This window comes from Heliconius melpomene, chromosome 3, assembly GCF_056956725.1.
Source record: "Heliconius melpomene rosina isolate 202511_hmr_F chromosome 3, ASM5695672v1, whole genome shotgun sequence".
NCBI lineage: Eukaryota > Metazoa > Arthropoda > Insecta > Lepidoptera > Nymphalidae > Heliconius > Heliconius melpomene.
Window position 1 is genome coordinate 7138027 of NC_140391.1, and position 144179 is coordinate 7282205.

The following is a 144179-nucleotide window of genomic DNA, read 5'->3' on the forward strand; positions in this document are numbered from 1 at the left end:
CAAATAAAATAGGTAGTTATACAACTTAAGTTGATCTAACTTTTGTTTTTTGATTACAATCCCAAGTTTAAATTGGTTTCTACCATCTACGTCCATTCAAGGAAATAGGAAATGTTATACACCTGTTATCGATAGTACCTGCCATTCTGTGTATCTCTTCATTGCGGATTCGATCAGCTAAGCTGACTCCGCATATCCTACGAAGAGATCTCAACCCCATAGCATTTATATTCCTTTCATTCTTGTTCAGTAATACCTTTATATGTGAGTATTACAAGTGCCGAATTAAGGTATTACAACGTACATATGGTGTTAATTATAATAAAATGTATTTAAATAATCCAACCACCCTAATACCTAACAGTTTATCTATATACTAAACCAGTTACTAAATATATATGCATTTTCATATCAGACGAAAAGTAAACGAGTTTTTAATTATATAAAGATAATAATTCGTAAAAATACATGTTGCTAATGAAAATGGTTTTGTTACAATATATTTATTTCCTTGTATTTCTCATAGGGACACTACAATTAACACAGTAGTTAAGGAGAGAGAGAGAGTCTATATAGTCTATATTTGTAGTTATAAACATAATATATAAAAATAGAATAAAATATTCGGTAGGGATAGGATTATATCACTCTTCTTTCAAACTCATATTTCTCAAATTAGTCGTGTATATATATATATATATTCTATAAATAATTTATTTAGGGAGTAAAGAAATTAATTAGTAGAAGACCATATTAATTATTTCGATAAATAAAGTTTTACATTTATTATTGAAAATAAAGAACGTTCAATATTCTTATAATATCCATATATAATACACGCAAACTTTTTAATAAATATGAAACCAACAACAACAAGTTGATGAGTTAGGTCAGTTAGGTTGTCTTACTACTACATTTTTAATTATAAACAAAACTCTTTTTTTTATATCCCTGCCTCTGCCACCTGTACACAGCAGGGTAGGCAGAAAAAAACTGGGAACCTAGGTTCAGCACTACTGCTAAGACACTCTATTCCTATTAAGGTACTTCCGTTCCTCACTTTCTGTCTGATTCTGAACGAATATTAAAAGTTGATATTAAATATTCCATTTCCTTGAAGGAGAACCGAACTCACAATCTTCACTGAAAACTTGTGCCCCAGTGCCATGGCTGGCTCACAAAACTCTTACTTTTATACACATTTAACCTCTAATCCCTACTCCTCCTTCAAATTAAAATCTTCCAAAACAGAAACCTTAAACTAATTTATTGCTTAATCGATAGAAGATATTAACGATGGTGACCAATGGCGTTACAGCATGGTGAGAGAAAGATCTTATAGAGGCACGGAAGATACACTTTAAATATTTCAATATTAAACTTTAGGTGGACGACCGAACAGTGGTTTTAGAATGATGTTATCAATATAAAGCCTTATCTAGTAGCTAATTTAATATATTATGTAAAGCTTTCAATGGTTTTAATATTCATGTCTACTTTGGTGGTGGGGGATGTAGATTAATAATTAGATGATTTTTGATAATCATGTGTGATGTACTTGAAGGTCATCGTGGGGCAGGGGCACAAAGGTGTGACTGTAACGCGACGTTTTTGGGTTTGAGCTCTGGTCTTTGGCATCATGACAAAAGCGCGGCGTTGAGTTCCGCCACTCAACACGCAATTCCTCAGAAAATTCGGTGGAATGTGGGTAACGGAGTGTCATACAACTATTTTCGCTCTGCCTACTCTGCTGTTTGCGGGACATAGCGTGAAGTTGATTTGATTTTTTTATGTGATTTTTTTTGTAGATTCATAAAAAGTGGTAGTGGTAATGGTATTTGAAAGATTGAACAAATAAGAGAATACAAAATTACATGAATAAATAGATACCATAATATGGTATGAGTTGTATCTTGCGACTTTGATTAGCAATTTTGAGAGAGTTTTTCTTAGAACTTCCCGACACTCTCCACAGAATCTGTGTAGATACATACTAAATGGTCAGTAACTATAAAATGGTTATAGAATACATTGCAAGCCAAAATAGTATAATAAGCAAGTTAAATATCATACGGGTTGTGGTGTACGACATGTAAAATTTACTCAGCTGATAGAATTCATAATGAGAAAAATCCATATTGGTCGTGTGCGTGAAAATTTGATGGCAAGAATGACAAGTCTTGTAAGTACTAAAAGAAAAATCCTAAAAGTTTTAAGATAAAAATTAATAATTTACGTGCATATTTGTGTTTTAAAACGTAGATTTTTTTAAATCCAATTGATATCAATTAGGATAAAGCAAGTGCAAGCAATATCTCAATTAGGATAGGTATATCAAGTGCAAAAAGTATGTATAATTTATTTATAATAATGGGGTTTTTTATGAAATTTTATATCTGACGCATTTACTTGTGCTCGAATCTTCATAAATGCTTGCTGTTATAGTACCTATACTCGTACCTAGTTAAAAATATTTAAATTTCTTACTTAGTTGGTAGCTAAAATTTGATAAGACCCACGTTATGTAAATGATAGATATTCTTTATAACACATTTAAATAAAATAATCAAGGATATAAGTGCAAATAGTAAAAAAATATTAATGGAAAATGCAAATATTTTGGACCAAATTAATATGCATTTCGCTTTAGATTCGTTATACTTAGGTATTAAATGGAAAAATAAGTTTTAAAAGCATTCAAATTCTGCGTAGTTCTAATACAATATGTATGTACCGTCACGCTTTAATGAACTCCAGCCTCAAGTTAGAATTAAATTAAAAAAAAAATTATCTACAAACAAATTATACAGTACATTAACATAGACGGATAAAATTATTTAAGCCTAGTTCGAGGCCAGTCATGGTGGAGTCATCACTGTAAGCGCGACAGGTTGTTGGTTCTGTTTCCACACGAGGAATTGAAATTTAATATTTTCATTTTCTTCTCTCTGGTAATGAGGCAAAGCGCGTCGTTGAGTTCCGCCACTCAATACGCAATGCCTCCGGAATTTGGTGAAAAGGAAACAGAAGTGTCTTAAAAGAGTGTCTAAACACCAGGTTCCAAGGTTCCCACTGCCTATCCTGTCATATGCGGGATAGGGCGTGAATCTAAAAAAAACATTTTAGGGTAAATACATGCCTAAATACCTAATTACTTATTTACAAAACTTACTACCTACTGAATATTTAAATATTTGCGTAGGTATCGATAAAATCAAATAAAAAAGTCGTAATAAAAACGTTTAAAATGGAATTACATATAATATTTTTTTCTTTTTTATTCATTAAAAAGAGATTAGACAGGACCCTGCATAACGATATCTTGAATTTGATAATTAAGAAGCAATATTCCTTACATGCTATATTAATATAGATAGATAATAAAACCTATAACTAAAGAAAGACCTTTGAATAAAATACCAAATGGTACAATTACGAGACCGTTTCATTATCTACGGTCGCAACGTCGTAAATATATGGAAAATAATGACACTATCATTGTAAGGTAGTGCCCATAATTTCCTTTTCCAGACTGTTAGTAGGAGCGAGCAGTGTTTGTGTATGAGACTTATCAAACAAAATGCTAATACATTTTTCCTCTTTTGTTATTTTAAAATTGTTTTGTTTATAATTCACATAGTAAAGTAGATAAAGGTAAAGGCTAGTAGTTACTATTATTTTATTCTTTAGCTTGTTTTGTACACAATAGGACACATAAATTATAGTTGTTAAATTAAATAAAATATGTTTTTCTTATTTATAAAGTTATCTTTATTCTATACAAACTAATATAAATAAATTTTAATAATAGTTTTATATTATTATTTTTTAATAATTTAACGAAAATATGTATAAGTATATATAACTCCATTATAATCGACTTGAAATAAACTTTGTACCTATATTTAGTTTAAGTTCATTTGATAACAACTTTGTAAGATTGGGTCGCCAGAAGGAAACTTAAATCATGCTTGGTCTAAATTAAGTGTAATTTATCGATAAAATTTGCGAGACACTCAGAGATCGTAAACGTCGCAAAATTATTTACGCAAACAAACCCTTGCCACGAGTTTTGTTTATAACGTATATAAATTATGATTTATTCTTGTTCGTATATTCTTAATGTGTGTATGTATGGACTATAAAATCTTTTATGGGAGAGTTAAAGGTGGTGAAACCTCAGAAACGAATGTTGATTTCTAAACGCCGCCGTAGTAAATTTATATTGTTTAAAACGAAAGTTGATTGTTTTGAATAGGTATTAATTGTTCAATAAAAACTATTAACGTTATAAAAGCTATTTTTTAACTGACTGCTCCCTCAGTTTAAAGAAACACTGATATTTTTTTAAATAGATTAGTCAATTGATTCATTTATGATATGATGAATCAATGAATTAAAATTTAGATAGAATTAATCATAAGCTTCTAATATGAAGAAATTTAATCAATATTATTTATGTTAAATCACAACCAAATATTTTCTTTTCTAACAGAGCAATGAATTCTGTATAAGATTTACCACAGATTTTTTGAATTAAATGCTTAATCAAATTTGCTAAAAGCTAAATTTAATTCAAATCGCTTAGACTAATCACTTTCACTAAGTAAAATATTTATATTCATTATTTATTATTTATATAAAATAAGAGTTATTTTTAATGAAAAACAGTAGGTGCTCTGTCTACATCTTACACACGCTTGTAATTTAAATAGTGCGACTAACATAATAAATGTGCTTCCGAATGCCGTTGTTTTCACGTGAAATAATAATGATATCAACATTTTAAAATATATATTTTTGATTTTTCAAACACCTAAGTCATTAAAGGATAAAAGATATTGTAATTGGACGAAGTGAAAAATTATTTTGGTTTTTGGTATATTTTCACACATTTTTTTTATTATTTACATTCTGAATACTTTTACAGGGTTTATTTTTTGATATTAAAATTACTCTATTATTTATAATATCTTAGGTTTATTTATTTTGAAAAAGCTCTATATAATATATATAAAAAATGTATTAGGTTTTAAATAAATAGCGTAGTTGACACACTCGTAGAACATAAAAGTTCTGCCAAAAAAGATTTGATTAAGGTAATAGTTAGGGTAATTATTACAGTATTTCACTTGTTTGTAGTTATAGTTTTAGGTTTAAACATTTAAATGCCACTGGAAATTTGCTGAAAATTCTGGCATTAAGGCTAATCTTAGTAATTGTATTGCATTCTTTTATCGATTTTTAAAAATGTTGCTCCTTACTGGTTATTATAAACTTATTATAAATTATTTTAAAACTAATTAGTATTTTAATATTTAAAACATATGCTAATTTTTTTTCGTCATTGTACTATTTCAAGATTGTGTAAATAGCTTAATTATCATTATTAACGTGAACATCTAAATGATGTTAAATATTTATTTAGATTAACAAACGTTAAAAGAATATATTAGTTTTAACCCGTTAACTGTGGAGCCGAAGACTACAATTTTGTATGTAATTTTATTTATTTTAAAACTTCACCTTAAAATTTGATATATATAAAATGAAATTAATAATATAGAATAACTTGGAGATTTAAGTTCTTTAAGCAACGGATCAACATTTTAAAATTTTTGATACTGTTTTATATTTTTGGTATTATATTCAGTAAATTTAAATATTTACACTCAAATTATGCCTATTTGCCACTATATATTAAATAATAGTTTACTTAAAAGCATTCATAAAGCTTCAATTAATTTGAAATAAATATATATAAGCATTTTGTATGTAAGTAGGTATCTTATGCATTTATTTTCGGAGTCAGATACAGATAATAAGAGTAGTAGGTATAAACTTACCCAAGCAGATATATTTGCTACATTTATACATTTTTATCATTCTTCAAATTAACTTTTTGTCTTGTTTTAGATTCACACTGTATCGCGCACATAGCCGGGTAGGCAAAGGGAACGTAGTGTTACGCTTAAGATACTCTGCTTCCATTAAAATACTTCGGTTCCCACTTTCAGTAGAGTGGTGGAATTCAACGTCGCGCTTTGCCTCGAATAGATGATTTTCCTCTTTGATTTTCTTTTTTCAATTTTTCTTTGATAAATCCGCACTAAAAGGGTTAATAGATGTAACATCACTATTAAACAAATATTTTTATTAGACTCGGTTTAAAATTTATTTGATATTTTATCTATTTTAAATAAAGCAATTTCAAGTTTAAAATAACAATTTTGTATTGAGGTAGCACATATTATAATCTCTATTAATGAGCATAGTATATTATAAGGCACATATTCACACTAAAGTCAGAACTGTCGTACACCATTTCCTCAACTGATGGAAAAGTGGGTGTATCTCAATTAAAAGGGTGTCACGAAACGTTTGATGTCTTATCTACGAAATGGGCTTTTTACATTTTAAAATCTATTTACTTGAACCGAAGAATCTTTATCCAAAGAGTTAGAATTAAAAAATAATGATCTAGCTTTTGTATCTCTATATACCTATGTATATAAGAACACGATCAATTAAGCTTGTATTAGAAGTGGTTACTTTGAATTAATAATTAAGAAGTTTGTCTGTCAGTTGCACTGGTGCACAAACTTGTAGGTAATTCAAAAAGTAAAGGTACAAATGTTATGAAAATCATAATTTTTTTGAAGAAAATTGTATGACTACTGAATTTAATTGGAGAGTGCAACTCTAAATTTCAGCATAGCTTTTTATAAATAGAAAGAATTGATTGATTAGCATTGAGTTACACCACTCAACATGCAAGAATTCGGTGAAAGGTGGCTTAATGGAAACAGAGTGTGACACTAAGTTACCTGCTTTGCTCTGCCTACCCTGTTATAAGCTGGATACAACATAAAACTAAAAAAATATATTGGATATTAATATATACCAAATAACATACCTATTTATTCCTGAAATTTAAAGCTATCCTTTACACTCACTCTAACCAAGACTTAGGTAAACACTCGCTTTAGGTAAACCAAATACCTAAAGACTGACAGACAAACTCACTACATATAATAAAAACGTGCAGGTTTACAACCAAAAGTATACTGAGAAGATTTGCGTTTTTGTCCCCTAATACCTGTGATTATTAACTTCCCTCAGATGTTTTGTTGAGTAATTACCTTAGCAGTTAATTTTAACAATACACTCCAAATACATACCTGTAGCAGCTGAAACACTTGAATTTGAACCTTGTACCAAAATATGAAGGCAGGATTTTAGTTGTTATGTAAAAAGATTTATAAAGTACTGACGGGAATATTTATTACACCTCAAAGGGTTGGGTAATAGCATGATTGTTTTATGACTTTTACTTGCGCAATTTTCTTGAGCTTTTGTAAGCTATCTTCGTATACGTCGACTTGTTTCTATTTAATTTTGATGTTTTAACAAATGATTATAATTTTTAATGTGGACATTTAAAATTAACTATTTTGTTTTTTTAGTTAAGTTAATTAGGTATGCCACATAATGTTAAACGTATGAATATTCTTTTACAAAATTACCTTATCTGCGTGCGTGAAATATTTATAAGTAATTTATTACAACATTGGCGTGTAAGCATTATGTTAATATTAATTTAAGAAATAAATTAAGCATTAATAGTTGTTATATATACATATTTAAAATGGAAAATTAATTAACTAACTAATATGTAGAGTGTGAAATAGGTAGGTACATTCCAAATTCCAATATTGTCGCAAAATTATTAAAAAACGAATATTTTATATTTTTTTCGTGTCTCTAAGAATATGAAGTCCGCTACACCTTTGTTGTGACCAATAATTAACCACTGGCCGCCAACAAAGAAAATAACTGAGAAGAAACGACAAAAACGTATCTATCATTTTCAACCCTTTACCATCATACGGGAATCATTGTAGACTATTGTCCAAAGCATTGTTTGTACAACGGTAATGTGTTTGTACCTTTAAAGAAATTAATTTTCAATAGTTTTGAGTATAATAGTAAAAAACGTAAATCACTAAAAGGTATCTTTTAACTTACGAGTAGGTATATGTATTATCGTTGCCTACGATCGTGCTGAGGGTGAAGTAAAATGCAATATTATTTTTAAAGATAGTTTTACGCTAGGATTTTTTTTATTTAAACATTAATATTAGGATGTACCTATAATGAAAAATAAACTATTATATTTAAGTAATTTTCCATTTTTGCTCACTTTCCGCATAAATTATGCTAAAATAAATAAAGATTAAATGTTTTGCCACCTTTACGCTTTTATCCTGATATGTATTGTAAGCTGACCTGCTTGTGGTGTAGAAGAAGAGAGAAGAAGGCTAGTGCTAAGTCACTCCACTCTCCACCTGAATTCAAAGCGTAATGAAAACAGTTAACAGCATAATTATAAAATATAGTTATTAAAATATAGGAAATAATCTCAAAAATGTCTTTTTGCTGGTATTAGCCCACTTTTTATTATAAATTTATTTTAAAGCAATACCTACTCTAAAAAGTGCATTTTAATTGAAAAGATAATGTTTTCTTATGTTATTTTATAAAAGATTAAGAAATAATTTAAGATATCGAATATATTATTGATTAACATTAATTCCATATTTATATTTAAAATAGTAGGTAAATACCTACCTATTGATTATTTATCAATATTGTTAAAAAATCAGATACATATTTAATTTAATTATTATAATGTATTAAAATCAAATAGGTACGCCACGTAGAATTTTTTTAATTTAATTATCTTACTTAAGTCGAATTTGGTAGGAATATTCATGAAATTTGTTCCTTCTTTAAACCGTATTTTCTTATTCAATAAATAATGTAAAAGCACTAAATATATTTATTCATAGAGTCATTGCTAATATGTGAAAGCCTCATAGAAGTAGATACTTGTGTACATATGTAATTTGTACGTGGTACAAGAACCAGCGTCTTGGTGGAGAAGTGAGCATATAACAAGACGATATCCCTGTATCCCGCAAACAGCAGGGTAGGCAGAGATAACCTAGTGTTAAGACACTCCGTTCCCTACTTTCTGCCGAATTCTGGAGACATTGCGTGTTGAGTGGCGAATTGAAATCGGCTTACCTTCATATAAACTCCACCTTTCGCCACTGCAGCGTATATGATACTTACAAGAAGTGTAAAATAATTAATTTAATTAACTATAAATTTTCACATACTGCACTTTAGTGCATAACAAAAAAAACTAACGAAGCTCCATCTATTCCTCAAAAGCAGAACTTGATACAATATTGCAAAATACAGTAGCCCCATCTAACAAGTAGGTACCTACTCGTATTTGCAGCAATGCGCCACCCCTGCCAACCCCACTGCAGTAAGGGGTGGAAATAGCTTAAGGCATGTCTTAGCACTATATATCCAGATATATCGAGATAGGTATTGCGGTTATATTGACATGGAGATTACTAAATTAAAAAATAAATAATCTTGCAAAAATAATACCCGTATGTAAAATTTCTTATAGTTTTAAAATTCAATTAATAATTTGAATTAATTGAGACATATTTTAATAAAATGTTACAGATTTCATATTTATTTTAATAACAGCAACAAATATTCTGTGTAACAAATATTCAGAGTGATGTTATATTATTTTGAACAGATAAGTATACAAAACAAAAATAGATAATGAGAAATCTTCTAACGAACTTAAGGAGGCAAATAAGTATTGTTAAATAAGTTAAACATTAGCTACTAAAAGGAAAGCTGTAAGTTACATAAAATCTTACTCATGTAGTAGTTGAAAGATCATCATCAAGTTTTACTTAACAAAAATACCCAAGTGAAACAATAATTAGATTTATAAACATTTATTATATCTTTATTACATTTTAAGTTAAAGTTAAGCTCGAAAGTTTATTTACGATATATTGCAAAACTGTGCCTACATATTACAATAATGATAATAATCTTTAACAGCCGCCATTAATTTAGCATTTAATAAGTGAAATCTTCATGCGGGGTTGTTAAATTAACTATGGAAATAATTTGACTTGACATTTATTGTGCAAGTGTTGGAAAGTTAACCGCTTTAGAAATTTAAACGACTATGCTAACAATTAGTAAGACTGTTTATTGTAATCTTATCTAAAATTAATTTAATAATAGTAGTTTTCAAATATAAAATTATAATTTTTGTTTTACTTCTGTTAGAATTTAGTGGAAACTCCTCTAACTCCAGGTACATAGGTACTTTGAGAAATTTAGGTTTTACCTAACTCATTTCTAATATAAAATAGCAAATAGCTGTGCACATATTTTTATAAAACAGACAAACATACATAAATTACATTAGAACAAATTTCTTACAAATATTTCACTAGACGAAGCTAAATCCCACCACGAAATCGCATTTCAAACTACAAAATCACCCATATTTATAATTAATATCTAGAAACTATAAAGAAAATAGTAATAAATCTCTCATAAATTATCAATAATTCAAATCTAACCTAAACGAAGTACTTGGTAGGACATACGCATATGTACTGTGCATCGCTTTTATTTATTAATTTATAGCAATGCCGGCATCTTGACATACTTATGGCTGCCAGCTCTGAACATCTCGAGCCACCTACATTACTTTCAATTGCTGATGTTTCCGGTACCTAAGGACATATTTTCTTTCATATTATAATTTTCGCAAGGCCAAATTGATATTAATTTATTTGTCCTTTTATTATTTTGTTTAACTTCTATAGGTATTTCATATTTTAAATATTCTTCTTTGGTGGAAATAAACAGAGTCTAATGATAATAGTGATTTACTTGTTTCCTTCTTTTTTACTTCTTATTTTTGAATGTTTTGTATTAAAATAAATTATTTTATACGAAGTATATATGTATAAATCTAAATATTTATATTTTTAAACGAAAAAAAAACATGAGACATTGTAACAAACTATGTAGGTATGTTAAGCAATCTTAAAGGTTACATATTAATTTAAGTTATATAATGAAACCCTTTAATAGATAATAGATTATGACATGAATACTTAAAAAGACATTTATTACGCAATTTATTGATATTACTATATTTTTCTTAACTAACGCTTATGTAAAGAGGTGAATCTTAAGATTACTAGGTCCTTTACTAGTGCTTTTAAAAATGAAGATATATTTGTCTCTTAATGTACCTGTCATATGACAAGGATAATCGTAAAATTAATACGTAGGATTTCTTTATTTTTAACGTAAATCTACACGCAATCCTAGTGTTTAGACATTCCGTTCCTATTGATACACTTCCGTTCTTTATTTTCCATCGAATTTTGAAGTTATTGTGTATGGAATAGCGGAACTCAACGCCGTGCTTTGCCCCGTTACGAGAGCGACGAAATGAAAATGTTAAATATTTTATTACCTCCGTATTCCTACATATTTATCTAAAATAGTAAGTAGGTACTTATTTATATAGACATAGACCTACATTTTTTTTTCTAAACTCGTGAGAACCGTTTACTTCCAATTAATTATACAAACATTGTGGTAGTTTGAAGGACGTTGTGATCATTATCCACTTATCTCAAACCTTATTTGCTCATCTCGATATATTATTTCACAAGATTACGCTATCAGATATAGAGAGTTTACAAACTTGCAACTAGATAAAATATATTGAAAAAATATAAGCATAAATAACTTCAATGTACAATCTAAAAAGATATTGCTATTGGTACTCTTATTAAAATTTACTTTTTATTTAAATAAATAAAAAATATATATAATTTCTAAAATATATAGACACCACATTAAGGGAACATGGGAACTTACTTATTAATTAAATTTAAATATTCTATAAGAATATGTTCTAAGAAAGCTCAATTCTACTTACATATACCATTTAGCATTTGTGACACCATTTATGCTAAAAACCATCGAACATACCGTTAAAATATTAATTCTGACAAGTTTTTAAGTCTGTAAATTACTAAAAGTCATTATTAATTTTAAACCTTCTTTGTCAAAATGCACATCTGACGCTCTTGCTTGTCAGCACCCCTCTGTTTTGGTAGATACCTCATAGAAAACATCGTAATTAAACAATATAAAACATAGTAACTTAAAATATTTTGTCAAAAACTTACATATTCAAGTAAACATAAAGATTATTATCACTTGTATAAATCTATTAATCAAAAATATTATTTATAATCTCATATTATTTCACATCAATGTAACACCTCGTGTAGTTAATAGTTTTTATATCTTATTTTATTGCCATTCGCGAGTTTATCTTTAATAAATTTGAATTATGCTAGTTTTTATATAGCATAGCACTAAAATGTTGAATTTTAACGGTATAAAATAATATAAATTAATCAACATTTTAAATTTATTTTTGCAGTCTACTTAAAAATAACACACAAATATTTAAGTATAATAAAATCGTAAAATAGCTTAAAATACTAAAATACACGCTTAGTGAGTATTTTTGCGTTGTATATAAAGAGATGACCAGATGAGAAGATTATTCTTTTCTATTCTAGTCTATATCCCTCAACGAAGACTTGCAATATGCGGAGTTTCAAGGCGTCGTAGCTACATGCAAGAGCGACCTTGCAGCGTCTCATACAGGTGGAATGGGTTTCCGCTGGGTTCGGATTCGTAGTATCGGATATGGATATCCGTTACATGCCTATTATAAAAAAATATATTATATTATTTTATTATATTACAATTGTCTTCAAATACGGGCACGTGTGAAAATTTACAAATTCATTAAACGGGTGGACAGTAGGTCAAAATAGCGTTCCATAATTGTAGCACTGTGTCTGTTCTGTCCTCTAAGATTTAATAGTAGGATGCGCGAGCTATCCTACGGCATCTTATGTAGATAAAGGGAGAGAGAGATAGAGATACGATAAAAGGATATCCTTTACAGACCTACTTTTAAAAAATATATATATTTTATCGATTGTGAACATTTGTAACCAATCAGTCAGAAGGCAGTGTATTTAATAATTTTAAGGCAAATAAGCTCAGAAAATGTGTGTTAATTACTTTCATTATTATTGTACGTATAATACCATTACATGTTTAACTGACAGTAATATAAAAGACCTCTAGGAAAAGATGCTCAAAAAATTCGCTTGGAACTAGACGCAAATAACATTTTAAAAGTAGGTACCTGGGCGAAAATATACGGTAAGCTCTGGAACGCTGCTACATCCTGTTTTTCATATATATTAAAATGTTTAAGAAAGCTGAAATTACACACACTGAAATTACCATAATATAATTACCATCTTGGGGCGGTTTGACTTAAACATTTTTTTCCTAGGAACAAGTTCTAAGCTGTTTGTCGTGATAAATGTTCTGAGCTTAAATGTAAAATGATATCAATAGTTTTATTATTCATTTAGTTAATATATTATACATTAATTTAGTAATTAACAACATTAATGTTAATTGATAACAACTCTTAAATGTCAAATACCGAATCAAAATACCTTAGAATCAAGTCTTAAAAAATGTTAACAATTTGTAACAAAAAAAAAATATTAGCGCGCGTTCACCGCTTAATGTGAGAAAATTTTAATGTTTCGCAGCACCTTATAACTTGTTTCTATGTCTGTCCTATAAATTACCGTCGATTGAGTCACCGTAGACCAAAAAAACATGATAACACCAAAGCGAACCAAAATTTAAAACTTGCCGAAACGATATTGCGTGACTGAAATAACTACACTATATACGAAAGTATATAAACATCATCAAACACGTGTTCGCGAAGAAACGGGCGGTGCGCACCGAATGACAATGGGGGGTTCCCTTAGCTGGCGGAAAATTTACGTGATAAAAATTCTAAATTGTCGCGTGTGAAAAAAATGTAAAGGTCCAAAAATAAAGTGGCTGCGGTAGGCGTGATTACGGAGTCTTATTGCTCGCCTGTGTGGGGCTGTAAATCAGTGGAGAACGTGCGAATGGATTCATTATTTAGACAGCGACGTGTGCGGAACGCGGTACGACACCTAGTCTATAATGTTGGCGGGACACGCGGGCCTGTGAAACTGCCGTGTAATTGAAATCTTGATAGCATTTTTATATTATACAAAACGGTTGATAAAATGGACGATGGAAATATGTGTATTTGATTTATTATTCCAACTCACGGTTTGTAGGTACGGTATTGATGTACTAATATGTTTTACGTATAAATAATGTACTCTAATTAAGTAAGAAATTATTTGTTAAGGTATTGCTAGTCATATAGGTATCTACAGTTCGCGAGGCGTAAACTGAGCTTTACATTTGTGTGAGTATACATAGATAGTGTAGGCGTGACAAGTTTAAACCAGTTTATACTTATTTTTGAATACCGGCCTGAGGTGCGGCGCATCCCTACCCTACATCTCTTGTACTGGCAGAAACGTCGCGTGTTTTAAATCTTAATATTTTATTTTATTGATCGATGGAAATTGAAAGATAAACGTTGGTACGACTGTACAAGAATAGATAAATATATGTGACCCAAGCAGTAAACGAAAAAAAATTGCTTATAACGCTGTTCTTGTTAATACAACTAAACAATTTATTATTAACACAACCAATACATCATATAAGAGTGAAAAGGATGAAGATGTAAGTCCGATGTAGAAGATTTTTTTTATCTTTAATTTTTACTAATAATATTTTTTTCTATAGGTAAGGTACTTTTGGTGAACACTTTAACAAATGAAAAGCTATGATGTCAAAATTTAAAACTGTATTTTTTATTAAAAATATAATTAAAAATAGAATCATTGAAAATATTTACGTATTTGCAGATTTTCTTGTGACGAATATTAATTTTACATAAATTAAATTTGACATTTATGATCAGAGTTCCATGTAAAATTTTAATTATTATAATAAAGATGCTATTAAATTTAATCACAATATATACTTTATGGACCATACATAAAATAATAATTCAATTATCAAACATTAATAGCCGTGCCGCAACATTTTTAAAGTATTTATTTGTAATTCTTATGTATTTCTAAATATAATATTTATTTATTTGTGTATTTTCCAGCTTCACGCTGTACAGGGTAGGTAAGCTAGTGTTAATACACTCCACTTCCTACTTTCCGGCGAATTCTGGACACATTGCGTCTAGAGTGGCGGAACTATCTCTATACCTGTATTGTCAACGTAAATAAACCTAAAACCTACTAAATTTATTAATAATTAAATTATATTTCTGTAGGTATAAAATAAAAAAGATTATCAATATCTTATTGTTCCGCTGCATATTATCTTAAACACTTTAAAGCCATAAAAAAACATACTAAATATCAAATGGCTCCTTTGATTGGTTCTCATACAATTATCTTTTGAAACTAAAGGCAGGTACACTTAAGTCAATATATTTGCATTCAAATAAGAGCTAAATAAGTTGTCGTAAAATGGTGCTTTTTTTAAAACACATACATATATAAATAGATATAGTAGTGTAACCAAAAATCATTCAATGAAATATGAAATATCGTTTTAAAAAAATATTATATTGTAATCTATATATACAAAAGGGCTTGTCCTCACTGACTGAGGTAAGACGCACGCACAGCCGTAACCGCTGTGCCTAGAAACGTGAAATTTGGACAAAAGTTTACTTTCGTAATCTGGACATCCACTAAGAAGGGATTTTGAAAAATTTTAACCCTAAAGGGGTGAAATCGGGGTTCAAAGTTTGTATGGAAAAAAATTTAAATGTGCACCGATTTTTATAAAATTTGAAATTTGGATGTTTAAAAGTATTTAATTGAACACGTGTTTCATCGTTTTCTAGAATTCTCCCCCTAAGGGTGCAAATATGGGGTTGAAAGTTTGTATAGGTTTTTTTTAAATCGTCACCAATTTTTATAAAATTTAAAATTCAGACTCTTAAACGTATATAATTAAACACACGTTTCATGGTTTTCGAGAATTCACCCCCTAAGAGTGCAAATAAGGGGTTGAAAGTTTGTATAGAAAAATCTTTAAATCGCCACCGATTTTTATAAAATTTGAAATTTAGACTTAAAAATATTTCATTGAACACATGTTTCATGGGTTACTAGAATTCACCCTTAAATACGCATGCGAAGCCGTGCGCGTCCGCTAGTTATTAATATATTTGACGTTTGATATATTCGATGATCGTTTTACATGTTAGATTAGGTATCTACAGCTTTACGCTGTATTCCGCAAAAAGCAGGTTAAGTAGTGTTAAGACACTCCGTCCCTAATTTTTATATTATAATACTTTATATACATATTTATTTCACAGTTTTACATATATAGGTAGGCTTTATAATATCGTAATAATTTTATTGTATTACGTATTCGTTTCTAGATATTTATTTTAGTAAACAGGTACTTATTTGTTAATTTATACAGTACGAACAACTATTTATAGAACATAATTGACGTAAAAAAATTTTTTAATGAACAGCCGAGGAATTTTAATCAATATATTCAACAACGGTGGCGCATCTGCATTCTGCAGCATGCATTGATTGCAGTTTTATCAACCCTCCGAGAGATGGCGCTAGTTTACTTTTTCGGCTTTTTTTAAACTAATTAAAGTATAAAATATAAATGTTTATTTTAACGTTACTTAAATAATAATTAACGAAAACAAATATGCTTCATATGTCAAATTAAATCAAATTATTATATACTCATATAATAATCAAACAAGATTTGGTGACACGAACCGCCTAATGTTTATGCTAGTTACCCTATAAAATCATAGATGGCACTATAAAATAATATAATAAACAAAAGTAAAACAGTATACAATAAATTCCTCTACATAACGCAGAACTACTTTTTTATATTTTATTTGTATTTTTCTTAATTAAAAACGTAAATCATTCTATAATTCGTTTCCATAGCTTTATTGTTAGGTATATCGCTAGCTAGCTTTTAAGCACTTTGCGCTACGTTTTAATAAAAGTTCACATATTTTTAGTGGGAGTGTAAACGCAACGCGAGGTTGTCGGTTCAAATCAGGTTCGAGGAAATTGAATATTTCATATTTTCATTTTCTCACTCTGTCAACGAGAATGTCTCCTTCAGTATTCGACGGAAAATGGAGAATGGATGTGTTCTAATGGGAAGGAAGTGTCTTATAACTAAGTTTCCAGGTCTGTCTACTCTGTTATGTGCTGAATACAACGTAAATTTAAAACTCTATAAAGTTATTCTTTTCACATAAGATAGTCAATCCCATAATTAATTATTTTATTTTTATATGTATAAATATTTTTTTCGATTGGGATTCGAACTTATAAAGTTCTTGCATTCAGATAAACACGCACATGACAGTATTAACAATAAAAAAATCTTTATCTCCACATTGTTTATGAAGAAATATCTGCACTGAAAAAATAAACACTACCCCACTAAGTCAAAAACAATGTTTTATCTAGTTGTAAGTCACGTCACAAACACGCTGGTGGCAAAAACTTACGGAGATATTCTATTTTTACAGTTATGTTTACGTTCAGCATTCTGGCTATCTACTTTTAGTGGGTGAAATTGCTTTAGTACTTCTTCGTTATGAATGATTTCATTTCAGATATAAAATGCTGAAATATTTGGCAGACATGTAATATATTTCGATTTTGATCTTACAAATTGGTTTATAATTTATGTATAATATATTTTAAAGTTATAGTTTTAGCTTGATTGTTCTTTTTGAAATAAAATTATGTTGGGTAACGGCGCAGCAAATTGTGTTGTAAACGTGACTGCTATGGATTCGATTGCCACTCGGAGGAACGCGTTATTCTTATTTAATAGATCTGATAAGAAGACAAAGAGCAGCCTCGTCTCGAAAATTAGGCTGAAAATTTAGAACATCATCTACACGTGCATCCGAAATGAAAATATATAATGTATTGTTTTTATTAATATAATATTTTTAGGATAATATACTAAAAAGACACTAATATTATGAATTTAATGTACCTATCCCAAGATTGCACTTCAGTTCAACCAAACTGGGAAACGAAAATATAATTTATTAAATACTAACGAAATGCGCCACGACGGCGGCGTCTACAAAATTACATATAGAGACTTAAAAAGTGCATTGAATCCAAAGCATAGCTTAGTAGATTTTTCCGCTCTATATTGTGATTTTTTCAAATTCATTTAATTCAACCAGCATTTATTATAAAGAATATTCTTTTTTTATTTAATTATTATTACAATTAAATATATTTTTTTGCTATATTTTAATAATATTTATCATAAATACAGATATATAGATATAGGTCTGTTATGTACCGTTAAATGAGAAATACCGTCTTGATGGTCGTATCTCCCACAACTGCTCTATTGTAGAGAAATGGACCGACAAACCGTTACGCTCACATCTACACTGAACTATATTTTTTACTGAATTGAAGCAAAAAATGAAACTATGACTTTATATATACCTATTTAAATATGCTATGATGTCTTTCTCGCTAAAATTAGGTTCATTTTTTTAATTTTACATTTGTTAGCCTCTTAATTAGTTACTTATAAAGTAAAACAAACATATTTTTAATAATATTGTTTACATAAATAAAGACTAAAATCAGGTATTAAATAAAAAAATATTACCGTATATATTATTTAAATATCTCCTAAAAGTATTGAAAGCGAAAAGTCGCTAAATTTGAAACATTCTTTGAGGCTTTTGAGGAAAGCCCGAAGCTAGTGTTATAGGCAATGAGAAGGCCGAGAGGGAAGGCTCTATCGGCACTTTACACGCTCTACCGGAGCTAACCTCCGCCCAAATGTAATAACACGCCGCCTGCTCTCTGTTTCAATTTGGGAACAAATTGAAATTGTTTTTATTTGAATAATATTACTATACCAGACTCTTATGTGGATTGAGAAATGATAGTTATTGTATTGCTTAGCGTCTTTGAATTATTTTACGAGGTCTCTTCACACTCGGTGGCTTCTCTTATTGAATAATATCGCTGGTTTAATGCATACGAGTGTTTAGTTCACATCATGTTAATGTGCGTGATGGGCGTTTAATGAAATGATAACATCTAGTACGACGTCTGATTCTATTTAGAAAACTTATCTATATCTATATTTTATTTTTTATGGAGATAATGAATTTTATTTTATTTATCTACACATCTATGATATTATGATATTATAAAGATGAATTTTTTTGGTTGAACACGCATATCTCTAGAACTACTGGTTTGATATGAACAATAATTTTTGTGTTGTTTATCCTTTTATTTATAACTAATAAAAGTAACTATTTTCATGTTACCCGCTGTCCGTGAGGTCAAAGTTACCTCGGGATCGTAGAATGTGTCATACATAGTTCTCAAACCTTTCCATTAAGCCACCGAGGCCAGACTAGTCTATAATATTTTTAGATATCAATTAATGGTTGTTGTGCAGACTAACCAGCATCGTTTATGCGCAATTTCGTCGGAGGGAAGATCACTGCATCCTTTATAGGGGGGCGAGGGGAGGGCGTTGGAAAAATTGCACATAAATATTGAAGCTGCCACTTACACGTGCGCCCGTTACCGAGTGACAGTATAGGGTGGATATTCCTTCTTTAATTAATATTTAATAAAAAATATTTTTTTTATTAAAACTATAATACTATACGCAATACCTCCAGAATTCGGTGGAAAATTGGGAACGTCTTTAGCACTAGGTCCCTTCTGCTAAGCTGCTGTGTGCAGGATAGTGCATAAAGCTGAAAAAATATTTTTATTTTAAACTAAGTAGATAAACCTGTTTCCATAGGATGATAAGAGTCCATAAATGATGACTTTGAGCTTTCATGTACTGCGACAGTAATTGATAAAAAAGAAATCGGTTTATTAAAATAGATATTGAATATCAATTTTAAAACCATAATTTATGAAATTATCAAAATATTAAGAAACCAATTGTGTTGCATGTTTCCTATCTACCTAGTTTTAAATTTTTATAAGTTACGATTCTTCTAATTAGACTGAAATCACATTGAGATACAATTATGTAATCTATTGAAACCTATTACTACCTGCACTAATATAAGAGAAGAAACTAAAACATGATAATTCTGAAAATTCCTTTTATTCATACATGAATTCAAAAACGTTTTTTTTTTATTTACACAGAAATAAAAGCCAAAACTAGATCCTCAATAGTCCCAACCACGTGGTGGTGCGAGCCCTCCTTCTTTTTCTTGTAGCAAATTTCGCAACAATCTCACTTATTATGCCACACAAATTTCCGCGCCCCCGGCCCCGGCCGCCTCTAGACGTGAAATTAAAATTTCCCACTTACCCCCGCTGTATACGACAGGAATAGCTTAATAAATATCGTTGCCTACCTAGTTAAACTTGCAAACTCTGATAGGTACATCTCTTTTTTTATTTATAATGAATTATAGCTATAGGTATAGCCTTTGGTGTACCTAGTGTTAAGAATATTACTTAAGTAAATTTTATATTAATTATGAATTTTACTTCATAAACTTAATTTTAATGTTGATGTCCTTTACTTAAAGAACTTGAAAATTAATATGTTACATTTTCATTTCTTTTGTTGCAGGTGACATTACAAGTTGGTGAACAATACAGGATAAAAAAGTAAGCCTAATAATTAATTAATAATATTAGCTACTCTTCTCGTAGGTAAATTTACACGTGTTTTACTTTATTACTCAGCAAATTAAAATTCAATTTAAAAAAGTATTATCAAACTTGAAACAATTATAAAATAAAGTATCTATTACCGTTTACTGAATAAGTATAACGATAACTATTCTAATAAGCCTTATTGGAAATCCAAAATGTATTCGTAAAACATTTTCAACGTTGCCTAATACAAAAAAAGAGCAGTGTTCTATAAAAACAATTTGAAACATTTAAATACGAATAAAATCGACGTAAAGAACACATTACATACGTCGTTTATCAGTTTGATGTAAGTGACAAAACAAGTTTATATCGATTTTAATAGCTCGCTTCTATAAACTGGCTGTTAAATCTCGCAGAACGGAGTTGTAAATTTTCTGAAGAGTTGAGATCTTTTACGATGGACATTCGCTCCTCCCACCTGGGACTTTGCGGCTATGTGATGGTTCCTATACATCGATCCTCTATAAAACAGAACATCACCGCCTGTCGGCATTTCTTTATATTGAAGGAAATTTTACACACTATATATCTTTAGTCAATTATTTATTAGCATTTAAAATTTTACAACTTCAGTACATAATAAAACACAATTTAGATTTTATGGCTCTTGTAAATTGTTGAGAGCTGTTATCTAAAGCCTGTGTAAATATAGAGAAAGTATGGAACTTTGTAAGCGAATATAATTTATGATACAAAATATGTATAGATAATTTTAAATATATTAAATAATATAATAATAGATGTATTCCGTATATTTTTACTTTGATAAAATATTTGTGTTAATTCTAGTTTGTACTGAATGAAGAGCGAATTTATGATAGGATAAATTTAAGTAATTAATGATAAATATTATTTAATAGTAATAAATGTATTAAATCTATGTAAACCAATTTTATTACTTAATATTAATATGCTAGTTGCATTAAGATTACATCATGTTTGTATATATTTTTATGTGAATAAATCTATTTTTTTCTATTTTTATAATACCTTATTATTTATAATCGTTTAAATAAGAAATAAATAACTCTTTAGTGTTCTATGAAGTTGTTTATTGCCATCTTAACACTAATTCCACTAGATAGGATTTTTACTCTATAATTTTTTTCCTACTCCGCCATCTACTAATCTCAACAGTGACACTATGCACCTACATTCTAATATACAATTGAAAATTTACAATTGTTTATTATACAGTTGCAAAAGTTCCCTATCACAAAAAGAACATACGGAACCCTTATAGAATCTCCTTCCTTAAAAAAGTTTATCAAAATTGACAATTATATTAGGAAAAATACTGCTAGTGTACCTGCCTAGTATCATTGTCAGCTTTGATAAACCATTGGTTCATGGTTACAAACCTATCCCTAAAATTAAGGTAAATTTTAATTAAAATTCAATATATATTATTACGTGAAAACTAGTGACTCAAAAATAACGAAAATTCTAAGAATCAAAGGCACTTATTACCTACCATGTTGCTTATTACTTGGAAACTACCTAAAATGCAACATAAATATTCAATAAATGTCTATAATTTTCAATATTCAATAATATTAAATATTCATATATCAATATATTCATTATATTATATATCAATTTTATATATCAGTAGCATACTTATGAATCTTTGTATCTTAAGAATAGAAATCCTTTTATCGCCAGTATTTTAAACAAAAACTAGAATCAGAATCAGTCAGAATCTAGTTTCTTAATAGATCCGTAGATATATTTTTATTAATTTCACATAAGAATGAAATGAAATTTGAATTATGTAAAATATGGGTATAGTTTTTTTTTTAAGGGGTGGTAAATTGAGAAGAGACATATAGGTGAAAAGAATAAAAGTAAACATCACTAATTTTACTATACCAGCCTTTACTGTGAAAATTCAAAAATAAAAATTCATAAAAACAAGTCAGGCAATTGGAAATATTTATATTAACTTAAACTGAACTTGATTTAATTGGAAAAATGTTTATAATTAAAAGAAGTATGACTCTACATTCTCTATCTGTAAAATGTATAAATAATTATCCATAAATAGAGTTCCTAAATAACATATCTCCATAATAATTAAACAAAATCTATTAATAACTTAACTAAAAATTGTCGTATGTGATATTTTTACGCCGCAAAAAAAAATCAATTACAGAGTAATAAAAAATGGCCCAATCGTAAAACAAATGACCTAAACTGGCCATATCAAGCTTTATATACGTTTACGGCATAAACATCACAATAACAACATAAAACCTATACTTATGCAATGTTCTACTGCCACACCGCCGCACCACCGACCTGATAAAGCTGAAAAGGCAACTTAAGCCTATAAAAACCATGCACTAAACTCTACGGGACGACCTAAAGTGTACTAAATAAACAAATGCCGCAAACAATAAACGATTTTATAATAATTATCGTAAAGTTTATTATTCTACACGTGCTCCATGTTGTTACGATTCCAAAGTATGAATGAAATGTGCGAAAGAGAAAGGGGAATGTTGGAAAAGGATGAATGGTACCAGTTCGACCACGTGGCCGGCGTAAAGCAGTTTAGTGCAATTCTTATTGGAATTTATTGGTGAATTGCTACTATTTGATGATTTCTTATACGATTTTAGATAAACTTTTGTAACCAAATTATACTAAGTATTAGTGTTAGATGTCAAATATGTATTTATATTACAAAAATGTAACGATTTTTACATAGAAAAATATTTTTTTGAGTATTCTTCATATTGATAAAAAATAAGTTAATATTTTTTTTTATTTAGTGTATAATTACTGTTAATTTTAATTAAAAATAATAATTATTAAAAAGAAGCTTTGTTGTTTTCTTGTTTAAGCATTACTTATTTTCAAAGAAATTATTCATATTATTTTTTTTCGTAAATAATGCTATACTAATAATTAATGAAAAATATTTAAAATGTTAACATTACGTTAACTTTAAATATTTTTAATATTTCTAGCCTAGGGATGTGTAAACTTAAGATCAAATTTGAAAATATGTAGAGTTCTTGGTGCCTTATCGTTTAAAGCTGTTTATTTTGACAGCTAGAAGTGCCGGAATGGTTTGTGATTGGCGGTGAATGTTCTGCAGCGGAGCACTATTGGCGTAGAGCGACGGGCGCGGGGCGCGCGGGGCTCGGCGCCATCGCGAACAATAGCCGGCCAGCAGCGAGTTAGCGAATAGCGCTTATCTCTCTCTGATGCAGGCCACGCAGGTGGCGCGGAGCGAGACGGCGCGTGGTATCAGGCGGCCGCCCGCGCCGTCTCGCTCGCACGGGCCCGCGCGCGTCCCGCGGCGGTCCGCGCCACGAGCGGAGTCGTAGAGCCTCATACGCGGGTCATAAACGATCCGCGGCCATAGTGGAGGTGCACGCGCGACATCGATCCGACCAACGCATCTCCGCGGGCGACCGTCGCGCGCTCGTCGCCGCCGAGCGATGAGTTCCAAGTTCATCATCGATAGCATGCTCCCCAAGTACCACCAGCAGTTCCACCACCAGAGTCTGTTCGCGGGCGCCGGGGCGTCCCCCATCGAGGCGGGGCTGTCGTCGTCGCTGTCGTCGTCGCTGTCCACGTCGCTGTCGTCGTCGCTGTCCGGGGGCCTGGGCGCAGCCGCGCTGGGCGCCGGCTCGCCAGGAGCCGGGAGCCCGCAGCGCTCATCTTCCTCGTCCTCGGCGTCACCGGGCGCTCCCGCCAGGATGTACCCCTACGTATCGCACCACCAGCAGTTCGGCGGGTCCGTGCCCTTCCCGACCGGCGGCGCGCTGTCTGCAGACGACAAGAGCTGCCGCTACCCGACTGCGGTAGGAGGCGACCCCATGGTCAACTACGCGCTGGGCCAGCACAACGGCGGCGCTGCGGTGTCAGCAGCATCGGCCAGCATGGCGGCTGCGGCTCAATTCTACCACCAAGCTGCAGCGTCTGCAGCATCTGCGGCATCAGCAGCCAGCGTGGACGCCATGGGGGCCGCCTGCTCACAGCCGTCCGCTCAACCGCTGCCAGATATACCGCGGTACCCTTGGATGTCCATCACCGGTAATTTTTTCAATCTTTCGTTGCATGAACTTGAAATGTTAGTTTGGCCATTTTCTGTTAGATCATTGATGATTGATGTTCTGAAACCGGAAGATAAATAGTATCTAAATATGCATTTATTATTAAGGAAATAGTAGGTAATAGCTTTATAGAATTGATTTACTTAACATTAACATATATGTATATCCTGATTTTATATTTTTTTATTGGCTTCCGTTTATTTATATTCGGAAGTATACATAAGTAGTCATTTTGTTGAGCTTTTACTTAAGTTGCGCTGTAAGATAATATTTAAAGTTCTTTATTATTTGATTTGTAGGTATTTGTATGTGTGTGTGTGTGCTGTAACATAAAATTAATTTAATTACCTTTTTAAACTTTAATGTACATACATATTATAATAATTATCTTTAATCAAAATAAAAAGAGCAATTATAATAATGAGAATAGCTTCTATAACTAGGAATCCAATAAGAAAACTATTAACAATTACTTTATCTAACTTTGATGGCTATATAACAATACAACTAACGTTTATGACTCTACATCAATAAAAAGTTTTGTTTAACCGTTCTATATAGGTACTCTACAATAGATTCGTTTTGCCCAAAATTATTATATTTTAAATAATATAATGCTTATTACCAAATTTAATTCGCCATTAACCTATTTTAATTACAATAATTACTTGTTTTAAGACATTAAGAGATAACGTTAAAAAATACATGATAAAATTTATATGATGCGACGGGACGGACGGCGACGGAACCCACAATTTTTTTTTTATTTCTTTGAAATATGTCTAATTTATAAATATTTTTCATAGGTATATACCTAATATATAGATAGTAATACATATTTAAATATTTTGCTATAAAAAGCCTAAACATTTTTCTAATATTAAAGTAACTTGGTATATTAATCACAAAATAAAACCACAACAAAAATAATTTCAAATTATGACTATATATTTATTACCTTAATAATAAAAATATTAAATTTATTACTTCTATTAATTTTAATGGTACATAATTAAATCTTTTGATAATTATTTTTATGGGTACATTCTCATTTAATAAAACAGATATAGTTAGGTATAACCAATTAATTTTCAAATAAAATATTTATTTATATTAGAACTAATAATGGCCGATTGATACCGATATGGCGCAGTGGCTCAATCGTACACCGTAGGTTGTGGGTTCGATTTTCATTCGAAAAATTCAACTTTTAATATTTTAATTTCTTCGTCACTATGATAAGGCAAACCGCGGCGTTGAGTTACATCATACATCACTCTCGTTCCCTTCCCTGGTAATTGCGGAATACGGCGTGAATCTAAGTAATAATAATAAAAAAGAATTAATTATATAGACATTTCTTAAAAACAACAGTTGACGAAAAATCACCTAAACAATACTAACCTAGGTTATTAAATAGATTCTAGAGACGCGCGTATTCACGCTTAACGATGACATGTGAGGTCCAATTTGTACTCGAAAACGGCCAGCTATTACATACAAACTGCCTGTACGCTTTGAATACAATAGCACAACTATTTTTATTTGCGGTTTTATAACTGTCTATACAAATTTTAGTACTTAATAATCGAATATTTTGGGTTTATCTAATAATAATATCGTATGTAAGTAAATATATTTTTTTAAAAAGCATCCAGATTAAAACAAATTGTTCTTCTGCCTATCTACGACTGGTTAAACAAACAAACTGGTTAAACAAAATTTATTTAATTTTAAATCGGAATTTTAAACTAAATTTATGTAGGTACGCCAGTTACTATTGCGTCAATAGCTTTGAAGTAGAGTTAAAGATACTTGTGAATCATAAAGATTTTTACATGTAAAGCGCGGCCTTCTTCACACATGACGATCATCAATAACGTAAAAATGTAAAAGACACCATAACCAAAGCCAACCTGCCAGTGAAACGGCTCGTAGCTCACAGAAATTATACGAAATGGCCTATAACCAGCTTGTTTTTTTGTTTTAAACGCGTTCATTTTCGTGATTTGTTAGCAATGCTAGATTACGAGAATTGCCGGAGTAATATAAAAATATATCAGTAGTTGGCGACATTGTGAGCTTTCAAAACTAAAATGGCCGAAGAATAAATGTCACCGCGATGACGTTTATTCACAATAATGCTCAACTTTTCGTATCTATTTAACAATGAATATAATTTATTAAAACATCTATATCGTTTTTCTTTGTAAAATTTTATTTTTTTATTAAATTTTATTTCTTTTATTATTTTATTCATATTTATCGCGACAACGGATTTAATTAAATAACTGTCGCTCTTTGTGCATGTTACAAGTAATTTGGACATAATGTAGTGATGTAGGTGACAGTAGGTAGATCTAGGTATATATTTATAACCTGATTAGCTAATTATTTCATACACTACTAAGTAATTATTAAAATCACAGAAAAATAATCTAATTTTATTAATAGAAATAAATTTATTTTTCCACCAAAACAAGGTAGTATATTAAAAAGAAAGACCATATATAAATTTATCTATAATTTAATTCAACAACAATACTTGTCATATAAAGTAGGAAATTTATAATATCAAAATAGAAAATAAACTTGTTTTTCTATAAATACATATATCAAAAGAATTTCTTTAATTAAATATAAAAAAAGAGAGTTCAATCGTGCAAGACATATCCCGACCGTGATATATCGTTAGAGATGAGCCGGTCACATGTGTGCGGGCGACCACGGCGCATGCGCCACAAACATGGCCGACGCCGCTGGCCAATCAGAGGGCGCGTACACTCGCTCGCATTATACCGACGGCTCTTAATGCTATTGATTGCTATTTGTAGCACGTTGCTAATTACTAATGCTACGTTTACTTCATTTTTATAATATTATATTAGTATTAACTTCACTTATTATTTCTTCACGATTTAATTTAACTAAAAATCCTACATTTAAAAGAAAATCTCACTTTGAAGTGATTACCTTGTCAGTACATAATTTATATAGGTAGGCAATTTAAATTATAAAATAAATTTTAATTTCTTTTTTGTAATATTTACCTTTTTAAAAAAATAAATTATAAAAAATATATCCATATATAGAGAGATAGGAACTCTATACAAAATATTTGACTTTTAAGAAAATAAATAGTAGGCGGAACATTTTTTGTAGACTATTTTATGATACTGTCAACAAAAATCATTAATATTGAATTAGAATTATATTAGATAGTCTAATTTGTATTTTATATCCAATAGAATATATCTAAATTACATCATTAACACGGAAATTAAATTCTTATACCAAACCTAGAGCCATTTCACGTCTTGTTTTAAAAATTTTTGCATAATAATATTTTTTCTATGAATTATGCTGTTTTTAATTATAGTTTTCATAATTTTAATATCGATATAGTATAAATTAATACATAACTGAATTAGGTATCTGCAATCGTCCAATATTTTGAAATTGAAAATTAATTTAAAATATACCTAAATGTTTATAAAAAATCTTGATTTAGAGAATTAATATATTTAACTTTAAGTTATAACATTTATTTAATCATGTTTTTGTCTATGTTTACAGTCGGGTTAAAAATATAATAATATATTCGTTATTGTTAAAAATGAAATCTACAATTTACTTCAATAATAATTAGTTTTTACGCACAACTGTACACTCAGTTTTTAATTTTACATACATATTGATACATCCGCATTCGCCAATAGTATTTTGTTAATAGACACGTAAATACTTTCAATTTTACTACTAGTTTTTATATAATTATATTGTATTGCAGGAACATGTGTGGTAATTTATATTTGTATTGCAATTTCGATGTATCAAATAATGGAGCTTAAAACCATTAAAGATTATTCGATCAATGCATTTTATGTTTCCGATTGACACAATTCAGTAAATTTAGAGGCACTAAAAACCGAAGTGTACTTTAATTGGTGATACAAGTGTTTTAAAAGTCCAGATAATTTTGGTGCATATATTTTCATTGATAACACTTATCAGTCACTTATTTGAACTTGACTTTTTTTGGTTTAGCATAACGTATGCACTACGTGTGTTGACTACCCACATGTTGTAATCAATATTGTGTGTATTTTTAGTCTTGTTTTCCATACAATGTTTATTTATTTATTTATTCAATCTTTTATAATTCCCAGTATAGCACTACATAACACATTTTCATATTTATTATAATCATTTTCATATTTATATCAAAAAAATCGTACTTAATATAAATAAATATTAACTTTAAATTTAAAAAGTGACATTATTTTTCATAATAAAAGCTTTTTTCATAGTAAGTTATTTTTAAATATAAAGAATCTTGTACTGCCATAGAGTGTTAGAAAATCAAAATTATTTAATTATTCCGTATTTCTTCGTGCCATTTCATATACCTAGCAATAGCGCCTTGAATTCATAACTTATCAACCGCTACAAGTTAACACAACAACTTAGGTACTTGTAACATGCAAAGAAAAATATAAAATAAATAAAAAGTTGTACAAAACATTTTAATGTGTTGTGAGGTGTTTTTATTATGAAATAAAGGTAATAAAATTATTGGAAACAAAAACTAGCATTTAATATTATAAAACATTTAAGCGAGTGCAATATAGGAAATATAATGTAAAACGAAAAAAAATATGCTTATAGTTTTCTGTATCTTAGTTACAGTAAAAAAATCTCATATAAAATTGCATGTGCGTTTGTTTTTGTTGTTATTTCCGCTTTGTTAAAATAAATATCTACTGAAAAAATACTAAGAATTACCTAGGGTACTTCATATTTAGGTAAACCTAAAAAAATATTAAAAATAAACTTAGTAGTAGATTAGCTATAACATTTTTTTTTCTCTTATTTTTTTATTATTGATAGTTTAAAAAAATACAATTTGTGAAAAACTTTCAGTATTCAACAGAAATGATAAAAATAAATCATCTCGTCAAAGCTTATTCTTCAAAACCAAATAAAACATCACATTTTTATTCGGTACCTAATTTTTCTTGTAATTATTTTATTATTATAACAATTAAGCATGCAATTTAAAATTACCTTTAAACTGTTGATGTGTTTTTCCATACAAAGACATACAAAAATTTTACTGTTAATGTTTTTTTATATAATTTTGCATGTTTTGATATCTGAATAAGAACATTCATTGCGATTGATAATAGATTTTCCATTTCCAGATTGGATGAGTCCCTTCGACCGCGTGGTCTGCGGTGAGTTCAATGGTATTTATCGTTTCAATTTTTATTTTCTTTTAGTTCTAAGTACTTAGAATAAGTGGTGTTTAAAGAGGCAATATACACGTGCTTTAGATAATTATTTATAATTAATATATAGTATTATTTTAATCGATTAACTACACGTATTGTCACGCTCGTGTGTATGGGCTCTATCATGCCTTCCGTAACATTTTGTTGCAATTATTCATTTGATATGGCTTCGTTGAATCGTTGCAATTGATATTTCTACTACGTTTTATAATTATAGCGCGAAAATCGTTGTTGTAAACAATGAAATATCTTCAATTTAGTTCTGGTGATTTGGTTATGAATAAAGTGGAATTACTATATTAGGTATACCTTTTGATATTTTGTTGAAAACCATCAAAGTTAAAGGCTACTTTAAGCTACAGTTAACTTATACATACGAATATGTTTACAAAATAGTTAAAAATCTCTCGAAAGTTGCAAGATTTTGAGCAACATCCATTGAATTGTATGACCGTGACCAATAGTTTTATTGTATCTATCTGTTAAAAAAGTAACGGAAAGGGTTTAACGTAAAGATCCACAACTTTCTCCGAAGACAATAGTGAATACATTGCAAAAAAAGGTTGACCAAATTATTAAGGTAGCCAAGTATAAAAAACAGACTGTGTTTTTCTTAGAATTCTGTATTATTTTTTTATATATATTTCTGTATTAGGTACACAATATCATTAATAAATACAAAAAAAAAGTTTTATATGTGAAATATGAGGACATGTATGTATTTATTTATTATCGTTCACTTTTCTAATGTAAATTTACATACATTTATTGTTACTCTTATTATCTAAAATCGGATAGACATTTTAGCAATAACAAAATATAATTTAATAAAAAAGAAAAAGAAACGGTAGCTTCCTCCAAAACCTACTTACCTGATCAACTAAAAGCTTCGCATCCCTAAATCTGACAATTACATTAACGTTCGCAACTCTCACCGTTCACTAAAGAAACACCAAACAAAAGATCTACGGCAATGGGGTTGCGCAATTTCTCTTTTTTTTTAAAACAGCAATCCTTTATGTTTAGTCGATGTTTACAAATAACGTATAAGTCAAAGGGTTTTAAATCACAGTGTCGAAAGATTTTAAAATAAGCTTAGAACAGCCATTGTTTTGTTAGCACGCTCATAAATTGCTTTATTACCCGACTCTCCGCGACGTTTCTGCGAAAGTTAATATAGCCAAAAACGCAGTCAAAACATCGTTTGTTATCAAATGACAATATGAAGTAATGTATAGTCAACTGAGGCAGTCGTGGTGCTGGGGTACAAGAGTGTGACTGTATCGGGACGGTTGTGAGTTCGATCCCCATTCGTGGAAATGTATTATTATTTGTTAATATTTTCATTTGTTCGATTTGACACCAAGACACAAACCCGGCGTTGAGTTTCGCGACTCAACAGGCAATGTCTCGAAAAAAATCGGCAAGAAGTGGAGAACGGAGTGTCTGAACAGCAGGTTCACTTTTACAGTAAGATACAGCGTAAAGCTAAGAAAAATATTTTAAAATTTTTGTGAGAGAAAAATAAATACGTTTGTAGGTTAAATATACTATTTTTTATAATCCTGCCCGTGTGAACAGATTATTAATTATTATTTCGCAAATAAATATATCTACATCATTTAAATAAATGATTATGCTCTTGAGAAATTTATAGGTCTACATACATGTTACTATTCAAATATTTTAAGCTTATATATATATATATATATATATATATATATATATCATTTTAAGTTTTTAAATAAATAAATTCAAATTAGTAAAAATGAGTAAACCATTTAAACGTTTTTGTATGTAGCTTATAATATGCAGCTTTAAACGTTTTGCTATATATATATATCATTTTAAGCTTTTAAATAAATAAATTGAAGTTAGTAAAAATGAGTAAACGTTTTTAGTAGAAGCTTTTGCAGAGAAAATCATGATTTTATTTAACGAAAGTCCAAAGTTATAGGTCTATTCTTCTTAGTAAATCACCCTTAAAGTCTAATTTCTTACTAGTAGATATAAGTTACTTAAGTTGAATTTAAAAAAAAATATTTCTAGTAGAAACTTAAGTCTTCATAAAACAAGTTTATAGCGCTATAACAATTAATAACTAATCGCTGTCAATCGTAACTATACAGTTATAAACCGATAGACGCTAGTGCTGTTAAAAAAAACGTTCATCCGCGAACAATAACATCTGAGAATTGACCATAAAGTGGCGACCTTGCGGCAATAAAAATTTAACGAGGCAAGCCCGTAGAGTACTATAGTATAAACACACCGCCAGATTTGAGAACGTGACTGTCATAGAAACAGCTGGCTTCACATCTGTGTAGAGAACAATTTTACATTAGAAATATTAGGAATTTGGCAATGAAAAGCTCATTTAAGCAACTAGTTATGCAGTTTATTAAAATTCGCTAATTAATTATAATTTTGATGTCTATATCTCAAGAAGCCAAAAATTAGTAAATTTAAAGTAACAAGATATCTCTTGTACAAGCTGGAAAAATTGTAATAAATATAACGTTACATATTGACGTGACCATGAAACAATATGATGTCTTATTTTCTAGAGCCGGCGAGATTACGTACGCGTGCTTATTTAAAAACAAATGTCAATGCCAGTTTATTCGCGACCGACGCGGTGTTCGCGTTGTGCGCTCGAACAGAACGCATAACTTTCCATTAGGCACACTTTACTATTACACTACGGTTGACGAGTTGTGGCCGTTACAAAACTAGCTGTAGATTATTGCGCAAGTTTTTTTTTACTTTTGATTATATTCTAAGCCCCCAAATATTCAGAAAGCCTAACTTCACAGTGTCCACGACTCTTCAATTGTACTGTACTAGTGGTATTCCATAGCTACGCTTATCTAGAGACCGCGTTTGTCGTTCAAGGCTATTGTTGTTAGTATTACATGTGTTACACAACACGTATTTTTAGCTACATACCAAAATGCAATTAGGTTGTCGACCTCAAAGAATTAATACGTTATGCAGTGCATGGATCTTGCGAAGATAATGTATGGACTATGTATGTAATATATGTATGTATACATTCAACACGCGGTTCTGTTGGTATATTTTCGCTAAGAAAAACAAAGTCTTCATTCAGTTCATATTTTTTAATTTTATATACAATCTCCAATAGCGTTCTAATTATTATGGCTATTAAAATATTTCTAAATAGATACGTTTTTCTTTAATTTTAAATGTAACCAAAATATAAATTTAGTTTGAGCGGATAAACAACAATCTTTTAATACATTAAAGGCTTTTAATACAATAACATAAATTAGCATAATCGTATTGTAATTCTGAAATATTTATTGAGTAGCATTAAGTAGCTTCACGTCCTCTAAAACAATCGTCGCATATTTTCAACAATTTCGTAGTATTTAATGGATTTTATTTTTAGCCAACGGATTAAGGGTGAGAAGGCATTCACAAAGTAAATGCTAAGGAAATTTTCTATTGTGACGATTCCTGCGATTTATCGACTGTTTAGAAATGCATTTTAAGTGCATCCAGAATTCCACCATAATTTAAGTTAAGAGGCCAGTCGTGGCGCAGGGGCATAAGCATGTGACTGTAAACGCGACTGGTTATCAATTCGATCCCCACTCGAAGAAGTCCAATATTTAATCTCTCTCTCCGAACTCTCTCTTTCTGGTGTCGAGACAAAGTTCGACAATATCGGCGAAATTTGAGGAAGGTAGTGTCTTAACACTAGATATCCCCCCCTTACTGTATGCAGGATATAGCGTAAAGCTGATTTATTTACCTAAGTGAAGTAATCTTAATAAACTAATATCAATCCACTTTCTAGTGTCGATACACTCCAGTCATTCATCTCTACCTTCATTGATTTTAATACCGATAGAATACCTCCAGCTCAGAACGGTATCCGTATCATTTACGCTAAGCAATTTACTCGGACGATTGCTGTTTCGCAAGGGTCAAAAGGTCTCTATCAAATATGAGTTTTGGTCAGTAAATTTGAAATAGGTATTACTTGACCCGAACCCTTACTGAATAATATATAACATTTTATTAAACCTTTAATAGATTTTTTTAATATGCTCTCAGAAAATCTAGCCAATATTTCGAATAAAATATTGTAATCATTTTTATATTGGAATTTATATATATTGGATACTTAAAAGATAATTGCTTTATCTAAGGAGGTATGTATCTTAAAATTTTTCTCACATCAGCAAAAATGATTCTTTATATTTATATAGGTACTCGTTTGGAGTTAAATAACAATAAAACTTAAGTTGCTACGTGTTTATAATAGACCTTTATAAGCAATTATTATGTAAAAAAGATTAATCACTGATAATTATGTTAATAAGTTTCTATTTACTCAATAAACCTTAGTCAAGACTAGGTTTTAAGCGCAAATAGGTACTAATAACTTTTTAAAATTGTACGATATATTAAATGAACGTCTTTTAAATTAAAATAATCGCTACTATAACTTTTTTGTGACCGACTTAAAGAGAGAAAAGAGAGAGAGAACTTTTGAAAGACAATAAAAGCTAAGCGAAATAAATTATTAATAAAATACAAGTAAAAGTCAAGCACGTTGGTTTCCAGTATGTAGCTACTTGCGTAATTACTTACAACGGTACATACGGAACGAGATTCTAGTGTCTAACATCTCTTGTATAACAAACTCTCATATTAGATAACTGCACAAAATAATTTCTAGTCATATCCCATTTATGTAAAGAAGCATCTATTAGAATAATTTTGTAAGCAACACCTATACGTGATTGTATTTGAATATATTTTCAATACATACATACTTTTATCGGGAACAAGTATCACCGGATGTTCGTTTGGACAATAGTTGCATGTAAAATCGATCTATGGGAATTATGATTTGAGACTGAGTCAATTATACTATTATTTATATAGGTATGTCTATGTTATTCTATACAAGAAGTTTTAAAAAAAACAAAACAATCGATTAGTCTTCGATTATTTCTTTATCCTTAACTAGAAATTATTTAGAAAATATGATTTCTTTTTAAATAAATAAATATCACAATGATATTTTAAAGATATTTTCGCAGAATTACTATAGTGACTGACCTACTGAGAAAGCGAGGATTTTTTAAAGATTTTCCTTTAATAAAAAATATTTGCGGTTGTGGTTTCTGTATATTAAGGCTTATATAGTATACTAGCGGCCCGCTCGCGGTTTCACCCGCGTGAACCATGTTATTATCAATTTCTATCTCCATGACTACGTCCTAGTGACGTCTATGCAAAATTTGAGACTCCTAGCATTTGTAGTAACGAAGTTTCATACAAATTTTCGACCCCAAAAACAACCCCTTAGAAATCGAATATTGCAAATTCCCGTCTTAGCGAGCACCTACGTCCTATAAGTAACTCCTATGCAAAATTTGAGATTCCTAGCACTTGTAGTTTCTGAGATTTCGTGATGAGTGAGTGACCTTTCGATTTTATATAGATTTATGTGGGTTATTAATAAACAACTATTAATTTTAAAACTTAAATGATACTATACTGTTTTTGATAATATATGAATACAATGTAAAATATTAAAAAACCTTCCATTTTCCGATTAAAGAATTTGTTCCCTATTGAAAATGGACCGAATGCATCTAAAGAGTGCATTAATTTAGTATTGATTATATTTTATATAAATTATTTATTTGTATCATTGTTTTGAGTCATAGTTATATTTATAAATATTTTACTAAATAAAAAAAATACTTTTTTCATATAAGTCACAAACAAGTTACTCGGTAATATTAGTCAGCTTGGCAAAACAGTCGCATTCGTCGCATAAATAATAAAGGAGATCAAAGATAAGCGCAGAAATTTGATATAGCTGAAGTAATAAAATATAGTTTAGATTTCTCTATTGCAATTTGTATCGACACATGAATATGAAATGTTTCATATAATACAGTTCTTTTATTAAATCTTTTATATTTTTGAAAAAAATATTGTAAATAGGTATATTATTTTCATATCCCTGCTCTGTTCTACAATGTGAGTCAATAGGCTCCGTTACTTAACAAACAGTGTTTCGAATTCGGGCGGTAAACGAGAAATGGAGAGATTTAACACTTGGTTGTCCTATCCCGCTACGGAACAAAATTAGTTAGAGTTAAAAAACAATGTCGATATATTATTATCCAAATTCTCTTTTTAGGTTTTTAGTTTAAATCGAACTCACAACCATTGCGCTTAGGTGAATCCAGACAAGTAGTCTTAACATGTTGTTAGTCATGTGTCATGAAATTAGCATAGCATAGGAAATTTTCTAAAGGGTTTTTTACAAGGGTTGTTTACAAAGATTTATTTGATACGATGATTGCATTTATAATTTAATTGACTCAGTGCATTATTTATCCTTTATGTATTTAATTACGCCATTTGTTTTCTTACTCATAATTCCAAACGTATTGTAATTGAACATTATATTAATATGTTAAACGACATCTCTACTAAAGTATTCGTGTACGGAATTAACATGCTTCTTTTGTTTGTGAATTAAAATACGAGATTCTTGGAAACAATATCTACTTGGAGATTACTAAGCGTAATATATATTTAAATATGAATAACTTACCAAAGATTCCTAAAATTAATACAAATTTCGATTGATTTCTGAAAAACACACGAGTTTCTTACAAAATTGAAATATATAATAATAATATTATAACGCGTATTTGCAAAATTGTTATTCTGAACTCACATTTGTCTACATGTTTAAAAAGAGGCTTTTATCATATGATATGACCCTTTGTAAGTTCAACTGATTTCTCTCCATGCCAAAAACATTATGATAATTTTAATACTACAGACTTCGACTACGCCAATTTGAATTTATTTTATTCGTCTGCTATAAGGCGGGATGTTCGTACTGATGGTAATGTCACGTTCTAGACGGCTTATCATATGAAATTTAACGGTGCGTTTGTTAAAACGTATTAACTATGGAAGCATAAACAAGTGACTTTATGTGTTTATACAATGTATTAGAACAAGAGCTGTTAGCTTAGGATTCTTGCGAGTAAGCCGAGGGCGGCGCGACGTTGGCTTCTCGTTGCGTAAATATAACGAAACCCAAAAGTCAACTCTGTTATTAAGTTCAGAAGCCTGGCCGGCGCGATAACTGTGCCATAACGCATAAGTGTCGATTGCTCTCAAAGGAATTAAATGTATTGCTTACAATTTATATCTCTATTAGCGTTAAGTAGTGTTTACACGTGTGGAGCTCGCTTAGAGAAACATACGCAACTGCCACCTGGCACGGCTCCGTTCTCGTGTCTTACGTTATGCACGATGAAAGAGTTTTCTTCCGAAGGTCAGCGACGACTGGTCATATGTTTGTTTACAGCGGTCAGCGTTTCTGACGGTTTGCATAAGCGGAGGGTAGTCTCAATAAAAACAAATTGGCTGGCCGCTGCCCGGAGCTGGGCACTTACACACGTACAAGGAAGCGGGGCGACACGCCCGAATATGATTTACTGGCAGTTCTCGACGCTTGTGTTGGCTATAGAGAAATATTGTAGCTATGATACTCACTCGCGCTTTACTTATTTACTTTTGTAGAAATCATTATTGTTCTTACTTATAGAGACTTTCAAATGACTTTATAGTCAGATTACTTAGAACTAATTAAAATAAACAATAAATTAAAACGGCCATCTAAAATATAATTAACAGGTAGAAAACCTTTTTGGTTGCATCTCAACACACGAGACATTCAATATGAATTAAAAACAAACGTATCACAGCATAGCGGCGGAAGACGTTGTATAAATAAAATGAATGAAAATAAATAAATAAGGAGATAAAGGTACCTACGGAGTAACGTTACAGTCGTAGGTTGTTCTACGACGATACATTAATCTCGGCGATACCATCTTGTGGCGGGTAGATCAGATAAGGAGCTGATATAATATACCTATATACCTACCTACCTAGAGGTAGAGGTAGAGGGACATTTTCACCTTTGTACGCTTGCGGAATGGAAACCTCTAAAGATATTCCTTTGTTTATTACATGAACGTCCGATAAGATCGTATAGTAGACTATTTAATTAAAATTATATTTAATTAAAGTAGTAAAAAGTAGCTTATTTAGACATTTCATTTAAATGAGACTGCATTAAGCTTGTTCATTGATATTTATTCTTTGCTACCCTGTTGGTATTAAAAGGAAATAGTGAGTTGCCGTTTGAGCTTTAATAAGGTAATGTTAACGAATTTAATTGATGTAAATATGTAATTAAGATATAATTTTATTATATAAGTAGATGCTTGGTAGTGAATTGACGGGAACAGGCCTTTTGCGGTGATCATCTAAGTTCGCTGCAACTTGTTCTGTAGATAGATGGAATAATTAACTTTTTATTGGTTAAATATAAAGAATATAATTTACATTATTATTTTCTGTTATGGGAAACTAGTAATAATTGAAAATTATTTACTTTAAATATTACATCAGAAATCTCTTTAATTTCTATTATTCTGTTTCTATAATCTACTACTAGCAAATTTAAATATTTCGTTTAATTAATCTTCATAGGTACCTAACCATTTAGTTAATCCTTAATTACGAATAAAATAAGCGAAATTGCGAATTGATGCCAACTATTTCTAAGATGAAATAACTCTAACTAATTAAAACCGTATAATAGGTACAGGTAAAGCTGGCTCTTATATTAACATACTTCTAAGTAACCGACCGGATAGTAAAGATAAATGCCATAATAATATTTACATATTGTTTGCGCTTTATTATACGAATGCAAGCTTTAAACATTTTAAGTCAGCTACTTTAGCCGACCAATGTTGATAAATATATTTTTTTTTGTCGAACACGCATAGAATAGATAAGGAGGTGTCAATACTAAAATTGCGATCCCACGATAAAATCTATGTGATGGGATTAATATAATTTTATGTGGGTTTTAGCCCTTAGAATTCGCGCGGTGTAACGTAATGTATGTTAGAAGGATCGAAAGAATATGGGGGACTAAGGGTAGGCGAGGGCAGGACAGGGTGCGCCTGACATTGAAGTAGTGCCAATAACAGTGGTATAAATAGAAGGGGCCGCTGCGTAGGGCGGGCGTACGAGATCAGAATATTTTGTCAGTTCACCAGATATCGCATCCTAAACAACAGATTACAATGCTGGGAGGCTCTCCAATGCTCGCTTCGTACCCTGATCGATTGCAAACTCCATACAATTTATGTTCTCCTCGTGTGAATTTATGATCAGTTATCCATAGTACTTGTACAGTATTGTAAGCTTTATACTATCGTAAATTAAGGCATCGTAAGAAGGACACTTGTTGTTTTAATTAATATTAATTAATTCTACCTACCTACATATGGCATTTCGATATATAAGGACTGGGGCGAGATTGAAATGAGATATGTTAATTTGAATCGATATTTAAAAGTTTTAAAATACTTTTTTTGTTCTTTCAACTTTGCAGATCAAGATAATGAATTTATAAAAGTAGGTTATATGTATGATTCATTCATCATCGCTGATTCATTCGTACTCGTATATAGTAATAATGTCACGTGAGAAAAGCTTTAATTCCCAGTAAATTGAAGCGGTAACGTAGGTACAATAACAGTTAGTAAAAGATAATATATCATTTATAGTAGACTCGATACATATCTAAATGTTTGGACTAGAAGTGGTATAAAGGTATTAACAAGTATAGGTATAATAAAAGCAATAAATTCACCCCTAAAAATCGGACACCCTTGAAGTAAAAAATGACCAGGATAAATTGGTATGGTGGTGGCAGCCTATAAAACATTCAGTTTATGGGGTGTCATACTTACATTCGGAGATACCGATGTGGGAATACTGATACGTATCTATTACTACGACAGAGGGACAATATGCTTCTATTGCTTGAGTAAATGTTTACAAACACATTTATAGCATGACGTTAAAATCAAAGATTCTATATTTATATAGTTTATATAAAAGGTATATGCAAAATAAATATACAATATATTCAAAAAGTGATTCATACCAGTCATAAAAGCAAACTAATTGATTAAAATCATAAATATTTCCTGCGAACGAATAACAAATAGCGTATAAGATTAAAAGAGCACTTACGTTGAATTACTGAAAGAAAACGTAAATTTAGCTGTTCACGTTACGTTACGTAAACTGAAACAGTTATATTTCTGAAGGAAGAGTTCTATTCTATTTACCCGACTGTGCGACGCAGAAAAGGGTAATGTGTCTATGTCTCTCTTATTATATAACAAACTGAAAGAAACTTATCGCTTATCGGAATTCATTGTTCAATTAATTAAATCTTCTCAAGAACCCCTTAAATCTTCTTTAAACGTTACATAGCTACTAATGCAATTTTATCGGAACCTTAGGGAGGCATCAATATAAGGATTAAGAAAACTTACCAAAAGGCTTTCCATTTGCTATATTACACTAGTGTTGTATAAATTTTATTTGTTCTAATGCATAAGGGTGCTAATCGATCGCTAATAAATTTTACCTTCGACGTGGTACATAATTTTATTCACCCTTCACACGTTTCTCTCAGCATTTATCTGATAAGAACCTATTTATAGGTTTACCTACGTTACGCATATTTGAATTATTTCATAAAATTTTATATAACAATTTTACACAATATAAAATTACAGTTTTACATCCAATTTTCACTGAAAAAAAATTTAAAATATCATATAGCGTTATATAACCAAACAAAATGTTTACAGTAATTTTAACTGGTAACGACCGAGACCCGAGCACCAGTGGATCCCTCCGCCCCTAGGGATACTCCATAGCTATCGACTCACATAAATTTTTGGCACCGAAATTTGCAATCCTATCTTTTTGCTCCTGTAAGGGTCCGACATTAACATAACAGCGCCGGGCAATTCGCCGTGTAATTTTATGAATATAACCAGCCACCTATTTAAGAGAAATGGGCATCTTATTTTTATATTAGAATTATCTATGTATTACTGTTATCTGTATATAATATATGGAAAGTAAATAAGAAAAATAATTATAATATCATTTTTAATTATAATTTTAATGAAAGTATTACCCTCTCTGTAGAGACGCAGCCTGAATGTCTAAGATGCGATTTAATCGCAACGATTATAAAGAGGGGGACATATACCGCGCATTCTTGAACCAGAAGGGCTTCATCATTGCATATTAACTTCATTTCTCTTATTAATATTCTAAGAGAATTATTTCATTTCTTTCATAAGCATTATTTAAGTTCGCTTTAAATTTTAATCATAGAATAATATACTTATGAACTTTAATAATTTCGATTACCACTCGAGGAAATGAAGTATATAATATTTTCATTGCTTCGCTCTGGCTTCGAGGTAAAGATACCTCTAGAATTCCGCAGTACTTGTAGAGCGCAGTGCCTTAACATCAGGCTCCCTTTTCGACATTAAGCTACGAAAAAGCTGTATTTCAGAAGGAAAGCCAATGGTTTATTGACGCATGTAAAATAACCTTTGATAATTTACGTCGACCATAACACATAATTAAGCCGTAACATAGTTTACAAGCACGTTAGAGCACATCACACCCTTGGAATAGAGCTTTGTAATTAAAACGCTCTAAACGGACAATTATGTAGGATGAGGATAGCGACGTCTCTGGAGGAGGATTCAACAACTAGAGGAGGATGAGTGCAAGTAAATTTAATGCCTACTATGAAATTTGACTGGTACTAACGTTATATTAACAAAATTAATTTAAAATGCTTTAGCTTCACGATGTATGTTGTAGTACCAAATGTGAAGACCCTCCGCTCCCTACTTTGAAGAAGCATTGTGTGTTGAGTGGCGAAACTCAACGCCGCGCTTTGCCTCGACATCGAAGTAAAGAAATGAAAATATTAAACATTTCATTTCCTCGAATAGGAATCGAACTTTCGATCTATCGCGGTTACAGTCACACGCTTCTGCCTCAGCGCCACGAGGCCTCCAAGCCCTTTTGATGCCGTTGTAAACCATTATACTGAAATTAAGATTAATGACACATGAGTCATTTCGACTTCCTCCAATATTTTTAATTACATCGAACCAATCGTACTAAATGCATCCACACTGCACATCGAGGCCCGCATTAAATACCAATCAAGGGAATTTATGCGAACTGACATAATCTATAAATAACATCGTTGAATTAATAAGCGCACAATAGGACAACTAACGAGCACCGCTGGAGGCCAGTGCTGCCATTTTAATTTGTATTAAATTTGCATGTTGGCAACCCTATTATACCCTCGCCTCGCCCCGCCTTGTCCATATCAGCATAGTCTGACTCCATTTTCGGTCAGTGCAAGGGTGAATTTGATTAGATGCAGCTGACAATCGTTGTTATATTTAGTGGTTTTGGGCTTATGTAAATGAATAACTCTATAGTTTCTAACTATATAATAAACTTAAATATTATATAACATTTAAAATATTATATAACAATTTAATATAAAATACTACTTGTTAAATATTATTTCTTAAACAACATTCTTTTAAATTATAGCTTAATTTATTCCGTACACCTTAAAGTAATATATAAAAGCATCCTGTACATAAAAAGCACCCCTAAAATTCGAGCCAATAAATATAAATATTCTTTGAAATCATTTCCCAAGTAGGAGCAAAAATTTTACACAGAACTCTATCTAGCTGTTTTACATTATGGAGTCTGTTCCCTGGAACATTTGTGAGCGTTGAGAGGTGGAGGTACGAGTATATTATAAAATATAACAATATCCTCCCTTTGTTTTTAAAAACGTATCAGGTACGTTCGGAATGGGGCGCGCGTTGCGGTATTCAAATTCAGTCTGTAGGGGAGGCTAATTTGTTTTAAATTACGTTACGATATTACATTTAGAGTAAAATATTGCTGATATAAACAGCGGGAGAGGGTTGGATAAGCCATTCAGGTTCAATGTTTAATTGTTGAATCTTATTATACGGACGCCCACGTTCACGCCATTTGTTTTAGATGTTTGGAATTATAAATGGACTATATGTACATATATGAATTATAAACAGGAACTACGCTTGAACTGAATAAATACATATTGATCCTTGAGATTCCAAACAATCCTTGAAAGTTAAAAAATGACGTTGTTTTTGAGTTTCAAAAATTATTATACAGTCCTCGAGGTCTAAGCTAAGCTTTGCATTTGTGTTGGTGCTCATGTATAATGTATTCGTATGAACATTAATTCTTAATATTTTAGTTCTGTGGTTGATTTATTAAAATTGATTCAAAAGAATCTAGAATTCTGTCTCTACTTTTATAATCACTCATAGAAATGCAAGTCTCGCGAACTGTAGCTATGTATAAACATTATTTAATGTATATTGAGATCTGAATAAATAAAATCTAATTAAATAAGGCCTTGTCTTCTTTAATTTTAATTATTAATCATGTTTAGGGTTCTGTGCTCTATGGCTAGAAGATTCCTCTGTCTGTCTATCTGCCCGTCTGTCGCGGACGGATCTATCACGAAGTGTGATAGTTAGAAGTTGAATTTTTTTTACAGATCATGTAATATATTTTTATTACCGCTATAATAACCAATACAAACAAATTGAACAAATATGTAATGGGGCTCCTTATCAACAAACATTTTTTTGCCGTTTTAATAATTAAGTGTACGGAACCCTTCATAGGCTAGTACGAATTGAAACTTCGCCGGTTTTCAATCTAAATAAGCTTCATTATAATTTCAAAATTAAAAAATAATACCTACTTATTTAAGGTTATTTAGCATTTTTGCACATTTCTTACAAGAACGACTAAGACTTACAAATAACTACAATTTAAATACAATAGTACGAACGTATTACCATATTTTAGTTGAATAAAAATCTTATTTACAACAAGCGAAATGAGTAAAACGAAAACGTTAATAAAGATATAATAATAAATATCCCGGGGAAAACCTTCGGGATTCGAATCAAGCTAAGGGTAGGAAAATTGCGACAGTCCCTGAGGAGGTGCGGGCGAGCGACAGCTGTAGCCTAATGTTCTCCCTATGATTTCTTCAATCCTATGTATGGAGATAGATATACCGTTGTTATATAACGTACACATAATGGAGCCCTAGATTAAAAAGAGAGAGGCCAGTCGTGGTAAAGAGGCACAAGCGTGCTGTAAATGCGTGAAAATTGTTGTGAGTTCGAATCCCACTCGAGGAAATAAAATATTTAATGTTTTCTGGAGCGCGGCGTTGAGTTCCGCCACTCAACACGTAATGCCTTATTTGTGTGATTTTTTATCAAATTGAATCAAAAACCCACACTATATATTCAATGAATATAACAGTTATTTTCATATAAGTACAGACTATATATTTCAAATCTAAATAGCTAAAATTTATACATATATAATGTTCTAAATAAGTCAATCAATAAGATTTACAAGTACCTACTAACCAGTTGACAAGTGAACTAATTTCTATTCGATGTGATTGCTAGCTCGAACCGAACCGATGTTGCGCAAGCGATGATAATCTCAGTTTTATGATCGAGACATCGTAAATGTCTATTAATATGAATGGGCCCCAATTACTTTTATGATTCGCGTTTTGTTGACGGTAGCTCTAAAAAATTTTACGACACTCGCGCCCCCCATCTGCTGAACCGTTGCTTATGTTGAATGGTGGACAATCGCTATCAAAGGCAGATGGTACACGGATTGGATTCACCTGCAAATTTTAATTTTATTCTATAAATATAGATACTATATATTGAGATTAAATTTTTGCAATAATTTATGCTGTTTTAATTTTTTTTTTCTTTATTGGGTACCTACCTACAGTCTGTCTATATTTATTACAAAGCTTTCTTTATGTCACATAGTAAAAAATATAGTAAATAAAATGTTTCTTATAAATATTATGTAAATAAAATTCTTAGTCAAAACGTGTAATATATTCAATGTATGTATTCTTTGTGTATTGAAGGATGTAATTCTGAGTGTGACTAAATATGCTTGTCAGTATGTGCATGTTTCATGATGCTGCTTCCTTTTTGCCGAATACAGGACGAATTTGAAGACATTTTACATTTATATATATAAAAAATATAGATTTTATAGCTATTTCCATTCTAATTTCTCTCAGCAGTAATCGTATCTCCTACTAATAGCATCTATTTGCCAAGGCCAAGCGGTAATAGATTAGCAATTGCTCCCAACACATTCAAATGCAAAATACAGTACCACCGTGAGTCATATTATCAAAATAATAGTAATACTCAATAGCAACGGCCATTAATAGCACTTTAATAACTAAACTAAAACATCTGAAACATACAATAACCTATTGAGTGAAAGAAAAAGAGTAGATTTGAATGAAATAGATAGACAAATAACGGAATATCAACTTTTTGAATGAATGAATGAAAAAGCGTGGATTTGAATGGGTATTATAGACCTATAATATCAACTTCCTGTACTCTGCGCCAGCGTCCCAGGGCGTCTATCACACCATACGACCCGTTGATGCTTCTTACTCCACTTTTATCGATCGTATCGGTCGTTAAATGCAAATGAACGAGCGTTTCGGACCACAACATCCGAGCATAATATTCATATGACAGTATTAAACGTAATACGAAGTCGACAGTTCGTTGGAAATGTAATCGTAATCGCTATGCGCTTTCAAAACATAGCGTAACTCGACCGCCTCAATGGGCGAGATAGAAGAATGTTTTTAAAAGCTCTTTTTATTGTGCGTACACTTATAAGTGCAGCTTCTTTGGTTTTATAGCTGTAATACAAGGATATGTAATTATTTCGACTATTATCTACATATATTGTAAAATATATAAGAACTTGTACGAAACAATAAATCTGCTTAACGATTATTTGTATTGAGTAATGAAAATATAGAAAATAGCTTTCGTATATTTTTCCTATAAACCTATTATATAATTCAAACTATGAATTACACAAATAAATCCACACAACGCTAAATAAAAATCCAAAAAATGATAGAAATTAAAATTAAATCATTTCAGTTGTCCCGAAACGTGTTAGAGTCCGCACTGCCCATTAACGTCGGCCACAATATTTAGTTATTTGGAAATAGTATGTGACACATAATACTGCTTTTTGTGGCCCTCAGAGCGCGTTATCGGTGACTGATGGAGTCATTTTCAAAAATAAACGTCCCTCACTCCTTGTGAAGAAAACTTACGACCGCTTGACATTAATATATATTAAAAAAAAATAATGATCTCCAAGTCTTAGTCGTATACGAGTACTGGGTGCCCGGGCTTATCTCCAAATAAGAATAACCACAAATAATAGGTAGGTACTTATCACGGTAATTTAAACTTTTAAACATCCTGCTCTAGTATTAACACGTGGTCGGATGGGATAAATATTGATGATGAAAAATTAAAGCTGTATAAACCAATTGTTTAAAATTATTATAATTTAGATATTTTTTTCTTACTTATGATTATATATGACTTTTTGTATATTACATGAATTTTATATTTATGAATTTTACTAAACAAATGAATTTAACTTTAAAAATGTTAAAAAAAACTTAAAATGTTGATTATACGCAAAACACTCGCCGCATACTGCAATTGTTTTATTTGTGTAAAGGACTAAGCTTAAAAGAATGTCACGTTTTGAGTTCTACTTTCATCTGTAAAAGCTTTTAGTATAAAACTCATTTTCCTAATTATATTGAAATAATTAAATAAGTTTGTAACTTTGTGTATTTTGCTGTATCATTAACAACGATTCTAGAGCTGTAAATTTTAAAATTCACATTTTACTTTTACTATATCTTTAAACGTTTAACACATTACACCTGGTGTGGTTCAAAAGTCAGAGTACCTTCGTAAATTCTTTTATTAATTACTCAATTTTATATTTTTAATTGAATCTTTCTTTATTCTTAGAAATATTCTTCTTCCTAAGTGTGGTGGCCGTTTCATTCACATAAGCTTTTACGTGTTCGTACATTATGATTGCCCTTTCCGGGCAGGTTGAGAGTCGAAACCAGTTTTGTCGGCTACTGCTTTACAGTCAAGACAATGATCTACGCCTCCTGAGATCTGCATAACTCGACATGCATTTTCCTCATAAAATAAACCTTTGCGCGATATTTAAAATTTAAATACTTAGGTACTTCTCAGGAATTGTTGTTTTCGACTTTTTTTTTGACATAATGTTATTTAAGAAAATATTTTGAGTCTAATAAAAGTAGAAATAACCCATTGAAAAAGCTACTGCAAGTTAATAATTCCCAACGAGCAGTAAAACATTCCACCACATCTTACATCTTATTTATTAACTTAATTACATATTGTACGAAGACATATAAAATATAAAATTAATACTAATTCCATATGAATAGGCAAACGTATGAACGACTGTGCATAATTAACAGCGAGTGTGCGGTTCCACCTTGCAAGCGCATATGAATACAGATATAAATTATTAAACGTATTGTTAATTAAAAACTCTCCAAGACTACCTACTTGATTATTGAAAACCAAATGCATAAAATGTTAAATGTAAATATTTATCTAGTAATGTAAATACAGCATTCGTTCGACAACTTATGTAAATAAACCATGTTTACTGACGAGGTCTTACTATAAGTTACATTAGTTGAAACAATAAATGAAATTTATTTGAAATGCCGAGTACTATTTGGGGTGCGTCTCATTCAGTGTTGCTATTGTACATACGAATCCTATAATTTAATTTATAATTAGTTTTGTAGTTTGTATTTTAAAAATAAACATTTGACTCTAGTTTGGATTTAAGATATTTAATTAAAAATATAACATTATGAACTCTTATCGAAGTATCACTCATACATAAGTATTTTACTATAATGGAAACATTCAGGCTAATTAAATCGAATATTATGTGTCATTCGAGATATCGTATATGACCCTTTTATCTATATATCCATCAATTTCAATAATAGGTGTCACGAAGATCCACAATGCCTATATTGTAAGTTAATATATTGCTTTTACAACGATGATAACTATAATATGAATCTGCAAGAAGAGCACTGTGCGCTGTACGTAACACGTAGATATAATCAATTCGTTCAATGGCCATTACTCGCCTTATCTACTATAGTTAGCTTACTTAATAATAATGCTAGTATTTAATATTTATCTGCCAATTAAAACCTCTTTAGTTGATAACTATTTTACAGTCTACATATACCTACATCTTTTTAAGATTTAGTCGGTAGCAATTATTCCTAAATTGTTATTTATTTAAAATATGTTGTTATTATTATTTAAAAGAAAAGAAGTATTTTTTCACTTATTTAAATAAAAATATGTTTTATAAACAGTTTTGTTATATTTAAAATTATAGCTATAAAAGTAATGAAAAATCAATTAACACAGTCATAAAAATATGTCAAAATAAAAAGTTACCGGTTCTCTTGAGATTTCTTAAAACCGGATTATGAACAAATTAATAATAATTTTAACTAATTATAATTGAAGATAATCACTTTAAAATGTTTTTAAATTAAAATAATTTGTTTCGAGTGGCCTTTGTAATAATATGTTAAAATATTTACCATAAAATTACTTATGCTGTACACAGAGTATAATAATAAAATATAAGTAATATTTTCTCATTTTAAAACAAACATAGCTCACTTACTGTTATAAACTGCTTTATTATAGAGTTAATTTAGCAAAGAAATATTGTTTTCATTTTGAAAGCTCTACGTTAGAAGATATTATAATTTAGTTTTAGTAGCTAAGAAAAACTAGATTATAAAAAACTTTCTCGACTGCCCAACTAGCGCTCGTAATTTATCAATTTGTATTAAATATATTTTACATATAAAAAATATATGTACATATTATACAAAAAAAATAAAAATATAAATCACCTATCGGTCTCAGAGTATTTTTATGCTAAACTGGTACACTTATTTCAAAAGTTGACCCAAATGCAGTGACATTTTTAGGTTTTTGGAATGACTTTTGTAATGTTCAATTATTTCTTTCGTCGCTCTTCAATAACATGTTGACAGTATTTTTTACAATTCGAGAATTATTTTGTGAAATTTCGATTTAATTTTCAATTTTAAACAAATTTCGTTCAATATGGAAACTTTGACGATTGTCTGCCTATATTGCATCAGGTTGTGGGTTTGATTCCTACTCGAGGAAACGAAAAAGTTAAGTTTAGCAATTCCTCCAGAATTCGGCGAAAAATGGAAAATAGAGTATCTTAACATAAGGTTCTCTCTGCCTAACCAATATGCGGAGAGCGAGACACAAAAAAAATCTACTTATATCTTCATAATTCACAATAAATATGCGTATATTTCTAAAGGGATATGGTCCTTAACTATATTGTAGCTCTATAGCCACTTAAGTGATCAAGTCGTTGCCCCGTGCACTAAATCAGCCTGTCTGCTCTCGGTTTGGGCGACCGGCCCTCGTTAACAAGCTTACAGTCAGTGGATAGGTTTATGCAAAATAGTTTCATTTCGTTAAACAAATTCCGATAAAACTTTCAATAACTTTCAATCTGTGCCATGATTATTTTCTGTCTTTCTTTTTTCTACTAGTCTTATGGATTTCTAAATTTGTTATTAGATACATTAAAATACTTGAGGCCATGGTGGCACAATGGCACAAGTGTGTGACTGTAAGCACGAATTTTGTGGGCTCGATTCTCGCTTGTATGAATTGATTATTATTTATTAATATTTTCGTTTCTTCCCTCTGGTAACAAGTCAACAGCGCGGCGTTAAGCTACAGCACTCATCACGCATGCCTAACTGGGTTCCTTATACCTACCCTGCTATAGGCGGGACAGAGCTGATGAAAAAAAACTAAAAAATGCTTTACACACCATTACATGAGTTTCCTCTATAACATCAATAAATCATACCATCAGCAAAAGGGAGATCAAAGAGCGTTTCACTACAACTGCGTTCGTAAAGTTTGCGTAGGCTGATAGGTACAGCTATTTTTATTTGGCTACACAGAAAATATATCAATTTTAATGATCCTACACTTGTATTAACAAGATATTTTTAAGTGGCATATATTAATATTTAAATACATAGATATAAATTTCCTTGAAAAATAATAATAAATAGAAACTACAATTTTTTTTGGTAGTCTAAAATAAAATTATTTATTTTCTTATATAAAAATATTTATAGAAAAGTAACAAATACCTATACTAAAATTTTCAATACAATTACATACGAATACCAGCCCTACATTTAAGGCAATGTCCTTTTGCTAACAGTACAGACCAACACTGTGATGATTTAACTGGCTCGAAGTGAGCAAAAATAGGTATTTCCGTCTTTAGCAAACTAGAATTATACTAACTCGAGTTAAATAAATCACCGGATCATCCGCCCTAAGGAAAACGCCCTATGCAATTCTATAACTACAACTCTTATTTTATTTATAGTGCTTATATTTTTAACATAGGGTAAAACCGGGATAGATGCCCTACTTTTTGAAATGTCCACCTAATTAGATAAAATATATTTTTTATAGGAATCATTTTTATTTATTTAGCTAGCTCAATCCTTTATGATGAATTACTTATATTTTTTTTTAACAAATCAAATATAGATTTTGCAAAAAATAGCTTTTCGTGAAACACTAATTTTGAGGATAGATGCCCACCTATATGGATAGTTGCCCCACTATGAAAATGCTGGGGAGGATAGATGCCTGCAGAGTAAGGTAGGTGCACTTTATACCGATTAAATGAAAAAACCAAACCAATTGTTAAATAATTCTAATTTTAAAACCACAATTTTGTTTCCAACAAACATAATCATAATAATGAAAAGTTATATAGTGTTTTTTAAAATCTTATTAAAATTTTAAAACATTTGTGTAACTAAAATATTAATTCTTTCAACATCCATTATCATATTTTTTAAGTTAAATTTTATAACAAAATTACAATTCTTAATATTTTTTCTTGTAAAACACTAATATTATAAATTAAAATATTATAATATCATAAATACTAACATCCACATTGCACAATTATACATTTTTATATTAAAAAGAACAAAATATAATTTTTAGTTATCTATTCTAATCATCTATTCTAATTCTCTAATTATCTCAAATAATAATTATTCGTTATTCCAATTTAATTAAAATTTAGCCAGATAGCGTTTTTATTTTTCCACATCTTGCGCAATAATTTCTGAAAAGTGTACAGGTTTCATGTAGCCAGTTCTGACACATTACACATTGAATCCAGTCGGATTGCGACTTCGTATTTTTATAGTTTTCAAAACATTCTAAACATTGTAATAAAACAGTCTTACTTAGTTTTCAATTGTTTTTGCTTTCTCTTAGCTATATCTTTCTTGTGTTTAAAAAATGCTAATTTAATAAATACTTTAAAAAATATTTTAAAAATATATACCTAACTCCATATACTGAGTATAAAGGGATAGATGCCCCTAAGGGCACCTATACCTCGAAAAATCAGGGCAACTATCCTTTTTGATAGGGATAGATGCCAAGGAATTTTTTTAGTAAATTATAAACAAAATAGAATCTATAAGCACCTAGATACAGTCTTAATGAACCAGTACATCGACGTAATAAAAAATATAGAGTAATTGATTACAAATTATAAAGTTATACAACGCAAAATATTAACCTTTAAATCTTTGACGTGTTCGCGACTTTCGCCGCGGAGATATTTACTAAAATATGCTAAACGCGTCCTCATTGCACGAATATCCGTGAATAACTTTGGTGCGGGAAGACTGTGGCTCCTGCTTGTACAATTATTTTTTTGTCGCGAGTTCGGGAAGTTAGGTATTTTGAAAATGGGGCATCTATCCCACTGCGGCATCTATCCCGGTTTTACCCTAGTAGTTTAATTGAATACAACTTATTCAATTCTATTCAATTAAATATAGAGAAAAAATATATTTTTTAGCATCTACCTATTATTTACATAAGCCGTCGTAACGCAGGGATGTGAATGTAACTCTACGGATCCCGACTTGGGAAAATGAATCACTATTTATTAATATTTTCATTTCTTAACTCTGGCACCAAGGTAAAAAGCCTGGCGTTGAATTCCGCCACTCAACATACAAAAATTTGGTGGAAAGTGGAGAACGTAGTGACGTAACGCTAGGTTCCCTCTGCCTATCCTGTTATATGCAGGATACAGCATGAAGCTGAATTGAATTTTAGTATCTATATACTAAAACTTACAGTAAAATTTTTAAACGTTATTTTATTATGTGATGTAAACGTAAATGTTCAAAAATAATAGTCTGTAAAACCGCGTGCAGCTCTTTCGAATACCAACAAATTAAGTTAGGCGTGTTTCACGACATTAAAATTAAGCTTACCGACCGAAACAATTCAAAGCGCGCCGTAATGGAGGATTTCTTTTTCACCTTACATGTGAAATATATTCGTCATTACTTCCCTTAGTGGTAATTTTAACTTAGAAGAATGAATTAATGGATAATTTTATGGTTAAACACGTGTTATTGCTATTCAAATTAGAATTATGATTATATGTAATGACCAGACAATAGCAGTGTGAAGCAAAAATATAATAATTTCCTACAAAATGTTATTCGCACGTAATTTTTAATTATTACCCAAAGTTATACTAGAAACGTAATTGTTGAATAATACAGCTGCATTTTAGTTTTGCGTAACAGAAAAAAATAAGAGACGTATTGTTTAAATTAGATATTAGGTTTATTTATCGAACACCGTAGAAAAAAACGTATTTTTTAAACTGGATATTAGCTTTATTTATGAAAGACCGAGATAGGTACTCTAAGCTATAAATTAAAAATGTACTTATTTCTTTAATAATTGATTGTCTTTTAAATATAGGTACATTTATTCATATATGAAGTACATTTAACCTCATATAAATTATAGAACAGAGTGTAAAAGATTCATTAGAATATAATCGACAACGTAAAGCTACTGATTAATTTAATTGAACTTACCGCACCTAGTTGACACGCCTACAGTTAATTGGATAATTTGGACAATATAGATTCTTAATTAGTACTGTCGAATCAATTACAATGTGTAACATATATGTATGTATTTGAACTCCGTTACTGAATCGGTTAGCTTGTTTGAACATTCATGTATTACATATAAATATCCTATTATATTTAGTATTTAAAAGTTAATCTGTATAAATTTTGTCAATTCCCATAAGGAGATAAGATATATAATGTTAGGAAAAGATGAAGAAGGCTGTTTTCAAAATTTTTGAATAACTTTAAGTATCTTTATCAAAGCATCTTTTAATTTTCGGCATTGAAACCAAATATGTCACAATTCATGTCACAAGCAATAATAAGTCATAATCTTAGGGTATAATAATTTGTTATGTTATATCTAGACACCATTCTCCAGAAGCTGACCCGAGCCCGGTCTATAAATAACCCTCTTAGCAGGCCGCGTTATAATTCACAATCGGACCCTTAATATACCTTCCCGACGGGGCATTTATCGTACTATGTAAAACGGGTTTAGTATAAAAGGCAAGGCTTATACAAAGTTAAATAAAATAATAAATAAGCAAGAGCATTCTGTGAGATTTATTTCGAAGAAAAAATGGAGGTAAGAGCCAGGTCTTGTCTCCGTGTGTTTATAGTCGTCCGGTGACGGCGCTCGATATGCGTCTCTAATTAATGCCGCCTCCTCGAGATATATTGTGGTCGCTGCTCCTTTTATTTTTAATTCTTAGATTACACATAAATGATTGTTGTTAGGTATATCTCTTAAATTAACTATAAATTTAATCAATTTTTATTCTTTTACTTTGTATTTTCTATATAACATACTTATAATATCTATATTAAAAACTGAAGTTTCACTAGTTTCATATCATCAATAATCGATTCTATGGTCATGGGAAATTTCAAGTAGAAAAAAAAATAACAGGTACAACGTATATGGCGGAATTACTCCCTGCGACTACAATGCAAAAGAGAATAATGGGACCCAGCTGACGGGAGGTGCCTTTGACCGTTGTCATGGCGACCGAGCGAAGGGTGGCCAACCTGCCTGCGCTAACATATTACTGGTACCAACAAAAAGCGGATATCGTCACTTCCATCACAACCCAATTTGAACTCTATGATCCCAACAACAGGGGTCCATTTTCGAAATGGGCGGCTTCCGTTACGATCTTTTACTTTTAGGGGATAATCGGGACGTGTGTATCGTATTTTGGGTTCCATCTTTGCTTTTTTTATAATTAGATAGACTAGCGTTGTCTCTTTCTAGCGCATCGCGTTTGGCACATGTCCGAAGACTGCACTTGTATAATTATTCATTCTCTATTTAAAGTATTTCGATAATTGTTTTAAGTTTTTGTTGAAACAAGGATGGGTCGTAAATGTTATTGCGGTTGTAAAAATGCAATTACTTTAATTTATAGTTGATATAAAATGCGGTATCCTGATATTATAACATTTTGGCAACATGATTTATTTATTAATATTTTATATTCAAAGACAAATATTTATAGCTTTTGAAATTTTCGTATATGCATGTATTGTATTAAGTATAACACGATAAAAAACAGTAATTAGGGGAATTGTGCTTAAGATGACATACTTTTTGTTTGAAGACAAATATTTCAAAAAAATAAAGTGATCTGAGAACAGCATATTGCGTATACTATTATATATTTCATAATCAACGAAATTATTTTAGTTTCAGAAGAATCATCTTTCAAACATCATAAAAACAAACAAAAATCGCACTTAGGTCGACCAGTGTAAGACGACATACCTACAGGGTAAAATGACATACTTAGTATGTGGCATAAAAACGCCATCATTATTTGTCGAGCATAGTTCACAAATAAATAACTTCTTCTTTGCTGGGAGGCTTTTAAACAGTATTAAGGCCAGATTCATACATGTTGCAAATTTTATGAGGTTGGATTCCGTTATCAGTCACTTTCTTTTCCAAAAGGGAAATAAGCTTTGTCACTGGTGGCTATTGAATGCCCTTGCTCTAGCAGCCTTATCCATGTCTTCTTGTGACCAATATATATTCGTTTGTAATTGCCAGGCATTTTGTAAGTAAAGCAAAAAAAATACATCGATTCTATTTATAAGGGTAAGATAGTATGCCATCTTATACTCACGTTTTGTATGTCATCTTACCCAATAGATATATGAATTTAATTTTAACCGTTGTGACAAAAGGTTATAGGTTAGGATGCACTTTTAGCGTTAGTAGTGTCATATAATAATCATATTTTACATTTATAATTAGTTCAAATAGATAATCTTTATCTTACATGTCTTTTCACCATCAAGCAAAAGCGAAAGAAAAATTTGTTGCAATTGAAAATAACGAAAACATGAATTACTTGCCCATCTGCATTCACTTTCAGCCATACTGAATTTAAGCACTAGCTGCATCTACAGACACTCTCTAAAACGTCACAAGATCGCACTTAGCGCTAATAGTTTCATCAATATTGGTAGTGTGTCATCTTATCATAGTATGCCATCTTGAGCACAATTCCCCTACAATAAATAAAGTACATTTCAATTACATTTATTGTGAATTGTGCATTGTTCTTAATTTTAAATGTGTAATACGATTTAAATAAATTACAATTTAATTACTATAAACTGAACTGAGTACTTCTTATTTTTAACGCAAAATATATAGATATATTATATTTAAAATAAATCAAGAAATATAGCACTAAAATGATCAAAAATCCAAATAATAATAAAGCAACTCTACATTAGCCTTTATTCATCGGAGTATAAGTTCATACGATACCTTCGTAAGCCGACATTCCTACGGTTGGCCTGCTATCAATTATATATACAGGGAAGACTATTTATCTTGCGTTATTTATTGGCTGACTCGAAACCAGTCTAGGCCCGGCCGCGCCGCCATGTGAGTAGACCCGAATACATGCATAACTATATAGTGCAGGAAATTCTTTGATTTGAATATGAATCTTGTTTATTTTAACAACTATTTCTAATTATAATTTAGGCTTAAACGTATGTAATTAAGTAGAAATTATAAGCAACAAGTTAGTATTTATTATTAAATCTATGAAACCCCATACTGGAGCTAACAGAGTAATTTTGAAAATAACAGCCGTTACATAACTATATTAATAGAAAAAGTTTTAACGAAGATTTTATTTTTATATTATCATACTATTGAAGCCTCAACAGTTCCTTTAAAAAAGGGTTCTTTGACAATCTAACAAAAAGCGCCACCTTACAATGATTTAGAAAGTTGCGCAACCCTTGCCGTCCGAACGCGTTTTTTACAAAGAATTCTTTTAGAAAGCTCTTTTGTTAATACTTGGTCCATTTATTAGCCTTAACCCTTTCCGTTAACTTTCTATTCTAAGTTATTTAGTTTTTTTTTCGAAATTTTTATAGACATTTCATGTTAAAAATCACCATGTTTTAACTCGATTGTAAATCTATTAATTTCAATATTTGATCTACTTTGAGGTTGGTCCCAGTAGCGGATAACTCTAAAATTAACTTTACAGCTGCAATAAAATATTAATGAGCTATTAAAATCTAAGACGCTATAAAAGTGAAATTTAATGGCTTGCTCGAAGCCTTTGCGATGCGAATCGGAGCTCGCGCTGCAGCCCACTGATATATCGATGCAATAAATCGCTTTTATGTGAAAAAAATGTGTACTTATTAACATAAAAATTTGGTCGAGGTCCCGTTGTCTTGTGGTAAGCGTGACACTAATTTATGTTTTCTTTTTCTTCAGGTCCCAACGGCTGCCCACGGCGACGGGGACGACAAACCTACACAAGGTTCCAGACACTAGAACTAGAAAAGGAGTTCCACTTCAATCACTATTTGACACGCCGGCGCAGGATAGAGATTGCGCACGCACTCTGTCTCACAGAGAGACAAATAAAGATATGGTTTCAAAATCGACGCATGAAATTAAAGAAGGAACTGCGCGCCGTCAAGGAAATAAACGAACAAGCGCGCAGAGAACGAGAGGAACAAGACAGAATGAAGCAGCAGCAGCAGGAGAAGCAAGCCAAGCTGGAGAGCCAGCACCACGGCCACCATGTGACCCACCACCACGACCCCATGAAGATGCCCATCGACAAGGGCTCCAGCGACATCCTCAAAGTGAATAAAGTTCCGACGTAAACCCTAAGCCGCTTAGTAAATCCTGACTGATACTGTATCATATAGTGTGAATACATTAATGGAAGTGTTACGTCCATACGGACCTGCGGGCAGCGTTATCGTATCCACTAGTTTTATGTTTTGCTGCTGATTTAAGGAGTGTTGCCTCTTTGTGGAGGTTCGTGACTTTAATTGTATTAATGTTCCTTTAGTGCGGAGGACTTGCCTCGTGTCGTTCGCTAGTGGACAGGCTGGTGAAGTGCTTTAAGCATTTATTTTGTTGCCATAACCACATCATATATTGCAATAATATTTTACTAAATTTTACAGCGTTAGTGTCGCTCTAAGGTTTACACGTCCGAATGAACTTCGGTGTTGTTAGTTTAGATTTAAAATCTGTGAATCTCATAGTATTTATTGCTACCACTTACTTTAATTCATTATGTTTATATATTTTTTTTATTCATAGATATTATATTATGTACATTTTGATGTATATTTTATTATTTGACCGCTTTTAGCGGTTCCATTGTTTTGGAGCTCGAATTTTTTATAATTGTAAAATTTGTTGTATTTTATCAGTTGATTTCGAGAGTTGCTTTTTATTTGTCCATTTGTGATTAATTTTGATTTAAGTCCATTAGTTGTTGTTTGAGTTGTAATACTTGTTTTGTATTCTATTTGCAAAATATATAAATCATACCCATATATCACTATTTCCATTTGAAAATAAGACGTATGATTGTAACTATATACGTATTGAAGTACAATTGCTAGTAGGTTTTTGTCATGAAAATTGAGTTTTGTATTCAATGTTTTCGAAGAATTAAATTTAAATAAAAAATAAATATTTTAATGATAATTCTACATTATAATATTTGGTCCAGATATTTAAATCAAACCCAATGTACAATAACAGCAAACACTGTCCATACTTCCAAATCATCAAATGTTCAAAATTATATACGTAACATTGATACATATAATAATATAAATAAAATAAATTTAACATATTATAATTTTAAAATTGTCTAGTTTAAGTGTAAAATAAATAGATATTATACATAGGAGTATCGCTAAGGTTTACAGCTACAGGACTCTACCTATTGTAGAACTCTTTGCTTAGTGATATTTTTCTAATGCTTCTTCGAGGATCAAATGCTAATAATGTAACCCTTACAAATGTATGACTTTACATGGAATATTCTGCAAAATTCTTTTATTCTATTTGTATTTAATGTTTTAACCTTTTGCTATTCAATAAAATTTTTAATTTAATTCCAAATTCACGTTGTGCCAAAATATATTAAACGAAAAAAATAATTAAATTTTGTAATTGATGAAAAATAATCAAACTTTTAGTCGCATGCAGAACAAAGCATATTTTATTTGTACGTAAAACAGAACAAATATGGAATAAGGTGTTTAAAATTTAGTGTTATTAGTCACCATTATACGTAAATTAATGTCAGGGTAGAGTTAAAGAAAATTAAAATAAATATTTGTATTTAATGAGAAAAATCGCTTAATTTTTATATTCAACACTCAATAGATATCTGTCCACTTCGTATTATAATATACCATTCAGTAGTAATATACATACATATAATCCGATATTTGTAGCACCACCCTTTTAGATTTAAGAATTTTACAAGTACATTTTTCATATAAAAGTAATCAAAATAAATCTATATCTGGAAAATGATCATTTTGAACTTGCTATTTTACTTTACATAATAAAAACAACACGAAAAGCATATATTAATAATAGAACTAATATCCAACAAGTCAGTTAAGTTACCTTCGAAAAAACTCATTTTTCCCAATTATCTATTGTAATATCAGTTATTACCTGATATGTGCAGTAAAATAATATAACTTTTCATGAGCCATACTTCTCGTAAGATTACTGTATAAGGTTGTCACTAGCGATTAACATAGGTTGTTCATCCTATTTTACTTTTAACTATAAATCGAGGATGAAAATCGAACAAGATGTACTTAAGTAAATTTGATATATGTAGGCTTTATAAGTATATATAATGCATAGATTAAAGTAGACATTGGTAATATAAGCGAAATAAACCCGGGATAGTATTTGATTGAAAACGCTTATTTGATATCGTTCGTGATTATTGAAGAGGAGAACTCCTGGAGCTGGAGCTGCTGGCGGACACCGTACACACTGACATCCAACTATCTGAGAAAAATTATTATAGCGCAATGTGTGTATACGAGCTATTAAATTGTTATTTCTACGTTTTGATACTATAGTTTATTCTGTTGTCGTAATTTTGCTTTGGCAATTCGTTTCGTTACTTTTATGGGTCTGTGCAAATTGTTAAGCGATTCCTAATTAAGTTTCATTTCTAACAATAGGCAAAACTCGGACTCCAACTCATATATGAGTAATATTTGTGTTTACGTACGTCCAATGATTTATGTCAGGTTCTCTTTATTGTTTCTGCCTCGTAAAGAACTGTAGATAATTCACGAGAAACAATGAGCAATTTGCTAAATAGATTATATACGACCTCCATCCGTAATGCTGTCTTGCCATACTGCTAGTTTCGTAGGCTATAGGTATTACAATACATTTCAATATCTATAACACATACCCTCTCTATTACCTATATAAAACAATTTCTTTATTACTTTATTTCTATTTTTGAGCGAAATTATCCAGTTTAATTATAAAAAAATAAAAGTATATTTAAGTTTATGAAACATCGTTAAGTTATAAACCCTATACGGAAATATTTTTTTTATAATTTAATAATATAAAATTTTATTTTTACAAGACTTCCGTTCTATTACTTAGGTCTTAAGGGCCGTTTAATTTTAATATGTAGCTATGTATGTATCTTCGAGGATAGTAATTAAAATTGTCTTAATCATTAAGTACTGTAAATAGTTGTGAAAGTGTTATGTGGCGCATTATTTTTTTTGTTCATATTTTGTTTTATGTTATGTATTTATGTAAAGAGCGTACGTTTTACATAGATTTCACTTGACTCCTACATTATCCTCTTATATAAAAAATCTCAAATAGAAACTTATATTATATTTTTGGCTATAGTATTTTTAATATTTATAATTATAGCAACTTAGTCAATTAATTAGAAATTACATATTGTGAAAGTACAGTCCAGAATTACAAATATATAAATCTCTCTCTCTCTCTCTCTTTCTTTTATTAGGATTCATCATATTGAACAAAATATTATTTATTGTGAATTTTTATAATTTCTTAACTTTTTGACTTCGTATTTTAATTTAAGTCAAGTGAATTCAAATGTTCGATCAACGTGACTGTGTCGTGTTAAAATAAGAAATAGATGGGTTATTATATATGAAGCCCGCATTCAATATTGTAATATTAATTTCAAAAATTGAACAGAATAAAAAGTTAATAAAACAATTGTTATTTCAATTTCTTAAGATTTCCCTTCCTATCATTGATTGTTTTGAATGAAATATGCTATAATACTATTTATATCAATTTATAATTATAACTATACATACTTTATTTAAAATAAAAACTTTCTTCATATACTGATACTTTTTGCTTAATAAATAGCAATAAATATTAAAAATATCCACATTTCTTTATAATCATAAATATTATTTAAAAATAACCGTTCCTTGTCACCCTCATGAGACTAAAGTTATATTATAATTAATTGTATTTCTATTATCACATTTTATTTTTCTCGTAAATGCTACCTGCTACCTACGCACAGTGAATAGTGTGAGTTTTTTAAATAGATTACAGTAAATACCTACAGCAAACTAATAATTATACCAAACCAAATTAATTACACCATCGTGATCCAGTATCCCAGCTTCTGATTGAAAACAAGACGGTTGTAGGTTCCATATCCGCTCAGGATGAATTATTTTCACTTCCTCTCTCTGGTAACAAAGCAAAAGTGCTGTTACTTAACTCGCAATTTCTCGAAAATCGCTCGAAAAGTGAGGAACGGAACTAAAAAAAATAATTTAAAAAACAAAATAGGCAATGTAATTCACTGTTCCCAATATCATAAATTAAAATGCTTAAATGTTCTCCTGTAAAGTTAACGATTATAAATTATTAAATATAAATAACAATACAAGAATTATTAAATAAATAGTGGTGCCCCCACATGAAAATTGATCTATGAAGATAAAATTATTTTTTTAATATATTTATTTCGTATTAAAAGACAATGTTCTTAAATTAAACTTATTATAAAAAACTATCGTAACAGATTCGTCCTTTACATGTAACTAACATGGGAATCCATAATTTTGAATAAAAAAAGTCAACCTTCTTCGCCCCTATGTCAACCATATTTAAAACAATATTAATTCCCACCGTAACTAACATCTACACTGTCGGCAACTTATTCTTATAACAATTTCTGTCACATAATTCACCATAAAAAACAAAATGCCATCGCCTAATAGTTTAATACCCCTAAATACCAATAACGTTTGTCGGATCCCCGCCAAAAACAAACCATGAGTTATACCCATAATATAATATATTCTGCTATTCCGCCATTTTCCATTCTCCACAGACACTGGAGCTGTCATATAAATTTCAAACCTACAGAATTCACAATAGGTGGGATCGCTCCCCGTTGAAATCAAAACTGCTTGGCCATCCATTTATATTGGAGTGTAAAAGCTACGCCAAATATCCGCGTGTTGCATGCGATTTTGCCCTCAAATGCGTAAACCATTTTTTTTATAATGACCTTTCGTTTCAAATTTTGAGTTTTAGTTTTTTGTTGGTACGTTTTTCGAGTACCCCTATCTACTAATATTACCTTTATGGCGCCCGATACCTCACGGTATAGTTTTGGCCTTTCTAAAGTGTGACTTAAGCTCTTAAAGTGCTTTATAAAGCAATAAAGATAATTATTTTCTAATTTTGTAGATATTTAAAAGCGAAAATGTTTCTTTATTGGAAACACATTTTAATAATTCTTAATGTAATAGTTAAAAAATCTTATTATAGATAAGTTTTATGAATTATATAATTTATTTCTTTATTTTATAACGTTTCTTATACATATTTAACAAATAATTGTATTGAGTATTTTTTATTACTAAGGTAAGTATAAAATTTTACATACATTTTATAGGGGAATTGTGCTCAAGATGGCATACTATGATAAGATGACACACTACCAATATTGATGAAACTATTAGCGCTAAGTGCGATCTTGTGACGTTTTAGAGAGTGTCTGTAGATGCAGCTAGTGCTTAAATTCAGTATGGGTGCAAATGAATGCAGATGGGCAAATAATTCATGTTTTCGTTTTTTTCAATTGCAACAAATTTTTCTTTCGCTTTTGCTTGATGGTGAAAAGATATGTAAGATAAAGATTTTCTATTTGAACTTATTATAAATGTAAAATAGGATTATTATATGACACAACTAACGCTAAAAGCGCATCCTAACCTATAAACTTTTGTCACAACGGTTAAAATTAAATTCATATATCTATTGGGTAAGATGACATACAAAACGTGAGTATAAGATGGCATACTATCTTACCCTTATAAATAGAATCGATATATTTTTTTTGCTTTACGTACAAAATGCCTGGCAATTACAAACGAATATATATTGGTCACAAGAAGACATGGATAAGGCTGCTAGAGCAAGGGCATTCAATAGCTGCAGGTGACGAAGCTTATTTCCCTTTTGGAAAAGGAAGTGACTGATAACGGAATCCAACCTCATAAAATTTGCAACATGTATGAATCCGGCCTTAATACTGTTTAAAAGCCCCTCAGCAAAGAAGGAACTATTTATTTGTGAACTATGCTCGACAAATAATGATGGCATTTTTATGCCACATACTAAGTATGTCATTTTACCCTGTAGATATTTCGTCTTACACTGGTCGACCTAAGTGCGATTTTTGTTTATTTTTATGATGTTTGAAAGATGATTGTTCTGAAACTAAAATAATTTCGTTGATTATGAAATATATAATAGTATACGCAATATGCTGTTCTCAGATCACTTTATTTATTTGAAATATTTGTCTTCAAACAAAAAGTATGTCATCTTAAGCACAATTCCCCTACCTACTTATGGTATGGTATGGTAACATTACGTATAAAATTGTACCTAAGTATTTCATCTGTTGCAACGGCAGCAAGAATACATTAGTTTTGTGTTACTGTATACAGTTTTATATTCTATCGTATGAGGGATTCAAATTGTACACCATGAGTTCATAGAACAATTGACATAATAACTAGACAGTATTATCTTTCTTCACATGTAAATTACAATAATTTAAATATAATTAAATACTTAAATATTGTTCAAATTAAAAAAAAAAACATTATTATTCAATTATGATTTTATTATAATAGTTTTTATAAAGCCTTAATTTCGAAAAAATAAAGATAATATTCAGTATAAAAATATGTAGACATTGGCAATTTACTTGTAAACATTATATATCAAAATGTTTTTAAAGGACTTACAGCGTTTTTGTGAAATTGATATAAAATTACAACAGGCGAATCATAATCATAATAATCCATATAAACGTTTTTAAGAAATATTAATATTAGTGATATTTTTACATATATTTTTAAGCAAATTTCATTTAAACATAATTGATATAGGAGCAGTAATTTTAAACAGATCCTGCTTTTCTAATTGCAATTTAAATTTATTTCCATTCTAAACTGTGTCGTTAATGAATATGTACGAGTGTTTTCTCCACACAACTAAGTTGCCTTCACCATTAATTAATATTAATAGAAATCTTAAAACAATTAAATTATCGATTAGAAACGTCCAATTTCGTAATAAAACTAACGTATGCATTTAAAAACTGCTAAGTTCGTTAATTTATGAACGAAACGATGGCTTTAATCCTATTTGCGCTCACGATTAAGCTGCAGTGAGTCGAAATGGCATAGACTGGGCCAATTTCATGCTCTACCGCTCCCTCTCTGCACCAGAATATATACAAATACGTATTGAAGTAAAACACTGTGCGATTCTGCTATTACTTTTACGTACGTACGTAGATTATGATTTTTGTTCGCTTTTTTTTGTTGGGGCGATGCTCTGAATCGGTTTTAATGTTTATTTTTACTTTTATATTACCTAGCTACTGGTATATAGGTACTCGACTGTGCAATTTAAAAACTGGGAAAGTGATATTTTTTATAGGAAATTTCAATTTGTGTCTTTGCTAATTAACACTCCTATAATAATTATCATAAAAAAATAAGATATAGTATGTAAATAATATACAATATCTTTGTACTTTCATAAATAAAGGCAATGTTTATAGTAACTTTAAATAAAAAGACTATGACTAATACCTAATATTATTGGACATTTTTGTTATTTAAATGCATAATCCATAGTTTTATAAAATCATTCCCTTTAAAGTATAAATAACTCTAGAATATGAAATAGAAACTGAATTTCTAAAGGAAGCAGGTAGGTACCTATACGTAATAGAAACTAAGCAGGATTGAACATGGCGACTGTGATCCGCTTGCAAACTGTACCGGATACGATAGAAAACTCAATTCCTTTATTTTATTTCGGATTTGTTTCTATTCAATCGGGGAAATTCTTTCGTTTCAACATTGAAACTTTTGATATGGTGAGCAAAAAACATATGGCTATCACTCTATCTGGATAGCTTGAGATTTAAACGAATAAAATAAATAAGCAAAATGCAAAAGTACTTATATTATATGTAAAAATATATAAATAATTGTACACCTATAAATATCTATAACTGTAATTTTAATAACCTATTGTTATTAACTTCTTTTGTAGTTTTAAATATACTGAGATACTCTGGCGAGTAACATTTACCTAATACGCTTACTTTTCTAATTAATACTTTACATGTGCATGGTTTTAACTGTACTGTCATTAAGCGGGCGAAGCCGCGCTTGAGTCGCTAGTGATTTTATAAGTCTATGTAATAAATGCTTATAACTTGCTAAGCTTCTTAGTTAGTACCTACTACGAATATATCAAAATAGTTTCACAAAGCACTTCTAGTTTTAAGATTTGTTTACTAGTTTTAAGATTCCATTCGTGTTTGTGAACAATTGGCTTTCTACAGATTATCTACGTTTTACGGTATGATATATAACTTCATCGCGTTCATAGCAAGGGATCGATGCATGCATAGCATGGTTAAATTAACAACTTCATTTTATTTGTTTCAATAATATTAACATTTTTTTCTGTTTTTTCCGCTTCACATTATATCTCAGATATAGCAAGCAAGGCAGAGGGAACCTAGTGTTAAGACATCCCAATCTCTACTTACTCTCTCTACGTGGAACTTAAGGAAGAAAAAATATTTATTTAATAAAAATATTTAAATTAATAATTAAAAAAATCCGAGCAGGAATCAAACCCACAACCGTCACGTTACAGTCAAACGTTAGTGCCACTGAGTGTCCGTTATATAACAGAAAAAAGGAAAACAATAATTAAATGTGTACATTTCATTAGAAAACGGCAAAATCCAGGTTTATTACGTTAGACCAGCGAATATTCCCTTTACTTTATGTTACTTCGTGCCTGGGATGACATTTGAAGCTTGAGGCCGTGTCAACCGGTATTAAGTTGATTAATAATATTAATAACACTGTAACCGTATAAAATATGTATATACATTTTGTTATTTTATTTATAAAGGATTTCTATAGTGGAAGCTTTTTTTTTAGAATATAAAGCTCTATTAATCACTATATTTTTTTATTCTGTTTAAATTGTAGACGTAAAAGATTTAGAGCTTTCACTAGGTTACACACAAATCTACAATTGAAAAAATATACGTTTAGTGACCTAATTAATCGCTTTTGTGTAATTACAAATAGCCTATCGTTATTAGCCTATTATTAAACATGTTATTCATTTATTTTAGAGAAATTAGAGAATTGTTTTTCATCTAGGCAATGGATAACATTTTATATGCTGGGGGTTTCCCCCCAGTAGAGATTAAACACTTTCCCATGTTAATAAAACATAATTTAGAAATATACCATTTTCTTTACAAAAATAAATAAATCAAAGGATGTTACATAATAACACACATTTTGCCTAATAATTTAAACTTTACTGTAGAAAATAATAAAATTATACTACATGGTAAGTAAGTACCATCGAAAGCTACTCACTACATAAGAACAAATCATTTCGCATTTCAAAAGTAATAGGATTGCAGGTAACCTGAGTAAAACCAGCCTACACTGCATAGTTGCCCAGTTAACTTAATTTGCAGCTTTTATGCTCCATAACTTCAAAGTTCAAAGAAAGCCTTTAACTCATGACTGTACTTAGTTTATATGTTGTAAAATTTTACTATAACTACCTATTTTAAACCTCCATGTGAATAGTTTAATGTTATAATAACTATGTCTCATAATAATTTTGTTATAGTAACATTTATTTGCACTGTTGAGAAACTCGTGACAAGATTAATTAAGTTCCGTCACTCTACGTCTTGAATTGGAGCGCAAAATGGAGAGTTACAGTGTCTTCAAACTTGATACTCTCTGCTTACAGTAGGCAAATAGGCAGGTTGATGTGAAAAAGCGGAGAAATGGAGAATCCTTTAAATATTATATTTTTATTTATATTTAATGACGTCAATTTGAATATTAAACAAAGAAAACTAAGGAACTTAATAATGAATTGATTTAATCTTTTAAAGTGAATTTTCAATTAAGTATACAATTTCTATGCAAAACCAGAGATTAAAACACAGCCACTGTAGGTGTATCTGTATATACCTACGTAATAATAGAGATGCTAGGAGCTGCAGTATCGATTCTGGGTAGAGTACGTACGGTAGAGCAACTTCAAGGTTGCAATAGTGAACGGTAAAGTTTTGTAATATTCTCCCTAAAAGGTATGGAAATGTTTTTGATTTATTTATATTAATGTTTTAAAATACTTTATTAATTATTATTTTCTCGTTCATAATATATGTACATACCAATCTACCTATACAAATATTTATATCTTCGTTTCTATAAGGCTTCTTTGTATATATCATTCTATTATATAAAATAAATGTTCAATCTTATAATTATCATTTAAATACCATAACTTCTTTATACATATTAATATTATTGCCCAAATCATATTAATTAAGACGACATAAAGGAATTATGATTTACGACTATCAGCATAGGATATTTTTATGTATATTTTTATGTCAATTTACATAGGAAATATCGTGAAAAACAATATTTCTCTTAACCGTAGTCTATCAACGTTTTGCGACTGCGCGAAAACTTGCTAATGGGCACATTGATTTTGCAGATAGAACCCAGCTCGGTGAGCAAACCTACCTGCTACTTCTAATAAAATAAAAATCTACTCAAACAAAATCAATATAATACATTGACTTCCAACTGCAGTCTCTACAAATGAGCTTTACTTAAAAACCCGCAATGAATAACGAACGCTAAGTACCGTCGCTATGTTGCTTGTTATATAGTAAAAGTTAGATCGTGGGTACGGTAATGGTATTAATATTATTACCTAAGCTGCCTCCAAGGGAAGCTGCTTTTGACATTTATTAAAGGTAAGAATTGTGTGTGAATATAGTTGAAAGTTGTTTTATTTGGATACTATGTTAAAAATTACATAGTAAAATAATATCTACAATTTACAAATATGCATAATTCTAAAATAAAAGATTTTTTTTATTATTTTTCGCGCATCTCTTGCTTGATTTAGGAAGCAATAAACAAACGCAAAGCCACCCGTTTCACAATTTACTTTTGGAAGAGAAAAAATTAAATATAAGTAAATATAAATAATTATTTATTATAAGTATATAGCAAAAGTAAATGAAATCATTGTTTTGCATATTTAATTAAAGCAGCAGTAATTTTGTTATTAAATCTATTTTTGTTAAGCAGCACATCGTAACGGGAGTGGGATACCTACCTCCTGTTATTTGTAGATACAGTTAACTATGCGGTAGAAGTTATGGCCTTTTCACTGTTTTACTCATAGTAATTTACTTAATTTATATCCAATGAGAAGAAAACAAAAAATATATATAATATAAATCTTATTTTAATATAAGATAATTTCAAGTAAACATCATGTATATCTATTTATATTAAAGCTCCTGACTTCCTATATTTTTTATGAATTTGCTGGAAAACAGCGAACTAAAAACTTAGATATTTTATCATATTATCTAGGTTCTTCATATATTATAAGATTTTTTTCGCGATTTAATTTCCATTGAATCTATTTGTATAAAAGTACGTAGGTTAACAAATCCATTGCAAGTAAGATTTTTCTCTTATTGTCAGTCAAGTCAGGAAAAAATTACATAAACAGGGCAGAAAATCTTAACTCGTAACTTCAGCCCAGTTTCTCTTGAACCCCGAAAACTAGTGTTAACTCCTTTTATTTGTTAGTATTTATAATGTGGGGGAGGGGAGAATGACAAGTCAAGTTCCACTGGTCCATGTCTTTGTAGGTATGTGGGGTGAATCCCACGTTACGTACCCATAGTACCTGCAGGTGAAGACAATATGTGCCTTTTAGTGTACCTTAAATATATGCCAGGGAGTATGTATTTAACCTTATGAAAATGAAAGAAAACATCTTATACCTATTTATGGACAAATATATAGTAATTTCATATATTTATAATCATAAATAGATATAAACGTAGTTTCAAATATCGAAACCAAAGTGTACCTAAGTGAATTTTCCATTAAATCGATGCCAATTTATTTTAAAATCCGCCATAGAATATACTTTAATACCATTGTTTAGAATAAATTTATCTGAAAGGTATGTCTTCCTATGAATTACGGTTTAAAATGAAGTACAATTTTGGAGACCTTAGAATATGGTAAGAGGCGAAACTCAACGTCATGCCATACCTTCTTACCAGAAGAAAGAGTACCTATATAAAAATAATTAATTCCTTATTAATATCTATTCTTATTAAAAAACATGTCATTTATAATTAATTCTATGTACATACAATTATATATTTATCTATTACATTACAAGATACCACATCGATCTCTTAATTATTAAGACGGGTTCGCGTGAAACGATGCTTCGAAAGCTGCATTCCCTATTGAATCGCAATGCTGATACTGTGCTTTAGAAAAGTTTTCTATTTCATAATTTTATTTTATTTCCAGCTAGCTTTATCTTATACTTTAATCTACGAAGAAAAATATAAAAATAAATTTTAATGTTTCAGTTTTTGAATAAATTTGATATTATTCTTTATTTCAAAACAATATAGGTATTGCTAGGATATTTTGAATAATGTTATTCATATTTAAATGTTATAGGAAGTGTATTACATTTATAATTAAGATACACCTAATATGTTTAATATAACAATTTGATTATTATTTTTCTAAGTATCTACTTGTATTAAGGCAACTGAATGAAATATGTTTTATCATTCCCCCAAGAAAGGATTTAATTAATAGTCAATATACATTATCAGTACAAAGTTCCTCATTTTCCATCGGATTCTGAAGACACTGCGTGTTGAGCGGCGGAACTTAAATCCGCACTTGCCTCGACACCGGACCGAAGAAATCAAAATATTAAATATTTAATTTCCTTAAATATGACTCGATCCTGTCGTGTTTTCAGTACTACTGGCCTCTATTTTATATCATATTTTGTAGACATTTTCAGTTATACATAAAAATAGTTTAAATTCGAATATAAAATTCGATGTAAAATATTTATGTAAAATAATACTTTTTGGGGCGATTGTACAAACGAGGGTCCGTTCATCGAACGAGTTTGGGGACTCGCTGATAGAATGTTGGATAGCTTCACCGCAGCCAAAGTAAAAGGAAACTTAATGTTACATTCAATACGATTGATATTTCTTTTATTTACAGTAAAAGATAAGTCCTTTTGATTCAGTGTGAAGTGAAAACTCTATACAACAAAACCGGAAGGTAATAAGTCTCTTTGTAAAACGTGCTTATACGACGTTTGGAGGTAGAATAGAAGCGGCCTTATCTCGCCGGTAGCAAGGTGATTTACTATAATTACAAAGATAGCGTTAGATGCCTTTTGTTATAATTTTCCAGGCCGGCTCACGAGCATTTTCCCGCGCAAACTCATGAAAATGCGGCCATTTTGTAATGTGCCTTGTTTTTTGATAAGGGTATTAAAATAACGGTATACTTCGGACTCTTCATTTAGCTATATAACGTATTTGCGTCGCCATTGCTGCAGGTATCTACGTGAGGTTCCATTCTGTTAACTAATTTTGTGATCCATTTAAATTTAAATGTATATATGAACAAATATTCTAAAAATAAATATAAATATTCTATTAATAAGCAATTTTATAAAAAACCTATTAATTTTCTAAATATCTAATATATCTAGTAGAATGCCTATTTATATTCAAACTTTTGTAACATTACACGTTTTAATGTGTTAACATAACATTTTATGTTACAAACATGAGAATGTTACAAAATGAGAAGAAAACAAGTGAGTAATTATAATATGCATATTTAAATGCCGAGAACATAAAATGATATTATGAATATAAATATGATAGTTTTAATTGTTTTAATATGCAGATACCATTTTCCCCTCAAAAAATTTCACCAAAATGGGAAACGGAGTGTTTTAACACTATGGTCCCTCTGCCTAGAATGTTGTGTGAGAGATATAGCGTGAAGCTGATTTTACTTTTATTTTATTTGTTAACGTCTTAATATAATATTGTATAGTATTATCAGGTAAAGGAAACCAGGGCATAGTCGAGTAATTTCTCTTTGGCTTTTCGAACCTACATTTCCAAGCAACAACAAAGTTTTTGTATAGCCCCGGCATTAATATCGCGATAATGCAAATTCCGTCGGTTTACGGCCCGGGAGCTCGTTTTAAACGCCATTACCGAAAATTCGGCAAGGTTTCTACTCTCGAGAGCTTTTCATGTATTTTCGCTGCGTTATCAAGTGCCCTTTTAATATTGATAAATGTTGGTTAAATTTTTTATTTCTAAATGGAATTAGGCTTTAGCTTTTATAATGTTTACATTAAAAAGATGATTTTAAATTAATTGTAAAAAAATATTAACTTTATTAACCATATAAAAAAATATATGTTTTATAAAAAGAAATAATTTTATAAAGATGAGAGTGTTAAATAAAACTTAAAATTTCCTAGATACAATCGTTATTGCTGCAAAAATGAATGGAACTGCCATAATATCCCATTGTGACGTCAACACACCATAACGTATTCTATTCAATTGCTTGGAAAATCAGCGGGATTTCAGGGCCCACCCTGCCCGCGAGCCTGTCCTTTTCCCTCTTAGACCTCTATGGTAGGTGAGCGAGAAAGGGAGGTATAAAGTTAATGTAATTGAGGGTAATATCAGAATAGTTTTAGTCTAGACGGGTAAAGTTGTAAGTTGCAAATTACAGGCGTGATACAGAACTGGTTAAAATATATTGTAATGACACTTCAGCTCACGCTTACTTAAATTTATGGGCCTCGGGATAGTGTGGAGACATTTTAGCTCAAAATATTCGTGAACTGCACATATCTTGGAGTTTCCCTCACCACTTCAGATTCCACAAGTTGTTAAGAAACTTTCGTTGTTGCTTCAAATGAAAGGCTTAATTCAATGTAAGTACATGCGAAAATATGTTAACTTAAGAAGTCATTATAATATTATGAGATAGATTATATGAAACATATTTTTGTTTTATGCTAACTCTATCTCATAAAAAATAATATAATTTAGCATTTAATAGAAAAATATGCAATTAACGATAATAATATATGTATTTTTTATAGTTTATTGTTAATTTTTATGTGAAAAACTGTAAAAATATTGTAAATTATAATACTTAATTATATCGTGAATGTTAAACTGGTCATAAAACTAATTAGTTGTTTTAGTTTCCACATTAGGTAATTCCTACAGGTTCAGTACGATAAGATATGAACTAAAATATAAAAAAGGATAGCTATTTCAAAATAGTATAGTAAAGCATAAAGACCTTATACGAATTACCGTTACGAATAATAAATGCCGCGAGATCAATTTAACGTCTTTTCTGAGGTACCTACAACCATCAAAAATCAATATTATTAAAACAATAAAAAAAAACATACAATTGGTCAACTTAAAACAAACACGTTCTTCATTCACCTGCCACTTTATGACACTATAAAAAGTCACAAGTGGCCATAAAAGCATTATTGCCTATTAATTTCACACCACATTAGCGAAACATACAATAAAACTAGCGTTTAGTAGTGATTCTAGGTTCGTTCTAAGCGCCATCTATGAGAGACGGTCGGAAGTTTCGGTAGAAAAAGATTATGGGCTATAGCGGGTTTTACGACGTCGTAAAAGTATGCCGTAAAGCCGAAGGGCACGCACGCCCTCTGTTAATCGTTCAGAAACCGATATTGCGAGGCCTCGAGATAGATTGCTTTAGGTTACGAATAACTTCTCGACGTTTGTCCGTTTATATAGGTATGTGGTAACTATAACCTTTTAGTGGATGCTAGGTATTGAGGTATTTCAGTTACCGCAATCCTCGATTACGATATTTTGTATTGGAATACCGCATTGTTGATTTTAGAATTGTGACCTCGTGTGATAATGGTACCCACTCATGTGATGCGTCTTTTTTACTTTTAATAAGTCTCTATAAATGTTCCATGTAGGTAGGTATAAAAAAATTAAGCGATTTATCGGGAACCTTAGTCATAGGTAATAAAAATCGATTATAATTTTATTATTAAATTCCCTATATAAAAATATCTTTTTCATTTCAATAAGAGAATAAGAGACTCCAATCGATCTCCTACCAATCATACTCTATCTCATCACCCAAATGATTTCTTCCTAACCGGAACAAACAACAGAATACCGTAAAACATTTACAATTTAATTCGAGCACCCTCACAATCGTTAAATTTTTATTGACTCCAAACAGCGTGACTTTAAAAATACACAAATTTATGGTCACTCAGTGAAAAAGATTATTCAGCACGTCGTAACTATTTTATTGGTCCAATATAAACAACGGGACGGGGCGTCTATTAGGTTCTTATTATCAGTGATCACTGTTCTGATAATAATACATGTGCCTAGTATCTATTTAATTGATAGTAAAATTTGATATGAATGTATTAATTATTTATTCTACATACCTAAGTTTTATTGAAATATAAGTAATAAAAATATTTTCAAATTATAGCTTTGGAGTTTGGGTTACTTATGGCAAGTAATTATTATTATGGAAAGTCTTCAACGACAGACAGTTATGAATTCAACTCTGCTATGCTGAAAATTTTTAAGTAATATTTTTTTAGTTTAGGAGCTTTATTATTTCAGGAAAATACCGCCCCCGGGCTAGTCGGTCTCGCTCACCGAGGGATCCGTACCGATTTCATAATTGTAGATCAGCGGGAACGCGACTTACCTATACCTCTAAGTTGACAAACTTAAACTCGCGGGCGTATGAACTATTTTGTATAACAATTGAACTATATTTACAAGATTATTTTCTATGATGCTTACATACCCTACAGAATTTGATTAAGCGGAAAAACTCATTTAGAATGTAACGAAAATGATGTATAAACGCTCTTATCTTTTCTTTGCATTGACTTAGATATATCTCGAAATGCTGTCCGTATTAGAACCCCTTCTTAGTGTCGCAACACTAGAGTCCCTCTGTCTACAAAAAAGCGTAAAGCTGATTTGATGAATAAAACGAAGAAAAACCGCAATATTTTTATTGCTCTGTTAAACTACTTAGTTTTAATTAAATTTTTACCAAATAAAAAATAATGTTTATACGTTAATACCCTTATTAGTAGTTCAAAATAGCAATGAAATAAATTTAAAATTTTGCACTTACGATACCTTTACCTAGGCACCGTTGAAAATGTTTAAAAAAATTATAGCATATTTACCTCCTTGACTTAGTTATCTATACATAGGATTGCTTCTTAAAACCATTTGATAATACAATATTTACATTTCTACATTTCCTTAAAATCAATGTCTTTTTTACTAATTTATTAATTCTATAAATGAATAGTTTATTTAAATTTATTTTTATTTAAGACTAATATTTCTAGTATAGCAGCATCTAGCGTGTAAGCCACAAATCAGAACGACCATCGTTCTTGATAGTGAAGTGCGACCGCTTAGTATAATTTCGCGCGCATGCCCATAGATGGCAGGATTAACATTGCACAATATACTCATTAATATAATAAATTATATTACTTCGTATAGATGGCGCTAATTACAAATTTTAAATTATTTTATTTTTATTATATATTAAAAAAAAGATTGTAATATTTAACAAATATGTAACGTAAGAAAGCTATAGTTCCATATAAATTACTTCGTCATTATATTGATAATGATAAAAAATTTAAAAGCTATAAAATATTTTTATACTACACTCAGGACAATATTAATAAATGAACAAAAACAAAGACAGTAAACACGAGGAATATAAAGAAGATGTTTTAATTAAGCATAATCAATTTCTTTCAATATAAATTTGTAATAAGGCAGATCAACATTTTAGACTTACTTTTTTGATACACAAAATCCTTTAGAATATTTTTACACAATTTTATGAGAATTACACAAAACTTACAGCGTTTACAAAAAATACACAAGAAAACTTCACTATAACAACACAGTAAATAAATATTTGCAATTTAAGTTCTCACTAAGTACCTATCTATCGATATATGTTATCGTCTCAAAAAATAAGTTAAAACTGTCTAAAAATTGTAAAATTAGAAAGCGGCATTTGTACAACCATTGAAGGGTTTATTTTATAAGGCAATTTACTTTTATTGAAGCCTTTTAAGTAACCGCCTCGGTACTTAGTTAATTACAGTACAATAAAACTCTTAGTGTGCTTATACTTATCCTTTTTTTATTATTTTCAGGTACAGTTTGAGAAGCAATATGGTTACAAGTAAAAGCAACATTAGGATTTGGTAAGTTTATTAGAAATTCCTATACCACTCTTTATAAGCTTTTCTGTATCTAGTTATAAGTTACGTAACTCTACAAACTTATAGGTAGGTTCCTACCTATTATATATAATATATTTTTCTCTCTCTCTTTTTTTTAGAAGATTTTTTTTTTATTACTAGTACCTTTGAAGAGTTTCGCTATTGAAGTCCTGGTTACAGAATCAGACGAGCTCGATGATACCATATTTTTGTATTGTCTGCTACCTACAGGCTATAGGTACACTTATATACCTTTCTATAATATTAAATACTATAGTTATTTACATAATTATAGTTATTTATAAATAACGATTTGTTAATCTATATCTTATCTAATAAATATTAAACAACATATAGATTGTTATTTATGTAAGAAAACTAGTTGACCAACATTTAATTATACACATTTATACATTCATAAATAGGATACACTTTATCGAGAGTGGTCGTCCTTTAATGATAGTAAGAATTAAATTAATTTCGCAATATTTAGTAATTAAAGAGGAATTATATATATATATAAACTAGCGACCCTCTTGCGGCTTCGCTCGCTTTAACTACTGGATTATTCATATAATGTATGTTGGCAAAGCACTTAAGATAATGTGAAAATTAATTAAACCCTAATGCAACCCGCATTTTTGTAGTTTCAATAAGGATTTTCCAATTGTTTTACACAGCAAGGATTTTTTAGTAGGTACCGTTATTTTGAATCTGTTCTACTAATCTTTTCAAGTACTTATTAAAATATATTTAAATGACTATTTTTAGATAGTTAAATGACTATTTTTAAACGGAAATTATAAACAAAAACCTACCTACTAATAACTACTACAAAAAATGTGAAACCAAATATATCGCGTTTAAATAATACATTCAACTCCAATAATCCAATACGTGCAAACGCATCTAACTAAATCTTCGTTGCTATAGAGGTAGCCGGGTTTTTTTTTTCGACCTTGTGGTTAATGCTGAAGGGGGTATTCTGTCCCTGCTGAAAAGCCAGAACGACGTGGCTGCCTGTGAGGAAAATTAAATAGAATGCATGGGCCGGGAATCGAACCCGGGCCGCCCGCGTGGCGGGCGTGCATTCTACCACTGAACCACCGATGCGTGTAAGGCAGGCGGGCACGGCGGACGCATGGCGAGTGGCGAGCCGTTTCGCAGCAAGGATTTTTTTGATATTGTAACAACTTCTAAAGTACTTATTAAAATGAAAAACAGTAAAAGACAGTTTTGATCTACATTAAATGGCCAACGTAACTAAAATACTTATTTATATGCTGAGAGTAAGGAATAAGTGAAACATAGCTGATGTGTCAACGGCGGGATGTGTCAACAATTAAATGCGTTTTTCTGTAAAACTATTCGCAATTTCGAAATATTGTAAAAAGCACATTGTATCTTCGTTTAACGTAGGAAATTAATAAAGTATTTTAAAGGATAAGGATTAATACCATTATGGAAAAATATGACTTACAATAAAAAATATATTGAAATTATTATTTTTAGACAGAAAAATGATCACTACACGTTATTCTTAAAAGATTCGAATATGCCGTCGCGGACTTTTTTGTAGATCTTATTAAGAGGAACAATACTTCAGTACATTTTTTTCATGTAGTACTTACCATTAGAGCAGCGCATGCGCGAAAGTGTCTCAACGGGTAGGACTTTATACACATTTATCGTATTTATGTTAATTTACATAAGAATGTACAAATAATAAACTATATATAAACCTTCTACGAAAAACACTCGACTTAATGGTGAAGACCGCATCAAAATCCGTTGGGTGGTTTAGAAGAAGAAGAGTTAGAAACAACAGACAGACACGAAAAGCGACTTTGTTTTAGGATAATAACGAATTAATAACAAAACTTTCTATTAACATGTTATTTCTATCTTAGTATTATCGCATCAATAAATTGTTGCGTTCTCCTTATTAAATCACCACAAAATTCTCATAAATTAAAATGGATACAAGAGACTGGTACCTACGTTTGACAGCTTGACAAGTTCCACTCTCTGCTTAGTCATTCTAAGGTTTTCTAATAAAGTGATTCCATAGACTCAATAGCTGTTGTAATAAAACGTCTCAATATTAGGTGCACTTACTTCTTAGTACTCGTACCTACTGAGTTCACAGAGAAATCCAATACAGGTCAAATACAATGTAGTTCTAGCAATAAATGTCTTTGAGGTTTATGTTTATCTTTTGGTACATAATTTTAAACTTTGGAATAAAATAAATATTTGTCCTTTCTTCATCTCTTTCGGATTAATCTTTAACGAATTATTTTGCTAACATTTGGAGTTGTACAATAAGACCAGACAACGTAAATCAATTGCATATTATCTTGTTAGAATAAAAAATCTGCTTAAAATTTCTTTCATCAAAAATTACAATAAATTTATTTAAGAATATTTCCAGATCATCGTTAACTAATAATCTTTTGAAATATTGAATAAAACCTTTATAGTCGACAACGGTGCTTATTTTCTATGTGTTACTCAAATACAAAAAAAACGTACATGAATACAAAAAACGTTAGCTGTCTTATACTTTTGATATATATCAAGATATACTTTTAAGCACATAATGCAATGCAATATGCATTGCATTATGTGCTTTATTGCATTTAAAAACAAACAAACATACCACATTTCTGTTTTCTTATTAGTTAATTATCTCCTTCTTTAACAAATCGTACAGCTTACTAAAAGCTAGAGAGCTAAAGTTGTTATAACTAAAAAATGAATTACAGGTATAACCAAATGCTTATAATATTTTTTTAGCTTCACGCTCTATTTCTGGTGGGGTAGCCAGAGAGAACCCAACACCGAACGCTACGGCTTCTGCATATTTCTTACGGCACTGGCATCAACCTCTTCATACTCTCCGAGGAGTCCTCATGCTTTTTACGTAACCATCGTCCAGTATCATCGATAATCTGTTCTCAAAGGTCAACTGATGACTGACTCTTGGTTATTTTTATTCTTTTACTTTGACTAAATAAAGCTAGCATCAACAGTACCTAATATCTCACCTTTTGTATAGCACGATGCGTATTTGCAGCATATTTGATGGCGCTTATCAGGTCCCGCCATCAGAGGGCGCTCTACAATTTTTATCAACTGATTAAATCTATAGCTACCCCTTTATGGCTGTAGCGTGAAGATTTCCCTTTACTTTGTTTTTGGATTAACTGCTAGATAAACTTGATATTTATTAAGCCTTATTGTTCTACAATGTTTGTATACCAAATATCATTTTTATCATAGGAGGTTCTTTTTAAAAATTAAATATTTGCTAAAATTAGCTAATTAATTAGTCATTTTAAATATACGCTGTTGGCATTTGTGAGCGCAATCTAAAACATGCCCATTTATTACTATTAATTAATTATTGCTCAAAATCAGGTGTTTGTTAATAGGATTTTACATAATAGACAAGCGTAAGCACTTCTAAAATGCTACTATTACAAGCAGTTTTAATAATTAATTAAGTTAAGTAAGTTTTAATAATTAATTAAATTAAAAATGTAAACTCATCGTTTTATAATAACTCGAAGGCCCTTTCAAAAAAATTTAAAGCAAAATTATTCACTAACCACAAGAAAAACTAATCAAGAAATAAAATAAACTTTTATAGCTACATAATTCTTGTATTTGCTTGCTATGTTACAATATTATTTTATCTTAAAACCGCTTAGTCGTCCATTAAAAATTCAAAACAGATACAACCATCACTCTTAAGATTTATCTCGATGTAGTTAGGTACATACCTACATGGAAAAATCTTAATTCCCCGCTAAGATTTGTGTCCTACGTATAAGATACCATTAAGAGGCGTCTTGAGATTTACGATCAATTAAAATCTATATCACGGGCCCAATTAAACCTCTGTTGGTTTATTAGTATTGGATGCTGAGTTTATCGCCTTTAGATGGCTGTGGGCCGGTTGTGGCTAGTTTTCAAGAAAACAGGCCTCTTCGATATAGCACCTTATGTACGTTTTAATTAGTTGTATATAGGACAATGTTAAGATTTATTGATATTTAGGTATTTATATATTTTCAATAAGTCATTTTAAATAGAGCCAACGGTCTATTTAAAGTATGAAATACAAAAAATCTGTATAATTCAAAATAAATACACATTGTTTTTATTTAATTTAGATATATCTTCTAAAATGACTTACATATATATCTATCTACCTACCAAGAAAATATTCTTAAATAACACAAAAAATTGAAGCAATGGCTTTTTTGTAGATACCTACATGTTTTATTCTATAGTCAATTTTTGTACAGCGAAAAACTATAAATAAAAAAAATAAAATTTTACAGTCTTTAAGAAGTAAACATAAACATATTCTCTGTCTCCTAACTCTATCTGAATTTCTTATAAGATTCTAGTTACCACAGTATTCAATTAACCCATAAAAAAACACATCTATATTTTTATATACGTAACAGATGGTACAAAATACAAACATACTATTTTTTACACATGCAAAACTACTGTCATAATAATATAAAATTCGTACATTCCTATTAAAATGTCCAATTAAAATCGGAAACACATTCGTAGATAATCAAATTAATACGTAGGCCGTGGAGAGTGGAGAGAGGTTCAATACAACAAATTTTCAATTACCCATACTGGTCGCAAATTCAGCTTGAATGTAAATTATTTGAACGTGTGCATTATAAATATAATTGTAGGTGGTTGTGGGCGGGGTGATGGCGGCCAATGGGAAGGCTTCGTTGGCGGTGGGCGTGGCTTGTGAGGAGACTAATGTTATTCCTGCGAAGCCTTCGTCGCGAGCAGTGCTACGGCTGCTACAGCGTGACTGTATTTGATACTGCGAATTCTACTTGTTGCGTCTTTTTTCGTTTATACTCTGTTATAAATATTAAAGAAATATATTAATATACTTATACCAATGTTATATGAAATTAAATATATAGTAAACAATAAGTTGTATAATATTTTACAAAGACAAAGACGAGGATTACCTGTATATGATCAATATCTGTTTTTACAATTACATACGTATCTTATGGGATAATGATGTCTTACAATATTTTTAGCATAAATTTCTTACAATTTTTTTAACATAAGTAAATTTATTTAATAAGAATAATATCAACAACAATGTAGCCTTTAGATATGTTTCAGAAATACATGGTTAAATTCACATTATTACGAGCCATCCTTGAGTATCAATAATATATCTGTACATAGCTTTAATAAGCCTTATATTCTGTTCTATTTTTTGGAAGAACAGACGAAGGAGGTGTGTTAAACATATATCTTCTACAAATTAATGTCAGTGTATGCAGACAAAAAAATTCTAAACATAAAAACCTAAAACAAAATCACACACATTACTCACATGATCTAAGTCAAAATATTAATAAAATTACAAAAAATCCAATACTAACGGCAAACATATAAAAAAACCTAACCAAAACCATTTTTTTGAACCTAATTTAAACCCAGTACCATTAAACGAATCATAAAATTGCCTAAATACACCACAACAGTCGAATTTATCGTTCAAAATGTCACTTAGATCGTAAAAGCTACGTGTATCGCAGTTACCCTCACCTAAAACTCTCCCATGTCAATCATTTACGTCAAACAAAATATAAAAATCAATTTACAACCACATTTGTACCATTATGTGGTAGGGAAAAAGCTTCATTACCACTCACGATATCTGCAATATAAAAGCACTCGTAGTACAATGTAAATGATTTAATATACGAATATATCTTAATATGTGATAATAGTTTGTCCATTGTTAATTCGTACACAGCGAGCCTAGCAACTATAAATTTCCGATTAGGTACAAAGGAGGATCTAGGATGATTTGTTGGCGAAGGGGAAGCCATTTTGGATCGCTCTCTTATTATTTACCTGAGTGTTGCATCACAATAGGTTTAGCAGTTATTTAAAATCGACCACAATGTGGATGCAAAAAGTTTTTTTTTTGTGTGATAGTAAAAAGCACTTTTGCACGCACATTATTAGTGTTATTCTTTTGGTTTTGCCGACGACTAAAATGTTTTCTAAGTAAAATGTGAATTTTGTTATTTATAAATTTATAGTTTAGGGTGCTGAAAGGAAAAATAATATTTAACATGAAGATGATTAACGATAGAAGTATCATGTAGAATGTAAATAAATACAATTATCTCAAAAAACTTTACAGAACTTTACAATTAATCTAACATAAAGTGAATAATTTTTTATTATTACGGGGTTAGTTTTACTTATACTTATATTTGCTTACTTATTATTATTTATCCTTACAGAATGGATATTTGTTCTACTTTCAAGCAAAGCTCCTGAACGATTTTAGATGAAACTTTACAGTAATAAAGCACGTCAGAAACTATTAGCACAATTTACGTAAAGATTCTTTGGAATTTGATTGTAATATAACAATAAGTTTAAGCAGGCGAAGGTGTGTTTGTGTCGCTAGTCCAAGATTTTTTATTGTTTTGTGAACGCGATATTATAAAGACATACGCATTTTATGTTACTTCTTTTTTATCATACAAACTCCTTCATGTATTCTTCATACATTGGCGATGAGACTATTCTAAAGTGCTATTTATGGACTATTCCATAAATAGCACTTTCGGAGCGCCGCAATCAAAGAAAAGCACAGAAAAAAATCTTTAAATTAACTTGCTTTATTGCGGAGAAAGAAATTATAGCTGCTAAAAAACACAATTCTGTAGTTTTTTAATGAGTGTTGTTATCATAGTTTAGCATAGCTTTCTTAAGGAAAATACCTTGTTTTCGCGACAGTTAAATCGACTTTTTTATTTAAGCTGTAGGTACTTAATGTAAGATTTAACTATTGTAAAATTAGTTGAAACTACCCGACGCCGCTTTAAAATAACTTAATAATCCATTGTTAATGACTCAAATGCAACCAAAGCTAACAAAATATGAAAACTATTTCGACATAGAAATAATGGCATTGTTTAAATGTTTTTTCTTAAGTTATTTTTATCTAAATAAAATTGTATAATAATGAAGTACATTTATGTTTGAATACAATAATGTTATATAGAGTAAATACTAGGTACCTATCTGAAGACAATATATTAATACCTATACCTACAAATTCCATTCTTATTTACAAAAAAATCATACTAGTTAATTAAAACCAAATTTTAGTTAAATAACGAATATAAAATTCGTCTACTAATCTACCTCTATTAAAATAAATTTAAAAAATGCTAATTTTTTACTTGCATGCTTCACTTAAACTACATTGTCATTTCAGCAAAACAAATCATTGCCACATATCCTTTTTACAAACGACCATGGGATACGGTCGTACCTCAAGTACCAACGTATTATTTAAGTCGCTATTAATATTTTTTTCAAACTTTATTTATCGTCGTAAAGGAACGGACCCAGGCAGGTGGTCCCCACTTAATCAAGATGTTACCAAAAAATGAAAAAAACCTGTAGTTATATATTCTTTTGGCTGAGTTATAGTTTTATTTTTCGTGAGTAATGTGCGAGAGGCCGTATTGTTATTTATATAAGCTTACAATGCTACGAGAAAACCGTGTACCTAATGAATATATCAGCAATAAAGCACCGATAATGTTGGAAACCAGTTGTAGTTGTATGCGATAAAATAACCCTTGACTTATTAATATAAGGTAAGTGGTTTATGCTATGGAGAAATGTTAATCATTTTGTAAAGGTGGTAGTGGAATGATAAATGTTGATATACTCTAATATTTTTATGTTTAATTGAAATTAGTGTATCTGAATTTTATTTACCATAAAATGACAATTTTGATTTTTAATAAATAGGTAGGCTGTTTTAGATAACGTTAAAGAACTACAGCAGTATTTAGTACCTATTAATACTTACCTACTATTACTTAATTCAATATCTCTTAGTGTTATAATGTACTAAGAAAGAGACTGTCGTTACATCCGCTACGTAGATACAGTATCAGACTGTAAGCGCGACGGTTGTGAGTTCGATTTCCACAAAAGAAATGGCTTTTTTTCTTTTTCTCGCTTTGGTAACAAGACGGTATTTTACAGTACACTAAGTTATTTTTCAACAAATTAAAGACAAACTTGGAAATAACCGACATGTCTTAACTTGGTAAAGTAAGAGAGTGATAATAAATCCACAAGATTGCAAGTCTGATAATGATTTGATTCACACAACTGGCCCTTCAAATTTGTGTGCTCCGTAGAGACATTTATGACAGCCTCTTTTAATTAAGATGCCATGCCTAGAATCTCTGAAGATAATTTTGCACATTTAGCTCGTTTGTTCTTGTCTCCTTTCTATATATTACTTAAGATAAACATAGAATGGAATATGGTAAAGTTTTATATATTTTTAATTAATACTTTTCAAATAAATCATTGAGATAAAGTTATCGACAGCTGTTTTTCTAATTAACTTATTGAAGTAATTATTTTTATTTATAATTATAGGTAAGTAGATACATTTTTAGATACCATACTATATAAGCAGAGGCTATTTTAAATATACTCGTAAGTAATACTTTTTTAACGTTATTATTAAGATTAAAAGTAAATAAATAAAATCTTATATTTATTTAGATACTAACAAAAATCCGAATGAGATTTTATTTTCAATAGAATGTAATCTAGTTTGCAATATAATCCACTAAAAAGGGCCTGATCTTTTATCCAACACAAGGCAAAGGGGCAAGGGCCAACAAAAGATAAAAGAGATATATAAGTGGCCCTTGGCAGTGCCATCAAGTCGTTACAAGAGCAGTAAGATATTTCAAATCGTGCCCAATGCCGCGGAAAACGGAAGTTACACATTTCGCTCTCCGCCTGGGGATCGGCCTTTACAAAAATAATTATAATTTGAGAGTGCCTTTTAGCGTTGATATTGTAATTTTTGAGTAATTCTTTCGCTCATTATGTAATTATGTTATATAAGATATATTTTTATACCTTTTATATAGGTATATATATATAGGTATATGAAATTTATCATATTTCTGTTTCAAAGAATAGAAATTAGGTTGATAATCTATGCATATTGCTATGAAAACTTTTGTATAATGACCATCTATTACATACACGTAGTCGTAGATCTTGAGGCCAATAGTATTTTTTTATATTTTCATTTCTTCGTTTTATTGTCGAGGCAAAGCTCGGCGTTGGGTTCCGCCACTCCTCCAGAATACAGCGAAAAAGGAGGACTGGAATCTCTTAACACAAGGTTCCCTCTGTCTACCCTGCTGCGTGTGGGACACAGCTTGAACCTGATTTAATCACATACGCAATAATCAATATAATAACATATCCTATCCTATCATAAAGTACACGCTATAAGTAGATACGTGTGCATTCATATAATAGGTATAATTTAATTTATCGCTGTCCCGCGGCCATTCCCATGAAACAACAATGGATTACAATTAGATGCAAATATCATTCGAAGGGATGTTAACGCGTCAGAAGGGTTACCATCCAAGCTGATATGGACCGGAGTTGTTAAATTTCCCCAGTGACCACCCTCGTATGAAGCTATAATGGTCATTTTAAACTTCTATCGATAGGTACATGGCTGCTGTAGATGTGAAGGGTCAAGTTTATATAAATATGTATTTTTTTCTAATAGAAATATAGCGAATAATAGTATGATAAGCATGTAATCTTTCTACTTCTATGTCTTTTATATAGGTAGGTAGGTAATATTTTCATTTAATATGTCTTATTAGAAATATCTACAATAGGATATTTGTTGATGGTAATATCTTATTTACTGTTGAGTATTATAATAATTGATATGTAGATACTTAATATGATGGGTAGAGAATAAATAACTACACACAGGTACGTAGGTACGCTACGGTCTCTGCATACCTCTTTCGCCTCACCCACTGTCATCAATATCTTCATACATAACCTCCGAGGAGTTTTCTTCCTCCAGTACCTATCTTTGATACTGTGTTTTCGAAGGTTAACCTTTTCCGTCTACTTTTCGTTCATAAATATTTTTTGCCATTCTTTCATTCGTTGGACATGCCCAAATCAACTAAGCACATTCTTCATCATTCTTAAATATTAATAATTAATAATTCCTCTCGTAAAATCGTCGCTAGTAGGTATCTGCCATTATTATATGCATCTCTTCATTGCGGATTTTATTAACTAAGCTGACTCCTCATATCCTATTCTTTATTTTATTGAGTTTAAAAATTAAAATACACGATTTTTAATAATATAATAATGTTTGTTACTGAAAATAAACGTATCGATAACAAATTAATATCCAAACATAAAATTATAACATAAACATTAAAATAAAATATTTCGCAACAATAAGCACTGTACCTATATTTACAAATACAAATACAATACGAGCACGATAGTGTATCAAACAGGGATATGTTTCTGTTTAACGGAGCGGGCGGTCGTTTCACGCTTGGTCGATACACGATACTGCAATGGATACCTATATTTACAAATACAAATACAATACGAGACATGGATAAACAGAATTTATTTTGCATTTTGTCTTTATGTTTTTATTTTACCCCAAAAACTTCGAAAATGCTAAAAAAATATTATAGAGTTTACAATTGGTTGTACATAGATGGCGCTGTAAGTAACAATATGCCGGTATATTGGATATTTTTTGTAATTTTTCAGTTTATTTTTATTTTACAAAATAAGTAATGTTCGATTATAAATATATTTCATTCATTTTAAGTAAAGAAATTATGCGCCGTCGTAGCAGAATCACACAACGTCGGATTGTAGGCACGACAGTAATGGGTTCGATTCCCATTCTGAGATTTTTGTTTTTTATTTTCTCGCTCTAGTAAGAGTAAGAGAAAGCGCGGCGTCATCTTACTAAATGCGCAATATCTCGAAGGTTTTGTGGAAGGAACGGAGTGTCATAGCACTCGAGTTCTCTTTGCCTACCTGTATATGCGGAATATACTTAGATAAAGACAAAAGTAATATAAAGAACAAAAAAATATAATAAAATGAATAAAAACGATAGCGTAAACATATAAATAAGTATCGCTTTCGATTTTCACAAGTTTCCCATATGAACTTGTTACCATAAATTCCATATTCTTCCCAACATTATGCATGGAAATGTACTTTGGATGTTGGAGCGAAAATTATTCTATGTAGGCGTTCCCTTTGACGTTTATACGGCTGTTGAATAATGTTTTATATCTATAGCTTTTTGCAACAACGCCACATACTATTGCTATCATCTACAACTAGATAAGATAAAGCAAATATTGAGATTTCATTGATTTCGTATATTTATTGTTAATAAACACTATTGTTAATAAATTTATATAGTATATATACATGTTATATATAACGCCAATAAAATACCTAATACATATAGATTAACTAATAGCAGTTGAACAAGTGTGACTGTTAACATGATAATTGTGGGTTCGATTCCCACTCGGATTAATGAATTATTATTTAAGAATTATTTCTTTTTACGAGGTTCCTCTACCTACCCTGCAGTATTAAGCTGAAAAAAAATCAACTAATAACATTATTTTAATAGTAGAAAAACAAAATATTGAGTTAAAAAAGGAACTACAGAATAATTTCTCATAATTCAATGACGCGTATTTAATTAGAGATAGTAATAAATGATCGCGTGATTATAGACCACTAAACATTGTGAGCCATTATGTTTGTTTTATAGCAATTTTGGTAAGTGGGTTATACGACTTTGATACGTAGGATTAAATACGATACATGTATATGAAAAAGTATTATTTTGCAATTTATATGATTCTAAAATCTATGATAATAAAAGTATTTATTAATTACAAATTTGAAATGAGATACATATTGACATATAATTATTAATTATTAAAACCAAATTAGTTATAATTGTTATTAATTTTAAAAGATATTCAACTTTTGATAATAAAAGAAAGTAAAAAGAATATAATCCATATTTTACAATACAATATCCTAGTACCACAACAACCTACGATCAAATTATATAAAACACATCAAAACTAACAAGGAACGGCGGCGAACGTTACAGCGAAACAATTTACGCCTACAAATACGTAAGTTACATAACGATATTCGAACCAAATACGCTTTCGGCAATAACCGGGCAACATTCTAACAATTTAATGTGGCATAAACAATACGAATACTGGTACTGGCTGGTGTACGCGCCTCCGGCGTATGTAGCCGCGTACGGGCCATATTTATAGTCTATGGTATTGTGGTGCGATCGTTACCGTATATCTGAGTGGGGGCGTACAGGGGTGCCCTATCATGAATCCTGATACGCACCGACCACTTCAATGGGACCCGCAGAAAGTTGCTAATGTTACCGCAATAACACAGCTTTGATGGATCGCTGGGGTCACCTGAGCTGGTGGTAGTAAAAGGGTTGTTGATTGGACAGGGACTCTCCAGGGTTCGGCCGGCCGTGTTCGTTAATGGTTTTAATCGCCCTTAGTGTGTCTCTACAATTTATGTTTCATTTTCGATCTCGTTACGCGCGTCGGCTTATGCCAGCTCTGATCCTCGAATCGAAACACGTAATGGTCAGGGAGATATGTAAATTTACAATGGCGTGCCACTTCGATAATTAAGCTCGTGTAAATTATTGCAATGTTCGCGTGTGTTTAGAGTATCTATTGTCGAATATAAGCTCTAATTAATTGTGATTTAATCGATGATAACTAAAATGACAACATTGATATTATGTTTAATTAGAAAAGTATATTTTTGTATTATCTAGGTATATATATAAAATCGAAAGGTCACTCACTCATCACGAAATCTCAGAAACTACATGTGCTAGGAATCTCAAATTTTGCATAGGAGGTATTTATAGGACGTAGGTGCTCGCTAAGACGGGAATTTGCAATATTCTATTTCTAAGGGGTTGTTTTTGGGGTCGAAAATTTGTATGAAACTTCGTTACTACAAATGCTAGGAGTCTCAAATTTTGCATGGACGTCACTAAGACGTAGTCATGGAGACAGAAATTAATAATAACATAGTTCACGCGGGTGAAACCACGAGCGGGCCGCTAGTATTATATATATAGAGCCTCTTGACAGTCACACCGATCGTGTTCCTACGCTACAAATTAAAAGACTTTTAAATTTAATTGTTATGTACATTTAAGTTAATATTTTCACTTCTAATTAGTTAATCTTTTATGTTATTTTTTACAATAATAATAACAAGTTCTATATAGGCATTCCTACCAAATATAAATCAAATACCTACATATTGTATTAATACAGGTACCTACCTACTATTATCAGAATTTAAAACAGGATTACCACGGTATCAGCAGGCCGGGGTTATCGCGACGCGCCGGGGCTGTCCGGATATAAGCGGATCCAGCCGGATTTGACTGGATTTGGTGGGATTAAACGGGACGTTGCGATACTGGCTGCTTTGCGATATCGAAAGTTTATTTCACGTTTTGTACTGATCTTTTATTAATGTATTTAATTTCATAATTTAATTATTTATTATAATTATGTTCTTTTGTTTGGAATTTGTATATTGTTTAAGTTTTTATTGTTATGATTTTTCTGTCTTTTTCAATATGTTAAACTTATATGACCATAATTAAATTATTAATCTGATTTTTTGTTCTTATATTTAACTTGGTAAGGTAGAATGATAACACTAAATTTTTCTCTTTTAATATTCATTTATTTTCAATGAAAAAAAAAACCATATTTAAAAGTACAAATTATAATGAACTTATCTAGTATAAATACGTAATACAAATAAAAGTAAGTATATTCAAACAAAACTTCGTCAGACAATCTCTCGAATCCCCGCAGCGGCGTAGACCCGCTACGGCGTAGCACTAACATATAATCCTTTTCGCTACAATGGCAATTTCAAACTTCCTTAGGGGCTTCGGATAATCTTTCTTTATATCGAAGTACAAGCGACTGCGAATTTTCTATCCTTCTCGCACTTTTATAGTAAATAGATTGTTAGAAAAGGACAAAACATACGATCTAAGAAACTTTAGCTTCCTTCTCAATAAAGAGGGGAGCAGTAATGTGTATTTAAATTCTTAGTTCAAGTGTTATAATTCTATTTTTTAATTTAATTTTTACTGCTACCGTAATTCTTATTCGTATAATTATTGAGCAATATAGGTACTTAGTATAACTACAAGATTTAAAACAACTATATATATTAAGTAATTATAACAGTTTTAACAATAAAATACTTAAGTTGAACATAAAATTTAATTGTTATGGCTTGGAACACGTTATTTAAATGCTTACGTGTTTTATTAGCTTATTATAAAGTTAAATATTATAGTTATTTAAGCTTAATACTCACATATAATTTAAATCAGTATTTAAATGAAAACAGTTATTAACATTTTAAATTGAGATAACTTTAATAAAAATCTGAGCTTCAGTAATAAAAATATTTTTAATGCAAATAATTTAAAATATTCATCTCATACATATACAATTATAGATATTAAAATATAAGTAAAATGTACAAAAGCAACAGTATAAAATAATCTATATCAATTCTTATTAATTTCAGGAGTGGAAAAGTATTACTTTCATAGCTATTTTAATGGGTAATTTTCATAAACAAAGTCGGGATACCACGGGGTGGTTGGAGAAGGAGAAGGGGGGACGGCGCGGGTTCCTTTCCAAGATAGAAAACAGCTCCGGAGCTCGTATAATGGGTTTTTGGAATGGCGTCGTCCGTCTTACCTCCCTAACTCCCCTTGCCACCCTCGGGACGAGAAAGGATGAATTCTTATTTCCTCATCTAAAGGCGTCCGGTGCAACCCTCCATGTAGATTGCCTTTTTCTCGTGGAACCTTCGTATAACATAACAATGGCTTGTTTTCAATTTTGTTTCGCCTTTCTTTCTTCGTTTGATAATATAATATGTATATTTGGAATGCCTTTGTCGATTACTATTATTGTTTGACGTATTGTTGAATGCTTATTTGTGAACCTGAAATAAAAAATAAGTAATTAGTTCTCAGTTTTTAAAATTGCTATTATAAGTATAATATTTAATGAATAAAATGTTATATTTCTTTTTCGAGGCCAGTCATGGCGCAGGTGCACAAGCGTGCGATTGGTTGTAGGTTCAATTCCAACTCGAGATATTTCATATTTTATTTCGTAACTATTACTGTGGTAACATGGTAAAGTGCGGCGTTGAATTCCGCCAATTAATGGAGAACGGAATCTAAATCTTTAATTTAAAAATAGTAGTATGTTTTTGAAAGTGATCTTAATAATATATCAATAACACAAAATTATTGCCGTTTACTAAACAATCAGTACAATATTTAGATTACATTTAATATGAAAGTCCACTCGTTATATTATATACTACAAACTGACATACATACATAAACACTAATATTATTAAATTTAATAATTTACAGTTCATTTACTAATAATTCCGTTCATAAAATAATAAACATCTTGCTATAATTAAATAGTTCTATATATATACCGATCGTTATCGTAATATATTTAAAATGGCAAAAGCGACTGCATCCATGAAGTGAAATGCGAGCCAAAAATACTTTGAAACCGTGCCAGAACACGCAGAGCGGACATAAAGCATACCATGTTATAACATACTTTAATTTACTTTGCCTTAAAATGTCCCGGAAGCTTTTAAAGTTTTATCCTTTTATATGAAATTCATTTGGTAAATAAATTCCTCGCACTAAAAAAATAATCTAAATAATATTATTTATAAATAATATTATTTATAAATAATATTATTTATATTATAAAAAGTATCTACCTTCAAAGATTTAGATATATTATTTAGCATATATTGAGGATAATGATTATTTTTACATCTTCACACTACATCCCCCATATATCAGGGTAGACAGAGAGAATCGAATCATCAAGACTCTCTTTTCTCCTCTTTCATATTATTTTTCTTTTATAATAACATAATTATTTAGGTTGGTAAATAAATAAATTTACGCAACAAACACACGTTTTCCTATAATAATAGCAATATTGCAATGCTTATTAAACCAACTATTAAGAAGCGTTACGGAATATAAAACATTCGTTGGTACACAGTAAACGCTAAATATCTACCATTTCACGGAGACCTATACTTTCATATTATCTCCATCCAGAACAGAGATCCATCATTACTGGTAAGGGAGTCAGGTTGAACATCTCAGGCTATTACGCAGCAATCATGGCAGTTGTCTGAAATGAGGACTTACCCCAAGTATAAACAAGTAACGTGTGTACGAAATTACCGAATTTATATTTCGTTTCTGTGATTCCCTTTAAATCTTATAATGTAAGAGAGTAAAGAGGAGATGATATTATGTTTTAAAATTTTGATTTCATTTCATCTACGGTAATAAATAAAAATGTATTGAAAAATTGAAACAAACATAGAACTCTTCCTTTTTTATTATTTAAAAAAAAGTCGATTAAAAAGAAATTTGAAACAAAAAAATATTATCTTATTACAACATATAAAACATAAACTAACACCTTAAAATATACTTACACAGTACACTTACAATTTGGTTCCAAATAAATTTAACCGTATAACAATAAAGTGGGATGTAGATCCCTGTTCGCTAGATTTATACTTATCTCATAGCTATAAAGTCGTATTAATGGATATAAACATATCAAGAGGCGGAGGACAAAAGAGGTTAAACATAATTTTAGAATTATTTCAGACACGGTGTTAAGGCAGATAGATGTATTGAGTTAAAACGGAATATACCTGTATTTACTATGGCCATTGGAAATAGTTAAATAAGTTGTTATTTAAATTGTAATATACTCATTTTAAGATTAAATTGAAGCGATTCGAAGTTTTGTGAAACAAAAAAATATTTATTTTCTTCTGTTACTATTTTAAGCTTTACATTTTTCACAAGATAAAGTAATATCTCGCACTCGACTTTCCACTCATCGTGTTTTATATAAATGTTTGAACCTCTAATAAAAGTAATAAGTATGTATTATTTTTATTATTTATTTTCTTACATATATTTCATTTCTTGGCCTAAAGAATTAAAAGACGAAAATCTTTTTTTAAATACCTACATTAAATAAATAATAACAATTTGCAAATCCACCCTTCCACCGTTGTTCCACAGTAAAGCTCCCGGCATCCATTTCCTGTGTTTGCCATCTCAGTCCGCACCCGGGACGCGTTCTAACACAAATACATTCTCCCCATGAGCCTTGAATAAATCTGAGCACTCTAAAATGTATGTACGTAAATTTTTGTTATGGTTTTTATGTTGTAACATATGTATGTTTGCATTCCCCAGGCACTTTGTTACAGAATATTATAGGAACTTCATTGTAACTCTGATAATTATGTTTACTATTGCTAGTTAATTTAATATTATTAATTCAATCATAATTAAAGAAAAGCTTAATGCTTATTCCCACATAGCAAGGTAGGCAGAGAAAGAGAGAGAAAAAGAGATCCTAGTGTTAAAACGGAATCTCCGTTTCCCACTTTACACTTTGGTTCTCTTCTTATTTTATTTGATATTGCTCGCAAAAATTAACCTATTTAATATAGAAAAATGTTTAGTTATTTCATAGAGTCGATATCTACGAGTATGTACGCACGCACTGAAAACTTTAGGTACTTTTTCTAATATTAAGAATATCTTTTCGTTACTTTTACTTCTTTTGTTGATTCACTTCAATAACTTAGATATTTTTTCTAATAATATGTCTCTTGTCTGTATTATTCTTTTTGATTATTTAGGTTTATATTTTCTTACTAATTCTATTGAAAACTGAAAATAATTTCATAAATATATTAAATAAATATTCTTATAGTTCCAGCGTAGGCGTAGCCGCGTCCGGGTCCACTAGTGTAATAATATAATTAATTTTAGTAGTAAAATATAATTTGTTTCGAATGGCGTAGGTAATTTATTTGGGCATCGCAATGAAATATAAAGACAGTTTATTTTTACTTTTAAAACAGACATGACATACCTAAAGCATGGGAAAAAGGCCATTCGATACATTGGAAAGACATTTAAAACCGAGTCATTTATTTTTAAGGATTCGATAATTATCTTTTTATACTTAAAATATAACTAAAAATAAAAGTGTCTGTTAAGAAGCTAATTTTAAATGTCGATTCGAACGCAGTTAAAAACTTCAATCCCTTAATAAAAATATAGATAATTTTATCTGTTTTATTCACATATATGTTAGTCACAATCAAAGGATGCGGTCGCTCATAAAAATTAATGGTTACAAACACTCCATTCCAAAGAGTATAACTTGCAAACAAATCTTCTCGGTCTGGCCATTGAAATAAATATTCTAGAAAAGTGTTTAAAACAAAAAAAAAGATTAAGTTGTGTAAATTTTTTATTTTGTTGAAATATTCGAAAACTAGCCAGTGATGTTTTCGTTGATGTTATTCTAATCTATACTTATGTCTGTACCTACTTGGAAGATATTTCAAAAAAATGTTATTGGGAAACTTTATTAACCTAATAGAACCCAAAACAATGATATTTAAAATTTTTGTCTGTTTATTCGTTTGTCTGTGCGTTTATTATCGCTAATCTCAGAAGCGGCTTAACCGATTTAGATGCGGTTCACTTTCACTACTGAATTCTTGAAAGCTTCCGAAAACATATATGGCTTATTTTATTACAATCGGTTCGTAAAAAACAAAGTTATGTCAATTTAAAGTACTTAGTTCGACAAATTTGCTAATTGCCGTAACAATTATTTTATACAACTGTTTTGCTAAATTTACTGAATGTTTAGTTTTCAATTACGTTATTAATATTTCTATTTCAGGCGTAGCCCCGCACGGGCCCACTAGGTATTTAATATATCTATTTATGTTATCCTCATTATAGCATTACAGAATTATAAATGCCTGCACAAATATTTTTTCTTATATAGGTAATCAATGCATGTCTCTTCTATATTTTTTTATCTCAGTCTCAAACTCTACGTAGCAGTCAACAAAAGCTCGATAGTGGTACAATAACCCGCCTTAAATGGCCCGGAACTTTTTCTAATGGTTTATTTAAAAATTACAATTTTCTTTTCAAAGTTTCTTTTTATCATATAAATCACTTTTATGTGAAGAAGTTTGATCTGAATTGCTATTATGCGATGTTTGCGTTGTTCCTGTGTATAAATGTGATTTACTAATATGTTTTGCACACACAGTCTTGGTTATTTCTAAGTATTTGAAATGAATAGAAATAAGAAATTTTAAATGTTTAAGTGTGGTTTATGTTTATTGAAATATATGCTATTATTGTATCTTATTATTTAAACATGAAACAGTGAAATGTAGTTAACGAAACAAAATTACTTGTTAGTAATTTCTATTTATACTTTGTTATAAATACGTGAAAAAAATCATTGTTTTAAATATATCTATCTACTGCAAAACAAAATTTTAATTATTAGATATTTGATAATAATTGTTTATTCTTGAATTCTTTTTGTATTTTGGAAAAAAACAGATAAAATTAGTTTAAGTCAATTTTAATTTATGATGTTGGAGTAAAACAGTAGAAAATAAGAGAAATGAAGTATTATACACTAATTAACTTAAAACATATAAAAAAGCGCCTACATCAACTTCACGAGTATTATTACGACAAAAACAGCATATTTCACAATATTATTATTCATAAACATTCCTTCGAGAGCGTCTCGAGTGTTTATAGTGTCGTAAGCGGTTTGTTAGAAGCCGGCCCTCCCGGCCCTCCCGGCCCTCCCGAGCCAGTATCGGAGTCCTCAACAATCGCATTTACGACATATAAAACTTAGTCTTTATAGTCTCGATGTACATAAACGCTGGTTTTACGTCGTTTTAATTAATTGTATTGTCGTTAAAGACCATATCAGTTTAGTGACGACGACGCCTAGTGATTCAATAAAACGGATTTGATGGGCTGACACTTCATAAAAAACTCATAAATGTCTCACAAAACGATCTTGCTAGTACTAAATCTTTTTCGTATTATTTGATGGCTTGGATTTTTGTTAACTATTATATATTATACTAGCGGCCCGCTCGCGGTTTCACCCGCGTGAACTATGTTATTATTAATTTCTGTCTCCATGACTACGTCCTAGTGACGTCTATGCAAAATTTGAGACTCCTAGCATTTGTAGTAACGAAGTTTCATACAAACTTTCGACCCCAAAAACAACCCCTTAGAAGTCGAATATTGCAAATTCCCGTCTTAGCGAGCACCTACGTCCTATAAGTAACTCCTATGCAAAATTTGAGATTCCTAGCACTTGTAGTTTCTGAGATTTCGTGATGAGTGAGTGACCTTTCGATTTTATATATATAGATTTATTATTTTAAGTTGAATTTGTAATTAAGAAATGAAAGAAGAGACAAAGAATGTCAAAATATAAAACATTTTGGTCCTTGGCGCATTCTGTAAAGGGCGTCGTGTAAACTATTCAAATAAAAGCACTTATTCAGTCGCTCCTCGAACGATAGTAAATATGTATTTATTAGATAATAAATTTAATTTAAAACCAAGTTGTAAGACTGAGCGCAGCGTGTTAGTCACAGCGTGCAGCCGCATTGTTACTTACAAATAACTTTATCTAGAAATATCTTATAGAAGCCGAGACCAGTCATGGCGCAGGTGCACGAGGGTGTGGTTTTAAACGCGACGGTTCTAGGTTCGATTCGCACCCGGGGGAAATAAATATTTAATATTTTAATTTCTCTTTTAAAAAGTGTGTGTGTGTTTAATTTCTATTTAGAAAGTGTCTTAATGAGAACAGAGCAAGAGCGTCTCAACACTACGTTCCCAGATTCCCTCTATCTACTCTGCTATATGCAGTATACAACGTCAAGCTAAAAAAACATTTTATGTACCTACTTAGCCTTTAGTATTTTTTTAATGCTCTATTTTTTATAATCTTTCTTATATTTTAATAAAATTAATTAGACATAACAATGAAACAAAGTAACAATAAAATAAAAAAAACGCTTAACTAAAAAAATATATCAAATCATACTAAACATCTTAAAACCTCAACCCTCTAATACTGCCAACGATATTTACGACCAGTATCAATTAATTTTTCCCTCTTTTTACTCCGTCAACAGTAAAGAGTACAAAGTGGCCATAGGCACAAATACAAGTGGCTATAAAACGAATGTAGCTGAGTCAGTGCGATCTGGGCGTCTGTATTGCGCATGTGCGGTACATTCCGGCACTTTTATTGATTTCAGTAGCACTAACGGTCCATAAAAGCGACGTGCTGGACTGGATCCTCCTCTCGGCGCCCCTTATTAGGTACTCGCGATATCCAGTCAATTCTACTTGTTAACTTTTTTAAAGAAAGCAGTTTCTTCATTACAATGAAACTGCTTTCTTTTGTAGTTAAATATTATTATTTTATTTAACATTAAATTATTGTATATTTATAATTTATATAACAGTAATTATAAAAAATATATTTCGAGATACAAGCTTTCTTTACAGAAATAATATAAGAAATGTCATTTACAGCCAATAATCACCAAAAGCACGTATTTTCGTATTAACTACATATAAAGTCGACAGTCTTAATTGTGGGCGATGTTAGGGAGTCGCTTGGTCATAACGACCGGTGGACCTGCACTATATTATTTCGTTAGTACGACTCATTTAGGAGGGTTGGCTAAATGTTACGAAACATGCGGTTGCAATTAACAGTTGAGATGTATATACAATTTGTTTGGTTATTTTTTTATTCTAATATAAATGATTAAGCTTTAAGTTACTTTCTTTAGAATAGCACAAAGAAATGAACGGCACACGTACTAAGAGCGAGATTGTAGACCGAAAGTACATAATATTTTTCAAATGTAATACGAAAGGAGAACATTAGTGGGTGTTCGTCGTGTAATATCGACGGAGCGACGGCTGCGGAGCTTCTATTGCGGCCTTTATTAAAAGTAAATTTCTCGCCACAGAATGTCCTCAAACTCTGTTACAATTTTAACCAACGTAATGGGACCGCAGAGGTTTTAATTTAGGAAATAATTGTATTATTAACGATATTTTGGATGCGTTTCATTAATAATATTATAAAATTATCTATTTTATATAACTATTTTTATTTGCAATTGATTGTAACATAAACTAAATAATATTTTCCAGTATTTCACATAATTACTAAAAGACGCAAATGCGAAGAACAACATCTCAATCAACTTACAAACTGATTCAGTTCTAAATTGAATGAAACATCGTACCTAGAATAGGTACAATATGTTCAATAGAGAGAGTGGCGCGGCAGTGAACCGATGATTTCGCTACATTTCCCGCGACCGTAACGACGCTTGGAATCGCCTTGATGGACGCCATGAATGAGCTCTCACAACATAAAGAAATCCCCTTAAAAAGGGTAGCGAGGGAGGAATAACGAAAATCAGAGGCGTTCAAACCTTTTAAGCCATTGCTTAAAAGTTTATATTACATTTAATATAGGTAGGTACTTAAATTTGGTATACATATTTATATGCAAAAAGTGAAATAGTGGCTTACCTAGTGTAGAAATCAATTCTACGGATTTGTATAAAATATTATTTTAGTAAACATATTCTTTTAATATTTTGGAAATTATAAAATAAGACGGTTTCTTCCACTTCGATTTCCAAAGACAAAACAATGTATAGATTGTGGGCCTGGATTCCCCATTCACCTGTTTTTATCATAATATGAATTATATACCACTATGACTGGCAATTAAAAAAAATAAATGGTAAAGAAGTAAAGTTTGAGGAACACTGTTGAGCAAAGTTTGCGACGTAGACGGGACTAAGCTTAGGGTGCTCTCTCATTACGAGCTAGATTCTGGATTTTGCGCTGTTTGTATAAGCTGGTACTAAAATAAGATCTAATTACCCACTCGTTTATTCTTAAGTAAGTATTTAATACTTAAAACATATATGATGCTGAGATCTTGGTATAAATTACATAATCAAAAAATTACATAAACATCTTATAATTATTAATATCAAAAAAGTAAGTGTTTATTATAAATATGTCATAAGTTATATAATTAAAGTTAAAATTAATAAATTGTGAAAATTACTCTATTTTAATAAACCTAAACCCAAACCCAAGTTCTTATATAAATTTAGTATGAAGCTATGTAAAAAACTGTAAAGATTTTAAATCGTACATTTGAATGATTATACCTACTTATTTTATTTTTAGAGGTAAGATTATTAGAGAAATTAATAAAAAAAAGAAAATATTGGATATTGTTTGTTATTAAAATTAACAGTATTTAAAACGTTTAAAATCTAATTTAATTACCGTCTAAAGTCAGACATTTTGTCAAAAAAGTAAGAAAAATAACAATTTCCACAAGTATCTTTTTCTTAGTTTATTCAGATAACATCACAAGTTATACCCATGTTTGCGTTATATTGGCTCTTCCCTATTACCACAGAGTAACTGTTATATGTATATACGGTACATTTATTAAATGCTTATTTAGTTGTGTTTCTTGCATATTATACTAATAAAAATATAGAATATTAACCATACACATAATGTATATCATGCTAGTCAATTTTTTCTTATTAACCGACTTCTGTAAGAAAAGGAGGTTATCAATTCGACTGTTTTTTAAATTAAGTTTTAACAAAAAGAACAACGAACTAAAAAGTGAAAAATAATTATATAAAGATTTTATAATTTTGAAGTCGGTGCCAAGTAAAGCAAACAGGCTTAGTAATTAGATATTGTAGTAAGGTTGTTTGTTGTAGCAGTAGCTTGGCACCGACTTCAAAATTATAAAATCTTTGTAAAATTGTTTTTCACTTTTTAGTTCCTTGTTAGAAGTCGATTTTTTTTTTTGTTAAAAATTTATTTATTGCCTCATACTGTATCTCTCATATAGCAGGAATCTGGAAACCTTGTGTTAAGACATTTCGTTTCCACTTTCCACTGTATTATCCACTATTTTCCACTTTCCACTGTATTCTGGAGGAGGCATTGCGTGTTGAGTGGCAGAACTCAACCCCGCCGTATATCATTTTCTCAAATAGAAATCGAACCCACCACCGTTTACAGTCGCACGCTGATGCGCCTGCCCCACAACTGGTCTCTTATCACCAATCATGAAGACTTATAAATATAATTATAAACGTTTTTTCTTTTTTATCTATTAAATTTATAGTTATAGTTAAAAATGTTACATAAACTGTAACCTCTTATTCTAATGTAGGTACCTATATCATTATAAAGTTTCATCTAAATCCGTTCAGTAATTTTTTCGTGAAAATGAAACAAACATCCATCCTCACAAACATTCATATTTATAATATTAATAGGATTACTTAATTGATTATAAAATGAATCCCGCAATTAAGACGTCATTTATCTATTAGTAACCAATAATATTTATAAAAGATATTTAATAAATTACCTTCATTATATCAAAATTTACATAAATATTTACCTATATTCGTATTATATATAGGCGTATTACTTATAAACCTTTTACTTTTCCTACAAATACAATACTGACAACATTACAAAATAAACTACCCCCAGCCACTAAGGGGGAAAGCAAACATTACGCACAATATAACTCTTTAGATTTACTGGAAGAAAACAAGCAAAAATATCATCCTCTGTTGCAGTAAATCGCAAACTTGCCACCGAAGCGTATGACCCCCCCTTAGGGGGAGTAAACAAAACAAGTTTTTCCTCGGATGAATAAATAAGACGAGGGTCTTAGGATGCTATCCCCCACTTTTAAATTGTGTGTTTGATTTGAATGTTTTAATCCTTAACGTAACCCGGTCTCAGCTGCCACTCTGTTGAAATTGCAATTGCTGGAATCGTTATTTTAATTGAAGCTACAAAATGTGTATACGAGCTTAAAGTAGCTTGATAAGATTAGTTGCGAATGAGTATTTAAATATAAGTTGATAATATTTTTTTAATGAAATATCTGTGAATTTTCATTTATAGGATTTTTTTTGTTCTTTCCATACTTCTGTTAAATTTCATAATTGTAGGTCCATCTCTTGTTTGTTTGACATATAAGCTAATTTTTTTTCTGTAATCTTCTTCACCTTCAGACCATTTTGAAATAAATCATTTTGACAGACGGACGGCAAAGTGATTCTATTAGGGTTTATTTTTTTCTTTTAAAATACGGAACCTAAAAAATAACGTAGGTAAATTTTTTACACAATATCTTATTAAATATGCTTTGTATTTTACCAGTATTTTTGTTCTACTTCTAGTTTTGATGATAAAACTGATGCAGCGCTCTACTACCTTCGTATAGCAACATCAATATTAAGATAAAATAGCAACCTACCTATCCACTAAGCCTTCTAAAGCCCCGCGTCGAGGGGTCTCCTTGGTGACCCCGGGCGATGAAACTAACGACCCGGGGTATCAACAAAAGAGCAATAAGATATGCTGGGAAAAACTAGTGTGTTGGTCCCTAGAGAGAGATTCGCCTGCGTCGGTATCGCCTTACGGGAATCAAGGAAATGTGTTTTTCACGATTTCTTCATATAAATAATGCAAAATATATTCAGTTACTATAAATAATAAAAAACTGTTTTAATAGTTGAAAATAGCAAATAATTATTATTTGAATTATACTAGGTATATAGGGAAACCTGGCTTATATCGAGAATAAATAAATATAATATATAAAATAAGATATAGAAGTGAATGAAGATTTGCCATTTGTTTTTACTCAGCCTTCATAAAAAAAAATATTAAAAAGCAAAGCGTCGCGTTGAATTCTGTCAATCAACACGAAATGCCTTCAAAATTGATCGGAAAGTGTAGAACCGAAGTATCTTAATGGAAACGGAGTGTATTAACACTAGATCCCCTTTGCCTATCCTGTTATATTATACCCTGAGATAAAACGTAAAGCCATAAAAATTGAAAAGAAAACAATAAACAGAATTAATCACATTTAGCTAAAACCAGAACGAATTTTTACTTTTTCCAACTTTAAGTACATTCGTAGTTTTATCAAAGATTTACAATTCTTATAACAATATTTATCTACGAAAGTCAAAACGAATGTTATAGTTTTCGTTAAATACATTTATTTATACGTATAATTGCCCAGTCCCGGGGACCGAGCCACACGTCACCGGGATAGCCGCGTATATCCTCGTAATTGGAGCGCAACCCAACATTCCACTTTCTTTATTGCAAATAAACTTACCCCGCTGTAGCTGGCCCCTGTGCAATTTAAAAGCGATTACCAGATTAACTCTAACATAACCTGTTATTTAAATAATGTACCTATATAAGGTGAATATATATATATATGTTTACTTTTTACTTAATTTTATGGAGTCTGTTTGGTTGACATGTTTTCAATAAGAACAATATTTTTATTAAAAAAATATAGCTTGACGTTAAGATTCAACAACTACTACATAATTATTGTTAAAAAAGGTAAAAAGAACAGAGTAGAGTTAATGACTTCATTTATAGAAAAATAAAAATAATAAACTTTCACTGTGTAAACGATTATAATATAAGAGTAAAGCAAAAATTATTAACATTAAATATGATAAATAAATTCAAATTTTTCATCACCTATGAAAACCCCTGAATTTACCTACTTGCCACTTATAAATTAGCGGTAATAATAAGAAGTAGCTAACTCTCTCGACTTTTCCACTCCACTCTTCCACGCTCAACTTTTATATTATAAAATTACATCCTATATCTTATAAAACAAAGTCGCTTTTCGTGTCTGTCTGTTGTTTCTAACTCTTCTTCTTCTAAACCACCCAACGGATTTTGATGCGGTCTTCACCATTAAGCCGAGTGTTTTTCGTAGAAGGTTAATATATAGTTTATTATTTGTACATTCTTATGTAAATTAACATAAATACGATAAATGTGTATAAAGTCCTACCCGTTGAGACACTTTCGCGCATGCGCTGCTTTAATGGTAAGTACTACATGAAAAAATGTACTGGAGTATTGTTCCTCTTAATAAGATCTACAAAAAAATCCGCGAGAGCATATTCGTATCTTTTAAGAATAACGTGTAGTGATCATTTTTCTGTCTAAAAATAATAATTTCAATATATTTTTTATTGTGAGGGATATTTTTCCATAATGGTATTAATCCTTATCCTTTAAAATACTTTATTAATTTTCTACGTTAAACGAAGATAAAATTTGCTTTTCACAATATTTCGAAATTGCGAATAGTTTTACAGAAAAACGCATTTAATTGTTGACACATCCCGCCGTTGACACATCAGCTGTATGTTACTCAAGTTTCACATATCCCTTACTCTCAGCATATAAATAAGTACATTAGTTACGTTGGCCATTTAATGTAGACCAAAACTGTCTTTTACTGTTTTTCATTTTAATAAGTACTTTAGAAATTGTTACAATATCAAAAAAATCCATGCTGCGAAACGGCTCGCCACTCGCCATGCGTCCGCCGTGCCCGCTTGCCTAACACGCATCGGTGGTTCAGTGGTAGAATGCTCGCCTGCCACGCGGGCGGCCCGGGTTCGATTCCCGGCCCATGCATTCTATTTAATTTTCCTCACAGGCAGCCACGTCGTGCTTGCTTTTCATCAGGGACAGAATACCCCCTTCAGCATTAACCACAAGCTCGAAAATAAAAAACCCGGCTGCCTCTAAAGCAACGAAGGTTTAGTTAGATGCGTTTGCACGTATTGGACAATTGGAGTTGAATGTATTATTTAAGCGCGATATATTTGGTTTCACATTTTTTGTAGTAGTTATTAGGTATGTAGGTTTTTGTTTATAATTTCTTCCGTTTAAAAATAGTCATTTAACTATCTAAAAATAGTCATTTAAATATATTATATTAAGTACTTGAAAAGATTAGTAGCACAGATTTAAAATTACGGTACCTACTAAAAAATCCTTGCTGTGTAAAACAATTGAAAAATCCTTATTGAAACTATGAAAATGCGGGTTGCATTAGGGTTTAATTAATTTTCACATTATCTTAAGTGCTTTGCAAACATACATTATATGAATAACCCAGTAGTAAAAGCGGGCGAAGCCGCAAGAGGGTCGCTAGTTATAATATAAAAATAAACGAACTAAAATCGAAAATATCCATTTTTGTTAAAAGAAAAACAAACGTATCCAGCCCCGTCGGTATCCACTAGACTGAATAATTGCTAGCTTCGTCCTTTTTTATTTACTTTTAAATTTATTTTGTACTCGGATGTGCGTTATTGCTTTTTCTTTGTTTCGAAAAAATCAATGGACATTTTTTAGTTTGTAAACCTTTTTAAGAATATTAATGACAATAATTTTGTTGCATGGAAAGTTATGTAAAATATACATAAGTACAGTAGGTATATAAATTAATTATCCTATAACCGTACAAATTTTATAAATGTGAAAGCTTGTGAGAATGGATGCATGCCAATTATTACTGAACGAATTTAGAATTTTTTCAATATTTACAGAATATCAGATAGATTTTGTATAATATGTATATTATACAATACCTCGGCAATGTATAAAATATCGAAAAATTTTTTACTGCATTCATATTCTTTTATTTATTATCTATTTATTTTTATATATTTGTATAGAGAATATGCATTAGTTATTCAATTTTATAAAAACAATCATATGTTTTACCAGTAGCACTACTAACAACAATAATAATAGAAAAATATAAAGTTTCCTAACATCTGAACACAATTTTCGTTTTTAAAGTTTAAATTTATATTTAAAGTTATATTATTAAAAAACGTAATTAAGTTACATTTTAAAAATATATTTTAATAAAAACTTTACACTAACTGATAGGTATATTGAAATTGATAACAAGTTGGAACTCTATAAGCAGACTCAATGGACGGCAATGAATACCAATTTATATGCACTAAATGTGCCAAGTAATTATACTGCATTTGCAGTACACTGCTCCAGGCCACTGACATGTTTATAGGTATATGACATTTATAAGGAATATCGATATATATATTTACATCATATTTATGTATATATCTATTTGTTTCTTCTTTACTTTTTCTTGATATTATTGATTCCTATTATAAAAAAAATTTAGGTACCTCTACCTACACCCTTTTCCATTTGAACCTATTAAGTAAATTTTATCTGCACTTGCATCTTTTATTTATTATTCACAAGAAAAAAATATTTATATTTATAATTCAGTTAAGTATCATTGTACTTATTTAAAAGTAAAATATTATAACAGAGTATCAATGTTAGAAATAATGTCTATCCCTCGTACAAAATTAGTTTTTTAAGTTTGAATATAAATAACGTAAGACATTTCTACCAAAAAAAAGCAAAAAGAAAAGAATCAGCTGCCATGGTTTGTACAAGGCTTAGGCCGCGGCATTCTCATATAGAGTTGTCAAGGGCGGGGTTTCGTGATGAATTGGAAACATGGAGCCATAGCAGCGCGAGGGGACGAGGGGGGCTTTTTTAAGGGAGTCAGGGGGCGCGGGTTCCAGGGGGTTGATTAATGGCCTCGCTAGAGGGAGCCATGTTCATTATACCGACGGAACGACGTGTTACTTGCCTACTAATATATTTTGCTTTCGGTGGCTCCGGACCGAAGCTCGACTGTTATTAGTTCATTATTTTAGGCATTTTTATTTCTTCCGGAGATGAAAAATGACATCACTGATTACGAAACGAAAATAGGTTATGTTCGATGTTTTTTTAAGATAATAATTCTGAGCGGCACCGTATGATATTTGAAATAGGACGTTAATTGACTTTATGGCTCAATTTAAACATGTTATGGGGTCGGCGAAGCTTTTTTTTTATAATAAACTAAACATTTTGTGCTTGTTCTAATTATGAGATAAATGCTACGTTATAGACTCATAAGTTTTATAGAAGCATATAATTAATATATATTAAAATTTTGTTCCAAAATCCATTTAAAACTGATTCACTTTTCAATATTATAATACCTAAATACATTTTATAAGGTTTTTCTTAGAAGATCAACTACTATCTCCCATGAAATATTTAAAGGGTTTTCCCCGCTTACGAAGATAGGAATCCGACTAGTACATTTTTAACGATAAAAGAGTGTTTTAAGCTCAGGCCCTAAATATCTAAGCTTGTATTAAGAGAGTTAACTGAATTTTTTAACCAGTATAGAAATGACAATGACCAAAACCAAGAAAAAAATATAAATATAGGTATATGTTATAAAATATATAAATATTGGAAAATTTTAAATTATGAAATTTTTTATTTATATAGATACTTGTTGTAAATGGCAAGCGAAAATATGTTTATTCAATGCTTACACAACGCAATCGAATAATTTTATACTAGTCACTATAAAAACAAAAAAAGATGTTTAACAATTGCTTGGTAAAGAATATAAAAGTAGATTTTTTAGAAGATTAAATTAAAGAAAAAAAAAGTCTTACTAATTTAAAATCCTTTTTGTGTACCCTATATATTGAGGAACTATAAACTAAAAAATCCCTTTTATTTTTGTGTAAACTTTTTAGCTGAGGTATTTAATAGTGTTATCTTATATATTTTACTTTTATAGCTACCAAAGAAGGAATCTACATGGTATTTAGCGAACATGTCCCACAAACTGCTATAAAAAAATGTTCTTCCATACAATATATTAATATAAATCCAACCAGCATTAAGTCAACAATATCACGTCATTATCATCCGTACGCACGCCCGCTAAGCACATAACATTAAGCAAACAAAACGACTCGACTTGTGTATTCCATTCGCACGCCACGCTTAAAATAGAAACAATAGCCCCATTAAAAATCCCGCTCTCGGATATTTTCCCGGCGTATCCCGTAGCTCGCATAAATCGGTAGCTTTCCGCCGAAGCTATTTCCAAAGGAACGTTTTCTATTCTACGCCGTGCACCCGTTTTTCTTAGACTCCCATTATAAGACGTGGGGGTTGGGGGTTTCTCCATGAGGGGCGACCCCCACCCGAAAGTAGAGGTTAAGTCGACGTATAGGCCGTTATGAAAGTTTATAAGTAAAATGGATGATAATTATACAAGTAGGTAGATATAAGATATGTTTTTAAAAGATATCAGTTGAGTTTCAAGCGCACACCCCGCATAGAAAATGAATCTTTGGACTAATCTCAGCGTAGAAGGAATGACGTGATCAGAATAATTTCATGACATCGCGTTACAATATTGCGCCCAGGTTTCTGGTATTGTTATTGACTATTTATATTTTTGACACGTTTCATTTTATCAGATTATTAATTTGTAAAAATCTAAAATGACTAAAGTTCCATTATAGTTTGTTCAAAATTAGTTAAGCACATCATTACAGCTATGTGCGGGATAGAGCGTGAAAACAATACAGTATTAAACATGAAAATATATATTAGGTAAAATACCTAACACTAGATAGTCTGAAAAAGGTCATATCTACGGTCTGCTGAACCGCAAAGTTTGCAACACGCCAACTCTATTTACATGTAAATACTTTGAAAAAGTAATTTGAACGTGGCGTCTCTCGCGCCCTCGAGATTGCGAAAACGGGCATTAAGCGTCTTCCAGGTGATGCATGATAACTGTTATAGCCGAATATAATTTTCTCAGGCCCGCAGCGCCCCCTTTCCCCCCCTAATCCTCGCAGAAAGCCTTCGAAATTATTCCCAAAGATATTTACGGTTTCGTGAATAAATAAAATTATGAGCGCTTGTGTACGGGGATCTAACTAAGTCGAGTCGGTCTTGTTTATTATTATGCCTATATTAAGTTGTTTATCTTTTTAATGGCCGACCAGAGTTATACGGGTCGACGCGATTTATGCCTTGTAGGATAAGGCTGGGAGTATAAAAAGGAGGAATGTCGGGATCTGTCTGATGCCACGCTGAGATTGCTTTTTTAAATGTAGATGTGATATTGTTCTTTTCACATGCTTTTTTTTGGAGCTCGACGATATATGTGTTCCAATATGTTTTTCATTAAAATGTCTTGTTAATGTAGAAATACAAGCTAGCGTATAACGCCTTACACTTATAAATATTTCGGTATATGTACGTTCTATATAATAGTAGACTGGCTGTATAATTATTACTGCTCTAAGCGTATACGATAATTAATTCGAAATATAGGATAAGAGTTACCTGAAATCTTTTTTTTTTAAATTACTTTAAAAAAAATGATTTCAAGTAACTTTTATCCTTTAAGGCACGTGACGTTTACTCATTCTGAGTTTACTGTAATAATTTAACTTGTATAGAAGGTATACCCAGCTTTTAACTGACCATATCTTTTGCCGTTAGGTAAAATAAAAAAACAACGGCCAGGCAACAACAATAATAAACAAAAGAAATGCTGTTTCCGTTTAAATTTTTAACAATATTGCACAAAAAGCAATTTTGTGCAATCCTTTATACCATAGAACAATAAATAAAGAAAGGGTGACAATGACCAGAGCCCTTAAGCCCCTTTATTCTTCGTCCAAGAAAAACAACCCTTTCATTCAAAGGCTTTTGTGACACAAGATTCCGTTACTTTGACGCAATGCTTCTATACATTTCTAGGAAATGAGCTAAAACGTTTAGACAATAAGAGAACGGTGTGCCATTATTTTTTACTTATTTTTTTACTTTCGTGTAATTTATTTTTTTGTAAAGAATTTAAAAAAATATTCTTATCCTACAAAATGAGCGGTGGTAAGTTTCCTTACTCCATACAAATTCAGCCTCCAGAATTCGGCGGAAAGTGGAGAGCAGGGTTTCTTAACACTCCTTCTGCCTACGCTGCTACATGCGGGATACAGCGTAAAGCTAAAAAAAAAATTGTATAAGAAATTGAATAATAGTACGATTATAAACGTAAATAAGTAAGATTTTAAATAAACAGTAATAACAATCAACCAATATAAACGTAGAGAAAATGATGACATGACTATATTAGACATATTCTTAATAATTTCATATACTTTGTTTTCGTATATAGATAAACAAAGATAAACAAAGTTTCACGTCAATCACTCGTCACAACTCGAAGTCAGAAGTCATAAACTGGAGTGCAACGACCTCATTGCAGACCCTAACCAAGGTCGAGCTAGTAAAATGTTTATGGTCTATAAAAGCTCGTCTGCACTGTGTTTGTGTGTCAAGGACTCTAAACAAAATTCTATTGACTACTTTGACTATGATATTTACTGTTTTACGATATGTTACCCTTTTTTTAAGGAAACAGATGTTACTATACTTCCTTTCACGCGTTGTAAGGTTACTTCGAGGATGCGTCATATTAATATTATTTCTATAGTTTTTAATTTTAGGTAGCTTAACTTTTTTGTATTATTTTAAGTAGGTAGCTCTTATGTACTACTGTACATCTCTATCGTCTATTTTCTTTTAAATATTTATAAAATGCAAATAAAAAATAGATCCCCTACGGAAGGGTCCAATTGTTCAATAAAATGGTAACAGTGCTCAAAGAAAAGCAATATCGGATACGCGAGTGGCTAATGACAGTTTGATGCCGACGCGACGGAGTGGTGCGCTCGTAAAAAATCACTAGAAATGATCCAATTTTGATTAAAAAATCACGTTTACTCACCCTAAACGAGAGCCGAAAGGAAAGTTACGAATGATTTAAAAGTTTTAATAACGAAATTCAAGTAAAATGACATTATACTTTCAAATTGAGAGTAAAAATTTAATTTAAAAGTGAGACAACTCGACGCTCGAGGGGCGAATGAGATCCGCCGTCGTAAAAATGTACAAGCCTCTTTCACTGAGTTTCTTTTCAGTGTGCAAAATTTATGCCGCTTAAATCTCTCCAAGGAAAATTAGAGGGGGCCCGTATTTATTACGCGATGGTTCGCACTCGTTAGAGGAATTTTAATCGGCAAAGTTTTCCCTATGAATACAGCATCCGGCTTCATCCCGAGTTATCTTTTATTACGTTTTAGGGCTTTTAATTAGTATCGTTGAATGTGCGAGAATGAAATCTTAAGCGAGCTTTCTTAGTGTCGTTTTTGTCCCAAAACGTTTTCATAGATAATTTGCGGAGAGAACATCTGCTCATGTACTGACAACCATTCAACTTTATTACGAACAACTGTATAGGCAGTGAGTACGCGGTTCTTCCTATATGAGTTTCTATATGTGGAAGAGCTGATTTTTTACCAATAGTATCTTTTTAAACCTAAAAGGTTTTTAATGTTGAGGCCAGTCGTGGCTCAGTTTGTTCTGGTGTCGAGGCAAAAGCACAGCTTTGTATTTCGCCACTTATTACGCAATGCCTACAGAATTGGGCGGAAAGTACGGAGCGGAGTGTCTTAACACTAACTCCCTTCTTCCCTCCTACTCTGCTCATGCGGAATACAGCGTGCAACAACTGTATTTTAATGTTAAAAATATTAAAATGAAATATTTAAATTATGAAAAATACATGAAATTAAATTATTAAAAAATAATTAAATAATTACATTACAAGTAAATAAAAGTCAAATAAAAGGAAATGCAATTTCAAATAGCTAATTTAAAATGTGAAACGTTTCTAAAACAAACTGGGACGTATGACATAGCATTATGTTTGGTTATAACGCGCTCGCACGGCGCACTCAGAACATTTCCGTGTATCGCTAATTAAAATACGGTGTCATCTAACGAGACGAGGTCGCGTTACTGCCTTATTTCCACTTTATGCAAAATTAAATTTGGTCTACCACAACCAAAAATAAATGTAAAAATATATAATAATAATAACGTTTCTTTTTCAACTTTACGCTGTATCTCGTATATAATTGGGTAGGTAAAGATTTTTTAGTGTTAAGGCACTCTGTTGCCCATTATTAAAAGGATAATAACGTATTTTTATGAGTGAAATATACATAATAAGGAAATCTGAATGTAAACATGTATATACCTACATATATCACGGAATCAATTGGAAAAAAATACAGTAATATTATATTATTTAAATATTAACTTTGATTAACACTTAAGTAAGTACTAAAATAGCCACCGAGCTGCATGTTTTTAAGTTTACGAAGTGTTTGGTGGCAGTTTAAAAGCTTTTTAGCTTGGCCATTGACGCTTTATAACCCATTTGCCAACCGTTTGCCCATAAAATTGACACAAGACGAGCCGTAAAGATTAGTAGAAGTGTAACGTGCGTTCACGGGACCGGAGCCTTGCTTTCACACTTTAAATGTATTTAAATATGATTTTATTTTTAGTTTCACATTTTATTGTTTATTTTATAATATAATATACTTATAATTATATTTTTTTATATGAAAATATTTTTCTATCTAATAGAATCATTGTTACCTATCAATGTAAAGTAAAGAAAAAGCGAAAGTCTAAATAAGCTTTTAATAATTTCTTAAATTATTTGTTTAGTTAATGTTTAGATTTAATTTTAAAAGTGATATTGATCGTCTTTTCTACAATATTTATCCATTTCTACAAAACCATTTGATTGAACCACGAAATGTTCACCGCCCGTCGGACATTTCATACGCATTCGTAGCGCCCGCCTATACCTTTATTCCCCAACCATACCTATTCCTTTATATTTTGTAAGCAAATATTTTGAAATTATTTTAATTTCTTTATACGCCGCCAAATAATAAAAATAATACAAGAAACAAAAGAAGAAACTACAGTGCAGATGCCAGGAGCGAGGAGCTTAGATCAGTTCTTGGGACTTACGATCCAAGTGTAGGTTTAAATAAACATTGATGCTTACCTGCACTTTCTGAGTTATATTCTGAATTGACATATAAATATTATATTTCTTATCACACAAAATAGCCATTATTATTCTATTCGAGTTCATTTTTTTACATTTTAAGTATTTACAAACAAAGAAACTTCGTTTTATTTTTATTTGCACTGGACTTTTGCCAAAGGCGTATATTTTGCTCGAATTTGGTAAATAAAAATCGCCTTAAAGTATTCAAAATGTTATAAAAGCTGATAAATGTATCTATATAAATATTAAAACGCTTTGAACTTGGCTCACAAATCATAGTGAAAGTCTTACAAAAGACGACTAAACCTTATATTAATATGTTATTTAAAGAACGTCTGGCTTTACATTGAATTAAGTATCAGAAAGTCGGTTTAAAATAACAAATCAAACATTAATATTGTTTATTGGCAATAAAAATAAGTTATTGAGACATTCTGAGTTATTATTATATTTATGAGATATTCATATAAGATGTCATCGTGGTCGCTTATTTACGAGACTCATTTTTTTCTTGTCATCTCATTTCTTCGATAAGCAATTTTGCAGATGTATTTATTTTTAGTCATATTTTTTTGTCATATCTTCCTTTTTTTAGCTTTACATTGTATTCGGCATATAATAGGGTAGGCAAAGTGAGACTAGTGATAAAACACTCCGCTGTCACACGTTTGTGCCCTATATCTAATATAAAGTTATAAAATAATATTAAGTTTCAAAATAGTCAAATAAAATTCGGCTTAAGCAATAGGTGAACCCCATAACGCGAGGGAACGACCGATTAGGGCACCTTTAAACGTACTAAATCCATCTTATCGTCGGACCTGTCGTCGGCTTGACCCCAGCCTTATCACACACCACTCAGGGATATGTACTGCTCATTTCGGGCTTATTCGTATTATACGGTAAGTTTTGTATATAAATTTATATACTTAGAGAATTTATGTAAGGTAAGGTTATTTCGGTTGTATAAATTTTATTATGAAATAGTGGGATCTTAAATAATTAATCTATACTAATATTATGAAGATGAATTTGTTTAATTGAATTCGCAAATATCTGGAAATAGGTTATAGTTTTGTCACCTTAATATTTAGAATACGTCCTGTGTACCTAAAAGCTAGTAATTTAAGAAATAGGTATATTCATATTTTAATAGAAAAGCTATATAGCTGAAATTATTTTTTAAGAAATATAAAATAAAATTTAGGCCTATTTCTCAAATAGACTATATATTATAGTAATCATTCTAAAATTATTTGTTATATTTAGGTACCTAGTAGATATTAAATATATCAATATATAATTGTTAGATTTTAAGCATAATATGTATTGTAAAATAAATATATTATACACTTTTTAATGAAAATAAAAGGAACGAAACCTGCGCCACAACGCTTTGTGGTTCGTGTAGCAATCAATTTGATAGCGTCGAAGCCTTCGCTACAACGTAGTTCTGGAAAATACCGCCAGGTGGAAGCACCGGTATCTACATTTTCCTTTTGTTTTATTTTACAATGTTTTATTAGTAGTCATGTACGGAATGCTTTTAAATGTAAATCACCGTCTTGCTATGATGCCGCGAAATGAACTTTTGCTTGAAAAGTAAAACAAAATTACTATTAGTACTTTTAATGATTTCAAAAGTCACGCACACAGCAAGGTAGACAAGGGTCATCTAGTGTTAAAACACTCTGTTCCACATTTTTTGCCAAAGTCTGTAGACGAAATTTCCGACGCAACGCGTGTTGAGAAATAAAATTAATTTTAATTAAACATAACCTCTTCACTTCTCGCTTAAACTAACATGATTATAAAAAATAAAAAATGTGCCCAACATAAACAATGTAAAGCCCATTTCTTCCACTTAAGAGCGACAGTACGCCCCTATACAGTCGCCATTTCACATCATTGCTAAATTGGTAGCACATAAATCCTACTGTTTAATTTAATCAACGCCCGCGTAATATGTCTGTGTGTCTGTACGTTACCAATATATCAAGAACTGTGATTTCATTTTTTTTTTACTTTAATTCCATCATATTATTTAAGAAATAGTCCCTTTCCAAAGATCATATAATACTGGTTTGAAAATTCATAATTATTAAATTACGCGGGTGAATCTTTAGCTCGTTAAAGTTCACACTTATGTTAATAACTGTCATACAAAATATAATTAAAAGCTTTTAATGGAAGTGCGGCGTGGTTTTGTTAAATATGAATAAAATTCCCACTAAGAATTCACCTTTTGTCGTTCACCAGAGAGAGTTCACGAGAGGTTCACCATCTTCATCTCAGCTTTTTTAAAGGCCTACATTTACCGCGTATATGGCGTTTATTTAATGACATTAATATTAATAAAAAAATATATTCATAAGCTAATATCTAGAAATTGATTACATCATAGATACGAGATAGCGGCTCGACAATATATTCACAATTTCTCTATTTTCAGAATAAAAAAACGATTACTATTTCAAAACAAAATAAAACATTAGAAATAAAAAATGGCGTCGCACCAGTAGGGTGTCTCCCTCTCTGAGTCCACGCGTCGGAAGTGCTTGATTATTTATTGCTATTTATATTTTATTGTATATCTTTTCCTCATCATAGTGCATAATGATAATGTTGGAAATATATTATAAAACACATAATTTCATGTTTATTGTGGGAAAATAATAATTTATAGTCAAATAACTTAAACAGTAATGCCCAACATTCAAAATTAGTCGTTTTATCATTAATAAACGTAAGATAGTCAAAACAAATATGTTTTACGTTTTTATCCTCACATTTGCACTTTTAGCCATAAATAAAAATACCTAATTTTAACTAGAAATAGTTTTGTAACTGTAACTACAGATTTTGACAAGCTCTTATCAATATTGAACTTACTTCTTTTATAAAATTTTAAAGAAATATACTTATAATATAAATAAATAAATAATATAACTTTTAAAAATATCCACTTCCTACAATTCAGTAAGAAAGTACCTACATTGTTTCCAAGAGATCGCTTCCCTCCTAATACGCTTCTATCTTTCGTACACAATTGAAAGAGTAAATAAAGCCACTAAGGCAACAAAGGGACGTTTCGAATGTTAGATAATGAGCGTGGCCAGCGAGGAGGAACGGAAGAGGGAGCCAGATACTTCCACGCCATTTCACACATTGCTGCCGCCCTGAGCCGCACGCGAGACGATGGTACTCAACTACCATATACAAACTGGAAAAATATATTATTAATAATATTAATAAATAATTATTAGTAATATAATAATTAAAGAATATTTACATAAGGTATATAAAAATCATATGTCTTTGGGAGGTACAGATTTAGAAAAACACTTCAAAAGAGGCCGCTTTCATTTCTTTACGCGTCCATTAGTCTTGTTTTTTTTTATGTAAACTGAATCTTTGTAATTTTAAATTTAATTATTAAAAATACTTTGGCAAAAACTTGTTTTTAATATTTTTACATAGGTATAATAATCGCTACTATACGAGTCAGTTTTTCTTAATAATTGGTCTTAATCTACAGTTACAAAATAATAACTATGCAATTAGTAAGTAAAATATCTCCAAAATTATTCTTTTCTCAGATTCAAGAGATATAAGCTCGAGATTTATTTTGAATCATAATTTCCGAGCATTCGCAGCGGGGGGCGGAGTGTGCACTAATGATAAACAGCCAATTAACCCTGTATCGATATATATATATATATATATATATATATATATAAAAATATGTATATATGTACTTTGCTGTGCATATAACAACTGATTTCTTTTTATTATATAAATAAATAAAGACATTCTTTTTTCAAGTTCACTCTGTCTTCCGTATGCAGCAGGGTAAGCAAAGGCAGCACAAAAGGCATGACGGAATTCGTCGCCGCGCTTTGCCTCGACACCAGAGTGAAGAAATGAAAATATTAAATATTTAATTTGGTTGAGTGGGAATCGAACCCTGTTGCGTTTACAGTTACACGGTTGTGCCACTGCGCCACGATAGCCTCAAAGATAAGGTAGAAAATACTTTTAAAACAAAAAGTTTCTTTTATTTAATTTAAAAATAACTAGTTAGGCACTCTAAAGCAATAGAAAAAGCTGCTATTTCTTTAAAAAATACCAGTACTTGTACATTCATTTTCTAAAGAAAGGAATAAAATATATATACGTATTTCTCCAGGATTTCAAGCCACATCTAAACCATAGATAGGGCTTTGTTCATCTAACAAAGCGCTTACCGGAGCGAAGCCAGCTTATTTATCGCGGCGATATCTAGCCAATAAAAATGTCAACGATCGGGCTCGCTTCCTATCGCGTATCGGACCTGCCGGCGTTCAGCGTACCCAAGAGAATTCTGAAAATTAAAACTTTCAATAAATTTAACGTTTGCATTATCTCTTACTGGCTTATCATCTATGCACTTCTACCTTTAGGCTGGACAGCTTCCACGGTAGGTGGTTATGATAATAAAATAAATAGTAATTCATTTAGTTATTTTAAAAACATAAATATTAAATTGTTTTTAAAATTTTATCTTAACAAAGAATAATGAAGAATTGACCTATTAGTAATATTTCATTATTGTTCGTTGCATCTGCCAATTTATTATTGCAATACGTACATGCACCTCAATGGAAACAGTAAAAAGCGGCAAAGTAACTACATATTACAGGCGCGAGCAGAGTCGACTTAAATTTATAATAAAACAATTTGAAATGTTCAATATTTTTTATTATTTTATCTTGAATTATTACTACGCATATAATATTTTATGGAAAGGAAACGAGAGTGTTTAAACACTAGGTTCCCTCTGCCTATTCTGCTATGTGTGGGATACAGCGGACAACAAAGTGATCCTATAAGAATTCCGCTTTAAATCTTTGTTCTACGGAACCCCAAAAAATAACGCAACCAAAAATCTACGCTTCAATCATTTTCACTTCCCGATACCTTAAACAAGCTACCTGCAAGACAGCATTGAAATTAAAATTCACGAACTAATTACTTTAGGGCGTGCAGGAAATGAAATAAAATAATTACAGCTCGCGCTCGCCGACCAATTACACTCGTTGATTTATCAGTGCTGTGTGATCAAATAATTAAAAATATGCCGACCGGTAGATGGAGTTTGCGGCTGTAAATCGTCAATGTCCGCGTATTCAATTTGCGAAATGAACCAAACACGTCAGGCCGACTCGCGTATCGCTATAGCTTGGAATTTACTGCTAGTTCGTGTTTTTCATAATGGTTTCAGTCAGCTGGTATTTAGAACGCGTATATATCAACAAATTGATAACGAAACGTATATCTATTTGGTGTCCAGTTTCGCAATATACCTAAAAATAAACACAGCTAACATTTTATTTCTATCATATTCATATTAATTTTTAATATAGGTATTAAAATAGCAATGTATATATGTTAGCTTCAATCAAATTTTCAACCCTTAATAATCCAGCAACCCCTAAACAATAAACATGAAAACATAAAGGCGACACACAGTACGTCAACTAAGCGTTATAAACAACGGCCGCTATAACTTTTCAGCACAGCATGTTTACGAGTGCTGTACTAATTGACGTCATGGTGACCGACGATGCGCCCGACGTACACGCTGAACGTATTTACGACTCCTGCATCCGATATTTTTCCTAAAGGCATTAATGCGTGATGCCAATTGATATACGGCGGAGTCGAGATGAGTGATATAGCGGTTGCGCTTCCATTTACACGAGAAGCTTTGCTATTTAGCAATGGAATATGCAAGAATGTGTTAACATAATCAGATTTACAATTCATTGTTTTTATGTTTAGTTGTTTTAAATTTTTTTTGCTAATGTTCTAATGACGTTATTTGTAACGAAAAAGGAGTATTCTAACACTAGGTTCACAAGTTCCCTCTGCCTAACCTTATGAGAGCGGGATAAAAAACTATTTGTTTCTACTTTTGGTGATCAAGTACACAAATGCAACGTTTACTAATGGCAGTCTTGAAATCGTAATTTCATATTATAAAATTGTCAACATAAATTAGCCTATTGTTAATTTCTTATTGCTTGTAACTCTAGATACTGTCTATTTTAACGAGATGTAGAAATATTAAAAATTGTAAATGAAAGACTCACTGGAATGATGAGTGGATCTACCCCTAATCATTCTCGCGATGCCTGAAGGCTCTTGAACTTTATATATTAATTACACTACTGTCTTTGGGACAAATAACGACTTGTAATTATCACAATCATCAAAACCATCTTTATAATGTTTTCCAATACCTCACATAATATGTTAATACTTATTATTCTTCGAAGCAAGCTGCACAATAAAAATTTCTCTAGTACTTTTGCAAACATAAGTATATTTGTTATAAAAAGTCTACATGGTGTAAAAATATACAGTCAGGTGTCTGTAAATATTTCTATGAACAATTATAGCTTCCTTTGCCTTAAAAGAATACATTGCATTACTACATATAGAAATGTTTATAGGTACACCTTTCTTAAACGTTTAATGAACAAAACACATGTGTTTTGTTCATATTAGAGGAACATGAGGTAAGGAGAACAGGCGGGAGAGGGAAGCGATAGAGATATGAAAGAACTATGGACATATAGGATTTCGCGTCATCATTGGCTAAGTTCACCATATTCGAGTTCTCTCCTCCTTTGAGTCAGTTTTTAGGTCTTCCAGCTTCATCATAAGGTTTATTGATAACTGTTAAAATATTAGGTATGTAAGCTTTAAAATAGAGAAAAACACATATACTATGCTCATTCCTCATATTTTATCACAAAGGATAAAAAACAAATATTGAAAATTGGCAATATTTCAAGCTGCTTTTGAAGAATAAATTGGCCTTTAAAGCATCTATAAATAAGAGAATGCTATCTGTCCTGTATAAAATACCGCAAAGCACCAATGATCAAGACGCAAAAATTAAATAATTTTTTACTCGTACAAAAGTAATTGCTCGATCCCCTTGACAAATGCCAATTAAATTTTATCATTTCTGAACACGTTATACGTAGGTATTCAGGTCTCGGTCGAGGTGCGAGATACCAACTCATACTATATAACTAAAGCTGTCTTACGTTTCTTAAACGTTAAAGGTATTCGAGTATTAAATTCAGTTTTCCAATGCCGAGCGAATCGATGAAAATTAACGATTTCACGGACGTGCTAAAAATATTTTGAAACTCATAAAAATTCCTGAACCCTCAAGATATGGATGTTTAGCGCTTGTTTTTAATTTTTCGTACTATTGGATTATAGATGGTATAATGGCAACGTTTTCACGCAACAAGATTTCTCCATGGTGTAGTTTTAGTGGTTAAACTGAACAAACGCAATGTAATATTACTAAATCAAAAACTTTAACAGCGTCTACGAACTTCTAATGTATATTGCGCTAACTTAGTTATCTAAAATTAACAACTATCTAAGTACCCACCATCTATATACAATTATATATATGTATATATTTTTAATAATTATAGGCAAAAATATATTTTTTATAATATTATTGTATTTCCTCTAGATTCACGCTGTTTATCGCACACAGCTGGATAGACAGAAAAAGTCTAGTAAGACACTCCGTTCCTCATTCTCTAGTGATTGTTTAAAGCAATTCTAAACAAATGAAAATTTCCTATCTTCGAGTGGGAATAGAACCCTCAACCTGTTGCGTTCACAATCACACCATTGAACTCCAGCGCCACAACTGTAACCTCAATAATTAATACCATAATTTTATATTCAAAAATAATTCAACACAGGCATGTCGACCACATGGTGTTCCGAATTTTGGAAAACGTTCTCAGTGGCCAGCATAAACAACACGAGCGCTCCAAACTTATTTACATTTACACGGGCCAAGTAATTGCAGTGCGCTTTAGGGAAAACTTTAATTAAACTAAGTGTCTTAAACATAAGTAGATATAGCGTTAAGAGCTTAATAAGGAAACTTTTAATGATAAATTATTTTATACTGCACAGTACGTACTAGTTTTATTTAAATATAAAAAGCTTTATCATAGTATATTTTTTATATTATGCTAGCGAACCATTCGCGGCTTCGTCCGCTTGTACTATACAATTATTTAAATTCTCTCATTCTCTCTTTTGTTTATGAAACTGATTTAAACAAAACAATCAACAAATTTAAAAAGAAGCTTGCCAAAATACAATAGTGAAAAACAGCAAGAAAACCGTTAATCTGTTTCTGAGATTAGCGTAAACAAACACAAGACAAACAGACAAAAATTTGAAAAATAGTTTCGGATTCTTACATTGTAAAATGCCAATAACAATTTTTCTTATAGATATATAGGTATGCCATGTACAGGCACCGATCGGTTGCAATTTTATTATAAGTACGTATAAATTTATAGTCTACATATAAACATAAAATTTAAATCTAATTGAATATCAATCAATTGAATTAAATTTAGTACACTATTAGTACCACTTACAATATATATGAATAGATATAATATGTTATTTTTATCAATTGAGCTATCGTACTGAAGGGCATAACGAATTAATGGCAACTAAATGGACGCAAGACCCATCGAATACTTAATGTTTATGGTAGAGAATATTGATAGAATTATTGTTTACTTGTAATTTAGCAAACATTTAGATTATGGATTAATTTTAAATAGATGTATGTAGGTATTATATTTAAAAATGTACCATTTTTTAATAAAATCGGCTTAATTTTTTGTTTTAAAATTCCTTATTTTTAATTTTTTCTAGTATTAGTCTCAGGTGAGAAACGTATCATAAATATGGATGTTATCAAAAATATATAAAATATGGTTCTACACAAGTCCTTCAAGTGCCATAGCTAGAATATGCTTGGAGTTATATATTATTTGACTGTAAACTCGAGTGGATTATTGTTGTATTGCCATCTAAATCACGTAGCTAGGTAGGTATCACCTATACCTATAACATTGAAGTGTTAAGAAATAAAAAAAAGATCTACATAATAAAATTAAATAATAAATATAATTTTACTAATTAAAATCTTTCATTAGTACTTCTATTAATGAAAGGTTTTAATTAGTAAAATTGTTAATATAGGCAGTACCGATGTATCACAAAGTAAATGTTATATTCCTTTACATTAAGCTACGGACATTACTGTAAATCCGTCATAATATATTTTAGTTTCTAGTAATTCCGTTCCCATTTGGTTCGGTTCTGTAATTCTGATGAATGTGGACATGTTCACGAGGGTCGCGACGCAAATTGAAAACTATGTGACAAGTGAAAAGCAACGAGTGTCAAATACGCCATTACGGAGACGTAGAGCTGCTGATTTAAAACACAATAGGTCTCGATTAAGAGTAGATACCTATACATGTATATAATTTTATATTTTTAAAGAATAGGTATGTATTTTTGCATATAGCAGGAGAGGGGAAAGATTAGCGTTAAGTGCTAGAGACACTTCGTTCCATGTCAGTTTCGTGAGTGGCGGGGCTCAACGCCGCGCTCTTTGCCTTGTTATCAGAGTGAATAAATGAAAATATTAATAAATAATAATTAATTCCTACGAGTACGTATTGAATTCATAGCCATCGTTTGGGCACCTACTATATGACGACGGCCTCGACGGATTTCGAAATATAATTTAATTGTAAAATTTGATAAAAAATTATATATGCGAAGCAGGAAATTCAAATTTTATTATTTAAATACTAGAAAATACGTTTTTAAAAAATTACATTAAACTTATATAACTAATAGGTAACAATGTTAAAAATTTTCTCACGTTTACATCTGCTACTATTTCCAAGGCGAGATGTCTGATAATAAACACACTTCCATACCACAGAGTAGGTATACCTATAGGCTTGTCATCAAAAAATATATGAAATATGTTTCATATAGTTTTTATTTACAAATGGGATGGTAAATATTTGCCCTACAAGATCTGAATCCCACTTAAGGGACAGTTATGTATATTTATAATGCTGCTTAAGTTTATAAAATGGTTTTTAAGACAATACTACCTGTAGGTAGCCGTACAAGAGAAGAAGAATATATATTTTTACATGGATTCACATTGTGGATGCAGAACCTATGGGGTTGCAGGTGAGGGGTGCAGACGCTTGCAATTTGCCCACATTTGGGTAGCAAATCCTCGTGTACACTGTCCGAGCTCCTCTCTGTAAATAACCTAAGAATTAAAAAAATAGCAAGTACATATCTATCTATATATTTATAATTAAATACATATAATAAAAACATACAATTCAAACAATGCCCTTCTATTTATTTTGAACTCTGCGGTCGGTAAAAAAAATGAGTTTTCGACATAACTTGACCGTTGAGGTCACGGCGACGTAGCTCATGCAGCCCATTTAGTTGGACATCTCATAAACCTTATAATGAGAGAAAATATTGTGTGGGCACACTTAATGTGACACATTCATGCATTCTAATATTATCTACACGTTTTCTCAGAGGCTATTATAAAATATAAAAGAAATAGATTACTAAATTATTTATATCTACATTATTAACTATCTATTTGTTTTGTTAATAATTCTGTTTTTTTTTATTTCTCCAATTATATCTAAAGAATGTGTTTTTGGCTTATTATTTCAGGCAATAAAAAATATAATGTCGATGTTTGGCACTTGCAATACACACGCGGCTTTGCAGGTTAAAGTTATTGTTATATTACAGTCAAATTATAGAAAATCTTTATATAAATTGTAACCTATATCTTATTCTGATATATAAGCTGTACCTACTAATGTATCATATAAATCTGTTTTATCTCAAAAACCAACATCTATCGTCTAAAATAATCACATTTATAATATTAATTAAAACTATTATATAAGTTAAATTAATATAATAGGAAAACCAAGAAGCATATTGAAATCTAGAAATTAATTACAAATATTTTTCTACAGGTATTAATACCTATCTATTTATTATAAAGGTATCTATTTATAATACTAAATAACCACTAACACGGATATGAGCATAATTTAAGCATCCGAAACAAGGAGATCAAAGCTTAGCAATTCCGCTCATTTGACGCGTTTAAACTAATAAAGGACAAATGTAATTTTTACGATGTGCAAAACGTCTTTGTCTTCTGGACTTTATGGACTTCCCTTGTCCTTGATGCAGTAAGTACTATGCATGTGGCATCAGTTTACTTGTCACTTGTGTTTGTGAGTCATATTGGGTGATGGAGAATATCGTATAAATGGAATTTAAATTAGGATTGGTTTAGTATGGATTTGTTTGTTGTTTTTGTTAAGTTATAACATTTTTTTGTTATAAATAAAGTTGGATTTGTTTATTTTCTATTTTATTTTATTGCAGTTTTTTTCTTGTCTTGGTAGGTAGGTAATATAAGTATAATCTAACACCACTTCATATTAAAGTACATTTTTTTTTATTTTATTTATAAATATATATTCAAGTATCAATACTAATACACGATGCGTCAGTATGCTTAACTTTACCCCACATTTATAAAAGAGCAAACGTAGTGTCAAGACACTCCTTCATTTTCACAAATTCGAGACATTGCGTGTAGCTCATTTTTGCCAGAGCGAAAAGAAATACCTAGTACTTTACATGATAAATATTTTATTTTAAATAAAAAAAATACATTAAAATACATATTTTTTTAGTATTTAATAGCTGCAATCCTAACAACTCTCTGTATAAAGAGGCGGAAATAAAGTTTTTTTTACAAATATATACATATACATATATTACCATATTCTAACCTGTCGGCTCGTTTGTATCCCTGTTAAAATGATAACTGTAACACGCGCTACCGCCCATGACTGCGATGATGTTAGATTGCAAAGTAGTTGCTCCTTCAAGTAGCCTGAAGGTTGTAATAGCTGTTAAATAATACCGTGATTTTATCGACCCCCGCATTCGATATGCTTATTAAACTATATTCACATAATATTTAGATTATTATCAATAAGTGTAAGTAGTGTGAACACACTAATAAAAGCATTTTTCATTATTTTTTATTAGCAAATATTTGTTTTATATTCACTATCAGAGCTCTACCGAAGTCATCAGCGAATTTTTATCTTTTTTTATATCTTTTTTTATATTTTCTTGATATAACACAGGTATCTAAAAGAACAACGTTTTAAATATCAAACAATGTTTACACAAATTTTACTACATTAATATGAATTTTTTTTCTTATAGTTCTGACTCCAATATGTAAAAATAGAATATAATTTACATCTTAACTTGCTTGCGCAACTATGCAATTTATTTTTTAATTTATCTAGAAATTAATTACAAATATCTTTATAAAAAAAAAAAAAAAAAAAATAAAAATAAAAATAAAAATAAAAATAAAATAAAATAAAAATCTTTTATTCTCAAGCTACATGGGCTCATAGCTGGTTAGTACAATGACTTAAGAACTATGTTAGTAAAATAAAATACAAAAGATAACAAATATAAATATAATAATACATAATAATATAATAACTTTTAAAACACATAGCTAATTTTGCACATGTAACCTAATAAATCTCCCTATTGTGGGCCCATCCACTCTATCTGCAAATACCTTCAGGATGCTGTTGGCGCTTGCCCTTACCCTTTGTATAACAGATGCCACCTTTTTGCGCATTATCGCAAAGTAATCACTTATGTGAGCATCTGCAAACATGCCTGATGCACTACAGTGATAAGGGAGCTTCAACAGCACCCTGAAGGCATTATTATATTGAACTCGAAGAATATGGGCTGCTCTTCGAGTACAACTAGCCCAAAGGCCGCTGGTGTAAAATGTTTGGCAGTAAGCTTTAAATAGTGCTATTTTAATAGGTAATGAACAACCAGCAAACCTTCGAGCCAGCATATTGGCCCTTACAGCCAATGCCCTGCGTTCTCTTTCCATGTCTTTATCGTCTTTTAAGTTTTCCGTAACAATGTGCCCCAGGTATTTAAATTCAGTTACCCTATTTACAAGTTTTCCACAGAGTTCTACAGGGGGGACACATGTTGGACTTTTATTTGTGCCTAAAAAGACTAACAACTCACTTTTCTTAGGATTGTATATTAGGCCATGCTGCTTAGCATATCCTTCACAGATGGATATTAACTTTCTAATTCCGCATATCGAGGGACTCAGCAACACCATGTCGTCTGCATAACTTAAATTATTTACACATTCACCATCTATATGGCATCCAACATGTGTGCTGCTGAGTTTAACAAGTAATTCATTAATGTAAATATTAAAAAGCCTCGGTGAACTGAGACCTCCCTGCCTCACTCCACAATCAAGTTTATATGGCTCAGACAAAGAATTTGACCATTTTATAAAATTTCTCTGAGTATCATACCAGATGGACAATATAGATATTAGTGAAGCAGGAACGCCGTTGCCACGAAGCTTTTCCCACAGGATATTATAAGAAACCAGATCAAAGGCTTTTGACAGGTCCAGGAAACAAGCATACACTGGTGTTTTCCTATCAGTATAGTATTTGACAGCGTGCTTCAGTGCAAAAATGGCACTCTCAGTGGACAGCTTAGACCGAAAACCAAACTGCGAATCGTGTAATTGTACATATCCACCGATGCGAGAGTCGAGCAGGCTGTCAAATACCTTGGCTATCACAGTTGCTAATGAAATAGGCCGGTAGTTACCCCTATCCGCTATGTCCCCTGTCCTGTTTTTTACAATAGGTACAACTATTGTGTCCAACATCTCCTGTGGCAAGTAAGAATGTCCTATACAGAGATTGAAGAACATTGTCAACACTCCTGGCAGATGTTTACCAGCATTTTGAAGGTGCTCGATGCTGAGTCCATCGTGTCCAGGAGATTTACCTCTCTTCATATTTTTAATTGCATCTTTTATTTCTTTACAATTGAAACTTACCGGGGATTCCGACTGACAAGACTCAGCATCGTTCACTTCTGTCTGAGATTCAAGAGGTGAAATAATTTTAAAATGTTCTCTAAATAAGTTTGCTATCTCCGCATAGTCACTCCTACCCTCCACGCTGACTGGAAGACTTGGACTATTATTTAGTTTTCTAGTTCCTTTCCAAAATGATGAAAATTTCTTTGCTGTATATAAGGAGGCCAAAATATCCATCTCTATTTGATCTTGGTTTTTAATGCACCATTTTAATTTTGATTTAAATATCCTTCGACTTAACCTCATTTCCTCAAATATACGCCCACTAGTGGGTTGCCCGTACGACATCCATATTTGAAACTTAACCCTGGCCTGTGCGTGAGGTTCTTTAACATGCTTGTTCCAACCTTTTATACCCTTATAATTCCTTTTACAGTCTCTTAATGTTCTACTTTTACAAGCAGCATCGCCTAATATACACACAATATCTTTATACAATTTATCCAACAAACACTTATGTTGTAAGTTATTACAAAAATAGTCCGCACATTGTTCAAATTGTGCAGGAAACTCAACATTTTTTAAACTGTTATTACATAGTTCTGAGTATCTTGCAATGTCCTCAGTATTTCTTTCCCCCCATCGGATGCCGCTATTTGCGAGCTTAATTACATTAGTTTTTGATCTAATTACATTGATATCACATTCTAACTTCAAAGGAAAATGATCTGACCAATATGTATCAAGCATAACTTTAATGTTTACAACTGTTCTTGCCGCCGAATGAGTTACAAGACAGTGATCTAGCCACCGCTTACACCCATGCGAGTCACTTATGTATGTATACGTTTGTGATGAGATGCCAAGGCGATTAGTATCTGCACACAACAATTCTTGCTCAGTACAAAAACTAATAAGTTCTTTAAAAAATGTCTCACCTGGGTGCGCATTGAAATCCCCCAGCACATAAACAGATTCAATATTATTGTATTGTATTATGGAAATAATTTCACTGAGACAGTTCGTAAAACCTGGAAGGTTTTCACTACAATCCGTCGGCATATACGTATTTATAACCATAAAACATTTATCATTTACTACCATTTTTATTGCACAAATCCGATCACTATCACATTGCACTACAGTCACACACTTCAATGCACTTTTACGCCACAATATTGCAAGTCCTCCGAAAGGTCTCCCTTTACAAATACCAGCTGATGTGTCCACCGAAGACTTTGCAGTGTAACTGAATTCATGATCTATATTCTCTAGATAGCATAAATCATGTGGATATAACCATGTTTCTTGTAACAATATAATGTCAGCTGTCATGCATAGTGATCGCACACAGTTCAATGACCTCTTGACATTTTTACAATTAAATGTTATTATACTCAATTTTGAAGAATTATCCATTTTTGTATCTATTAGTTCTGAGAAGAGGAATTTCCTTCTTCTTTTCTATACTTAAAACGTATAAAACGCCTGAATGTGATACCATCAGGCCAAATCTGATCATCCAAAAATATTTTCAATTTATTTTTATTTACAAGTATTTTATACGCATTGTACGGTCTTTCCTTTTTCATTTTTATTTTTTCGAGTGAAACGACTTCCGACGTTTTATTTTTAATATATTCACAAATGTCCTCTTCTGCGGTCTCTTTGTTTACATTTGAAATAAACAACGGAATTTTAACTTCAGCCGCTTTAAACTTCTCGGTATTGTCCGTAGCTGCTTTCCCTATTTTTCCCTCAAATCGATTCCTATACCTTCTGTTTTGAACAGTAACCCACTCACTAGTTTTTGCATTCTGCATTTTCCATTCTCCTTTTTTAGCCACATCCGCCATCGTGGGTTGTTTGATTTCTATATTCGTATTCGTATGGCAGGCCGCTTGCGCCTCCGCCTCGATCATATCAGTGCATATTACGTTTTCAATCAATGTTGAATTCATGAGCATGCATGCACTGTCTTTATTTCCGACGTCCGCCTTATGAGCGTGAGCGAGATAACGATACTTTGTTGACTCCGTACGCTCCGAGTTTTGATTTTCCGTTCTTGTTTCGAACTCAGCTGGTAAAAGGCCGATAGGCTCACTATCAAGTACATACCCTCCTCTTTTTTTCGTATTAATATTACACGTTAATAACGATGCCGGGGTTGGATTTGTTTCTAAATTCAGTTTTAATTCATCTAGTTGCTTCGTAGTAACGTAGCCATTTCTTATTTCGTTTATTTCAGCCCGCAAAACCAGCAGGTCTCTCAATAATTTGGTGACATCGACATGGTCGAAGGTAACCGGCGGTAATTTATGTAGATCTCGAGCCACAAAAATAGGGATTAAATCCGGTTCTGTAACTTTGAAGACACATATCATATCCTCTAAATCTTTGTGTAATTTTCCATTTTTACGTCTTGACACCTTCTTCAGGTTTGTTTTAATAGAAGCAAATAGCAAATTTTTTGCACATTCTACCTCCTCTTCAGAAAAAGCAGTCGTACAAATTCTTATTAAGCTTTCATTATCAATTACAGAAATCTTATTTTGTATAAATGATAATAATTCACTTATCACAATATTACAGTTCGCACACTTTAACGTATTCACATTTACTTCAGACATCGTCGCAGAGTTAGCCACTAACGATCCGTTCGCTAGCGCGACGCGACGCGACTGAATAAAGGTATTAATATATATTATATATTTATTATAAAGGTACTTATTTATAGACTAACACGAATATGAGCACAATTCAAGCATTCGAAACAAGGAGATCAAATATGCAATTTATTTTTTACTATCTAATAAATAATAATACATAACAAAACGTGTATAGGTACATATATAATATTACTCTGCTAGTACCTAACTAAGATTTTCTATTGCATTACCAGTTACTTCGCACATATTTCTATTTAATCTCACCTGAGGCCAGTCCTATTGTAAGCTGAACCAATCCTGCGTGGGTTCAAAGTAGTCCTTCATAACTTCCACTAACAAACCCTTTGTGTTTGCGAGTTACTGCCTTAACTCTAGGGCCTGTCCGTGGCCATCATATTTATACCAGAAGACAAGCTATAGCCGTGAGTAATGGGAGTTATGTACCAGGTATATTATTCCATAGTAAATCTCCTGTAGTGTCGCGTTTACTATTTAAATGTATTCATCCGTAGCTTATCCCGGCGTCATGCAGGGCCTCTTGCGTGGTGAGTGTGTAAATAATATTCGTATAGGCTGGCCATACCTTGGTTTAGGTATTAGGTATACGTTTACAGAAACACGAATAAATGCATATACTATTCTGATTTTTCCCATTAATTTGATGTGGTAAGTAGAAATTTTAATAGTTTTATAATTAATTTATAACGACTTCGGCGCTATCTTCAATTTTATGAAAATCATATAAGTTATTAAATACATTTAAGTAAATTTCCGTCCGCATATTTCGTGTTACCTTACGGTACTTAACGCCGCCCTTAACGCCTAAACTTATCGCCGCCTAAATACATTACAATTAAAAATAATTTCAATTTTATAACACAGGTAAATATATAACTGATACTTTGAAATTTATGTTAAGCAGACATCTTTTTGATACGCAGGTGTGAAGGTAATGTGACTATTGACTATTAAAAAACGATAAAATTATTTTATATAGGTACCTAAAGTCACTATAAATTATAAGTTATAGATGATTAAAATTAATGAACGTACTAAGTTTAAAAATCCATATTTATATTTAAAATAAGATATATCAGAAACAAAAAAATACCGAAAAAAAAATTATTTTTAAATAACTCTCATAATCTTATATTACCTTACAATTGTTATAAGTACATAATTGAATTTTAAGAAAACTTTTAGTAAGAAGTAAAAATCAAAATCGATAATATGACTTAATAATACGCTACCAAACCATTATTTTCAGAAATATGGGTAATATTGGTAGTAAGTTAAGGTACTTACTATAATAAAATTAACCAAAACTACATGGAACGCGTTCGAAAGGTATTTCTGATAGTATGTAATGAAAGACCAAGGGTGCCCACAAACAGGTCACTTTCTCAACTCCATTTTTATTGGGGTCAAAACCATTTCGAAATAATAAATAGCGCCATGTAAATTACGAAACGCAAGAGAAGACACCCGTTGTATCTGTAAATATTATGCATTTAAAAAAAGTTAATATATTTAAAGAATCCCAAAATAACTGTTAAGCTTTTGGTTTGAACTTACGGTACATGCATTCAATGCATATTGATAATTCTTTAGATTGATATCTGAGAAATGTATGTAGAGTGCTATTTTGAAGCTCAGTATTTTTTAGGGTTCCGTACCTACCTCTAAAAGTAAAGGATAGACTTATAGGATCTATTTATTATCCGTCTGGCAAAATTAATTATCTCGAGATCGTGTGGAGGTACCAAAAAAGTCTATGGTTCTAAGGTAAGACAATTAAAAGATAGGAGCATTTATGCATCGTTTTTGTTGCATTTTGTATGAAATTAGTCGCGTAACAAAAACCTATAGGGTACCTATTTACTTCCCGTGGACCTACAGTTATGAAAATTGGTTTAGAACTTAAATGAAAAAACTGAAAATCTAAAATATTTATGGATATTTCATAGAAAAAAAAACATATTACAAACTTATATTTGTAGTTCATTTCATGCCAAATAATTGTACATGGCCGCAAACCTTGTCAACTTTTATGAGCTGTAGGTACTTCCCGTTGACCCACAACCCCGAAATTGGTACGGAAGAACCTGTGAACGAGTTCAATTCTCACTTAACGATTTTTTTTAATTTAATATATCATGTACATAAAAAAGACTAAATATAAAATAAAGAATAAATAAAGTAGGTGATGTAAAAAGCTTCATTGCAAAATACTTCTTGCAATAACTCTCAGGTAAGACAGCATTCTGAAGCGATAACCACGCGGTCAATTTATTACCATTTTTACCACACCTTACGTAAAAACAATGGCATATAATTACCTACTTTATGCACCGAATATGGTATATATGGCTGTCGGTATTCCATTGATTTATAAATAAAAGCAACAGTGTTGCCATATCATACAGTCGCTACCATAATAAGTGAGCATCGACCCATTGTAACTAAGCTGAACGATAAATTTCATCAGCTTTTAAAGGCAATACTTTCATTCTTTAAATACTTAATGAAACTAGTTTTTATTGGTCTGTGGATGTTTTTAAATTCAGTATTTTGCTACATGTTAAATAATATCCCGTCAAAAACATAAATGTAAAATGAAAGCCAAGTTCAGTAATAAAACATATGCTTTCAGCGATAAAAGAAGTGAGATGTAAATGTATGCCAAGTTCAATGGTCAGTCCTGAAATTTATTTTTAACAATATAAAATATTTTATAACAACTGTAAATGCCCATTCTTCTTACAACTTGGAGACTTTATTTATGTCTAATATCTGATTTGGCTAGTTTTCTTATGAATTTACAATAGAATCTGAGTAGAATACAATTTGAATACATTCATTTATATCGATGTAAATTAATTTGAAAACTAGCCAAATCAGATATTAGACATAAATAAAGTCTCCAAGTTGTAAGAAGAATGGGCATTTACAGTTGTTATAAAATATTTTATATTGTTAAAAATAAATTTCAGGACTGACCATTGAACTTGGCATACATTTACATCTCACTTCTTTTATCGCTGAAAGCATATGTTTTATTACTGAACTTGGCTTTCATTTTACATTTATGTTTTTGACGGGATATCATTACTTTTTGTACAGAAATCATAAGTAGAAAGGTTTATAATGTAATCAAAATCAAAATATTCTTTATTCAATTTGGCCATTACAAGTACTTTTCCTATAGGAAGCTACTACGGCAAGAAACTCAATAGTTGCTCAATAAAAAACTCATAGGACATTTCTGTTCGCCGAATAAACCAAGTAGGACACCATTGTGATAATACACTTCTATCTTAATCTATCTATCTATATATATAAAAGGACTTGTCCTCACTGACTGAGGTAAGACGCACGCACAGCCGTAACCGCTGTGCGTAGAAACGTTAAATTTGGACAAAAGTTTACTTTCGTAATCTGGACAACCACTAAGAAGGGATTTTGAAAAATTTCAACCCTAAAGGGGTGAAATAGGGGTTCAAAGTTTGTATGGAAAAAATCTTAAATCGCCACCGATTTTTATAAAATTTGATATTTAGACTCTTAAAATATTTAATTGAACATGTGTTTCATGGATTTCTAGAATTCACCCCCTAAGGGTGCAAATAAGGGGTTGAAAGTTTGTATGGAAAAATCTTTAAATCGCCACCGATTTTTATAAAATTTGAAATTTAGACTCTTAAAAATATTTCATTGAACATAATTTCGTGGTTTATTTTAATTCATCCCCTAGGGGTGCAAATAAGGGGTTGAAAGTTTATATAGAAAAATCTTTAAATCGCCACTGATTTTTATAAAATTTGAAATTGAGACTCTTAAAAATATTTTATTGAACACGTGTTTCAAAGTTTATTAGAATTCACCCCTAAGCAATAAGCAAGCGAAGCTGCGCGCGTCCGCTAGTACTGTACAAATCTACTGCAGCCTTTATTTCGGAAGTAGCTCCGTACGTAGTTAAGCAAAGCATGTCTTCTTTAGAAGAGTAAAGATTCCCGTTTCGAGCGCTAGTGTAGATACTTAAATCATTCCAGTTACGACATACGTACTCTACCATAGTCTCGCGCAATTTATTAGTTTGTTGTATATCAATACGCTCAAACGAAGAATATGCAATAGCATGGAAGAGACAGCTCCTATCGGGAGGCATTGGAACAATTCGGTGTAAGGTTCTTGTTTCAACCACAAGCAATTCTATTGAACGACTCATTGTTCAACATGTCTTGGAAAAAATATAAACAATAAGTTTATTAAGTGCTGACGGTACAAATCTGAATTGATATGATCCCAAGGTCGACTTCGTTCTCTGCCGTTTCCACAAGTGTTCCTAAAACCAGTAAAATCATGAAACCCAGGCCAAAAAAACCATTAAAATATGAGCGCCTTCGTATAATAAAATATATCTAATATAATTAGGTATTTACTTTTTTATTATGGTCAATAATATTATGTTTTATTACTCTTAAGACGATATTTAATTATATATGAAAATAGATTATATTTATCTATGAATCTCGACTATAGTTTTTATTTTGTTGATTAAATGACAGTTGTCAGATTAGAAAATAATGTTTTCCATACAACGTGATATTGGCGAAATGAATTGTGCTCAACTGGCACGCTCGAAACGCCATATATCGAGAAATCAATCAATCAGAAAATAATGAATGTATGCTGCGTTTCGAAATCTGATATATTTATTATTATTTTTTTCTAATTTCATTATTTTGTTGGAATAACTCAACACGCAATGCCTCCAGAGTTCGATGGAAAGAGGGGAACTGAGTGTCTTAACACTAGGTTCCCTCTGTCTACCCCGCTATGTGTGGGGATACATCGTAAAGCGGATTTATTTATTTTTTATTATTTTGTTTAAGTAATTTTTAATTTTCTCTTTTTTTCTCTTATTTTTTTATTAACAATTACTTAAATTTTTACTGTTAATAATTACTTTACAATTCTGTTAAGATAGCTGGTAGGCTGACAATATATCAAATTAAAAATAAAATCAGCTTCACGCTGTATCCCGCACACAGCAGAGTAGACAGAGGAAACCTAGTGTTAATACACTCAGTAACCCCACTTTCCATCGAATTCTGGAGGCATTGCGTGTTGAGTCACGGAACTCTCCGCCGCGCCTTGCCTCGACACCAGAGCGAAGAAATGGAAATATAAGTTTAAATTAATATTTCATTTCCTCGAGTGGGAATCGAACTCACTACCAGTCGGTTTAACAGTCACACTTTGTGCCCCTGTGCCACGACTGACCTTACAGATAGTATATTATTATTAAATTTTATATATATTTCTATCAATATAATTATTTTTTTTATATTTATTTTTTAGTGTATTTTTTCTGTTTTAGGGTTCTGTACCTCGAAAGCAATAAAACAGAACCCTTATAGGATCTTATATAGGACTTAGTATTTAAATATTGTAATAATAATTTAATATCAAATACGTTAATCGACTATGCAAATACTCTTAGTATAATAAGTACTAAAACATATGTTTAAATTATAATAAATAATAATGAAGGATGTTAATCCATTTATTATATTTTTATATTTTTACGTGAAGCCCTTGAAGTCCACATGATGGCAGGCTTTGTCAGGACATAAATTAGAGGCATTTTCAGCTACAAATGGAGACATATCTTATCTTATATTATAAAATATACTAGAAAGCATCGTGTTGTTTTAGATGGCTTACGTAAGTAATAGTGAAGTTAGTCTCCATAACAAATAAAATATTTACTAACGCGTGACATAAATTAAAGCAACATATATATAAATAATGCATTGCTCTTATTTTTTTGTCAGGCGCTAAGCCTAAAAATCAATTATCATGAACTTTGATTGCTATGCTTTCATTACAGGCGCTATAAGTAAATGTTCCTAATTGAATCTATTTATTGAAAAATTATAAGAAAATATTAAAAAAAATACTAGTTTCGGATTTTTCCCTTGATATACACCCAATTACTTAACCGGATGCTAAATTTCACCATTCTAGGTCATCTGGAACTTGGTTAACATTAAGGTCTATAGGTCAGTCACCCCCCTAAAAATTTACGATTTTTGGACGTCATTATCTAAATAACTGTTTGAGCTGTGTTTTTGAAATTTTATGCACGTATACAGGTAGGGGGTCTAAATATTTGAGCCAAATATGACAGCTTTAGATGGAATAGTTTTTGAGTTACGAATAGGTAAAAAGTGGCTTCAAATGGTTCGTGTAAAATAACACACGGTGCTGCTCGCCAGTTTTGTTTGTAAAAACACTTGGCTACGCGCTCCGCGCGTTTTAAATAAAGAAAATTATTAATTATTTGTTTTAAATATATACCTAATAAATATAAATTTTATTGTAAAATTATATATAAAGAAGTGTGGATAGAGACATAAGTCTATGTTTAGTTTAGATGTATGTTTATAAACAGCTTACCATGGACAAGATCTAGTTGATCTAGAATGCAGATCTTATGGTCATAGTAGCACATAATATTCTTAGCTAATCACATTTTACTATAAATTATAAAGGTACCTAGTAATAGAATTTACAAGACTTCGTAAATGGCTTTAATTGCTTCATTTAACTTCTAAACACATTGTCGCTGCTATTAACTTATTCCGTTTTTTAATTATTCATAATATTAAAAAACTGAAAATTTTTAAGGGTTTTTTTTTTTTAAATTCATTAATTTTAAATTCATTCATTGATATTGATTTATCGTAATCGTAATATTTTTTTTAATAAAAATAATAAAAAATTACGATGACAATAACTTGACATTTACCAACACACCTACTCTTCAAATTATTATAATATAATATTTTATTATTTCTTATAAACAATACACAGGTGAAAGACAACAATCGTCTGTACCAACCGGTACATACCTACACATGCTACCAGCACGTTATTTATAACTAACTATAATTGAATTAATTTAATAACTCCAGCTATACTGTAAAATTGAATTTAATGACAAAACTTTTAATTGAAAATTCTTTAAAATGCAGAAAAATGCATATTTCAGTTTTATAGGCACTGACGGCAGGCCCTAATTTGTTTACGAGTCGCCGGCTAACTTTTTAGCACTAAATTACACCGGGCACCTACTTTATAGAACAACACAGTACCAGGCTCTGACAACGCGCCAACTTGGCTTTCTGCTTATAAACTTCAAACGATATACATATATATACAACCATAAATAAAATATTTTCAGCCGGTTTTCAAAACTTTTTTTTACCACTATCCATAAAATATTTAATAGGACTATCCAATATATAGCAGGATAGGCCTAGTGTTAAGACACTCCGTTCCCCACTTTCCGCTGCATTTTTCGAAACCAGAGCGAAAAATTCATTCCTTCAAGTTAGAATCGAATCCACAACCGTCATGTTTACAATCACACGCTTATGCCACCGCGCTACCCCAGCTTCTAAATATAAATATATAAAAAGTAAATTAATTTCTATTACAAAGAACTATTTCTTTGATATTTACATTTTCATACTTATCACTGTATGGTGCAATGGACAGAGCCGTTTACTAATTTTTATTCGATTTTACGATCAAAATATAAAATTATAATGAGAGAGTCATTATACAAGCTATTCGGGCCACCGCTAGCCGCATTTATGTAAGAAAAATAGGCAATAAAGATAATATATTCTAATTCATAATAGGTTATAAATCATTAAAATTCTCAAAACCCATTCGACGTTTATTTTTATGCTGTAGTAGTTGACACTGACAATTTTATGTGTGGATAATTTAATTTTCTGTGGTGATTTTTTGACAAATATTTGCAGTTGATCAAAATTAAAAAAAAAAAATACAATTTAATAAATATGGCACAAGCGTGTAACAACAACGCCATGGTTATGGATTCGGTTTCCACTCAAAGGAATGAATTATTGTTTATTAATATTTTCATTTCTTAGCTTTGGTTAGAGCAAGCACGACGTTAATTTCCGTCATTCAACACGCAATACCTCGAAACATTCGAAACTTGCATGCGGGATATAACGTGAAACTAAAAAATAATAATAAACCTTATAACATAAGTAGGTACACAAACCAAAAGCTACACAAAAATTATAATAAATATATATACCTGCTTATCACGGCGAGTATAAATTAATGGAAACAAAAACGTCGACGCCTACGACCGTAAAAAAATAACCTTCTGACGGGATGATAAACTGGTTTGGCAACAAGAAACCAAAAAGCTGCCATTCGTCATGTTTCCTTTTTCATTTGCGCGTGGTAAATTGCGTGCGGGCAAAAAGGACGCAATTATATTTTTTAATCGGTATTGATAACATATGATTTATTGAAATTGAAATTATTACGCAAAAAATATCGAAGAATTATGTAAAACATTCACTTGTTTCATAATAGTATTTATTTCTCACGTATAGTAATAAATTAAATATTTATTTCCTACTTTCCTCTTCTCGCTCAGGTAACGGTTTTTCACTAAATTCTTAGGCATTGCGTATTGATTGGCGGAACACAACGCCGCGCTTTGCCTCGATACCAGAGCGAAGAAATGAAAATAATTTATAATATTAAATATTTCCATTTTCTCACTGCCGCTAACATGCAATGTCTTAAAAATTAATTAGAAAGTGGGGACGGAGAGTTTTAACAATAGAATCTCTCCGTATAACCTGCTATAAGCTCTCGCTTACGGCGCGAACAACTTTTTATATAGGTACCTAATATAATTTGATACTTAAACCAAAAGACAAGTACAGACATCCACAGTTCCAGCACGAGCACCACATAAATCTCCCATCGGAATCCAAGACGCTTTAAATCATTGCCAATACCAGATACAGAGCGTGTTATCAATTAGAACTACTTTACTAATATATATTTGCACCCGATAAAATACTAAATAAATATATAGATCTCTATTACAATGGTTTAAGGTTAATTATTGCTTACCGTTTGTTATGTGCAGGTGCAAGGTAGTTTGGTTAGCGCATTGCTAGCTCAAGGCACGTAACGCGTAATAAATAAACGCTAAGAGTTAGTGCTCGAAGAGAGCCTGCCTTATCTTTCGCGAGCTAGACCGAGAATCTTGTAGCAAATTCAATTTTGAAAATAAATTAAAATTAAATCAACTTCACGCTGTAACAACTCAACTCAACTGTCACTGTATCCTGCACACAGCAAGGTAGGCAGAGAGAGAGCCTAGTGTTAAACACTCCGTTAACGATTTTCCGCTAAACTCTCGATACCAGAGCGAAGAAATGAAAATATTAATTATTGTACTAAAAATATAATCGACGTAGATAAACCAACGCTTAAATCATCAATTGTGCTAGTTTAGCAATTTCGCTTATTGCAAAGATAGCATTGCAGTTTCTTAAGAAAACATTTTACAAAAATCTCTTAGAAAACTTATATCTACATTACTTTTAATGGATTCGTGACTATTCTTATTTGAATTGTCGATGTAAAATAGATTTTGTTGTTTTAGGAATAGAGTTCCAATTTAGTTGGGGGTAAGTTTGGCAAGCAACGGGGTGCCAGGCAGGGGCTGATTTATATTGGAGCAATGCAGTGGAGTAGTGTGCAGTTAGTATTGATTTCCATTCGCCCCTCCCCCTGCATCTCACCTCACGCACAATGGCATAAGGCCAAGTGGTCATTCTATGCAAAATAAATATAACAATATTAATATATTAATAAATACTTATATAAAAAACAATTACAAAATATTAAAAATAATAATAAAATAAAAAAACTAATATTATTTTATAAATCATTATATAAATATACTTAGTAAAGGAAGTAATGGATAAATATATAGTGTTTTTTTTTGTTTCCTTAATATATTCTCCACATGTCGTCGTGATTCCCTAAGTACTAGTCAAGTATAGTGTATTATACGATATAGGCGGAATTACATGAACTATATATGTGATAAACGCTCGGCCTCGACCAACCGACACACTCCCGCTTGGTTCGTTGACCTCCATTTCGGTTATGAAACCATATGAGCGTACACTGGTAGTCTTGGTTTTTCTTTATAATTATACTTACTAATTATATACACTAGTGGACCCGAACGCGGCTAAGCTCGCTTGAACTATACGAATATTTATTAAATATATTTATGAAATTATTTTCATTTTTCAATTTTTTTCAAGTTCATTATGGGTGACGTTTTCTAACAACAAACTTTGCAAATCGTTGCTTAGCGTCGTCATATTAATCGTCGCATAGCGACGGTTGTTATTAACATGGCAGAATAAATAGCATGTCAAATTAGTAAGTATTTTAATATATTGGTATATATCGAAAATATTACAAATATGGGAACAAAAAGTATCCTATGTTCATCCCGAGACCCTCAAGTATCTCTATATGATTTTATCATAATTAAATTAGCGGTTTGGCCCTGATTGCGTAAAAGACAGACAGACCGACAGACAGACAGACAGAGTTACTTTCGAATTTATAATATAGGTATGGATAGAATATACAAGTCATTACATTTCAGAAGACAAATTTTGGTAAGTAGTTACTAAGCCTAAGATATAGTGAAGCTTGTAATGTCTCTACCTTCGCGATATAGAGTTATTGTTATTATAGTAGGTGATGAACCCGACATTGTATTCAATCAATATTACACTCTTAGTAAGACTATTCTTCAATTAATGTTATCAAGTTCAAGTCTTAATTTAAACATGGGGAACGGAGTGTTTTAGCACTAGATTCCTGCCTACCCTAATATGTGCTGGATACAGCGAGAAGCTTAGTTCAAGCAATTAAGTCAGCTTGTAACTAAGATGGTGGAGTTTTATGGAAATTTACTTAGCATTTCTTTATTTATTACCTACATACTTCTTATATACGATTAAACTGATTTGCTGTACATATAAGTAATAATTACAACAATATTACAATCAAGAAGATTTATAGCGGTAATAATTTACTGCTGTGATACAAATATTTACTTAGTATTGTTTCCATTATAAACAAACATACATATAAAATGATTTATTGTTAAGTTGTTATTATAGTGCACATTGTATTCTTTTTGCTTCTAACTCTATTAATCTCAAAGAGTTTTTCATAATTTCTCCCCTTTAAGAGTAGGAGAAAGATACATATAATTCAGTGTCTCGTATTAAGAAAATCTATAAAATCAGCTATTTAAAATGCAAGTGCAACATATACAACCTTAAAATGCTCACTATTGGATAAACCCCGCATCCGGAGGCTTTACGCGTCTTTGCCCAGATAGTCGGTCCCCCTGGTAGGGCCCAAACAAAAAAATTTTTTATTAATATTAGGTATGTTTCTACATTAGATATGATAAATGAGCTTTGGGTCCTACACTTTGATCTCTACCATCATATCCTATATTATATAGTATATTTCCTATTTAGTGTTATGTCACATAAGATGTACCACTGTACGGCTACCTTTATAATAGCCAAAATATATGAAGACATATTTTGTTTTCTGCATTTTATCAAGCACTCTAACAGATTGTATTTAATAAATATTATATACATTAGAAATAATTAATGTAAAAGTATTTTAAATAAGAAGTTAAAAAAAACACGATTTATTTACGCAATACCTAAATGTGAAAAATATGTAGGTATTTTTAATTACTAAAAAGAAAATAAAAATTCCAATTAATGGTGATTTATAATCGAGATCTTGTCATCATGTAACGAATATTTATTGCTTTTTAACAAAATTAATATTATCTGATAAAATTCATATTAAACTGAAAGATATCATTATAAATAAGCTAATGTCAACAAAAAGATTAATTGACAGTTAAGCTCAACTAGCTGCAATCAATTTTGGGAGAGAAAGCTCAAGATATCGATATCACTTCGTATGTAAACGAGATAAATCTGAAGATAACTTTCTCACGATCGTATTGCTAGGATGACCAAGACCCTAATTTACACAGTAAAATACCTATATAAACATAATGTTCTTATATATTTTTGAGTTTATATAATATATAAGATATACATATGTAACATATATATAAAAGAGAAATAAATAAGTACGTCGCGTGAGGAATCGGATTCTTATCGTGTTTTCGAGAGATTTATTCCGAGGTTTAAGTTGGGATTTATCGAGTTACAAGGAACCCGTTCCGTGTCTACCTACTTAGCTTAGTAAATAATGTCCCAACAAAATTAACGGCGTTCGCTCTCTTTAAATAGATGACTAAATACTATGGCTCACGTTATATCAGTTGCCAAGCCTTGTTTATATTGGGTGGCTTTCGTAATCTAAGCTTTTGGCTCCATTAAAATTGATAGCCCTTACTTTTGTTATGAATACGTTAAAAAACATATATAAAAAAATTGAGAAATACTAACATTATTTGCTTATTCTATTCTAAAGCTAACATTTAAAAGAATAGAAAAACATATTATCATTAAATAACATTTGAAACTCGATGGTTCACGTAAAGGATACGATAGTAGGGGTTATCCGATCGTAGCTTTTTTCGTTTTTGTGTTGAGTAAAGCTAATGTCAAAACATTAAACAGAGAGCACTGATTCCAGACAATTAATGGGATTCAAAATTAAACAGCCTTGAGGAGAACTCGCTTTTTTAAAAAAGAACTTTTAATAAATATCGTTTTATTGATGCGGAAATAACCACTTCGAATTGTAGACATTTGATTAGGGTAAGTTAGACAGGTTATTCATTGATTATGAAGAAAGAAATGCTTAGTGCGCAAAGTTTTTGTTTTTAATCTAATGATTATTGTATTAGTAATAATGTTCTAATAAAAATATGTTATAAGTGTTTTTTAATGGACTTCCTTTTTCAGAAAGGAAGAGGTTATATATTATTTAACTTTAGGTAGGTGCTTTTATTTAATTTGAATTGTTATTTAATCATACAGTATAAAAATATAATATATTAATTATTCTTAAGAAAATTACACTTCTAGCCGGGAGACTCAAAAGAGAGATACGTAATTAAATTTATTTACAGATAATTTCAGTTATTACTCAAAATTATATTAAGTATTGAAATTAAAACCTTTTTTAAAAATTATTTTGTTTGCACAGTACATTCGTAACTAGGGAACCTTTTGTTAATTTTGAATTTAATTGTTAATAAGTTGAATATTTATGTTGTGAAGTAAAGGTCCAGAAACAAAGTATATAACCCTTATTTTACAGAATTAGTCTTACCCATACATAAGCTAAATAATTTGATTCACCATTTATGGAGAAAAGAATTCATCTTTTACCTTTTAATGTACCTTACGAACATATAACCTTATGAATAACATAATGCAAGAATTATGTAACCCTATAATTTATTTAGAACCCTTTTCCGTATTATGTATAACTTTTCAAGCTAACAATATTTTGAGCACTGACACCGAAGCGTACTTACGTACGAGTATATAGCACAGATAATGTTCAATACAAAGATTGGGTACAACACCGAAATCCACTTACCCCTTGCCGTGGGGCTTGTACACGTTGGCTGTTTACAAGAAGGGCTCAATTTATTTATTCGTTCATTAAGCGATGCGGGGGTTCGCTGCGAAAGCTAAATTTTAGGATAATGGCAGTATGTTATACTTAGTTATAGATTGTTAAATTAACGTTTAGGCGTCTGTGGTTTTCATATCTACACGTGTAAGTTTTCATTGTTATATATTAATAGCTATAGGTGTAAAAGTGCGAAATATGACATACATTTCTTAATGCGTTTTTGAAAGAACTGTCTTCTCTAAAACCACCTGTTTTATTGTTATCGCTTCTAATAAAATAAACGTAAAAATCTTAGTGCAATAACGGGTCCCGACAATATATGTAATTTCGTATTCACGAAAAAAAAATAATCGCTTAAATTTGCAAATTAAGTAAAATATTTAAAAACATAAAAGTAACCGACGCCGAATCAGTTAATCAAGCAAAACGCGCACACGAAAGGTTAACGAGACAAAAAAACGTGAGAAACGAGACGATTCGTTTCGGTGCAATAATCGCCTAGTTAGAAATGAATCGCCTTTCGAAACAAACGTTATTAAACAAATCGAGCGAGGTATTTATAATCTATAACGTTCACGTCGAGCTTCACACTTCCACAGATTAAAAACATAGAGAATTTTCAATAGTTTACAATCAGTAAAATCCATTTATATTAAAAGGCTCGCATAGTCTGTGGCGTTCACAAATTGACGACTATAAAACAGTTTGAAATTTTATCGACCTCTCACACAAAAACATTAGATCGAATTCAGCGTGTAATTCAATAATGGTGTCCAAAGACCGGCGGCACTAACAGTCTAAGTTAAACTATTATATATAATCATACATTCGACACGCGAAGACCGACCTTTACTGAGAAATCTTAAAATAATAGGATGCTAGGAAGTGTTAGAATGCAATTCGCTAGTGTCTGGATGGACTTTCGAATACTAACATTAATTTTATATTGTTTAATAGGTGATTGTTCTCAGCTTTTATTGCATATAAAAAAGTAATTAAAACCACTTTGCTAGATTTTTTTAATATATAAAGATTTCGAAAGCTTAGTTAATATTTAACGTGAGTACGTCTTAGGATATTAAGACAGCGATTTTTAATTTCACTGCTTATTAAAGTTTCAAAACGTTGTTCATGAACGTGTTTAGGGAAGGAGTTGAACGGTTAACGTTATCACCCCGGAACAGCCATCTTGTAATCCTTTTAAAAGTCCTCATGTTTGCGTCGCGATAGTTAAACTTCCAAAGAATTTGTTAGTGAAGACATCTCCTTTACGGTAATGTTCGATTTTCTATTAAACTCCAAAGTGTTCCTCGTCCCACATTCTTATCTCGAATGTTCTACGACATATTTTTCCAAAGTTTCCCGGCGCGAGCTTTCAGGCTGGCGCGTGTAAAGGTCTATTCACACATGGCGGGAGATAAGGTAGCTTTCACACCATTAAGCCGCGCGCTGGAGCCCGGGGCTTTTCCAGATTAGATTATACACTCGATTTATGATGTCATTAAAGCTTTGATAATTACTCGGGACAGGCTGCGTAGGCGAGACGCGGGCGCGGGTCTGGGGGGTGCCCCGTGGGGGGGAGTAGGGGAGTGGGGAAGGGGGAGAGGGGAGGGGAAGCGCTTGTACTGTTTGATTGGATTCCTGGTACTGCGAGGGTTAAGGGATTAAAGTTATGGAGATTAGTTCGCCGCCCGAGGCCGCTCACTTCGTTTATGTTAAAAAGCCTATAGAGATGTATGCGGATAAGAGATTGCTTATTGCCAATTGTGATACCGAGGCGGGTTTTAATTGCGTTTCGCGCTCAATACGTACTCGTATGTAAATAAAGGTGAAATTGGTCCTGGGCAGCCATAATTGCCATACATCGCATTGGTTTAGTTACTCAAAATCTACTTATCGTAACTACTCTTAAAAGATCATACTTAAAATTATACTTATTTTAAAATTAAATTTATTTATATTTACTAAAAGATTATACAAAATCATTAACAAATATTTTAAAATTATAATCATAAAAAAAGATCCAATTTAATGCTTCCCTGCATTTTCTAACTATAAGTTACTTTACTAGTGTAATTTTCTATAAAACTTATTAACAACAATTTTATTAAGTCTATTATAATATTTAAATCGCCGGTACTACAATCATCATTTAATTTGATAAAGTACACGCCCCAGTGCGTATGGTGTGGCACTTAAAACAATGGTGTTTGAGCACGTTTATAAGTTCCCGAGGTCCTATAAATTGATGTAAATTATAATATAAGGGATCAATTTCCCTTCTGCGTACACTTTAACCTACAATAAACGATAATGTACATAGTAATGTATGCAGTAGAGACCAATTTTCCAACACATTGCTTTTATAACATGAAATATTGTATTTTCTTACCAACAAAAGCTATTAAAAAGACTCTCTTTGAAACCCTGTCCATAACACCTGCATACGCTAACGCTTAAACGCAAAGTAAGCGTAAAATTGTTTTCTATATAATATTTTCAATTTTATTACTTCTATACCATATTTTTAGGAGATCTAGACTAAAAATATATAATTAAAAGATATAAATATAACATAGAGAAGTTTAAAATTCAATATAAAAATATTATTAACATTTCTACACGCCTACTTAGAATTAGAATATATTTATGTTGACAACTTCTCTACTGTTGAGCAAAGCTATTCCGGTCAAATCGACCATCAGGGTCTAACATCGTCCGCGAATGGCCCTACAATTAAGTGTAATGAGCCGGCCCGTACCTTGTATACGTACAAACATAAGTACGTATAATATATTTGTGCTAATATAGCACTAGTGGTTGAGTATACAAACGTATAAGATATACCTAAGTAATTTGTTTTATTTAAGTAATTGTTAAGGTAAAATTACATGTTGTTTTAGTGGCCGTTGTGGCAGGGTGCAGTATGACTGTCGGGTTGTGT

The 144179-nt window shown here is 30.9% G+C and overlaps 2 protein-coding genes across 3 annotated transcripts; one reads left to right on the forward strand and one right to left on the reverse strand.

Annotated features, from left to right (window-relative positions):
* The first annotated feature begins 23984 nt into the window (after nt 1–23984).
* LOC146540005 (homeobox protein abdominal-A homolog) lies at nt 23985–60671 on the forward strand. 2 transcript variants are annotated; one of them, XM_085207585.1, is made up of 3 exons: nt 23985–24713; nt 29923–29982; nt 56874–60671. In XM_085207585.1, the coding sequence occupies exons 1-3, from the start codon at nt 24116–24118 to the stop codon at nt 57269–57271; spliced, it is 1056 nt and encodes a 351-aa protein (XP_085063711.1). In that variant the 5' UTR covers nt 23985–24115; the 3' UTR covers nt 57272–60671. The 2 variants fall into 2 exon arrangements, with proteins under 2 accessions (XP_085063711.1, XP_085063712.1); XM_085207586.1 differs by having other exon boundaries at nt 29938–29982.
* A 65777-nt stretch (nt 60672–126448) lies between these two features.
* Nucleotides 126449–127648, reverse strand: LOC146540006 (uncharacterized). The gene has a single exon (XM_085207957.1). It carries the CDS (start codon nt 127646–127648, stop codon nt 126449–126451), a length of 1200 nt encoding a protein of 399 aa, XP_085064083.1.
* Nucleotides 127649–144179: the final 16531 nt, after the last annotated feature.

Bases quoted from the DNA above. Each gene is read 5' to 3' on its own strand.
- LOC146540005 (XM_085207585.1), top strand. From the start codon at position 24,116: ATGAGTTCCAAGTTCATCATCGATAGCATGCTCCCCAAGTACCACCAG. The intron at 24,714-29,922 runs GTAATTTTTTCA...GATTGATAATAG, and splicing joins CCCTTGGATGTCCATCACCG to ATTTTCCATTTCCAGATTGG. The intron at 29,983-56,873 runs GTATTTATCGTT...CTTTTTCTTCAG, and splicing joins GGTCTGCGGTGAGTTCAATG to GTCCCAACGGCTGCCCACGG.
- LOC146540006 (XM_085207957.1), bottom strand. From the start codon at position 127,648: ATGTCTGAAGTAAATGTGAATACGTTAAAGTGTGCGAACTGTAATATT.